The sequence below is a fragment of the Phascolarctos cinereus genome, unplaced genomic scaffold, assembly GCF_003287225.1.
Source record: "Phascolarctos cinereus isolate Bilbo 61053 unplaced genomic scaffold, phaCin_HiC Scaffold_3;HRSCAF=262, whole genome shotgun sequence".
Lineage (NCBI taxonomy): Eukaryota > Metazoa > Chordata > Mammalia > Diprotodontia > Phascolarctidae > Phascolarctos > Phascolarctos cinereus.
This window is the reverse complement of record NW_027555736.1, coordinates 163,061,998-163,200,120: the sequence shown is the minus strand read 5'-3', so window position 1 is coordinate 163,200,120 and position 138,123 is coordinate 163,061,998. Positions and strand designations below refer to the sequence as shown.

At 37.1% G+C, this 138,123-nt stretch overlaps 1 protein-coding gene, 1 long non-coding RNA gene and 3 pseudogenes across 4 annotated transcripts; 1 reads left to right on the top strand and 4 right to left on the bottom strand.

Annotated features, from left to right (window-relative positions):
• The first annotated feature begins 16,499 nt into the window (after positions 1 to 16,499).
• On the top strand, positions 16,500 to 60,568 carry LOC110204061 (uncharacterized). 2 transcript variants are annotated; one of them, XR_013485361.1, is made up of 5 exons: positions 16,500 to 16,974; positions 18,055 to 18,236; positions 20,999 to 21,069; positions 36,304 to 36,489; positions 60,446 to 60,568. It is a non-coding gene; the product is annotated as an uncharacterized LOC110204061 (long non-coding RNA). The 2 variants fall into 2 exon arrangements; XR_013485360.1 differs by lacking the exon at positions 60,446 to 60,568 and having other exon boundaries at positions 36,304 to 43,847.
• SPPL2A (signal peptide peptidase like 2A) lies at positions 27,990 to 98,839 on the bottom strand. 2 transcript variants are annotated; one of them, XM_020980145.2, is made up of 16 exons: positions 98,526 to 98,839; positions 78,932 to 79,051; positions 78,413 to 78,592; positions 75,761 to 75,850; positions 62,216 to 62,349; positions 52,127 to 52,275; positions 49,261 to 49,357; positions 48,857 to 48,958; positions 46,998 to 47,079; positions 45,495 to 45,569; positions 40,757 to 40,813; positions 40,484 to 40,537; positions 39,976 to 40,078; positions 38,335 to 38,409; positions 36,528 to 36,688; positions 27,990 to 28,311 (listed from the first exon to the last, which is right to left on the bottom strand). In XM_020980145.2, the coding sequence occupies exons 1-16, from the start codon at positions 98,589 to 98,591 to the stop codon at positions 28,240 to 28,242; spliced, it is 1,617 nt and encodes a 538-aa protein (XP_020835804.1). In that variant the 5' UTR covers positions 98,592 to 98,839; the 3' UTR covers positions 27,990 to 28,239. The 2 variants fall into 2 exon arrangements, with proteins under 2 accessions (XP_020835804.1, XP_020835841.1); XM_020980182.2 differs by lacking the exon at positions 40,484 to 40,537.
• LOC110207584 (signal peptidase complex catalytic subunit SEC11A pseudogene) lies at positions 69,883 to 74,965 on the bottom strand (annotated as a pseudogene).
• Positions 98,840 to 101,598: 2,759 nt separating the features above from the next.
• On the bottom strand, positions 101,599 to 102,156 carry LOC110203979 (gametocyte-specific factor 1 pseudogene; annotated as a pseudogene).
• Positions 102,157 to 104,527: 2,371 nt separating this feature from the next.
• LOC110206958 (HAUS augmin-like complex subunit 2 pseudogene) lies at positions 104,528 to 107,336 on the bottom strand (annotated as a pseudogene).
• Positions 107,337 to 138,123: the final 30,787 nt, after the last annotated feature.

Sequence of the window (138,123 nt, the reverse complement as noted above, 5' to 3'; positions counted from 1 at the left end):
CATTTCTGCCCCATCTCCAGGTGAAAGCAATTTTTCTCTCCTCTAATTTCTCATAGCATTCTATTTTGCACCTATCTCACTCTCCCATGTATCATAAGTATCTGTATATGTATCTTGCCTGTTACTCAACTTTAAATTTCTTGAGAGCAGAGTATATGTTGTTGGTATCTTTGATTTCCAATGCCTACCACAGTGCCTTGCACACAGTCAGGAGTTCTTTAATCTAGGTCAAAAACAGTTAGTGGGGTGGGCAGTTAATGGGGCCAAAAGGAAGAGGCAGTGGCTCAGAGGAAAGTTATCTGACCTTGGGTGAAGTTGTAACGGGAGAAGAGCTTCTGGTCCTTATCCCTATAAGTGTTGGAGGAAAAGGTAAGCCCAGAAGAAACATGGTACAGAGAAGGAGGTTGGCAGTCACATAACTGCTTGGGCTAATAGAGGAGACACAAGGTGAAGCGTGGCGACAGCAGTTGCCTTCCAGAAGAACTGCTTCTAGTCTCCCTTCGTCCACTTATATATAGTTGGCACATAGTAAAAGATAAAATCAATTGAAATGGAATTCTGCTTTGCTGTATAGAAATCTATTCCCTTTTCCTTAGCAGTTTCATTTTGGTATCACATAATGATAAAGAAAGATGAATTAATCAAAAAGCATTTATTGAGTGCCCACTATATGTCAGATGTAGGAACACAAACACAAAGAATAAAACAATCCCTACTCACAAAGAGCTTATGTTCTAATAGGGGAGACATGTATATATACATATGTGTGTGTGTGTGTGTGTGTGTGTATATATATATATACACACACATATATATATACATACATATATATAATATATATGTGTGTATATATATATATACACACATATATATACATACATATATATAATATAAAGTGAATATGTACAAATACATACTAAGTATGTATCTATGATATATATATATGTGTGTACATCTATGTACATATGTATATTAACCCTTATATTTAGAATATTGATGATCTCCCTCTTTTTTCCAATTCTACATCTAATATCTCCTCACCATAATCCTTAATTTTTTCCTTTTTTGCTCCAACTTCTGAGGAAGTGGCAACCTTTCTCTTGGCTAAGGATAGCCCTTCTGTTTGAGTCCTTGATTTCATCATCTCCTTTAGGAATATGCTTGTTCTATCACCCTGTCCCTTCCTCTAATTTTCAACCTCCACTCATTGCTGCCTACAAATAGATCCCCCTCACCTTAAAATATCAATGACAAACAAACAAAATCTCTTCATTTAACATCAGGGATCAGTAAAAACTGTAAGATCATTGCTTATGTCTGGTATACCCAAGGACTGTCTCCTAGGCCCAGCCTTTTCTTCTCTTTATTCACTCTTTCTCAGTGAACTCATCCACTCTGATGAGTCCAAATATCATCCCTCTGCAGATCAATCTACATATCCAATCTTCTACCCACTTCTAGTCTTGTGTTGCCTATTGCCTTTGGATATCTCTGCCTAGAAATTCCATAAAAATCTCAAATTTAACAGCTCAATGCATCCAAAATGAAACTCATCATGAATACATCTATAGCTAGTTTAGGGCACTTTGTAGTATCATCCACAAGAATTACCATAACTATTAGAAAGGAAATGAAAATCTACTGCCTTATGGCTTTAATCGCAAACCCTGTGACTCCTCAGACTAAAACTCCTTTTCTTTGGCCACTATTCTCTTTTAGGGTGTATGCCTTCTATTAGAATATAAACTCTTAGAGGGAGTAGACTACATAACTTTTTATTTAGCCCCAGCATTTGGAACATAGCACATGTTTAATAAATGCTCTTTCATTCATTTATTCATTTACCCACCTTTATCCTTTTATTTAGAGTTAAACATCCACATGTATTCTAATTTTCCCAATTGACTTCATAATACAACTCTTTAAGGCTGATCCTTAGGTGTGCCACCTCAGAATGATATTTCTTAAAATTGTAGTATTGAGACACAGGTCAGTTGAATCCACAGGAGCTGAGAGCATTCACCTATCTGTGTCCTGTACCTAGTCACATGGTAGGGGCCAGGCTCTGTCCTAGGAAAGTGTGACCTTTAATTATGGGGATTAGGCTCCATATTTTCACATTCTTCAATTTGTTAAATCCTCTACTCTAGTATGCCAGAGTAAAATTGCTTTAGACTTAGTTATGAATTGCTTTAGAAAGTTCATGGCTAGATCTCTCCAAAAGGTAGAGGAAGAAAAGTGTCCAGTGTACCATATGAATCAATATGGGACAAGTAATTTGTCCCTGCACAGAAAGAAATGCTAAATGCTGGGGGCAGAGCCAAGATGGCAGAATAAAAGCAGTGACTTGCTTGAGCTCTCCCCCCAAACCCCTCCAAATACCTGTAAAAAATGGCTCTAAGCAAATTCTGCAGCAGTAGAACCCACAAAAAGTCAGAGTGAAACGAATTTCCAGCTCAAGACAACCTGGATGGTTGATTGGAAAGGTCTATTGTGCCAGGTTGGGAGAGGAACACAGTTCAGCATGGGTGCCTCAGAAAACCTGGAGCAGGCCTCAAGGGACTGAATCATGGGTAGCTATGGTGGTTTCCAGACTTCTCAACCCACAAACACTAAAGACAAATTAGAAGGTCACTAGGAAAAGTCTTCTGACCATGGTAAGAGAACAACTCAGTCTGGCCCAGTCCTGGCACAGCCCTAATAGTCTAGAACCAGAGGGCAAAATAGAAATTGAAAGAATCCACTGATCACCTCCCAAAGGAAAACTGCTAGGAATGTTATAGCCAAATTCCAGAGTTCCCAGGTCAAGGAGAAAATATTGCAAGCAGCCAAAAAGAAACAATTCAAGTATTGTGGAAACATAATCAGGATAACACAAGATTTAGCAGCTTCTACATTAAGGGACTAGAGGGCTTGGAATATGATATTCTGGAGGTCAAAGAAGCTAGGATTACAACCAAGAATCACCTACCCCGAAAAACTGAGCATAATCCTTCAGGGGAAAAAATGGATATTCAGAGGACTTTCAAGCATTCTTGATGAAGAGATCAAAGCTGAATAGAAAATCTGACTTTCAAATACAAGACTCAAGAGAACCATGAAAAGGTAAACAGGAAAGAGAAATCATAAGGCACTTATTAAAGTTGTACTGTTTACATTCCTACATGGAAAGATGATATTTGTAATTCATGAGACCTTTGTCAGTATTAGGGTGGTTGGAAGGAAAAAAGTATATGGATAGATAGATAGAGGGCACAAGATGAGTTGAAGATGCAGGGATGATATCTGGAGAACAAAATTAAGGGGTAAGAGAGGATTACACTGGGAGAAGGAGAAAGGGAGAGGTAGAATGGGGTAAATTATCTTACATAAAACAGACAAGGAAAAGTTTTTACAGTGGAGGGGAAGTGGGGGAAGGTGAGAGGGAATGATTGACTCTAACTCTCATTAGATTTGGCTTAAGTAGGGAATAATATACACGCTCAATTGGATATGGAAATCTATCTTACCCAATAGGAAAATGGGCAGGGAAGGGGATAAGAAAGGGAGGGGGTCATAGAAGGGAGGGTAGATTGGGGGAGGGGGTAATCAGAAGCAAACACTTCTGAGGAGGGACAGGGTCAAAAGAGAGAATAAATAGGGGGTGGGATAAGAATATGGGAAATATAGTTAGTTTTTCACAACATGACTATTATGGAAATGTTTTACATGACTACACACGTATAACCTGTATTGAGTTGCTTGCCTTCTCAATGAGAGTAGGTGGGGAGGGAGGAAGGGAGAAAATTTGGAACCTAAAGTTTTAAAAACAAGTGTTAAAAATTGTTTTCACATGCAACTGGGAAATAAGCTATACAGGCAATGGGATATAGAAACCTATCCTGCACCATAGGAAAATAGAAGGGGAAGGGAATAAGAGAAGGGAGGGCAGATTAGGGGAAGGAGCATTCAGAATGCATGCCATCTTGGGGTGGGGGGAGGGGAGAAATGAGAAAATTTGGAAATCAAAATCTTGTAGAAGTGAATGCTGAAAACTAAATATAAATAATAAATGGTAAAAATGCTAAATGCTAAGTGGAAATTGCATTGACAGAATTAGCAAGATTCAGTCTATAAGGAGGTTAAAATTTAAGCCTCATCAGAATATAAATACTGTTAATAAATTTTTACATTTCACCATGTTTCTATACTATCCAGAAGGCAGCACAATCAAACAGGGCAACTTATTATTAATTTATTGAATTTAACATATACTCTCTAAAAAGACAAACTGTATATAATAGAAGTTCATGGTTTCATATGGAATCCTTTTTTGTTGTTGTTGTTGTCGTTGCTGTTGTTCTTTATATGTGCTCACATTTGTTGAAGGCACAAATGATAGTGAACATGACCTGGCCTGAGAGCCAGGAAGTCCTGCGTTCAAGTCTTGCCTCTAGCACATGCTATCTTTGTGACCTTGGGCATGTCTCTCAACCTTTTTGGGTCTCTAGGCTAGGAGTTCCTTATCTTTTTCTTTTCTTTCTTTCTTTTTGGTCATAGACTTCTTTAGCAGTCTGGGGAAGCCTATGGGCCTCTTCTCAGAACTGTATTTTTTTAAAAATTCATAATTGAAGGAAATGACAAATTTCAGTTTGGGGTTAGTGAAAATAAAGATTATCTAAGTTCACAGACCTCCTGAAATCTATTCACTCAACCCTAGGTGATTTGTAGACCCCTTATATATGTATACATATATATGTACATAGATGTACACACATATATATCATAGATATATACTTAGTATGTATTTCTACATATTCACTTTATTTTATGTATGTATATACACGTCTCCCCCATTAGAATGTAAGCTCCTTGTGAGTAGGGATTGTTTTATTCTTTGTGTTTGTGTGCCTTCACCTGACATATAGCGGGTACTCAATAAATGCTTAAGAAGTTCTTAACCTTCATTTTAGACAATCCACTAAGAGTATAAATTGTAGGAAGGTGCCAAACTGCACTGGTAGAAAGAATTTTCTGATATGGGAATTCTTTATATCAATTAAATCAACAGTCTAGTCCCTATACCATATTCATTATGTTCAATATTTTACTCAGTCATTTTTCTGTTGCACCCAACTCTTTGTGACTCCATCTGGAGTCTTCTTGGCAATTTGGTGAGTAAAATTGCAATGAAGGTAAATTGAGGCAAGATTTCTGGGCAAGATAACAGTTTATTAGTGACATGCATAACTATTAGTGACACCATAACTATGGTGATACTGTCTCCCTTCAGTGACCCCAAATGGATTGAAAAAAAATTTATTGAGACCCCAAAAGGGAGGGGAGTCAGGATAGCAGAAAAGCCTTATGATATTTGCAGCTGGGGAACGTGGGCTGGTTTTCAGGCTGATTACCTCTCTCTGACAATTAAAGAATGGTAATTTCTTCATGAGATTCAGCTGCTTCTAGTAATCTTGGCTACAAAAACAGAACCACGGCAATCAGGATTCTCCCTCACCCCCATTAGTTTTCCACTTGGAGACCGAGTTACCCCTAACTTTGATGAGAAAAAGCAAGGACAGTGGAGTTGTCTCCTAGCCCAAGCTGGTTCTTTCTTTCCAGGTAAACAAAAGTGAGAGTCACTTTAAACTGGTTAGTTAGCAAATGCCCTGGTGGGCTAAGAGTAATTACATTATCCAACCATACCTTTACAGGATGGGAGAGACTTTTGAGCTAGACTGAGAAATAGGGTTTGACAAAATGGGGAATAGGATGATGAAGTAAAATTGATTATTAAATGACACTGCAAAATACTGATTTTCCTCATTCTCCCCTTTGATTCACTGAGAAATACAGTTTCCTCAATGAGTCATAACTGATATGGCAATTATAAAATGGCATTCAGGATTAACTTACCAGGATACAAAAAGATCTGAAGGTACTAATGATGAAGGTATTTCATCATTAAATATGAGGCTTATGTATTATAACATGATGGGAGTAGTGTAAGGGGAAGCAGGAGAAAGATTGACCCCATGGATGCATTGACAAGAACCATTGCAGACAGTCCCTTTGGTCAGCAGACCTTACAAAAACATTGCCTCCTGGGAAGGAGGGAAAGGGAAGAATGAACATTCAGTCTCTTTCTTAGTAACCCATTCCCACTGTCCATTTCATCAGTTCATTATATCTCTGGGCTCAGACATCTCACACAGCTGTCTGGTTTCTGAAAATATCTCCTAATGCATCCATCTGGTCTTCTGGAAACCTCTCCTCTTAGGCGTTCTGGAATGGGCCTATTCTCAGAGCAGCTTTTCCTAGCAGATCTGCTTACCTGGTTCAGGTAACTTGTAGAGATTCCTGGGTGTTTCTGTTAAAATCTTTTGCAAAATAGATTTCAAAATAATTTAATACAATCACTTTAATTTTGCTTTGCTGATAGATAAGTCACATGGTGAAAAGTAGCTCAAACTTTATGGCTCTGGTCTTATTAACCCATCTTTCTCTTGAAACTTTGGAGAATTTAAGTTTTCATTACCTATAACTGCCCTGTGATGTAAATTAGCAAATTATTATGTTGATATATTTAGGAAATTCAAATAAGAACCTAACTAATCCTCTTAAACTGCCTGATTTATGTAGAGGGTACGACATGTATTTGCATATACAACTATTCTTTCAGTATTGTGACTTGCCCCATCATGGTTTTGATGTATCTGGGGTCAGCATAAAAAATTAAATGGGAATGACATGTGAAGGTCAGGAGATGATAAAGAACCTATGACCAAATTCTTAACTCAAAATTTACAATAAGATATTGTAAACATCCCACCATAAAAGAAAGAAAAAATTCAGACTTCTTTTCTAGTAGGAAGGGCGGGCCTAAAAATTTTATGTGGATTTTCCAGATCACAGGGGTGCTGTGCCCCTAAACCCTGCCATGTGGAAGAGATAACTGTATAAATTCTAAACCTAATTTTAAGAACTTGTTTATTAGAACATATTCAAGGGCTTTGTATACCATTAGAATCATTTACATGTGACATATATAATCATGTAATCTTGTTGTTTTCTCAAAAATAAATCTCACTCCAGCTATTCATTCTTCTTTAGGAGACTGAGATGCTGCTAAGGATCTAATCCTGTTCATGAACAGATAGGTAACAACAATCTTTGTAAGTAGATTATTTCTATGCCCAAGTTTAATGGCCACACAAATGAATATATCTGAGAGATGCCTATTTCACTTTAATTGTAACCAAAGATCTGGAATGGGATGTGTAAATAGACTAAACAATTCCAAATTGTATCAAATGAGTTGTCTATAGTAAAACATGTTCAATTATTAACCATATTCAAATGAATAGAAATTACACCCACAGAGACCACTGCTCTAAATCACTCTAAATATAGGGACACATTTAAGGTAATTCTTGTGTAATTTGTTTGCATTTCAGAGAATGCTCTATATAGAAGTTTATTTCAATGACCTAACCTTACACTTTAATATATAACTGTCAGTAGGCAGATGACAAACCCAAGTAATTTTAAACTTAATTGTTTAGGACATAGAGAAGACTGTGACTTCAGGCTGAATAAATTAAATCTTACATACTTGCATCTTACTATATTAATTTAGATGTGTCCCTATTAGATAAAGATTTAATATTGTGTTCATATCTTCTATTGACTACCTACCATGATTATAGAAATTTGTCATAAAAGGAAAAAATATGGAAATAGCTATACTAATGGGAAGAGCTGCCCTAGGTCTTTTTTAATTCCAGGCAAGAGTCATATAGGCAGCGAATTGTGTTGACAGAATGTCACAGCCAGGCTCAGAATTAGCCAGGTGGGAAATTTTCTGTTCAAGAGGAAATGTCACCGTGGGGAAATCGATTAGGATAGGCCTGAGCCCATGCCATAAGTTGCTTTCCTGACTCTTCCCTGAGACAAATCCACCTATGGCAGTTCACAGATGTCACTCCCACAGGGCTGCTGGCTTTATGCATCATTGACTCAGTGACATTTCTGGGCAATCATACTTGGAATCAAACTCAGAATGATATCAATTATAGTCCCCTAATATTTAATCTTTAATAGGAAGTTTCAATAATCATACCTTAGGGCTGGATTGAGTTAATACTCTCATGTTGTTGACCTTTCAATTAAATGCCTAAAACTGGAGTCTGTTAAAGTTAGGTTGGTAACTTCAATATATACCATTCCAGTTATAATTTCATAATTTTCATAATTACAATTGTCCTATAAATTATTACTTTCCCATAAACTTTGTCAAGGAGTGTTAGTAACATAACAGGAGATTTAATTTCCTCAGTAGTCAAATTTTGGAGTTTCACAAGATATAAGACAGCCCCTGCAGCTAGAATAGTCAGTTGAGGGGATGGGTGGAAGGATTAAAGAGCTGGGTCAAAATACCTGGAGCTACGCTTCTTTGTTATTAAAATGAGAGGCTTACTAAAAGCCAGAAAGGCTGACTGTTGGTGCCACAGAGCACTTTTTAAGTTTATATAATGGTTGTACTCCAAACCTCTAGAAGAGCATTTGGTTTCTGTAGGTTTAGAGTTTTTGCTACTAAGTTAAGATGTGAATTTAATAAAGTAAAATAAATTTAGGTGGAACTTCTTAATGTAATCTAACTTGTAAGCTTTCCCATTCTAGCACGTCTCAAACATCCTATCAGATAAAACTATAAAGACATTTTTGAAGTCATTATTATAATCCTAATGAAATAAAATACACTTAATGAAATAGCAGCTTTTAGACACTTCTTTAACAGCTGAGTTTATAGCCTAACAGTATGCAGATTACAAGTGAAGCTAATTTTTTTTCTTGTAGTGTTAGTGCTCTCAAGTTTCACACTATAAGCATGCAATCAATTTTACTAGTACTAGGAAATACATAAAAGTCTCTCCCCATTTAAATTTCACAACTGTTAGGATTAGGTTAGCTCAGAATATGCTGAGATATATGTTATAAGCCATTGCTGTTAAAATTTCTCACTCTAATATTCCAGATGGATGACTGATAGCATAGTAGGATTTTTGGCCCAGGCAAAAGGCTCTAAGGAGTTTGGTCTGGTGGTGGCAAGGCATGGCCCTCCTTTGTGAGGCCAAAGTCCTTGAGAATTTTCACAGAACACAAAGAGAGTTAATACAGTGGTTCCCAATTTGCACCATATAAGGAAACAGTTAAGGTATTATAGAATAGTCACATCTAAAACAGAATGGAGCTAATAGTGGGATATAAATCAATTGCATTGTATTTTAGTTATTCCCCAACCTGGCTAGGGGAAGACAAGGTCCCCTCAGTTTCCCAGGCTTTGAAGAAGAGTGATAGAAGCACATGGTGCCTCTCTCCAGCTGAAAATATAGAGCTTTCTTAATTCTTCGGAGTTGGCAGAGCACCAAAAATGGTGTGAGCCCTATTTTGGGGGTCTTCCTTGAGGAAAAAAAAACAAATTACAAAATTCTTTCAAGGGGATTATAGATTATTTTCCTAATCCTATTTGGGAAGATATTCCTTGAAGTAAACAGAATTCCCTTCAAAGGATGGTCCATAAGGTCTAAAGGATGGTCCATCTGGGTTATATGGCCAATTCTGTTTTGTTTTGTTTTTTAGGCAACTGGGGTTAAGTGACTTGCACAGGGTCACACAGCTAGTAAGTGTCAAGTGTCTGGTCTGAGGCTGGATTTGAACTCAGGTTCTCCTGATTTCAGGGCCAGTGCTCTATCCACTGTGCCATCTAGCTGCCCCTATATGGCCAATTCTGAATGAGCCCCTCCCCGCCCCAAAAACACTATGGCAAGTAAAATCACAACAAATGTCAACTGAGGCAAGATTTCCAGGCAAGATAACTGTTTATTAACATAAAATGGGTTGGACTGTCCTTCCTCAGTTCAGTGACCTCAAAGGGATTGAAAAGACCATATTTATTGAGACCCCAAAAGAAGGAGGGGGATGGGGTAATATAAAAGCTGTGATAGCTGTAGCTGGAGAAAATGGGCTGGTTTTCAGGTGTGGCTGATCACGTCCCTCTCTAACAATTGTTGTTCAGCTGTGTTTCAGTCATGTCCAACTCTCCATGATTCCATTTGGGGTTTTCTTGTCAAAGATACTAGAGTGGTTAGATGTTTCCTTCTCCAGCTCATTTTACAGATGAGGAAACTAAGGCAAATGGGGTTAAGTGACTTGCCCAAGGTCACATATCTAGTAAGTGTCTGAGAACAAATTTGAACTCAGGTCTTCTTGACTCCAGGCCCAGCGTTCTATGTACTGTACTACCTAGCTGCTCATGTTCAAGATTAAGGGGGAAAAAATGAAAAGAACATAAAGAAAAACTGTTAAAGGTTTTAGATAGATTGGAGATTACTGGTCTGAAGACAGTTATTAAAAAGTATCAGTTTTGCTAAGCATTTGTTAAATATGTCTGTCCCATAGTATTTTTGTTGCTCTTAGGGAGATGTCACAAAGTATTTCAAAAGGGAGTGAGGACTGACTCCAGGAGACAAGCACTCACTATCTGGCTATATCCAAAGAATTACTGTGAATTGAAGACATTTCTGGAGGGTTTTTTTTTTGTTATTGTTTGTTTTTTACTAGAGATTTGTTCAAAATGAGGTATGTGTCATTGTAAAGTCCCACAACAATTTCATCCATGGATATGTAGAAGGGAAGTATGGGAATGATATCCCAATCAAAGGTGTATCCCTTGGTATGCTTTGGAGATTATAGGAATGAAAATTGTGACCAAGCCTTCAACTACACAATTAAATGCCTCCAACTGTTGGTATGTGTCTATCTGAAAAAACCCTCTGCATTACATTCAAATGCCTGGCAGGATGGACTGGAAGCAGTTTTTGTCCCAGATTGAGCTTTTTACTTTTAAGCGGGCTGACACTGAAATGTCTTGAAACTGAATAAAGTGCAGTTGCAGGTATAGATCAATACTTCATTGATCTATACCCTAACGGGTGGCAAATTGCATGCTGTCAGCCAAAGATGGACCATTGCCTTGGCCAACCATGAGTTCAATGTACAGACTAGGTCAGGAAGAAGCAATATGGCCCTGTACTTCATGCATTAGAGACAATGGTGATCCTTATAGATGGCGAGGAGGAAACATGTGACTCAAAGGGGTAGGGCCTCTGACACAGGAAAGTGTGGGAGAGAATCTGGGATTTCCTCCAGAAACCATGCCACAGTGGAAAACTACATAGCCCTGAGCCAGTCCTTCAAACCCAGGTTGAATACAGATGGCTGGCAGTGTCATCAGTAGCAGGATGATGATATATGGGTTACATTGCTGTCCAAAAGAAAGGGATATGATCTCTAGAGAATTAGGCCTACTTTGCTTATGAGAAGCCAAACTAAATAGTAGAAGATTGAACTTATTAACACAGTGTTAGATTGAATAGGATGTAAACTGTTTGAAGCAGGACTTTTTAAAAAATTCAATTCAACAAGGATTTATTAATCATCTGTTGTGTGCTATGCTATGTGCTGGGGGAGAACATGGAGATGAAATAGGCCTTACCCCCAAGAAATTCTCATCATACTAGGGTTCTCCTACATGCACATAGAGAATACCACTAGGAAAGAGTTTTGCATCTGGCATTCTAGGACCTGAGTTCAAATTTCAGCTCTGCTACTTATGTAATCTTAGACAAGTCACTCTCTAGCCTAGATTTCCTCATCTATAAAGGGAGGTTGAACTTGACAACCTCCGAAGTGTCTTCTAGCTCTAAATTTGTAAAAGTATGAGATAAATGACTATAACATGCATATAAAATAAATACAAGGTAAAATCTTGAGGGTAGAATGGGAAGAGAGAGACACTAAGAAATAGAGCAATCAGTAAAGGCCTTTTATAGGTGGCATTTGAATTGAATGTTGAAAGGAGTTGGGGATTCCAAGAGGTGTGAGTGAGTAGGAAGAACATTTCAAAATTCAGCCTGTACTTTTGTCTTGAACACAGTAGGCACTTAAATATTTATTGAATTGAAGAGTAACAGGTCCTATTCAAAGCATATGAAGGAAATTAGTGCCACCCAAAGCCTTCCAACTATGAAAGTCTTCTTTGTCTAGGGTGATTTTGGACAACTACAAGATGAGAAAGTTAGATATGGTGCAGAACAGATATTTTTTTTGGCCCCTAAATGGCAGCAAGATTTGTATCTGATTCATACAAAAGAAAGTATGCCATCTCATTAGCAGACTTTTTGAGCTGTTGTGTATAGATAACTTGTACATTGACATGGGTGTGCAAAGACCATCTTTGGTAAAGGCTAAAAAGCCATAAGCAACATTCTAAAAGTGACTGACCACTTTGCCTAATATGCATAGCTCTACCCTACCCCAAACCATCTGGCCTCCAAGATGGTAAAAATACTGTGGGTGAAGTATTTCTCTGAGTATAGTTTCTCTACCAAAATACACACTAATTAGGATTGGCATTTTCAGTCAACAAGTCAATGAGCATTTATAATGTACCCAGCATTGTTAAGTGCTGAGTATAGGAAGAAAAGCAAAAACATGATCGCTGCTGTGAAAAGAGCTCACATTCTAATGGAGAAGACAACATGCAAACAATTATGTACATACAAGATATATAAAAGGTAGGTTGGAGGTAATTTCAAAGGGAAAGCACTAGAATTAAGAGGGAATAAGAAAAAATCTTTTCAAAAGGTAGGATGAAGTAGCTGAGACCAGGGAAACCAGGAGATGGAAATGAGCAAGGAGAGTATTCTAGGAATGAGAGACAGTCAATGTAAAGGCAAGGGAGTTGGGAAATGGAATGTCATGTGCTAGGACATGTTGAGTAAAATGTCTACAGGATATCCAGTTTGAGATATCCAAAAGGTATGGAGAAATGAGACTAGAAGTTAGGATTAGATGAAGAGATTTGAGAATCATCTAGGTAGAGGTGATAATTGAATCCAAGGAAGATAATGAGATCACTAAGTGAAATAGTATCAGAGGAAAAGAGAAGAGAGCCTAAGGCAGAGCTCACCCATGATTAGTGGGAGTGACCACCTAGACAGAATAGATTATCAAAGCAAAGGAGATGATTGACAATGTCAAAGACTGTGGGAGAGGTCAAGAAGGATGAAGCTGAAAAAAAGGCCATTAGATTTGTCAGTCTTGGGGGGTTATTAGTAACAGTAAAAAGAGCAGTTTCAGTTGAATGATGAGGTTGGAAGCCAGACTGTAGAGAGTTTAAACAAGATTAAGAGGAGAGGAAGCAGAAGCACCAATTGTAGACAGTTTCTTCAAGGAGTTTAGCCACAAAAGGGGGGTGAGATACAGAACAATAGAAGGAATGGATGCATCAAGTGAGAGTTGTGTGTGTGTGTGTGTGTGTGTGTGTGTGTGTGTGTGTGTGTGTGTGTGTGTTTTTGAGTGTGAGGCAATTGGGGTTAAGTGACTTGCCCAGGGTCACACAGCTAGTGTTATGTGTCTGAGTTCGGATTTGAACTCAGGTCCTCAGGTTGGTGCTCTATCTACTGTGCTGCCTAGCTGCCCCCAAGTGAGAGTTTTTTAAGAATGAGAGAGACATGGGTGTGTTTGTAGCCAGAAAGGAAGCAGCTAGTATATAGAAAGATTGAAGACTGGTGAGAAAGTTGGAGTCATGGAGAAGGGATGGAATAGGATCACTTGTACATGTAGAGGCATTTGCCTTGGCAAGGAGAGAGGCCATGTCTTTGTACATGTCAGAGCTGAAAGAGTATGTGGTGGGGAAATCATCTGAATGATGTAAGATGAGAGAGGGAGCTCTTGGGGAATGGCTCAATTTTGTTTTTAGTGGAGTATGAGATAAGGTCTTTAGCTAAGACTGTTGAGAAAGGGGAGCTGTGGGAAGCTGGCAGAGGGATGAAAAGGTATGGAAAGGCTGGTGGTGAATAAACTACTATATTAATTAGAGAAGTGTAAAGGGATTGCATTGCTGAATTTTCAGGACAAGTTATTTGACATAGCAGAAATGAAGAAATGCATAATTGTGCCTTGCTACTCTTCCAAAAAGATTCTCAGTCAGAACACTAAAATGACATTTTAACTGACATTATAACTATTGTAGAACACAGAGCAATTTTGGTGTAGCCTGCTGTGGACATTTCTGGCCCATGCTCATGATAGAAGATAGGAACTGGGTTGACAATTTCAATGTATAGCAAACTCCCACCAATGCAGCTCAGTGGTTTGTCTGAAATTTATAGTTGTAGAGAAGTACCTGGAACGGTGAGGGGATTAAGTGAATCGCCCAGGGTCACACATCTGGCACTCTATTCACTATGCCCTGTTCCCTCTCCTATGCTTATGGTTCCAAAGGGAATGATACCAGAAGATTACCTTATGTTTGATGATATTTGGGAATCTCAACTGCACATTGACCTATAGTTTGGAATGTTGGAAGATGGGAACTCTAGAGACCTATGATTAAGATGTCACAATACTGAAGGAATGAGGACCTTTCATCTGGTTAGGGCTTTAGCAAAGAAGAACACTAAAGGAGAATAAACAATTCTGCATTGCTTAAGTCCACTATCAGGAATTCCAGTTGAGAGTCAGGCCCCTGCTATGCAAACTCGGTATTCCTGGGAAGTGCAAGATACTGACCAATGAATGGAAAGTCATACCGTATTACTTCATCGAAATACTAGAATGTCTACCAATCTATTAAACAGCTTCGGGAAGCAGAAAGGGCCCTAGGAGGAAAGTACATCACAATCACTTGCCAACCACATAAAGTGTGTTGGCAACAGGAATGTAAAGAGACAGAAAAGTTAAAAGAACTAAGCCCCTAAGAGGGCCCCAACAACAGATTGCAGTTGGGCTACTATCTTCTGAGAAGAATCAACATGGAGATGGCTTAAGCCAAGATGCTGATGAAGGTGAGATTGAATGTGGGTTTACCACTAGAGATTATGGAATGCCATTAGAGTCACCTTAAGACCTGTAGGAAACCCCTGCTCTGGTAAAGAAAAGAAGTTAAATCCAGAGGTAGCCATCTTTTTGGAAATCTCTGGGAGACAACAGCTGCAGGTGGAACTTACCTGTCTAGGGACAGCAGATAGCTCTTATATCCCTCAGATGTCTCTGGAGCCAGAATTTAGGCCACTGGCCAATGTAACCAAAAGCAGCTTCAACCCAATAGCAGCCAGGTGGCCCAGTTTTCAAGTGCTAGCTGGGGTCAGGAAGAGGTGACTTTCAATACCACCTTGAACATTAGCTGTGTGACCCTTGGAAAGTCACTTAACCTCTGCTTGCTTCAGTTTCTTTAACTGCAAAATGAGGTAAACAATAGTGCCTACCTCCCAGAGTTGTGAGGATAAAATGAAATAATATCCATAAAAGCACTTTGTAAACCTCAAAGTATTTTATTAATGTTAGCTTTAATTGTTGCTAACATACCATGGAGGTGCTACTCAGAAGTGGCCACAAGTTACAGCAAAAGTTCTATACTGTTCCTATGCTGCTAGTGACTAAGCAGGTGTCCTGAGGGATAATGAAAAGGGACATCACTTAAATAGCATCAACTGGTATAGGGTAGAATACTGCATGCTAGGGAGGAAGGCAGTTGAATGTTGTAGCACATATAACATGTCCTGTGTGTAGTATATTCAAATGTATTATGAGTATATTAATGTATATCATGTATCAGATGGGAATGTATTTTGCAAAAACCTTACATATAATATTTGGTATAATTTGGTATAAATTTCTAAAAATCTGTGCTTTAAGAAAAACAAGTTGATAGAAGTATTGCGCCATTTGCCTCTTCCCCCTCCAAGTGACTGGGGGAAGCAACCTCTTTGGGGTGTTGCATGGATCTGGCAAATGGGGAAGGCTGAAACGGACAAAGGGGAGAGAAGTTAGAGGTGGAAGGCTCAGAAGGATGTTTTTGGTGAAAGGGTGCTTAGGGCTTTTTGGCCTTCACACAGAGGAGATGGCAGCTTTCAGAGAGTGGAGGAGTTGAGAAATTTGTCAACCTTGTTTTAGAAACTGAGGGAATGTATCCTAGGAGGCTATGAAGAACTGAAAATTGGAATGGGAGAGGAGAGATGCCATCTCATCCCTTCCTCTATTTCTGCTTTTAAGTAGGCTAAGAAAATACATTTGGGAAAGAACTTTTCTCTCCACTGGGGATAGGGGATAGACGTGAGATTTAAATGGTGTAGGAATTCCCAAGTGAGAAAACTCCCTCTATCCAGGTATGTTGGCACCATCTTTGTAATTTACAGTCTTAGAGAGTTACCTAGAGCACTGAAGGTTAAGTGACTTCACTTCCCTAGCCATATGGCCAGTATATACCAGAAATGGGATTTGTCTTTCTGGGTTTGAGCCCAGCTCTCTATCTGTGATGCCACAGTGCTCTTTTCCAACTATACGCAGGTCTCTGAGTGAGTCTGACCAATCATATGCCTCTTTGGACTAACAGTTACTTGTTATAGGAGTTCTCATTGGTTTTCCTCATTTTAATAAAATCACCTAGGGTAACATAAACTGTTTGCTTGTAAGTGGGGAGATAGTTTCAGGATATTATGGGGTATTAGACATATGTTTTTCCAGTTTTCCTTGGAGGGAGTTATGAACTGTGAAGTGAGAGGATCTCTCAAAGCATGTCAAAGATCCTTTGGGCTATAATTGAGTCTCTGAGACAAGTAATACACATGTAATATATGATATCAACCTTAACACTTAACTTTAAGTCATCTGTGTCCTAATAATTAGTAAAAGCTGGTGTTCATTAATAGGTAAATATGTGGCCATTAGTTACTATGCTATAAATCCCCAAGGGTAAGATAAACTTGGACGTAAGGCTTAAGACAATGTGACAGCACTGGAGGCCTGGGAAAGGGAGCACTTCAAAAGAGGGGGCGGGCAGGGAGAGGTTGTAGAAGGATAAGAAAACGTCAGAGCTGAACTTCATTCGTTTCAAAATGTTGCTCTGGGATGGCACTAGACACAGAAAAGGTGAGAAAAATCTTTTCTTCCTGTTGTACCTCTATTAAGTCCTGCTTCTTCTGGGAACTTAGTATTAATAATAATATCAGTCAACTACATCGTAGATTAGAAAATAATTTTGGCTAGGCTAGATACTATTTAAAGCATTGTGTTGAAGGGAAAATGCATTGAGTTTTAACAACTGATAGATACACACTTTGGAACTTTGGTCAAGGAATTTTACTGACAATCCTATTTTAAGCCTTATGTTACAAACATCTCCATCTTGCTAGTGTAAAAGGGATTCTCCTAGCACCCTTGAAATTGCACTACATCTGTAAAAAGTCTGTCCTTCAGAACTGGGCTTACGAATAGGTGTAGTATGATTTCAGGAGTGCCAGAAGAATGCCTGCTACTCTTGCAATTACTTTTAATTTGATTATGTAGCTTCGAACTCAACAACCACATGAAACCTTGCTTTTGAAAAGCAACTTCTTTTAGCCTTTAGTTTATTTCAGCTTTATAGGTATTATGGCCCACATGTGAAAAGCTACTTATTTGATATTATGTATACCTATCTTTTAGTAATTAGGAAATCAGTCATTAAGTATTTTTTGAGCACTTTGTGCCAGACACCGTGCTAAACTCTGGGGATTCAAATGAATTCTGACCAACCATAAACCAGTCCCACAATGCTTATGGTTTAATGATATAAAATTTTAACTTGGTCATTTTTGTCCTGTTTTGTTTTGTTTTTAAATTGTAAACAGATCTTCAAACAAAGAAGCAGGTCTTACAAAGAAAAAAAAGAGCTAATTGGCAGGAGTCAGGAAGACCTAAGTTGAAATCCCAGTTTACACTTACTAGCTGTGTGATCCAGGGCAAGTCCCTTACCCTCTGTGAGCCTCAGTTCCTTAACTGTAAAATACAGATAATAACAGCACCTACCTTACAGGGTTGTAAGGATCGAATTAGAAAATATTTATAAAATGCATTGTAAACCTTAAAGTGTTATGTAAATGCTAACTATTATTACTATTGTAGTTAGAAGAAGAGAGTAAACATTATTGCTTCTACTTCTTGTTCCCTGTTCCTTCTCTGATCCCCCAGTCCCTTACTCCTGTTTAATCTAGACCATATAGCCAAGAACTCAACCAATCACTGCTCACCCTTGGCCACTCCTACTTTCTCTATTCTGGTTTCTGCTGGAGGAAGCTCCTGCTCTCTCATTGCTGCTGGAGGAAGTCATGGAACTATGCTGACTGGAAATTCATGCTATCAAATACCAAGAGGTTTGTAATTTCAGCTCTAGTTGACTCATCACATTCTCAATGGTAGCTTTTCCAACCCTCTTCTTCCCTTCAGTTCTCAACTCTACCTCTCCTCTTTCCATTGCTTCCACAGATAACCTCACTTGCCTCCTACTTGACTGAGATTATAGCCATCATCTATTCTTCTCCACACCCATGTAGCCCCTTTCTGATTTTGTTTTTCTTTTTTCCTTTAGAGGATGAGTCTTCCTCCTTGCCAAGTCTAACTATTCCCCTTCTTTGTTCCTCAGAGCTTTGCCTCCTCAGTCATTCCCTCTTTCTCATAGGATTAGAGGATCAAATAGGCCTAAGCCATCATCTAGTGGGGCACTCCCCTCATTTTAGATTTGAAGATACTAAGACCTGGAAAGCTGAAAAGTGAATCTGAAGCCCTGTTATGCCATTCTGATTTCTTTTTCATCTCCAATTTCTCCCTCTCCCCTGGATCCTTTTCCTCCACCTAAAGATGTGCTCAGGTCTTCTGATCCTATGAATCTTTCTTTTGATCTTGCTAGTCCCACAAAGTATCAACCTTTACCACTTTTCCTCTTTCAATTAAACTTCTAGAAATAGGCACCTATCCTATTTGCTTATATTTTAATATGTCCTCATTTCTTCATTAAAAGGCACTACAAAGTATCCTCTACTGAAATTACTCACTAATAACCTCTTAATTGTCAAATCACCAACCCTTCTTGCTCCTTATTCCTTGACCTTTAGCATTTAACATTTGATGTTGCTAACATTTGATTAAAGCTTTCCATGATTTTCCTAGCTGAAAGGGACCTTCTCTCATTTCTTGAAATTTCTTACAGAAACTTGTCTAGATCTTTCCTTTGCTTTTATTACATTTTGCCTTGTACCATACTTCTTTATATACTATATTTATCTTCCATATTAAATTATAATTTCCATGAGAGCAGGAACCATGTCATTTTCCTTTTTAATTTTTAAACTTGAACACGGAAGCTTAAAAATTGAATAACAGAACTAGAGTTAGAAGGAACCTCAGAAACCATCTAGTACAATCCATACCTGAGAAGAAAAATCTCCTTTACAACAAATCTGGACAAATGGTAAACTACCTGACAAAGCAGTCCATTCTCCTTTTTTGGTTAAGCTCAATTAAGATCATTAATGGACTCCTTTTCTCTCACTTTCTCCTGGATTGCCAGGATAGTTTCCAAAAAGTTATTATGAATTATTTTAAAAACACATTCAAGTGCTTCATGAGCTGTGAGGTTTCCTTTGAGAAAACTGCTATAGTATTTGGATTGTGTCTCAGGGAGAGGTGAATGATGGGAAGGTGAATTTGTTAAATAGGATTTACTGAAGATTCAAGATTTGAGGCATAAACATTTAGTTCTCCTTTTAACAAATTTGTCTAAACATATATTATATCCAACTAAAAATCCAAATTATTAAAGTAATTCATCCCTGAAAAATGTTACCTAAAATAGGTGAATTCACTCAAACTGGAGGGAAGTAGAAGTATTTTAGAAATAAAAGAATAATGAACCAAATAAGCATTAAAAACTTTGGCATAACTTGGGTACTTTTCTTGGTGGATTCATGGAAAAAATTCTTGGAAATATAACCTTGACTAACAGTTAATGTAGAGGAGCTCTAATAATTCTAATAGGTAGCATTTATGTAGTGCTTTAAGGTTTGCAAAAGGAAAGTACTTTAATTACTAGTGAGAGAAGGATTAATAAACCACTATTAATAAACCACTTTCTGATTAGTGGTCCTTGCTCACAAGAAATATTTTTCCGTAAAGTAAGACATGAGAGACCACATGTGAAGAAATACATGCAAGAGGAAAATGTAGCTTTCTTCTACATACCTAGTATGCATATTTTATAATTCATCTTCCCCATTAGTGAATTTTTGAAGAATATTTCTCTTTATAAATAGCTTTAGATCTCAAAACATCATAAATATTAAGTAGCTCCAGGGTGCTGGATTATGACATAAACTACAGTGATTTACCAGTATCCATAGAGAGCAATTCCCCTTTGAATGGAGCTAAGCCTTTGTGTTGATGAAGGGTTTTATCACTGGGACTACTGGATTAAAAATTAAATCACCTCCCTTGAAGAAAATTTAAGGATATAATGAATGAAATTAACCTAGTTGGACAAAAGGAGTAGAAGTATCACAAAGCCAAACATAGCAGCCCTTCCTCCACCCAGGTTGTACTTTTTTTCCCCCACTAGAACTTGTTTTGGTTCTGTAGCCTGCACTCAATTATCCACAGCAATATTTTTCTAAAAGAGCATGTGGAAAGATGAGATATTTGTTCTCAAAACATGAGCGTCATAGACCCAGCAAAGTCTGATAGTATTTATATAAGCACTAACTCTCAAATTCTCAACCCGAGATGGAAGTACTACTTTGCTTATGATCATGTTTTGAGAACTTGAGAGAACCCAGATTAGAATATTTACTCAGATTTTATATTCACCTAAACATTTCTGGATGATAAGAGATAATAATAGTATGGTATGAAGAATTACAGTGAGGCACATTTTCCACCACTACATGTTTAAAAGGACCAATTGATGCCATTTAATAATGGATTACTATTATTCACCTGAATATTCACCTCAGTATTTTCTGAAAAACTTGAGAAGATAAGTTATAAATAGGTAAGTACATTTTCTCTTATTTTTTTTTACTTTTTTTTGTATTTGTATCATTTTTATTTCTGAATCCATCTCTCCCTCTTTTTTCCTACTCAGTGAACCATCTCTTACAATAAAAAAAGGAAAAAAAAAAAGGAAGCAGTTCAGCAAACTTAACCAACATATCAGTTGAGTATTACAGCATATATAATGTTCCATTCCTGTAACGCCCTGATTCTCTAATGAAAGGAGGGAGGTACATTTTCTAATCTCTTTTTTCAGGACAAGTTTGAAACCTTACTTAAGCACATTTAGTTTCTGGTTTTTGGTTCTTTCCATTACATCAATGTAGTAATTGTGTATACTGTTTTTCTGGCTCTGCATCAGTTCATATAAACAGGTGCGCATATTTTCAACATGATTCTCTAGCTTCACACTTTCTGCCTCCATTATTACTTTGTTTTAAAACGTGTTTTTGAAGTTCCTAATCATATAGAATGTTAGTTAGAAATAAGGTTGCTAGAGCACCACAAAGAAAACTTTTATTTTACAATGCAAATGCTATTACCTATATCTCTAAACTACACTCAAGACACTGCAACATATGCACCATCTAATCACCAAAACACATATTAAAATTACATGTGGAGAAAAGGAAAAACCTCAAATTTAAAACAAATATAACTGTAGATGGAAAGGTATAAAAATAAATGAAGCTTGGCTATTCCCAAGAGATTCTCATCTTGTTTTCATGAGGATCCTAAGGGGACAACATTCAACCAGCCTTAGTCTAATATAACTCAGGGCAATTAAAAACTAATTACAGCATGCACAAAGATCCAGTGAAACTCATAAACATATAAAATAACTACAATGAAGTGGCTGACCTCCAATGATTACGATAATTTTAATATATTGTAGGGTTCCAAAATTAAGGGTAACTTTTTCTCATGGTAGTCATTCTTTATTGAATTTCAGATTTTACAGATCTACCCTATATGCACATATGAATTTAAGATATTTTTAAAAAATATTGAGGCAAAATTTGTTGGTTCAAGAAACTGTACATCAAATTTAACCAACTCTCTCCCAGATTTTAAAAGGCAATAAATCAATGAAACATCTTAATGAGCTATCACAGACCTGTTTTATATCTTAATTACCTGTTATCTATGTTAAGAAATCTTAAAAAAAAAAAAGTTTTCCCTTCCTAGATGAAACCCTAATAGAAGGAATTTTTTGGTCCTATTTTAAACATACAAACACAACATAGTTCAAAAGACCTTTGATTTAATCAGTGGGCTTACTCCCTCATACCTTAATAGACAATCTTCATAATGTGGTGTGAGCCCCTCAAATTATACTTGGTAGTTAACCTCATGGTGATAAGCCTCTCTGAATTTAGACACTAGTTTGCATAATGTTTTAGGCATCCCACATTATTCCTACTCCAATGCTCTGGTACATTCTATCAAGTTGGAAAGGTTTCAAGTAAGGGCCAGTCAAGGGACCTGAGTACCTTTTGTCCAATGACCAACCTAGCTAAATTTGGAAAGGATCATCAGCAGGTTGGCTATAATGTTGAATTTTCATGATATAAAGTACTTCCCTCCTGGGACATGATAGTTGATAGGGCATAAACCAAGTATAATCCAAGTGGTTAAGATAAAATATAAACTGCATTTTTTTATTTGAATCAGAATTCTAACACAAGTAATTTTTCTATATTGCACATGCAAATCACTTGGAAGTCTTCCACATTTGAATAAGTGGTTGATTTTATTAAATGAAATCCCCCTTAATAGCATCCCCCTGGAAAGGAATTCAAAGACACCATCTAGTCTTTATCCACATGTTCCAGTTAAGGGGAAAAGCTAAGTTATCTCAAAGAAATATCTCTGCCATTTAGAGAATAACCATTTTTTTTCTCAAAAAAAAGGCAATTTGATATGTTACAAAATTTTCAAATAGTCATTGTTGGCTGATTTCTTTAGGTCACTGTTTAGCCTGTTAAGAGTGCTTAAGAGGAAAAAGTTAAAATTCTGAAGATATTTACTGAGTGTCCATTATATGTGTGGGAGCTATAGGAAGACATTAAATGTATATGGCATAGTTCTCATCCTGAAGGAACTTATATTCTCAGCTGAGAACAAACATATACCATACACCCAAAACAATTAGAACAGGGTGAAAAAAAAAAGAATAAATACTAAAATAAGTAGTACAGACTAAGTGAGAGTAAAATACAAAGTACTAATGTGAACAGGAATGATCAGGTTTCATGGACTTGAAATGAGATTTTAAGGAGAGCCATGATTTGGATAGACAGAAAGGGAGGCAGCATTCCAGGTTATGGGAACAGTGCAACACAGGTGGGAACAACTATGACAAGTTGGCAACAATCAGGAATGCTTCTTAGTCTTAATTGTGAACATGGAGATACCAATGCAGTCCAACCCAATCACAATTTTCATTAAAGCTGTTGTCAAAGTAATCCATTAGAAATTATTTGAATCTATTTAATTTACAAATGGAGTATAATGTTAAGTTTTGGGCACCACAGTTTAAAGAGGACATTGATAACCTGGAGAGTGTCTAGAGGAGGGTAACTGGAAGGGTGAAGGGCCTTGAGTCCACGTTGAATGAAAATCAGTTGAACAAATAGATGTTGTTAGGCCTGGAGAAGACAAGACTCAAGTAGGACCTGATGGTTATCTTTAGGCATTTGAAATGCTGTCAAAAGGAGGAGGGATTAGATTTATTTTATTTAGCCCAAAGGAACAAAACCATGAATAATGGGTACCAGTTGCAGAGGAAAATTTAGGTTCCATGTCAGGAAAAACTTTCAAACCTGCTGACAACTGGAGTTGTCCAAAACCAGAATGAGACGCCTGGAGCTTCCTCCTTCTTGGAGGTCTTCAAGGACAGGTGTCGTAGTACGGATTGATACCTTTTATGTATGCGTTGGACTAAATGGCTACTGAGATTTCTCCTGTAACAGATGATTATGTGAAGGCAGACCACTCTAACAGGTCTTAAAGTTGCATAATTTTCTTCATAATTCAAAATATAAAATTGCCACAGTAGTTTTTAAAAAAGAAAATGCATTTATTATCAAGATTCATTAAATACAGTTAAAATATTGTTTTATCCTGTCAGTATCTGCACATCGTAATAGTAGTTCAAAGCACAATGCATAATTGTCCTAGTTGAAAAAGCTTCAAATTTACTTTAAAATGTTTCTGCCAAAAGAAAGCTAGTAGTGTTAAGTTTTAAGTTAATATAAGCACTGAAATTCAAATTATAAATATCCTATTAAATTATTAAAAATAAATGTCACATTTAATGAATCATTTAGACAATGAAAATTCAACCATCTGATATTTTAAAAAAACACTGGTATTTTACAAATAAGTCTTTTTTTGCATATTTGAGCTGAATGATATTTTGGGCCACTTTACAAAATATACTGATAGTAAGAGTAAGCAAAACATAAAGCTAATATACTGATTTGTCTTCAGGTTAGTAAATAATCTTAATGTTGAACAAATGTTTACCCTTGTAGAAATGAAGCTACTTTTAAGTGGTTTAGTGGATTTTCAAATACAATCAAGATTCACGGTTACATTTCCTATCATTTTTCATTACTTATCTCAGATGTTCCTTCTTCACAGTTAACAAGGATTGGGTTCTGGGAGTTAGATGAAAACTCTTTTTCTGAATGTCTTTTTTCAACCTCAGTTTTTCCCACAGAAACAAAAACTTTTGTCCCAAATCATGGAAATATTATAAAGATCTCCCTTGAGTATTTTTCATGGCTTGAAAGCTCAGCAATAGAGAAAAATGTTTACTGAGGTAATAGCTTATAACTTCTAAATGTATAAAGTACAAAAAGTTTAGCAATTCAATTCAGGTATCTTCAATTTGTTTATTTTATATGACATACACCCATCTTATATGGCTGTTCTGAGGAAAGCATTTTGAAAACTATAAAGAACCACATTAGTGGGAGATACTATTGTGCATTTTTCCCTTATAATTTTTCTATTTGGTAAAAAAGACAGTAATTTTACATAAATTGTCAGAGGACCAAGCATCTACAAAATGAAAAAGAAGTTGAACATTAAATCTGCAAGCCTGATTTGACATTATGTAGACAAAAACAACAAAGCTGATTGAATTTGACCTAAAATTGGTCAAAAGCCGTGTTTGTGCAATATAGACTTGCCCAACATCATATAATCAGTCAGTATCCATGAGAAATAGAAAATACTCCTAATCCAACGTCTTCCACTAGAATGAAAAGCAGCCTTTTAAAAAAATCTCATTGGCCAAGATCACGATAGAAGTTTCAGTAACTAAGCACATATACACTGATTCAAATGTTTAATATTCAGAAAGACTAAAATAATTTTTTTCAATGCAGAAATCAGAATTCAATTCAATGAACATCTACCAAGCACCTGTTATGTGCCCTGTACTGTGAGTAGAAAGGGTTTGCAAAATTCTCTTTAAATATGCCCACTTCCCATTGGCCTCTGTGTGCATAGGCCAATAGCTAGGCCAAAATTCTCACTGGAAAAAAAAAAGGCAGCCACAGAACTCACCCTCTAAGAAATAATTTAAAAGTTAAGTTTTTATGCAAGTTGAAATAAAAGGATCGGGAAGTTAAAAGGATTCTCAAGTGCACATTTCATAATTCGATTTTAGGAAAACCTAAAAGGAAGGGAATGTTGAGATCCTTTCCCCCACCTCAATGGCTTCACACTTCAGTAGTATCTGAATCTAAATAAATAAAAGTTATATGTACAAAACATTTACATACATATCTCATATAGAGGAATAGTCAATAATCTATAAATAGTTTTATATATCTTATACTAGTTACAATTTTTTGCTATTGGTGTTAAGGACAAGTAAATACAAGTTTATTGTTTTATAAGATAAGCTCAAAAAGGAAACTTTGTTTCTCTTGAAACTAATAGGGGAAAAAAGAAAATGTGAACTTCTAATACTAAATCTTGTCCTCTAATTTTTATTCACTGAGATTGTTTTAAACTTTACTTTAAGTGATTAGGTAATTTTGTACAGTGCTCCTTAAAATTATAAAGTTAAAACAAGACTTGAATTTACCTTCTTTAACAACTGCACATTATTTTTAGTTAACTTGTTAAGTTACATTTGAGTTATTGCATTGACCAATCTAACTTTTTAAAAACATGTTGCCTGTCATGAGAGTTAAAAAATAATTTCCTCTTTCTGAGTTTATTTGATAGTTTTAACAAAAAGTTTTACCACTGAAAGCAGTGATAAAGCAATGCTTAGCAATAAAGGAAATGTTATCAGCTCACATTTTCAAACTGGAAGAAATCTCAAGAAATATAAAGATTATTAAATTAAAATTATTATAAATAATTATTTCAATTACATGAAACAGAATTTTTATTTTAAGGCATATGCAGCAGAAAAAAAAATCACAAGCAATTTTGGCTTAATGTGATAAAGCAGAAAATGATAAGTGCCTATCAAGTTTTAAGGCTTTAACTGTCAGAGTTTAGCTGAAATAGAATTTTTGCAAAAGAACTGTTAGATGAAAAATTTTATTGACATTATACATCAAAATATAAAAAATATAAAAAGCTTTTCAAGCAATTTAATCTTATTCTCTCTTTCACTATCAGAGTCTACCAAATAAACTGGATTCTCAATAAGAAACTGTTTTAGGAAGCCAAGCTTAATTTTTTTGTCCTAGATAAGGCATTCATTTGATAAGAACCTACAAAAACCTAGGTTTTGGTCCCAGTTAGGCCACTAACAAGCATTAACTTGGCTCACAAACTCTTTGGACTTTAGTTTCTTCATTTTCAAACTGAAGGATAAGGCTAGAATATTCTCAAGGGTCCCACCAGTTCTTAAATTCTATGGCTCTCTGATTGTTAAATACACTAGGCAAAAATAAGGGTGGTCCTGGTGTTCAGATGGCCTAAAGGGAATTGTTTTAAGAAACTATGCTTAAATCACTTTAGCTCCTTCCATTGGTAATTAACTAATGCAAAGTTAAACATTAAACCAAAGAACCAAATTCCCTTATGGTCCAAATTTTGTCTGTATCATACTCTGATTTTTGAAAGAGAAAAGTTAGCTATGACTCAGTAAGTTATACTTTGTCCTTAAAAATAGATCACAGCTACATATCATACATATTTTGTAAATTATTTACTGAACTGTACTATCTTGGCAGTTGCACAATCAGCCTTTGTTAAGGGATTCATAGGAAGAGCAAAAGTAAAAAAAAAAAAAAGGTATAAAGGTGATTTTTGACTCACTGACCTCTAGAAGACCTGGATTTATGTCTTTGGATTAATTGCCAGATTCCCAATGCAATGAGCCTTAAATCATAGAACATTAGAGCAGGAATGGGACTTCAGAGTTCACCTAATCTAATCCTTTCACAGGTGAAGAAACAAAGACAGAGAAACTAATGTGGCTAGAGGGACTAAAATTGAGTTTCTTGACAATTTAGTGTTCCTTCCATCACATCACACTTTGTATGTTATCAGGCTACCACACGATTACAGCCACCCAAACAAAATCTAATGTTAATGAAAAAATGAAAGTTACCATGTCAAGGCATGATAAGCTATTAGAAAACAGATTTAATTTTTGGTGTTGGTGACTAAAATTTTAGTCACTTCTTTCTTCATCAGCTCTTGGAAAAAAGGTTATAACAAGATATGCTATATTAAATCCTTAATTGGCTCCCAATTTTAAAGTTGTTTTACTTGTACTACATTACATAAAAAAAGTATTTTGTGCATATTTCCCAACTCCAACATTCTATGCCCTGCTTACCTGAGAGGGTCAGTTATTAATTATTTAAAAATAGGGAACTGCTTTTTCTATATTTTAGTTATTTCTACATATATTTAAGAACTAGTAAGCTATTTGTGTGATTCTTTAATAGTACAATCTGTTCAAAGGCTCACTGTGACAAAAATAGCAATTTGTCACTAGTCGTGGAACCAAATTGAAGCCAGAAGAAAAGTATTTAACCAGAGGCCCAGGGGCAAGATATGCTTTTAGAAAAAAATATTCTGCATACAATGCATTTGAAAATTGCACAGACCATATGTTTTTATTTAATGTGAAGGCACAACTAACATTTTGGCTCTTAAAATACATTTTAATTATTTATGCTGTACTTTGTACAAGCTCATAAAAAAATACATATGCAAGCATTACAAATTATTAAAGATTCTTTCAAATTTCCCATTCAAAATTCATATTTAAAAAAATCAAACTTCATTGTCTATCTGTAGAAAAATGTATACAATAGATTATTGCAGGTTCACCTAATATCACTGTCTGACAGTTTGTTGATCGGTTGTCACATTTTCTTCACTAGCTCCAGAGTCCAAGTTTTCCATCATCTAAACACAAAAGAAAACATGAAAAAATCTCAATATTCCCCAATTTTTCAATGAGTTGACAGAGAAAGCCCGTAGTTCCCAGGAGGACATCACATGAACCCTCGAGGTTGGAAAGTGTCCCCTTTGCTAAGAGGTAAGAAGAGAATACATTCTAAATATGAAGGACACCTTCATGTGAATTGGAGTGTAGGTCCTGGAGAATGTGTGAGTAGCCACCCTTTCTCTTCTTCTCCTTTTGATTGATCAGGTGCTCCTTTCAAAATGTGACCCCAACCCCCACCATCTTACTGTCTAAGAGAAAATGAATTTTCAAATGCGTTTGTAGAAACGAATGTTCTCTTAACATACTTCCTATCCCTTAAAATCTTTCCAATAAAAAGAAAAAAATTCAGATTCAAATACAAATGCAAAGCTCTTTGTTAAATGCTAAACTTTTGATATGCCCTGAATGTCTTCTAAAATTTACAAAAGGAAACAAAATATTTTTCCTAAGTCATCACATCTTCAAAAAGACGTAAAACTAATGACAATATAGACAGAAGGAAAGCAAAAAAAATAGTGAACAGACTAGCACAAAATGGAGATTTTTCTCTGAACTTGAAAAGTGTTGATTTGGTCATTTACAGATAGCTATCCTATTTATAAATGGGGCCTTCTCAAAAATCAGGCCATTAAATATTCAATAAAATGATAAAACTGGAAAGGTGCTGATATCAAGATTTAAATGGCTGTTCTGAGTGCTTTTACATTATCACTTGTTAGTTTCAGCTTGTGACTTCTAAAAATAATAGAAGTACTTGTGACATTTAGCAGAGCCAAAATGGATGGATTGTAGGATGCTAGCCAGCTGTAAAGTTATTTCCCATTCAGATAAAAATAATGACAAAAATTGAGGCTTTTTAACCCAGTGTTTTAGGATTGGAAATTTTTACTACAAAAATAAAATGATTCTCTAAAATCCTTTACAGCTCTAAGTACATCAAGCAAACCACAGATTTTTCAAAGAAAAACATACCATTATATATTATGTTAGTCAAATCAAATCAATGAAGCAGAAAAAAATTTTTTATACTTAGAAACATATTATTCCATGGCAGCTCATGTACATATAGAACAAATATGTAATTTGTTTTCTCCAAGTTAAGAATGCTTCGATGAGTCTGAATTCTTGATGTAGGCATTTACTACTTCTGTGCAGAAAAGACCACATAGGATGGAGAATAAAGACTAAAGAATAAATCCCTTGCTTTTTTAAAGCAGACCTTTCATGCTATAAGCACAGATGTAAGCAGTCTGCTCTTTGAATCACATAATTTTTTCTCCACTAGAACTTGAGTTCCTTAAGAGACTTAGTGATTGCTTCATTCTTTGTATTTGTACCCCTATAGCCTAGCTTGGTGTCTGGCATGTAGCAAATGCTTAATAAATGCTTCTGATTAGTTGTTTGATGAATAGGAAGACTACATAATGGAAAAAAGTGATAATGGCAATATATCAAATAAGTATCTATCACTGAATCAGAAAATCCTACAATTGGGAGGGATCTAAATGTCATCTAATAATATAGCTGCTTCCCAAGCAGTATCTGTCATTCACATTCAGCTCTGCATGTCTAATGTTTTTATGAATGCTTAAGAAGTGGTAAAATATTTTTGCTGACACTCAACAATTTTTAAATACAGCAATATATTATATCACTGTATTCTTTTGTGTCCTGAAGGGTTTTTGGTCTTAAAGAGTTCTTTATTAAAACACAGATACCCCACACAGATACTGCTTTGAGGGTGACTTTCTTCTGTTATTACTGGGTCACAAAAGGCCACTAATTTTTTAAGATTTTCTCTTAACTATGAAACTTCTGTGGGGCTGTGAATTAAGGATAAGAATTTTGGAGTTGATCTGAAAGACAATGAGAGACTATTTTGCCCTTTTGTGCAGCAGAATGATATGATGAAAATGATCTTAGATGAAGATGACTGTGATGGCAGAAACATATTGCTGGTTTGTATAAGTCATTAATATGACAGTACTAGAAAAATGACCACTGCCACCTTAAAGTGGGAGTAGTTAAAAAACAGGATCGCAAAGGAACATTTTTCCATTCTCTCTGATGAAGTATGGACTTGACTTAACTGTGTGTGACCTACTGGCAAATGTTAATCTATGATGCAAGAACATTTTCACCCGACTGAGAGTATACATTCCTTTCAGGGCAGCTTCTCTCTTCATTCAAATATTCCAGAAATGTCATTCAGCTTCTTTAAAAATTATGAATAGCTTCTTTAGCACTTTGATAATTGTTATGCATAGAAAATAAAATATATTTATTCCCCTAACTTCCTTTCCAAATATTTTTATTCTAAGATAGGGGAACAGGATGAGGTCAAAAGATTCTGGGTCTCATCCATGTTTCCAGGAGAGAAAGGAGAGAATGTTAGGTGACTGAAAGGCATTTACATTTATTATTTCCTATTTCTTTTTGAGTTACATTTTTAATTAACCCTTTTTAAGGATTTTAGGAATCATTTTTTATAACTGTAAATGAATCATTAATTCATCAAAGCAGATCCAATAGGATCTCTGCTTTGAGGCAGATTAAGGTGTATATGGTATGTACAATTCTTGAAAGGTGTACATTTTGTATTTTTTTTAAAAAGTTTTATGTATTAACTTCCTATAACTTTTTATAAATTAATTTAATTAAATTTCACTAACTCAGACTTGGGACTCCTAACCTCTTAGAAAGGGCTTACTATAGTACAGAGTAGTAGGTGGATGGAAGGTATTAATTTCAACTTGTAAAAAAGATAATATATGGGGGACACATTAATTTCTCTATAAATAAAACTTCTGTATTGGATACTTAGGCTACCTATCCCACTTCAAACAAAACTTGCCTAGTTTGTGTCTATGGCATAAACACAATAGTCACAGTGAGTTACTAATAAACTATTCCTTTCTCTCCCCTCCTGCACATCTCCTTTGGGTGGATTTAGTGAAATGCTACTCTTATTTACTTTTTTTTTTCTTATTTACTTTCTCTATTGATACTAAAAGTATATTGAATCTGTACATTTTTATACTTGTATAGTATTACCAATTGAATTAGATATGTTCATAATTAGAGCAGGTCTTAGTTCTCAAATTCATGAATAATTTTCATTAAACTTCTAAAACACTGGGATTCTGATTCATGGTTTCCACATATATAAATAGATGTGGTATCAGCAGAAATGGGGTCCAAATGTGGCTGCTTCTACCCACCTCCCTTCCAAGAAGAGTTATGTCTTATAACTCAGCAGATAAATAATACACTTAATTATGGGATAGTCCATAAGAAACTATCTAAAAAGTAAAAGCAAGCCTTGCTATAAACTGTTGCCTTTCAACATGACTTAGCATAATAATGACACTTTGATGCATCAGTAATCTCACTTTCTCCCTTGGCTCAGATGACAATCTTCCACGTCTTCTCATCTTGTTCAAGTCCTTCCATTGATCTTTCAAATGAATGAATAAATGAAAAAGCATTTATTAAGTGCTTACTGTATGCCTAGCACTGTGATAAACCTTGGGAGATACAAATTCAAAAGAGAGGTAGTCCCTTTCTTCACAGAGCTTACATGTTAATAATACAAGTAGGGAAGAGCATTATCTGCCATGTAGTTTAGATTAGATTTTTCTTACAAGGTATTGAAACCATTCTCGAGACAGGCGTGGGCCAGTGGTGTCTCCTGGTGAGCGCAGTACACAAGACAGCCAACAAGGAGGCAGGAAAGCTGCACCCAAGTGAATCAATGTTGGTTCCTTACTGAGCGTCCTTTCAATGTGGTGGCTAATTCAACTTCCAGTTATTAATTGTTAGATGAGCTATTAGTTTCTTTTTTTCTTCTGAACCTGAAGCACCAGAAGAAGTTCTGGCCTACAACTGGTAGAAGTGACAGTGTTGGATTGGAATGGCTTTGCTGAAGTGGGAAAAAGGGAATGCAGAGAAAAGCAAGCCCTGGGTGGTCTCCTTGCTTACTGAGGGTGGTAACGGGTGCATATTGTGAGAAAATCTCATTGCCCCAAGGGGATTAGGGAGGGAGAGGGAAGGGGGAGGAAGAGAGAGTTAGAACTGACTGTGGGTGTTTAGCAATTAGAGACATATGTGAATGTGCTTAGTCTTTAAGAATCATGCGCTGATAATAATAAATGCTATAAACTACTATTTGATGGATTTGTATAATTTTTCTATTTGGGCATAGTGATCTCCAGGCTCACCAGCTGTGGCAGGCTTGAGCCTTTCCTTAAGAATGGAATGCAAAAATTGTCTAAGAACTGTTCTGAAGAACACATCAGGATTTTTCTATTGTACTTGGAGACCTTTACTGGTATTCTCTGGTTAAAGGCACTGGGGGAGCCCCATGAAAGGACAATGCTTGTTCTTCTCCAGGAGCCTAGCAATCTTTCCAGAACTGGGGATGTGGACAGATGTGCCACATGGACAACAGCTGATCTGCTGAGGACAGGAGGCACTAGATCAATTTAAAAAGAGCAGAAGAAGACTGCTTCCATTCTTGCTACTGTGAACCATAGTTTTCTTTCTCTCTGGGACTTCCAGTTAGGGATAGGTGGATTAACTCCCTGCGGGATGGATCCTACTACATGTCCCAGCATGGGAGGGGAAAGCACAATCACCCTCAACAATGTTTGACCTAGCCCAGCACAGTAAAGCTCAGGCTCTGGTAGTGGCAGCTCCCACTGGAGCACTTGGCTCTGCCATAGAGAGACAGCCCTTAGACCTCAGCCTTGGCAGCATTTGCAACAGCACTTAGCCTGCAACAGACATGGCACTAAATCTTGGCATGGGGGTGGGCAGAGCTAGTCCTTCCCAGAGTAGTGGAGTGGACAGTATCACAAGCAGAGCAGGCAATGGTATGGGTGCCAAGGAATGGGCACTGGTTTGTGCCAAAGCAAAGGCAGGACCCATGAAGCCCTTTTCTTACTGTAATCTGGAACTGTGACTGGGTTCTCCCCAGACTGTTGGCAATACAGTAATCATTAGTTCCTGGTTAATTCCTTCTTACAACTGACTTAGAGAACCAAAGTGTAACACTGATGGGAGATATAGTATTAAAACTGTCTCCAAGTCCTTTGGAAGAGGGGAGCAGAGGCCTCTATAGGGACACATATTTAGTATTCCCCATATGCCCCTCCTCCCTAATGGAACTCCCAATTCCTGGTTGGTGGATCAAGGAATATGGAGTAGGTAGTGGTACAGGATGAATCTCAATATTGACCCTCGCACTGGGACAGGCTGCATGCATGACCTCTTAGCTACCTTTGGAGAGATGACCCTGACCCAAGATGAGGATCAATGACTGTGCCAGAAGTATCATCCTCTGTGCTGTGGCCTTCATGTTCCTGGTGTTGCTCCTGTTCATCATCACCGCTTTCCACTGGGACTCCCACTGTAAACTGCAAAGATTTGGTATCACCCACTACAGGCCCTAGATTGTTAAGATCTGGCCCTTGGTCCTTCTCAGGAATGGGGGAAGATGAAACGAGGAATTTCTGGTCTTCATTCACTTCCGTAGTCAGTCACTCCTTCATGGGTCATTATTACATTATTTGTCTCTTTTTTTTTCCTCCTGTTTTTCTTTTATCTTCACTAAGCTCTTCTTCCAGTGTTGCCTATAGTAGACTTCTAGTATCCCTGAAATGAGGGCTGTCTAGTAATGGCTCTAAAGCCATTTAAGTGGTGGAAGATTATCTGAAAACCTTTGGAACTTTGCCACTAGGTGGTAAGGTGTGGCAGGAATATTATATGCTACTCAGACTAGACTAGCTTTTCCTTTCCATACAGAAACACTCCTTGAGACTTAACTGACTGAGGAAACTAAGGCTCTTGCCAGTGATATAACTCCTGGTGGCTGGGCGGGGGGGGGGGGGGGGGCGGAAGGGGCGGGCAGTACAGAGAGGCACAGAAATTGCATTTATGTGAATCAACACTGTGTCCTTGTTGAGTCCTTTCTATGCTATGGTTAAGGTGACTTTGTCTTATAAATTGTTAGGCAGTTAAGTGTCTATGAGTGTCTTATGTCATTCCAACTCTGAACGTGAAGCACCAGATTAGCCTGAATCAGGCTGGGCCTACCATAGGAAGATAATGCAAAAAAAAGAATGGTGCCCAAGGCTGTTTTCTCCTTTTAGTGAATCTGGTGAATGGAGCTATATAGCAATCAACTGACAAACCTTTTCCAACAATAATGATATTGATGATTTGATTGCAATTCACAAAGAACATCAACCCAACACAGAGGCCTTTGTAGGTAGAATTTAATGGAGACCAGTGCAATATTTGGCCTATCCATCTGGTATTCATCATTTTCACTTTATAATAGTATGACTTATTTTATTTTTTTAAGACATCCAGGAAACCCTAAGACAAGATGAGATTTAATTCTTTCAATGTTTATTTTTAAGTCAACAAAATGTTAACTGCCCTTGTTAAATTGGTATTCTTCAAAGTGATTACACTTTGAAAAGAATCTGAGCTAATAAAAACCTGACAGTAATCTTTTATAACATTACTGGACCAAGTTGTTTCTCCATGTGCACTAAATTTTTAAATATGAAGATTCTGATAAATGGGCAAAATTTATGCAAGGTGATTCCAGGACATTAAAGTAAATCAATGCCAAGAGAAAATATGTTTTAACATTTAAAGGTTATAAAACATTTTAATCAATAATTTAGACTTTCCATTATGGGGTCTTAACCCCACTGAGGCATTTAGGAACAATGCCTTATCTGAAGTCCCATGGAGATTTCATAAAGGGATCAAATATGAAGACATGAGCTCGAAGTAATGGGAGGAGTTTTCCTAATTTTATTCATAATGGATATTGTAAATATTGATATCACAGATATGACATGGCCTAAGGATTTTGTGTAATTAATTTTCCATTTAAGAAGAGCTTTCAGCTCAGAACATCTCATTTCTTACCTACTACTCTGAGACTTCTCTGACTTTTTCAACATGCCCTCATGCCTCTCCTCTCCCCCATCTTTTGCTTTTCAGTTTTCTTTTGTGTTTTGTCTTCTCCTGTTAGACTGTAACCTCTTTGAGGGCAGGAGCTGTGGTTTTTTTCCCTTCACATTTGTATCTGTAGCACTTAGCACTGTATATGGCACATAGTAGGTGCTTAATAGATATTTGCTGACTGGCTGACAGCTTAGTTAACTGGACTTGGAATATACTCATCATAACACGGACCAAAGCCATGACTCTGACCTTGGTAGCAAAGTGCTTCTATCTAGAGTTTCCCAACTATTTTCAGTCATAACAAGCTTGTAAACATTGTGTGGGTGAGGCAGGGGAGGGAGAAAAAGGAGGACTTAGCTTTAGTGAACTTGGGAGGAATTTAGTTTCACTGAAGAGACAGCCCAACACCCAACATAAACAAGTTCTGATAATGAAAATTTTCTCTTCCCTAGAAATTTACAGGCTAGCTAATATATCATGTTTAAATTCATCATCACTGCTTTGTCTCTGTCTCTCTTTTTAACCAAACTTTTGATTTCATTATGGTAAGAAATTCCTAGAAAGAAAACTTGTTCTTATCAAAGCTGGCCTATATCTGTTTTAGAGTTGCTTCGGGCAGAGAAATTAAATGATTTGCCCAAGGTCATTATCTATGTATCAAAGACAGGACTTAAACCCAGGTCTTCCATTCTCCAAAGCTGGCTTCTTATTCACTATGCCACCTTGTCTCTCATCCTGAAACATTTTTATAAGCATCTTTAGGAGCTTAAGAGCAGTTGGTTATTTAGTTATATAAAATTATTGCTTTGGCTACTTATGGAGATTAAAAGTTAATTTTTAAGTAAAATTATATTTTCCATGAATCATGCTTTTGTATGTCTGAAGATATGTTTAGGAACTTGAAGTGACTTTTGTTTTCTGAAGTGGTTTCCCTCCTAATTTTTATCTTCTTCTTTCCATAGGTATGGTTTTTCAAAGTATCTTCTAAGATTTGTGCTTTTGGCTTCAGATACAGAGAGGAAGCTGTCAGAAACTGATGATGTGGCAGGTAGGCAGCCACCAGAAGATTCATCCTGTTTATGTTTTCATGACTCACCAAAATAATCGAGGAGACAGTGACAAGTCAATTAAGCTAACTAGTCATAAAGGTAAGTCAAAGTATCAACACAGAAGCCTAAGTACATACCTGGTAGCTAGTGCCTTTCCAGATCTTTTTTATTTCCTTACGCCTCCAAGCAACAATCACAACAGTAATAAGTGTGCAAGGTACTAAGTAAAGAAGAGCCGGCTGCCCCTGCTTCATCAGTATCAGAACTATAAATGTGAGCAACATGCCCACAGCATAGGCTGCAAGAGGAAGAATGCTACATTTTAGTCATTTACATTCACAGGCACTTGTGCTGGTATTTTAAAAATTACTAAAGACTTTATGTTTAAACATCTTGAAGACCCCGGCAAACTAGCTTCTATTTACAGTTTTAAGATTGTTCTGCTCCAAGCTTTTTAAAAGCTAATCCCACAATCTCTTAAAAGTTAAGAAAATGATTAGATTGTGTGCATAGTATTAGTTTAATTATTATTCATCAGTGATAAAAATAGTAACAGTAATGCTGCCATTATCTGGTATCACCAGAGAAGGAATTGTTCCATAGTCCAAACAATTAAAACGAAATTATTCCACTGAGTGACGATACTTTGTTTCAACCACTTTGGATAGTTAAAAAAGTACTACAGATTTTTGCAGACTCCTTAAACAGGAGAAAAGTATATTTAGAAACAGTTAAGCTTTTTTGGATGATCCAAAGTAACCATTTTGAACACACAATCACAGAATGTTAGAGCTGGAACAAACCTTGGAGATCGATATAGGCCAATTCCATAATTTTACACAGGAAGAAGCTGAGGCTCAGAGGAGTCAAAGGTCAAACAGCTCCCCAGTCCAGTGCTTCTTCCATTGTATCAGAATGCCTTTTAAAATGCTACATTATGTGATAACTTTAGGGCTTACTGAGAGATACAGAGCTGCTTGACTCTAGCCTATATTTTTAAAATCCTTTGGTTTGATGTTTTCCATTTTAATTTCCTTTTTTAAAAAAAAAGCTTTTCCCATCTTTCTTACTGTTAGACTATCAACTATCTTTTCTGTAAGTGTGATTGACTGTAATAAAGCTCCTTCTTTGGCTTGTTTTGATTTGCTATGGGCTAAGAAACTAGATCAGGGAGTCTGTTATAACTGTATCTAAACCAAAAGGCTGTGAGCAAAGGCTAGAAGCGCCATCCTGTGAATGAAGAGTATGTACTTTATTCCTGGATGGTTGCTCAGAAGTCTTCATGGGTATTTCCTGGTTGTTGTATGTGTCCTAGATAATTGTAGTTCCAGGATAAGTGAATTCCTAATAAGCAAACTGTTATACTTTATATTTAAATGAATCTTCCTTTGCTTTCAAATCTATTTTTGGGGTGGACGGTAGACTCGGACAACCAGTGATTTCTTCGGCAGAAGGAACTCCCAATTAGGAAATTCCCTTTTACTAAAGAAGAGCTGTACTTGCTTTACCAATTAATAGCCTTAGGAAGTTGCCCGGAAGCACCGAGAAGTGAGTAAAGTGATTTTTCTGGGGTCGTACAGTCAATCTCTTTGTAAGAGGAATGGCTTAAAAACAGATCTTCCTGCCTCCAAGGCTGGCTCTCTGGTCACTATACCAGGCTAGCTTTCTGAAATCTAATTTTTTGCCTTACACTAATTAATATTTTTCAGTCTAATTTTCTCCTTTCAAAAATCTTGTGAATTAGGTAAAGTAAAGCAGATATTGCAGTCTCCCTTTGGCAGATGAGTTGATTGAAGAACAAATAGTTAAGTGACTTGCATATATTCACCCAGCTAGTTACGAGCACAGTGAGAACTATAATCCGTGTGCCTTAGCACCTAGATTCCCAGACTTTTTTCTATTTGTACACAATTATGAATCAAAAAAGGAAATAAAATAACTTACCAATTACACAGGAAACATAGTAGATAGAAGAACCAACATGGATATCAAATCTTCGACAATAAGCAACCAGGAGACCTAAAAAGCCCAACAAGATTAATTTCTTAAGGGGAAAAAAAAGACCTTTAAAGATGAGTTCAATCATGTATGTGTTGCAACATGATAGTGGCAGTAAGAAAACTTGAACGCTCTAGAATAAAAGAGGCTATATAAATCTAACAAAACTTGAAACCACTAACCCTAAGATAATCTTAAGTGAGTTCTCTCTCTACTGATCTTCTAGAACTTTGTCCTCTTCTCTTGAATTCAGAATATTTTAATTTCTATTATATTAACTGTGACTTTGGCTAATCCTTCATTAGATAAGGATCACATCTTATCCTCATAGGTTCTAGATTACATGATAAAAAAAAAGGCCCATTTTCATAATAGTACAAGAAAGTTTGAAGTTTTAATTCTAAAACTTAAAAGGTCAGTAAAATATCAACTCTAGTTTTATAGGTGTACAGAAATAACCAGTTTCTTTTTACTTTTTTACTAGAGAGATCATTTGTAAAATTCAGTCTATGAAGAATTCTCAGAACTGACTGTTAATAAATATTTATATACACAAATGCACAGCTAGCTAATGTACACATCACATACATCAGTGGTAGGCTTGAAATATAATTGCTATTTTATTTAATCAAAATAATTTCCTCCTGTTGCCTGAATTCATAGAAGAAAAGGTTCATTTTCATTAATATTTAATTTAATTAGTTTTGGTCTCTGTTTAGTAAAAAAGGAAGGCTTACTATAGTTTGTTGTTTTCTACTCTTTCAATTGTTTGATCTCATTTCTACACATTCAAAGGTAACAATATTTATCATTTTGAAATGGGAAATTAAATTTTAAAATCTAGCCATGAATTTTTGACAAACTAGTAATTTTTGACATTTTAAGTTGTTTTAAAGTCCTACCATAGAAATGGTTCCCTTCTTTTTCTGTTCTGTAAAAAGGGAATTACCAAGTGACCACGCCAGGAGTTATGCTAAACAGGACTACACTGTGTCAGCTTCCACATAGGAGTACCCCTATCTTCTTTCTTCTACTGGCCATGCTGAGAGAAGTACTAACTAAGACTCTTCTTTCTTAGCTGACGGACATTACAATAGAGCTAGTACCTTCTAATGGCCTAGCTTCCCTCACAGGCATCTGATGCATAAACTGCCCGTGATCAAATATGGGCTATACCTCTCAAGAGATGGTGATTTGTTGCTGTAATACTGTGTGTATCCCTTACGTGTCTGACAGCACTGTTCTTCAAAAGTCAGGCAGAGCAGTCAGAAAAAGAGAGGATAATTAGCTAATATCTTAAGTGAAGTCTACTTCAATGGTCCAATCACACAACCCTCTCTTCAAGCATACCTCTTATTATCCTGCCCTGGTTCCTCCAACTCTACTAGATTCTTCTAAGCCATCTTACATTTTACAATAGAAATTTATAAATATAATTTGTTTCATAAGCAACTCTGGGAACAGTATCTTCTCTATAAACCTGTAGTAACAATGTAACTTACTAAAATTCAAGAGATATATGAAAAACAAGTTAAACACCCACGTTAAAAGCAAATTAAAAAAAAATTATTAGAGACAACTGCTCACCTGGAACAATAATGTCTCCAAAACCCAATATTGAAACAGGTGCTAGACACACACTCATTGCAGAGAAATATATCAGTCTTGGTACTTTGATAACGACTGGCAACTGCAGGAGGAAATACTGACATTAAGCCTCATCTGAATCTTTAATTATCACATTTAAAAAGCAATGTACTGACATTAGAACTACTGTTTTACCCATTTTAATTGACATTTAAAAAGAATTTGAAGTCAGAGGACACACATTGAACACACACACACACACATGATTTACAAAGCTTGAAAGAAGCAGATTAAGTAGCTTTAGAAAAATGAAACCCAACACACACATAGGATTAATCCTATTAATCCAATAGCCCCGCTGTCTAACTTCAACGACCAACAATATGACTCAGGTCTTGAAACAAGTTAGACTATATTTTGGCCATTTGTTTTTTCCCCCAAAGAAGAATCTTGTCTCAGAGGGTGTGATTTTAGAGTCCAGTGAACATATCTGAAATACAATCCTTACTTTCTCATGGGGAGCTGAGGGCTGAGCAGTGGCTTCCACCAAGTTTCCACCATTCTAGGATGAAACCCAAGTCAATAGGTATTTAATAATTTTAAATGACTAAAAAGTGGCTATATTTTGTAAGAAAAAAATTATACCTTAATATGCACTACATGCTCATCGAATTAAATGAGAAGACAAAATTATTAATTGCAGACACTATGGAAATGCAGCAAAATTGATTGTGCACACACACTCACTATAAATATGCACGTTTGTGTAACATATTCCTACCTTTTCATTGCTTCCAAAAGGTCCAGCTGCAACTTCGATCATGATACTTTCCCCATTCTATTCAATGGAAAAAAACAAAGTTGTGTCCTCTAAATGATTTATCAATTTGCTACTGTTCAAGAACTCTTTGAACACCTAGCACATTGTTCGGCACAAAGTATCTATCTGGTTAATATTTGCTGAATGAATAATTAGTACAAAATGTTTTAAAATAAGCTGCAAAATGCTTTTTCTCAATTCAGAATATTTATGGAGAACCAAAAAGAATGTAGTCATTTAACACACAAAAAAAAAACCACCTAGCACACTTGTTCTTCCTACAGTGGTGTTGATAAAACATCAGCAACTGACAGATAATAAAATGCACACAATTTAACAAAGTAAACCAAAGTACTACTCTGTACTAACATAATTCTGATATTCACAGTCAACTCTTCATTATTTGCATGAATAATAATGAACAATGATAATTACAAATCTTTTATATTCAGCTAATAGACTTCATATTTATACTTTTATTTGAGTCTGTGCGGATATGGTTCTCTCAAAAGTCACAACACTTACTGTATAATAATGAAATTATATTGCACAACAGTTAAATGACTTTCTAAACATATAATACTGCACATTACACATTAATAATCGCTGAATGAAACAGCACCCCAAAAGGAACTGGAAAGCTCCATAAGCCACCTGACCTTGAAATCTGCTCATCTTCAATTCTGTTCCCTTGCTACATTCCAAGCTGGAATTAGCATTCTCTCCCCCTCTTTTGCTCAAAGCAAAGGGGAGTACAAGATGGCAGGGGGAGAGGAGCAAACTTTTGTGTAAACAGTTCCTAGAGATAGAAATCAGCATGGAGTTGGCAAATACTCCTCAGTTACTGAGCTCAGGATGCTATGGGATACAGGTCTCAAAGTTCTATCATCTCAAAGCAAACTAGGTAACCAAAATTGATGGTACTAAAGGAAATGTTATGACAGACTAAGGGTTCCCCCTTAACTTTGATTCCTGGGTGGGAAAGGTAATGAATTGTTTTTTTTAAAGGCTTTTTGCTCCTGAGCAAGGTGGTAGGAGCAATGAAATCACTAGCTGTAGTGACCATTGCCCTGTCCTTCCACAATAAGAGTATAGTTTAGTTTACTTTTTTAAGAAAGCTAAGCACTTCTTTCCTCTCTTAAAAAAAATACTATTTGTCATATGGGATAGCTCTCTGGGAGGGTAAGGAAGAGTAATACATGGGATACCATGGTGACACAAAATAAAATATCAATAAAACCAAAACCAAAACCAAACTAAGAACATCTAAAACTCCTCCATCCATCACACTGCTCTTCTCCATCCATCAAAAGCCCTTTTGCATTGTCACCCATTCTCTCCTCCTTCCCTCATTCTGAATTCTGGTTATTACTTATATAACAACTTAGACAAGTTACTGGGTAAGTCAATTTACATTTCTGGGCCTGTTTATACATATGTAAAATGTAGGAATTAGACTACACGACTTCGAAGGTCCAAATCCAAAAACTAATGATTTCCAACTCATATAAGACTTCTCATTCTGGAAGTCTCACTAGTACCTCAAAATGAGTCTGTTAAAATTGAGTTTATTTTCCTTTTGAAACCTACTCCTAGTTATTACTTCACTATTTCTGTCAGGTGCACCAAAATTTATTGAGTCTCCTACATCTGCAAGTTGGTATAACTGATTTTTCTACATTCTTTACCTCTCATATCTAACCAGTTAGCACTTCATGTCTATTCTACCTACACATCACTTCTGGAAATCTGTCCCCTTCCTCTCTATTTCTCCTGCTACCATCCTAGTATAAGGATAGTAGTATATACTACTTGCCTAGACCAGAGCCTCCAACCAGGTCTTCTGGCCTTCATTCTTACCTTACTTTGTTGCAGCCCTCTCACCCAATCCTGTTATAATGACTACCAGACTAATCTATCATACACACAGTTCCGCTTAAACAACTCCACTTCTAAGAGTTTTTGAGTAGATTCTACTACTTTGGTTTCTACATTATGTCTCTCCCATATGATTATAATAGCCTCTTATTTGGTCTCCCTATCTCAGCACTCTCCCCACTCCAATTCATCTTTGTTCAGCTGCCAAAGTAATTTTTCTAAAGCATAGGTGACTGTATTACTCACCTGTTCTCTTCAAAAAACTCTAGTGGTTTTTCTATTACCTCCAGGATTAAACATAAAGTTCTACATATGGCATTTAAAGCCCTTTACAACTTGGCTTCTTATCCTTTCAGTCTGACATGTTACTCCTCTCCACACACTCTATAATCTAGCTACAGTGCTCTATTTGCATGTGCACATGACATTCCATTTCCCAACTGTCTGCCCTTGCAATGGCTCTCCCTTATGCTTGGAATGCTCTTCACATCTTTACCTTTTAGTTCTCTTGGCTTCCATTAAGACACAGCTCAAATCTCATCTTCTGCAGAAAACCTTTTCTAGTTTTGCCTTTGAGATTACCTTCCATACAATTCCTTATATATCTTATATACCCCTAGTTATTTATGTGTTTCCTCATCCATTTGAAAGTTAGTTCCTTGATAGTAAAAATTGTTTTTGCCTTTCTTTATATCCCTATAACTTAGTACAGTACCTGGCACATAGTAAGTATTGAATAAGAGCTTATTGATGAACTATTAAGTCATTAAATTAAAGGAGAAGGTGACAAAATAAATAGATGCTAAGATTACTTCTTAAATCATATTGCTGCATCACGATTGAATTTCCATTTAATGGAGAGTTGACTGTGATTCAATTTACTAATGAATTCTTGAAACCCCAAACTTAAGTTCATTAACACTTTCACATGCTCTAAATACATGCAATCTTATGTTCCTACTTCTATACCTACTTGCCTACCTGCTATTAACCTATTAGGCTCATGGACATGATGTAGCACTTCCAAGGTTCAAACCTTCTAAGCATAACAGCAAAAATGGAAAAGTTAAGAATGAAATTATCTGAGATTAAATGAATGGCTATGTAATGAGGTGACTTCAATGGCCTAAGAGTGTAAATTTAATCCCAATAAAGAAAACTTTAATAGCATTTACTTTTTTTGTTGTTGCCTTGCAATTTTATTGTAACCAATATGTCGCTATAAACATTTCTAGTATCCTGGGGCTAAGAATGGAACAAGAAAGCAAACAATTCTCTACACATAGTAGAAGGAAGAGGGAATAGTCATATATATGTCTTTTCCCCTCAGGGCATACGATTATAGGTTTCTAAACCTACAAGTCCCTAAGGAAAGGACCTTAGAGGTTATAGATCTTTAATCATTCTCTGTGTACTTCTGCTCTGATTTGGTATGTGGTGGGAGGCATTTGTCACAGAAATGGTTGATATGACTGAGATAAAGAGAAGTGATGGTACTTGAGGATAATTGTTTATTGGTGTAAAGTAGAACACTCTAACTGTAAAGAGCTCAGCTCTCCTTTGCATATTTTGCTACATCTATATATCCAGCTCTCGTTCTCTCTCTTCTCACATTAACAAGTGACAAAACAAAAGATACTCCCTTATAGAGTAAATATCATCTGGACAGAGACTAGTAAAAGTATTGGTTTACTGTACTGTATTGGGAAGATTCAATAAAGCACTGTTACTCTAGGCCAGATATTGAAATAGCTTTGCTATTTGGAATCTGCCACAATAATGGTATTTGCTGTAATGGATTTGCTGCTTCTTATAAATGTATGCAAAGTGTTATAAGCCCTTAGCCTGAAAAGATTTGGTGGGGCTTATATTATATTATAGAAGATAAGAATTTTAATAAAAATTTATATTACAAGTCAAAGCACCAAGCACTAAGCACATAAACACCGATATGTCTGTGTGGGCCAAGTGATCCTCAGCTACTGAGATTCTAGGCAAATTACTCCATTTTTAGTCAAGTTAGTGCTCACTAATTCATAGGGCTGTTTAAAGATCAAATGAAATAATGAATGTTTTTCATGAACATATAATGCTATATAGGTGTGTTATTTTTTTCCATTCATATATGTAGCCTCATCAATGTGGCATTTATAAAAGTGAAAAATGCTAGTAAAATATTGTGGGCTGGTGATAAGTTCCAAATATAATTTTTCAATTCAAAATTATTTGGAAGAGAGCTATAATTCATTATCACAAGGGCATATCGCTGGGATTATACTCTATGTTATATGTAATAAAGGCTTTCATTATAAATTAAGAGATCACTGGGAAAGAAAGAAGGAAATAAATGGTGGGATGAGGTGGGTTTAGAAAATCAGACTTGGTATGGATAGTCAAAAAAAATGAGTTTAGGAAAGGAAAAACATGATTTAGAAATTCAAGAGAAAGAAACAATCAAGAAAGGATGAGTGAGGAGTAGACAAAGTAGGAGTGATCAAGTAATGATGATAAAGCATCTTTTAAAGTTTCAGGATGAAGGAATAAAGGGGGGGAAAAGTCAGCATCTTGCCTATGAGTACCTCAAACTAGAGACAATTTTTAAGTTAAGAATGCACAAAAAGTACAATTATGGCCTCCATTAAACTGTTTTAACTTCAATAGTAAGAATTCTCAAAATACTTCAAAATGAGGGGAGGGGATTCATAAGGGTATACAGATTTCAATTTCGTGGCAAAATTCCCAAGCATGAACAATCTAATGGACTGAATAAGTGTCTAGTTTCTCAGAATGTTATATATAAATTTCAGAAATATTAACATACCTTTGTGATGAATGGTGTTATGAAAACAAAAAATACATCGTAGATGAGAAGGAGGACTAGAAGTATTACACATGCCTGTCAGAGAAAAAAAAAATTAGAGACTAAACTTCCCACATCCTAAGAAAGAGCTGATAGTATTTTGAGACAATCACACATCTGTATACTCATTAAAAACAAACAGGGGGCCATCTCCAGTCATCTTGATCTATATCTCGCCACTGGACCTAGAGGGCTCTGGAGGAGAAAGTGAGGCTGGTGACCTTGCACAGCCCTCCCTCTTCTCAAGTTATGTCATTAACTCCTTGATGTCATGGTCCTCTTTGAGAATGAAGGACAAACACAACCTGTGAGTAGTCCAAGCTGCCTGAATGGGGACCCAGCTGGCCAGTTCCAGGTGGGCAACTCAGCTCATCCTCTCCTTTCTTCTCCCTTCCCCCGTCCCCTTACCTGAGGGTGTTCTGCCCAAAGGAAGGTAATTTGATGGCCCATAGCTGCCTACTTAACTCGGGGTTTACTGGCTAGATTTTTCTCTCAAAAGCCAAGCCTTAAACATAATTCACTCAGGAGCTCATTGAGTGGACAACAATAGGTCCCTGCCCAAGCACCACTTAATGGCTATTTTTGGGCCCCCCTTGTTTAGAGTGAATGTAAACAGAGACTGCTTCTCTCTTGGTAAGCAACCCTGAGGGTCTTCTCCTCCCACTTTGATTTTTTTTTTGATTGATTTGATTAAAGTGGCCATCTCTAGGCTCACTCCTTAAAAAGGCCTATTCACTGAATGGGTGTTGCCTCACTCAAAGTGAGAACTTGAGGAGACTTTAGCTTAAAAAGATCAAGGTCTCCCACTGAGTCGGGCCATCTCCAGTTGTCCTAATCTATATCCGGCCACTGGACCCAAATGGCTCTGGAGGAGAAAGTGAGGCTGGTGACCTTGCACAGCCCTCCCTCGCTCAAATCAAAGCCAACTGCAAGTCATGTCATCATCTCCCTGATGTCATGGTCCTTTTCAAGAACAAAGGACAAACCACACAGCAACAAAAAACAAACCAACCAACCCTCACACAACTGCTATTTCTAATTTTGTCCTATAAAGCAAAAAGGATTTTTTTCTTTTCACCATTTTCATGTCTTTGAATATCACTGATCCAAAGCAAAGTCCTTTGTTAAATTTCTCCATTCTCTACAAGGCTATTAGGTATGTTATCATTCAAACAGGCAGCATGGTGTGATAGGAAGAGTAGTGGACTGGGGGTCAAAAGACCTAGATTCAAGGCTCAACTCCCTCAACTTACTAAGCTGGGTGGGCCTCAACGTCCACAAATGTGAAGGGGGGAAGATGTAAGTACTTTATATTACCTACTTCACAGGGTTGTTGTAAGGGTCAAGTAAGATCATACACAGAAAGTACTTTGTAACTGTAACACACTTTATAAATATGATTTATTCTTATTTTATTATTGCACATAATTAGGGTACTTTAGACAGGGCAACAATATACTCTACCTTAAAGTTGGGTAATTTCAATGTTTTAATTAGATTCAGACAGAAAGCCATTCCCAAAAGATCTTGTAAAATCCAGGCCCATCTGAAATCAGACATTAATTATCTTATTCAGTTATTTTAAAATGGATCCTCACAAAATAAAGAGGCCACAGTGAATAATATGTCTAACAAAATCAATACAATAAACATTAAGCACCTACTACTATAGATAAAATAGCTGGGAGAAAAAGATGAACTAAAAGCTAGACTGGTGCTCAGGAAATTCATAATTTAAGAGGATAAATAAGGCACATACACAAATCATTATAATACAAGGAGAAACTGGAGAAGAAGGTTCTCTTTCAAGGGGAAGGGAAGACAGACATGGGAAAGGCTTTATGAAGAACAGCATACTTGAGAATTAAATCTTGAGAGAATGGATGGAGCTCAGTATTCAGGAGATGGGTGAGGCAAGTACAGTCAAGGCATATTAATAAAGTCACAGAGATGGGAGAAGGAAAGAAGAGAAGAGGATGGTGTGTATTCTAATTTGACTGGGATGTAGAGATTGTGAAGGGAAGTAATGTGAGATAAGGCTGAAACAGGAGGTTGGAGCCTAATTGTAGAAACAGTTGTATGCTACTATAAAGGACTTTAATGGGAAGTCAGTGAAGGTTTTAGGGTTGAAAAGTAACATGATTTGAAAATTATTCTGGAAACAAGAGAGACTGGTGGCAGGAAGACTGTTCAAGACTATAACACAATTATGCCAAGCAAAGACGGTAATGAATTCCTGAACTAGAGTGATTACAAGTTAGATTTGAAAGGAACAAGTATGAGATTGTGGAAGTTGACTCAAAAGGACTTTACAAATGATTATATATAGATAATAAATGACTGGAACGGGTCAAGTATGACTCAAAGGTTTCTCAAAGTTGACTGGAAGGATGGTGGTACCATCAATAGAAACAGAATTTAAAGGAACGGGTAGGCTTTCTGTGGAAATGAATTCAATTTCACCATGTTAAACTTAAGGTACCAGCAAGACCATAGATAAAAAGGTATCTAGCAGGCAACTGGAAATGAACTCAGAAGAGTTAGAATACTGGAAAGTCATCTTCATGGAGCTGTTAAAGGAAGCCATGGGAATGTGTGAAACTGCCAAGAGAGAAAAGGGAAAATGGCCCAGAACTTAAATCCCTGTGATGTGACTACTGATGTAGCATGGTGTAGTAGTGTTGGACTTAGAATCTGCTTTAGACATTAGCTATATGACCCTGGGCAAATCACTTAAATACTCTGGGATTCAGTTATCTCATATATGAAAGAAGTGTGTTGGGTATGATCTCTAAGGTCCCTTCTAGCTCTAAATTTATGATTTTATGATTGTTTACTATTACTTTTGTTAAAAAAAAATAAGAAAACAATATTTCCTATATGTACTACAACAATGATATGCTAGAATATTGGTCATTATGATGAGAAAAAGATGCAATAATGCTAAATTTGTTTTTAAAATGTTGCAGAATAACTTTCCTAAACAATAAGCTAACATGAGCATTTTATTCTAAAATTATTTTAAAAAATTTCTATCAACCTTTAACAACATGTTAATAATTCATTAAATGATCTTTATCTTCTTTACTTTTAAGCCCGCATTTAACATGAAATCACAGTTTCCAATGTTTTTGTACATTTGAATCCAAATCAAGCAATTTGAGAACTGTTTACCTGACATGGTTTTTCCTGAAAATTAATTCTTTAAAGACCATGATATTCTAGGATAAAAGCCATAAATTCCTCAGTCAAGTAGATGATTAACTGAGTGAAATGTGTAACAATCTGTCTCTAATCTAAAACAGTAAAAATTGATCTCCTACCTGTCATCATTTCGAAATACAGCCCAAACAACAGCCAGGGATATGCAAAATGCTGCAAGAAAGAGAAGTCTCACTTCAAAGCTTTTGCTGCCACATACAATCCTAAAACAAACAAACAAATGAAAACAAATGGAGAGAATTTAGTTTGCCATGTAGCTGAAAACAGATTGGGGAGGAGGGGGAAGGAGGATCAGGTAGAGTTATAATAGAGCCAAAAGAAATATAAAAACAGCCATTCAGTACTAACGTTGCTGCAATAACCACTAGTTTCCCTTTTAAATAAAGTGACTAGTAATAAAATGTTTAACTGTGTGATATTTTGATATTCCTATTTTTTTTTTTTTTGCATATAGCTTAAATAGCTAATAGCAACATTCTATAGCTGCCCAGAAAAAAATTCATACCTGCATCGTCCACATGGTATTTTCCTAATCAGTGGTGCAAGGCAATTGTATAAACTCATTGAAGATGCCAAGCAGAAAATGGATATCATAACATAGACTAGAAAAAAGGAGAAATATTTAATGAAAACAGAGGAAAATGTCAGTAAAATGCTGTTACGTGGCAAAAAATTTCTGTACAAACACCACATTTCAATTGATTTGTTTTTAAGAGCTATTTTAAATAGATGCTCAGAGAACATTCAATTAGACTGACTAGACAGCAATGTGATGGTGTCTTCCACTGTATGCTTATTTAGGGTCTGCAGAAGGAATGGAAGAGTTACCTGCATGTCAGTAGTTGTTTGAAAATAACTCATTCTAAAATTTAAGCTAACAAAATCACGTGAGATCTAACGAAGCAAGTCCAACAATATTTGTTCTAAGAAGGGGAAAAAATGAATTCCTTTATATTGCTTGTTTGAGATACATAATAATGTGTACCTAATAATCTAAAAATATCAATAGATTACTTCTGTAGGTTTATATATATATATAGGTTATAGGATATAGTTTGATCCATTCTATGGTCATATCCATGTAATAAAGAACCTTTTTGACCCCCATGTACAAAAATATTTATAGCAGCTCTTTTTTGTGGCGGCAGAGAACTAGAAATTGAGGGGATGCCCATCAATTGGGGAATGGCTGAACAAGTTGTGGTATATGAATGTAATGTCATACTATTGTGCATAAGAAATTAGATTTCAGAAAAACCTGGACTTATATAAACTGATGCTGAGTGAAATAAGCAGAACCAGAACACTGTACACAGTAACAGAACACTGTGTGATGATCAACTATGATAGACTTAGCTCTTCTCAGCAATACAATGACCCAAGACAATTTCAAAAGACTCATGATGGAAAATGCTAACCACATTCAGAGAAACAACTATGGAGCCTGAATGCTGACTGAAGCATACTATTTTCACCTTTTTTTTCCTTTCTTGTGTTTTTTCCCTTTTGTTCTGATTTTTCTTTCACAACATGTTTAATGTGGAAATATGACTGTACATGTATAACCTACATCAGATTGCTTGCTGTCTTGGCAGGGGTAAGGGGAGGAAGAAAGGAAGAAAAATTTGGAACTCGAAATCTTATAAGCATGAATATTAAAAACTATCTTTACATGTAACTGGAAAAAAAATACTATTAAGTGGGGGGAAAAAAGAACCTCTTCCTAAGAGTTCTAATATAGTTATCAATGTTTAATACTTATGTATTTTTATTTAAAATTATTAATAAAAGTTTTACTATAAAAATTACTAAGCTTAAAAGATTAAATTTTCTTTTTTCATCTCTCAATAATTCAAAATCATAACTAATTTTACAGCATAGACATTTTGAAGTTTCAGTGAAACTGTGAGGCCACTTTGTTGTTCAAGAGAGGAGGACAAGCAAAAAGTCTAGAGCCAGTGAAATGAAAAAAGATTGGTGGCTACCCCTGTAGGGTGATTAACCAGCAAATATTAAGTGCTTATTGTGTGCAATACATTATACTAGGCACTGAGAATAAATCTAAGACGTGGATGAGATGTATACAAATAACTATAATACAGGGCACATGAGAGGTTAGATTTATGAGAAATTTGAGGAAGGAGGAGTAACTTTTAGCTCAAGGTAGGTGGAGGGATCAAAGGCTTGATTGAGGAAATGGTACCTTGCCTGAGACTTTAAAGAGAAGAATTTAAACAGAGAGGTAGAGAGGCTATTTTCCAGGGCAGTGCGTATGTCTGAGGCAGAGGAGTGGACTGGGAAAGGGAGAGGTAATGAACTCAGATGGAAAAAAATGAAATCAAGAAACATCCAGTAGGGGGCAGCTAGGTGGTGCAGTGGATAGAGTTCTGGCCTTGGAGTCGGGAGGACCTGAGTTCAAATGTGACCTCAGACACTTACTTGACAATTACTAGCTGTGTGACCCTGGGCAAGTCACTTAACCCTGACTGCCTCACCAAAAAGCTAAAAAACAAAACAAAAAAACCCCAAACAGCCAGTAGATTAGTATGTCTTGGATACAGAATATCTGAATAGGAGTAATGTTAAATAAGGAGAAAGGTAGATTGAAATCATATTATAGAGAGCTATGAATGCCAGGCCAACGAGTTTGTATTTTATCTTAATAGGCAATGATAAGCCACTGGAAATAGAGAGTAAGGCGATCAGATCTATTTCAGTTACTCTGGCAGCTATGTAAAGAATGGCTTAGGAAGAGAAAAAAGAGGCAGGGAGACAAGTATGGTAATTTATGTGAGAGATGAGGGCTAGAACTGTAGCAGTAGCCCAGGGAAAAAAAAGGAATGGATCAACATAGTGAATACATTAAAAATGCTATTAAAAAAAGCTAAAGTACAGTTGTCATAGGTTGAGAGATTTTTTTTAGAAATGTGTTCCAAAGGACAGATGAAATTAACCAGCTGAATCAAATTGTGAGGCCTGAGATTCCCCACCTCTGCTTTATGCTAATATTTTCTGAACAGTGGCTTGGCAAAAGGTTTTTGGGTGATCTTCATGAATGTTCCTCTTTCCCCATTTCCCTCTTCTTGCTACTGTACACTCTGGCCATTGTTGGAGCACTACAAAAGCAGGACTGGAGAGTTTCCAAGAGGCCATGCTGGAAAAAGAATCACACTAGCCTTCATTTAAGCCCTCAGAGTACAAAAAAGTTCAGGCTACCCCACAGGATTAAAAAGTAAATTAGCTAAATTAGTCATCCAAGTTTTCATAATAAAAATACCTCAATTTAAAGAAAAGAAGGAAGTTCATGGAAGTGTTAGGGAAATACATACCAAAAGTAAAAAAATACATATATAATAAAGCTAATTTCTTACCTAGCCACTTGTAGAAGAAATAAAGTAAGATCATTATAACACAACAGCCAACCACAAATATTATAACTGTAAGTGGAGTAAAAGTTAAAGAGTCTTCCTTCTTTCTTGTTTCTCTTTCTTCTGTGTTTGTCACTGCCTTCATGTCCTCCCTGCACAAATACATACAAGAGCCTCAGTCAACCTCATTCTGTCAAACATTCATACAAATATGTGAAGGTTCTATGACTTCCTCAGCACAGGGAATTCCTAATGTAAGAATACTTTCACCAACAGAGATCACATCCAGCTGAGCAGATAGTAGACTCTGGAACATAAATATCATCTCCTTTATAATTTTGCCCAGAACAATCCCTGGAGACATCAGTTGCAGTGGGGTGGAATATGAAGGGATAAGGGAACAAAGAGGAACAGGACTGTAGAAAGCCCTGGCAACAAACTTGATGGAAAAATAGATTTATCAACACATGAGTTTATATGGAATAAAAATAAAAATTGACTAAAGGTTCAGATAAATTCTTAAATAGCCATTTTATCATTAGTTATAAAGAGGAATTTAGGGATAACATTCCAAGGACATCATAAAAGGAAATTAACCCACTGTCTCCAAACACATCCCTAATGTCACTGTTGGAAATACAATATTGGATGAACTACTGTTCTGACTCATTGTCATTTTTTAAAATATCATTTATGGCAAACTTTTGTATCTGAAAAAGTTGACAATATTTATGACACAAAACTTAAGTCTATGACATTCTCCTTCTTGCTGCATAAGGTTGTTAGGTTTAAAATATGTTTTAACTTGAAATATATTAAAATCTAATTATTATGAATCAATGCAGTAACATAAAAACTATTGCCTTTCCTGTAGAACACTTCATTTCCCCCCCCATTAATGTTCTCCTTTCAGAGTTATTTCAATAACAATATATAAAATTTCCTCTCTTTAGTATCCTCTTAGGATTCTAAATTCCCTAATAAAAGGCAAGAATTGTTTCTATTACATTCTTTGTAGGGCTTCTAAATTTCTATTTCCGTTCCCAAACTAGAGGCTGAATGAATATTGCTAATCTGATTTAGTCCAAAATAAGTTTAATACTTAGTAATGATGATTACTATGCCAAAAGATTAAAAACTTTAAAAAAAAGATGGAGTTACAGTATATTTTATAATGGCTATGTGTTAAAACTTCAATTACAGATGTGTCATGTCAGTGTCTGCAGTCAGCAAAGTCCAACAGATTTAACCATCCTTTCTACCACTCTTGATCCATAATTATAAGTAAGGCTGTGGGAAAACAAAGCCCACCTTCTCATTAAGAATTAGATTTTTCAAAATATGAGCTCTGCTAACCCTATGACTTATTTGTGGGTATGACCCAGCTAATTAGCCAGTTAACTTCATATTTAAGACTCAAAATTAAAGTCTTCATTTTTGTTCCTCTTTCTTTACTGCCTTCATGTCCTTTCCTGCACAAAAAGACACACCTCATTTTCTTGCGCTCACTTTATTGTGTTTTGCAGATAGTGGTTTTTTCAAAATTTGTGACAACCCTGTGTCAAATGGGTCTATTGGTGCCATTTTCCCAATAACATGCTCACATCATGTCTTTGTGCCACGTTTTGGTAATTCTCCCAATATTACAAACTTTTAAATTATTATTATATCTGTTACTGTTGTAATTGTTTTGGGATACCACAAACTATGCCCATATAAGATGGCGAACTTAATAAATGTTGTGTGAGTCTTCTGACTGCTCTCCTCTGGCCTCCCTATTCCCTGAGATACAACAATATTGAAGAATATTACACAGACTTAGTTGATAAAGTAGTGGCAGGGTTCGAGAGGATTGACTCCAATTTTGAAAGAAGTTTACTAAAATGCTATCAAACACCATTACATGCTACAGAGAAATCTTTTGTGAAAGGAAGAATCAATTGACAAGGTAAACTTCATTGATATCTTAAAGAAATTGCCATGGCCACCCTAACCTTTAGCCACCACCAACCACCCTGATCAGTCAGCAGCTATCAACATTGAGGCAAGACCTCCACCAGCAAAAAGATTACTACTTGCGGAGGCTCAGATAATGGTTACCATTTTTTTTAAGCAATAAAGTGTTTTTTAATTAAGGTACATACATTGTCTTTTTTAAAGACATAATACTATTGTGCACTTAATAGTGTACAACTACTACAGTACAGCATAAACATAACTTTTATATGTACTAAGAAACCAAAAAATTTGTGTTTTATTGTGAAATTTGCTTTATTGTAGTGGTCTGGAACCAAACCCATACTATCTCCGCGGTATGCCTGTATACAAGAACCTCAGTCAATTTTTTTTTTGGGGGGCCAAACACTGACAGAAACTTGAAGGGTCTATGATGATTCTTGGTATAGGGACTCCCTTGTTCTTATCTAATAATAAGAAAACACAGAACTGCAGGTACAGAAATTAGATCTAGTTGAAAAAAGTCTAGACCTCAAAAGACAATTCTGAAAGCAATATATACCATTTCTCCTACTTTCTTAATAAATGAAATGCATTTTGAAACTTAGTAAAATAAACTGGAGCTGCAGTGTGACTCTGAACTCGGGAGTCAGAAAGACTGGTTCAAATCCCACCTCTGACATTTACTAGCCTATGACCATGAGCAAATCACTTAACATCTCTGAGCCTATAGTAACTCCTCTAAGAATATAAGTTAGAGATGAGTGGTAATCTGTGTCCCATATAAAACATTCCAACACAGAAAAAAATTAAAATTCTTTAATGTATTGATGTAAATTAATTTATAATCAAATTTTTTTTTGCAAAAAATTAATCTCATATAGGCAGATATTTATAAATCTAAATTTCTGTCACTAACCATATCAACAAAGAGAATTTTTAAAAGCATGTCAGAATAGAATATATTACAACTGATCAATTGGAACATCACCAACCAGAATCTTCAATTAAGTTTTGTGTGTTTATTTTGGGGGATGGCGGAAAGGAATTAGATTTCATAGCAAACCGCTGAAACACAGCAACACACATTCATATTAAGACTTTAAAATAACATCAACAAGCTACATCTACTTTTGGGGACATCCTGGAAATAGTATGCATTCAGTTCAGGCTCCTCCACATTCTGGCCCTAAGCACAGTGTGAGTTGATGTTCAGAATCAAGACCGTCATGCAACACACTATCCTGAATGATTAAAAAAAATTAGTGACATCTAGTGTCTCCCTCACTATCATGGAGAAAGCCTAGACTAACTGTTACCTTTATCTGATACCGATTTTATAATGACTTCTACTATCTGTTCAAATGTGGCTCCTGCTGTATAAGATCTCAGCATTTCACTAGGTGAGAAAGCAAACTTGAGATTTGCTCATGATCTCTTTCAAGCTATTTTGGGAACTGTACAAAAAAGCTGTCACAAGAAGTGAACTTAGGAAAAAAAACACATTTTATTCATCTTTCAGTTCTTCCAAAGTTGAAAATATCAAGTCCTACTTCTAAGGAGAAAAAAACAAAACAAAAAGTCTCTCTCTCTCTCTCTCTCTCTCTGCCTTTCCTAAAGTTACAGGACACACAATGTTTTTTTCTGGGATGGGTAAGTGCAGAGGACTAGGAGGGAAGATGGCCAGCAAAAACCCTTCCCAAATACTTAAAAGCAAAAAACAAAAAAACCTGTTCAACAGTAACAGTGATAAATACAGGACAATGCAAGACAAGTGAAAATGAACAGTGGGGGAAAAAATCACTAAATTATGCTGATGATACTAAGGGAAGACAACATACAAAAATTTTAAAAAATATTTTTTACATAAATCAACTGTTTACATTGCTAGAAGGGATACAAGTTGAACGAATAAAAATGCTTTTAAAGTCTCACCCTAAAAAGCAAGCCGCAGTCTTGGCCCACTAATGGGAAAAAGTGAGAGAAGCTCAGTCTAAGAGGATGAACCTCAAGAAGGGAAGAGAAACACCTGCGGGCAACTATCACTTCTGTAGGAAAGACTGTAGGAAAAACTTCAAGAAAACAGTCTCATTAAGTAATGAGTTTGCAAATGAAAGGGTCTATATACTTTCAGTCACCTTTAGAGAAGGTCCAGTTGGCACTACTTTGCAATGCATTCTTTAAAAAGCAGCTAAAAATAAAGGAAGATTAAGGGTACTTTTGTTTTGTTTTGAAAAGACCTGTAATTTCATCATGTGTAGAGTCCCTGGTGAGGAAACTCCTTCTGCCAGTGGAGATCAGCAACAGTTCTGTGAATTACAGCCTTAGAGCATTGCCTAGAGCACCAAGAAGTTAAGTGACTTGCTCAGGATCATGTAGCTATTATGTGTCAAAGGTGAGACTTGAGCTTGGATTTTTTCTGATTCTCAGCTATTATTACCGTTACTAATGTCACATTTATACTGGACTTTCAATTTACAAAAGGTGACCTTTTAAGACAGGTGAATAATTATGTGAGAAATGTATGTAACTTAGCTCTTTAGGGGGACAATTATTAAATATGAGCTAGGTAGGGTAAGAGGGAACTCCTAGAGTTCATACCATGTATTAAGAAGTACTACAAAGAGTTTATCTTTCTCCCTCCTAATTACAGAGTTGCACCAAATGGCAGAAAATGAAGAGAGTTTTCAGATGTTTGAAAATGGTTAAATGTTAGCTTTACTAACTCCTGGTATTATTATTCACTGCAAAGAAAAAAATTTTAAAAGTCATTTTTAAAAAACAATGAACACTTGCAAAAAATTAAATTTACAGTACTGTCTAGATACAAATGCCTTCAATAAGGTTTTAGGTATTTATTTTTCAGCATTTTAAGTAAAGACCACTAGGCAGTTTTATAGAGAGGAAGAAAATATTTTTCTACAATGTTTGCCTCCATACTACATTTTAAACTGCAATTTACCTTTAAGTTAAAAACAAAACTAAAACCAAAACTTGTCTTAAATCAGCTTTACATACAGTCAACCTGCCCAAAGAGATCAAGCATAATTTCTTCCACATCAACTAGTGATCTGTTTATAGTGGTATTTCAACTCTCCGTCCTGAAGAAGTCTCCATGTGCAAACTGGGACCTTTTGCTTTCATTTCCTAAAGTAACTAAACATCTTCCATTTGACAGAACAATCTGATTTTGAGCTGGCTCTTCACAAATTTTTGCAACTCACTAGACCCCAGTCCTTTTTCTCTTCCTCTCTTCATTTACTTGCTAAGTCACAATCTTTATATGGTTTATATTTCTATTTTCTAGGAAAATCTTATACCTGGTCAACCAATCAATCAATAAGCATTTATTAAGTATCTACAATGTGCCAGGCAGTGGGCATAAAAAGACAAAATGAAAGTTTCTTTTCATAAGGAATTTATATATTTTATTGGGAGAGACCACATATATGCATATAAGTATATACAAAAACATTTTAAAGGTAATTTTGGGGTGGATGTATTAGTTCTTGGGTTGGAGGAATCAGGAAAGGGCTCGTGTACAGAAGGCTCATGTACGTGGCATTTGAACTGAACTTCAAAGGAAATCAGGTATTCAAAGAGCTTGCGAAAATGAATTACACTCCAAAAATGGGGGACAGGCTTTATAAAAGCACACAATTATTTCAAACACTTTCAAAATAGTCTAGAAAAAGGATGGTTGAAATGAAAGGTTTTCTCCATAAACAAAATAAGACAGTTGATTATTGTGGAATCTATAAAATCTGAAACTGGATGAATGATATTTTAAAGTCAAGACAATAAATGAAAATGCCAGAGCAACATTCCCAAATGTTATGTTATATGAATATTATATGTTACATGTTATATTAATAAATATTTTGTCCTTAAATACATAAAATTTCTAATTCTTTCATTTTTTTTGTAAAGATAAGAAGGGAAAACCACTCATATGTACATGAGATGTGATTAAAAACAGCCATCTTATCACTCTTTCCAAATCAATATTTAAGTTCATTTTTCTAGTACCTTTCTTTTGCTCTCAAGATTTTCCTTTTAATCTGAGTCAATTTTTAGTACTCATGGATACAAAAAAGGCATCTTAAATGATGACAGAGACGATGTATATTCACCTAGTTAAATGCAAATGAATCTTAAACACATGACAGAACTACAATCCATCTTTAGATATTGACTAGTTATATGACCATGAGTACATCAGCCTAAGCTTCCTAATTCATAAAATAGAGATAATAACTGTAGTATGTATACCTCACAGGGTCGTTATGATGCTCAAATAAGATGATGTATGTAAAGTTCTCTACAAAACTTAAAAGGGTCATATCACACTCTTCTTGTTTTTTTTGACAGAGATCAGATAGAAAAGGTCTGGGTACAAGTCATCCTGTTATTCTTTTATATTTAATGTTCTATGGATTACTGCACAGGTAGATAAAATAACTTTTTTGGGAGGTGTGTAATTGAATAAAAATAATGGGCTGCAAGGTCACCTTCTGTGGGGTCACTGAAAACATCTTTGAGACAACTTGAGAAGCAGACAGGGTGATATAGATGATATGTACTTCATCCTATTTTGATTTCTTCTGCTGGGTGTCTACATTTTAAAAGCTTTTCATTTCAAGTGTCTTGGATATTATGAGTGCTTGATATGGCAACATCTAATAAAAAACTGTTTTTAAATTTTTATGGGAAAATATTATGTCCAGGAGATGACGGGCAAGAGTTTTGCTGGTGATGGTGCTGTGGTTTCAGTATTATTATCATTAATATTATTTTTTTCTGGTTTGAATAGTTTTCCTATTAGTAGTAATAAATCCAGATTCCTCCTTTAATATTGTGTTTTCTGTCAGGGTATATGTTGACATATAATTTAGAAGCAGTTAATGCAGAAAATTTGTTTTGCTTGATCATGCATATTTGCAAGAAGTGCTTTTTTCCTTCTCAATGGGAGGGGCAGGAGGTAGGAGGAAGAAAAAACAAGTATTTTTTTAACTGAAAAAAAATAAAATGAAAAAAATTCTATTTTTCAATTTCTCTTAAGTCAAAGAGACAAATTTATAACATGGCTGACCTGAATTCGGGTACAACACATGGAACAGAGAAAAATAACTAGCCTTTTCAGAAATCATCCATGACTATGACTTCAGTACCAAACAAGCTTTTAGGCCAATATATCACAAAGGATGGCAGTTTTAAACTAAAGAATCAAGGAGAATAAGTTTGTTGTTTGATTACTTCACTGGTTTTCCCCTTATTTATTTTCTAATGTTTGAAGTTTTAAAATAATAACTTACAAATTAAGGGCTAATTTATTTTGATAAGGGACATATATTCAAATACTAATTCTCCATCATGATGCAGCAGGTAAGCAATGGTGCAAACACTAAGAATTATTTGGTTTTGGAATTACATTTCCTACATTTCAAAATTCATGACCCTAAAAAAAATGGAGACAATTATAAATACCTAAATCAGGAAAAAACAAAAGCTGCTCAGTTTTCCCATTCTCAACTCCTTTCTGCTTTCCATTCATTGCTAAGCATCAAAGTCCCAGTAATAAGCAGAGTAGTTAAATCTATTCACAACTTTCTAGGAGGAAGTAAATTAACTAGTTTAGCTCTTTTTAATCCTTTATTATGACTACATTGAATTAGGAGAGAGAGAAGTACGTTATAACTTTTGAAATCTAACCAGGACTTAAATCAATGGAAGGTAAGATTAAAAAAGAGGAACAGTTATTTTAGAGACAGTTTTCTTGTATTATTTCTTGCATTATATTGAGGTTTTTTTTGCTATGTTATGTTCTTTTGAAAGAACTATGATATTTAAGTTACCTCTGCACATCCTTCCTTGAGATCAAGCTTTTGCTTGTGTAGAAATCATGTGTTCTTTTAACACTGTTAGCAGTTTTTCTTTTCTACCAGACTTTTCTCTATGGCAGTACTTTTGTATGCCAAACCTGTTATTTTCTCTTTCGCTTCTTTGGAAAAGTGTGACACTGTGGTTTTAAGTTTTTCTAATCCGGTAATTATTTGTTGGTCACATGACCCAGAAGTTTTCTACAGTCACTGTTGTCAATTTTCATTAATATTTGAGATTCCTCCTTAATTAAAATCCAAATCTATAAAGAAATATGTAACAAAATTAATTAAAATCTAATTGCATTATGCCCCCTCCATTTTTTTTAGCACCTCATCTGTCAAAGAGACATGCCAATTTTGAGCAAGAATAAAAATAAATGTGTGTAAGGTATTCTAGTATGTTTGAGAGAAACAGAAGGGAGAAAGTGTTTTGCAAAGTGACTAAAAAGTAGTGCTTACATTTAGAATTGCTTTTCTTTTCCAGATTCAGTCCTGGAACTTATGCATCTTTTAGATAAGGGAAGAAGGACCACTTCTGATTCCCTTTAATCTCATTTTTTCTGTGGCTTTCTGCTTGCTGGACAACAGTAGTCCAACGCAGGTATAAAATGGCAGGGAAATAAAGTTGGTTGGTTAGAAAAAATGGAGTGTTGGTTTACTGCTCTTCTTCCATTACTGCCAAAGAGAAACATTTAGGTGCTATCTCTTCATTCAAGCGCTCTCTGCTTTGGTCAAAACAAAACAAACTTGGACAAAAGTGTTCCTTAAAGGAAGAGAGCAGCTAGGTGGCACAGTGGATAGAGTGCTGGGCCTGAAGTCATGAAGACTAATCTTACTGAGTTCAAATCTGACCTCAGACACTTACTACCTGTGTGACCCTGGCAAGTCACTTAACCATGTTTGCCTCAGTTTCCTCATTTGTAAAATGAGCTGGAGAAGGAAATGGCAAAACACTCCAGTTTCTTTCCCAAGAAAACCCCAAATGAGGTAATACAGAATCAGACATGACTGAAACAACTGAACAACAAAAAAAGGCAGAGCTGAATATGATCCAAAGGAACTCATTGTCAAGTGTCACTTGCCTAGTTTTACTTAGTTTCAGAATTGCTAAGTGACTGATTTTTTTAAAACCCTTAGACTTGGTTACTCTTTCAAAGTAATAAATAAAATTTAAAGAGGGGATCAAGAAGAGAAGAAAGAAAAGTTTATGAAAGGAAACATTTTTATGTTCTTCTCAAAATGGGTAGGGAATATGTAAGGACAGAGTCTTGACTACGTGTACTCCACTAGAATTATAACAGAAGAAAAAAGTTAATTGAAGAAATAATGTTGTGTTGGCCTTTTTCTTTTTTTTGTTAAAGATGACAATACTAGCCCAATGGTAGCAGGAAATATATTTTCATTTATTTTTAGTATTAGTTTGTACATCCTGGTTCTCCTTAGGAAAAGCCATACACAACAGTATGGCCATATGCCAGGTATCTATGAATTAACCAGTCTGTAAGGGTCATCAAAGCTACAAGCTGGCTGGATTCTTATAATTTAGCCACTTCTCAGATTCCTAAAATATAGCCACTGCTTACATTCTTAAAATCTAGCCACTGTACAGATTTTCACAATCTAGCCAATAGCCCACAGATGCTCAGATTCCTTAAGAGTCTAGCTAATATGGTGAATCTTCAATAAACCTTGTCTTTGGCTGAAAAAAAAAAAGAAAAGCTACAATCTTCATTCATTCTTCTCCATACTCCTCTCCTGACTCTTTGGACTTCTTTATCTACTATTCCCCAACAGCCTTCTCACCCTGGAAGATCCCTCTGCCCTTGCAGTTACTTCTTTTAAGTTCCTCCCAGAATTTCCATTTTAAAGAAGTGTCCAAATCAGCCAGGTTCACTCCTCTCCAGACTTCTTTCTCTACAATGTCCCAAAATAGGTACCTTCCTCCACACTCCTTTTTTCAGCTTCTTATTATGTACTGTCTTCCCCCATTAGAATGTAAGCTCCTCAATGGCAGGGACTGTATGTTTAACTTTTATTTATATTCCCAGGGCTTAGCACAGTGCTTATTAGCACATAGTAAGAGCTTAGTAAATGCTTGCTGGTTTGACTCACAACTTTGGTCTAAACTACATCATGCTCTAACTAAGCGAATTAGCTCAGCCTATCTTTAAAAATTAGTTTGTCAAAAAAACCCAAAACCCAACATTTCTTTTCTGCCACTTATTAAAATATATTAAAATTGAATACAACTTACAATTCACTGACACCACTCCAGTAACCTCCTAAGGCCACACTTGACACAGCAATTATAAAGATGACCACCATAGTATAGTCAAATTTAGGCCGTGGTGGTGAATACAATTTCACAGAAATGTTATTTCCAAGAGTCTGAAAGAAAAAAGCCAATTTTAAACATGATTATGAACACTTTCTGAGACACAAAGTTAATACAGAAGTATGCAAACAACACCACTTTATACTTCAGTCTGGAATAGACTCTGCGACTAATACCAGACTCAGGCAATTGGAATACCTGACCTAGGCTACTGGTAGGCAAGATAAATTCTTACGAGAGATGCCATGCATGTTTTCCTTAGCTAACACTGATTGAGGGAGGGATCAACATTGGTATCAAGGGGAAGTGTCAACACTGGTTGACATAAACTTGAAAGTGAATATTCTGATGACCACAATAAAATGATTTTTAAAGATACTTAAAGACTAGAGATTGCTGATAAATATAATGACCAATTATGACTTCAGAACCTATTTTTTTGTAAAGTATACTTCCTGTCTTTAGGTAGAGAGGTAGCATACCATGGACGAGAAATAAGGAATGCATTTTCAGACACAGTAAATTTGTTGTTTTTTTTGTTTAATGTACTAATTTGTTACAATGGAGGGAATGGGATAGTGGTGAGGGGAGTTATTGGAAAGTAACAGTGATGTTAAAAAATAATATCAATAAAGTATTTTTTAAAAGTTCACAATATATAATACCACATATCATTCAGTCACTTAAAGTGAGCATAATTTACACAAAACAGGAGGATATCAAGTAGAGTCAAAACCAACAACTATGGTCACGACCAAGTTAGCAATTCCATGCTGATAGGTTCTAACAGAACCCTCATTCACATCATAGAATATGCAGGGTTACTCTGAAAACAATCTGGAAGGTTCTTCATAAATTCAGATTTTTCAGGATGATCTCAAACCAGCATTTCATAGGAACATAGAGGCTTTATCCTGATTCTCACCATTTCACTGAAAACCCCAAAAGTATGGGGATAAAATAGGGAGCTCTTTATTTGAAGTCAAATCAATAAGCATTTATTAAGCACCTTCCATGTGTCTGGGTGCTGTGCTAAGCACTGAGGGATAGAAAGTCAAAAACAGTCCTTCCCCTCAAGGAGCTCACAATCTAACGGGGAGAGACAACATGCAAATAACTATGTGCAAACAAGATATATATAGGATAAACTGGAGATACTCTCAGATGGAAAGCACCAATACTAAGGTGTTTAAGAGAATTCCAGCTAGCGCAGTTCCCCTCAAAGCAGTTTTTTTCTGCTCCCATGTCAATGAGCAGATGAACAAGAGTCAGTAATGTATAATATAAACAAAAGTATAATGGCTTCTCTAAAAGTCCATTCCCTGTACTGTCTCACTCCCGTTACATGTTCTACTTTTATATTCCTACTCCATCGAATGCAGTCTCTCATCATCAGTTTCTTCATCAAGTCTCTGTACCTAGGAGCTGATCTCTAATTTAGATAACATCATGTCATGGGTCCCATCCTCCCAAAGCCCAAACTATCCATATGACAGAGTAAACCCTACAGCCTTCTTGAGTCAGATGCTGACAAACTATTGGGTATTTCTTGACGTTGCCAGCGTTGTCTATCTATTTGCAAAGGGTAGGGTAACATCTATGATAGTGGTAGTATAGGTTTTATTGTCCAAAATAACTAGATCTGGTCTTAAGGCTTTTCCAAATCTTGGAACTGTCAAAGTTACCTGCACCTGGGGTGTTTGCAGCCTATTTAACATAGCATTGTGCTACTGAGTAATAGCTTCACTCAGCTGAGATCTGCAATGGCAGAAGACATGTGGAAGTTTTTCATTTGATGCCCTACACTAACCTCCAGAGCCAAATCTCCTGGCCCCCATTTAATGGGACACAATCCAGTCTGGCTCTGTACATAAAATGCCAATCTGTGAACCAGGTGAAGGATCCCTCCCTCATAAGTTTGAAGCTGAAATCAGAGAGGTAATGAAATATACTTTACCCTGTTCAGGCTTGCAGAGTAGCTGTTGTTTAAAATCATGTTTCAGTGCTTGATTTAAATTCCTTTCCACTCCTTCTGAGGCCAAGGGACTGCCATTTAGCCATAAAGACAAGACACTGTTATTTGTTCTTCATTCAGCTGGAATTTTTACAGGCAATCGCTGGGAGGCTACCCACAGCTGGGGCTAGATGTTGGATGCTGCTGTGTCCTTGTTTCCAAACTTCTCCAGAGCCATTTAAACAAATGGCAATATTTTCTGGCTGAAGGCAGTACTTAATTCTATTCCTTACTGTACCGCTGAGGGAATAGTGGGAGAGCCGACCCATATCAACTGACCTCACCCCATGAGCCATCTGTCCAATATCTGCTGCTACACCTAAAGGTACCCCTTCCCATTTTATAGGGGAATTACAGGGCTTCAATACTGGGTCTTTGGGTGTGGTACGGTTATCTCTTGTTATCTTTTTAAATTGTCCTAGTGAAGAGATTGAAGGCACTCTTGGAGCTCACACTGTTTTAAAGACAGAATGAGACACAGGGTAAGATTAAAGTATTTACTACATCTATTTTCTGCTAGGGAGCCCATTTCAACTTATCCACAAGGTCTAACTCTGGTCGTGTTAGTTATTATGTGCCTGGAAGAGTCTGCAGAATCCACAGTGATTCTGAAGTAAGGGTAGTCATTTTCTTTGAACATCACTGAAATCTCCTGACTGCACTTGGAACTGGGTGGAGAGTACCTCCTTTTCCCAGCCATCAATTAACGAGGACACACATTTGGTTCCATTAAATGTAGTCCTGCCCAAGTGGCCACCTTATTCACGTTGTCCAGCATTTTGCTCAGAGAGCATGGGGTATCAGCTACTATGGTTAAGTCATCAGCATACAGCAGGACATTAAATTTCCTGTACTACAATTAGCTGTCTTCATCAGCAAATGGATTATTAGTTCTAGGGATAGATTCAAAAGTATGAGGCTAAGAGGACAACCCTACCTTACCCCTGCCTGGATGTCAATGCTCAGTGTAAAGTTATCTGTAGTGTGGACATAAGTCCTACTACTTGAGTAGTCTTTGTAAAACACCAATCACCTCATTGTACAAACCGGCCCATCTTAGCTCTAGCTAGATTGCATTATGTGGCACTGAGTCAAAAGTTTTAGTCACATTGATGCAGGTCACCCCACACAATTTCTTTTTGTTTAGCTTCATCCAAGTTGGATAACAATCAGAAATTATGCTCCTTACAGTCATCAACAAGTAGGATACCCTTTTGACCCCTGATACTACATTCATTCCCTGTACTCCAATCACTAAGTCTTTTTGACAGAATGGAGGCACAGATCTTACCCAAGGTATTACCCAGGCATATGGGTCTCCAGTTGGAGGGCAGATTCCTTTTACCTTTCTTAAGGATTAAAACAGTAGTGAATAATTGCCACTCCTTTGAGTCATAATTATATTTGTGTGATATATTAAAAATAGTGGCTAAAATATGTCTCTCTCTCTCTCTTCCGGGAGCCACGATGGTGGAGTAAGAAGTAAATCGTTCTTACCCTCCCTTATTGACCTCTGAAAGCCCAGAAAATATCCAGGAAAAACCCTGGAACAGCTGAGCCAGCAGAAAGATGGGGTGCAGCAGTCTTGTAGCCCAGAAAGCTAGGGGAATTAACAGGAAAGGTCCCTTTTGCTCTGGGGAAGGAGGAGCAGTACAAAAAAGGAAGTGTCCCAGCAAACCAGTAGCAAGCCCCACTTCAGCAAACCAGGGGGAGATCATGAACCCCAGGATGGTAGAGCAGGCAAGCACCAACACCAGGACCCCCCTGAGTACCTTAGCACAGGCAGGGTAACTGGTAAACACCAGCTCAGAAAACCACCACGTGTGCTAGCATTCTCAAGCATCAAAATCTCCTGGTACTTCAGCACAACTCCAGGCTAGCAGATATCCTCCAGCAGCCAAACAGTCAAGTGCTTTAAAGAACCCTGGGTGAGCAGGTGTCCTCCAGGAGCCTGACCACCCCCCCCCAATCCTCACCCTAAGTGCTCCAGTGCTGCTGACCCCAGTTCAGCACCAGGTAAACTGCCAGACCCCTATAGCCTCCAGCAGCCAGCACTTAAGGCCCTAGCACACAAAGCCAATGACCAGGTCCTGGGCTCCCAGCACAGGAAGCTTGGGTCAGTGCCCTCTCTGCTCCAGCAGGATAGCCCAACTTTAAATAGGAAATAAGCAACAACATGAGCAGAAAGCAGAAATGGACAAATGACCATAGATTCTCATTATGGGAACAGGGAAGATCAAGGCACAAATTCAGAAGAAGACAACACTGTCAATATACCCACAGGTGAAACCTCAAAGGGGAATATGAACTGGTCTCAAGCCCAAAAAGCCTTCTTGGAAGAACTCAAGTAGGATTTTAAAAGTCAAATAAGAGAGGCAGAAGAACAATTGGGAAAGGAAATGAGAGGCAGGCAAGAGAGAGTCAATAGCTTGGAAAAGGAAGGAAAAAATTGACTATAGAAAAAAAGTTCTTAAAAAATACAATTGGCCAAATGGAAAAAAACGTATACTAATGAAATCAACTCCTTAAAAAGTAGAACTGGCCAAATGGAAAAGGAGGCACAAAAACTCACTGAACAGAAGTTCTTAAAAAATAAAATGAGGGGCAGCTAAGTGGCACAGTGGATAGAGCACTGGCCCTGAAGTCAGGAGAACTTGAGTTCAAATCTGGCCTCAGACCAGACACTTGACACTTACTAGCTGTGTGATCCTGGGCAAGTCACTTAACCCCAATTGCCTAAAAGCAAAATAAATAAATAAATAAAATGGACCAAATGGAAAAGGAGGTATAAAATCTAATAGAAAGAAACAATTTGTTAAAAATTAGAATTGGGCAAGTGGAATCTAATGACTCTATGAGATCAGTCAAACAGAAATAAAAGAATGAAAAAATGCAAGAAAATGTACAATACCTCATTGGTAAAACAACTGACCTGGAAAATAGATCCAGGAGAAACAACTCAAAAATCATTGGTCTACTTGAAAACCATGATTGAAAAAAAGCTGCACAGTATCTTTTAGGAAATCATCAAGGAAAATTGCCCTGAGGTCCTAGAACCAGAAGGTAAAATAGTCATCAAAAGAATCCACCAATCACCTCCTGAAAGAGATCCCAAATTGAAAACGCCAAGGAATATTGTAGCCAAATTCCAAAATTATCAGGTCAAAGAAAAAATACTGCAAGCAGCCAGAAAGAAACAATTTAAATATCATGGAATGACAGTCAGGATTACACAGGACCTTGCAGCTACTACATTAAAAGACTGGAGGGTGTGGAATAAGATATCCATAAGGCAAAGGAGCTTGGATTACAACCAAGGGTCAACTACCCAATGAAACTGAACATAATCTTTTAGGGGAGGAAATGGACATTCAGTGAAATAGAGGACTTCCAAACCTTCCTGATGAAAAGACCAGAGCTCAACAGAAAATTTGATCTTCAAATACAATACTCGAGAGAGGCATAAAAAGGTAAACAGGAAAGAAAAAAACAACATGTTATTAATAAGGGCAAACTATTTACATCCCTACAAGGGAAGACAACACTTGTAACTCTTGAGAACTGTATTGTTATTATGACATTTAAAAGAGGTATATATAGACAGAGGGCATGGGTATAAGTTGACTTTGATGAGATGATAAAAAAATATATAATTAAGTGGTGAAAAGGGATTGTTCTCATAGAAGAGGAAAGGAGGAGGCAGACAAGGGTAAATTATATCACATGAAAAGACACAAAAACCTATTACAACTGAAGGAAAGAAGGGAGGGAGATAAGCATTGTTTGAACTTACTCTCATCAGATTTGGCTCAAAGAGGGAATAATATAATCATTTAGGTATAGAAATCTAATTTACCCTATAGGAAGTAGGAGGGGGAAGGGAAAAAAAAGGGAAGGGGTTTACAGAAGGGAGAGAAGAAGTAATAAGGGTAAGGGGGAAAAAAAGAGAGGGGGCTGATAGAAGGGAGAGTAGAGTGAGGGAGGCAGTGGTCAAAAGCAAAACTAGCAAAGAGAGAAAGGGAGAAAGGAGAGAGAAAAACATAAACAGGAGGGAAATAGGGTGGCGAGAAAGACACAGAGAGTAATCATAACTATAACTGTGAATAGGATGACTCTCCCATAAAATGGAAGTGGATAGCTGAGTGGATTAAGAGCCACAATACTACAATATGTTGTTTAAAAACCTGGAAAGACTCATAAGAACTGATGCTGAGTGAAATGAGTAGAACCAGGAGAACACTGTACACAGTAACAGCCACATTCTATGATGACTGACTTTGATAGACTTAGCTCTTCTCAGCAATTCGAGGATCTCAGACAACTCCAAAAGATTCACAATAGAAAATGCTACCCACATCCAGAGAAAGAATTTTGGAGTCTGAATGCAGATGGAAGCATACTATTTGCTCTCCTTTTCTTTTGTTGTTTTGTTTTGTTTCTTCTTTCTCACAGTTCCTCACATTAGTTCTAATTTTTCTTTACATCATGACTAATGTGAAAATATGTTTAATATGAATGTATAAATAGAGCCCATACCAGACTGCATGCTATCCTGGGGAAGGGAGAGAACAGGGAGGGGGAGAAAATTTAAAACTAAAAATCTTATGGAAGTGAATGTTGAAAAGTAAAAATAAATAAATTCATTACTTAAAAAAATATGTCTCTCTGGGTCAATCTTTTTCCAGATCCAATATCTGAAGCCACCCAGTTCAGGGTCTGTGTTCTTACACTGTTTTAATTGATCTTATAATTCAATTGGGGAATGGGTCTCAAAATGGATTACTTATTTCAGTTGAGATATCAGTTTGGTATGAAAATACAGGATGTTATACAGGATAAACTGGAGGGACTCTCAGAGGGAAGGCATCAACATTAAGGAATTTAAGGAGAGTTCTCAAAGCATGGGTAGTTCCTTTCAAAGCAGTTAAGGTTCCTAGCCCCCATGTCAATGAGTAGATTAATAAGTTTGGTAATACATAATAAATAACACAATTATGTGGCGATTTTCTCACGATAACCTTGTGAAATAGGTAGTGGAAGTTACTATTTTTTAGCTAAAGGGAGACTGTGAGATGTTACATGATTGGCTTAAGGTTACACAGCTGGTAAGTATGGGAGCCAGGATCCAATCTCTCAGGGCAGATACCAGGTTTCACTACTGCCACTAAAAATTAATGAAGCTACATTGGCTAGTGTAGCTACAATGTCTAATCACATAACATGTTAAGAAAAAGTCACTTTTCATCAAGAATGCTTGAAGGAGGAGGGTGATAGAAGGGAGGGCAAATTAGGGGAAGAGGTATTCAGAATGCACATCATCTTGGGGTGGGGGAAGAGTGAGATGGGGAGAAAATTTGGAACTCAAAATCTTGCGGAAGTGAATGTTGAAAACTAAAAATAAATAAATTAATAAATGTTTAAAAAATTAATAAAAAAAGAAAAAGTCGCTTTCCTCCACATCCTCTCAATGTACCTACCTTACTGATGCTATAACTTGAAATTTTACCATAATGAATATTTTAGTCAGACTGCAGTGATTCACATATTTTGATAAAATAGTGGCCAAGTAGAGATAAATAGCAAATGAATAAACAGCTCATAAAATGCAAGGAAGAGAGAAACACTTAAAACTATTCTTTTTTTTTCCCCCAAGGGGCAAAGTCTTTTATTTAAAGTTTTCAAAAGATAAGACTTATGATGCCCGTAGTATGATGCTCTCAGAGATGGTATCATTCCTATTATCAAAAGGAATGGCAAAGTTTCAAGCTCATTCCGAGCTATAGCATTATTTATAGAGCTCTGTCGTCACTTTAGAAAAGAAGTTTAGCTTCAAAATACAAACACTGAAAGCTTTGCAAATCTCAGCCTTTTAATATAGAAAATTCAGTGACATACAAAAACGCTAAAATGTGGAATGAGAACATATGAAAGAATCTGTGACTGAAATTCCTTCTGTGTGTGTACACAGGTGTACATGGACCCACCCACACAATCACCTTATTCTGCAGTGAAAACTTATAAACTAATTCAAATCAATGCGACCAAGAAGCATTGAAATCTGTGGCCCACTTCCACTTTTCACAGACTAGGATCTACTTCAAACATTTTATAAGAAAAAGAATAGCATCTTCCTTAGGAGCTATAAGGTAGATATCTTACTACTGATGGACCAGCATAAATAAATCCAGTAAAAAAAAGATTGCACGTTTAAATTTAGGATAGTCATTCATAAGGATTATCACAATTTCCAATACAAAGAACAAATCCTCTTGCTCATGCTACCACCACATTCTTCTGTAGTCAGAACTGCTCTTGCCTGGATCATTAACAGTATTATTGTCTTCTTTGGTCAAAAACTTGTCTGTCTTGCCTTTCATGAATTTTCAAGACCTGGTGAATGATTGGAATTTCCCTTCCCTCCCTCTATCTGAAAGATAACAATCTCTCCTACTCTTATGGGATCTTCAATTTGATTAAACAGAGGAGGTGAAGTGCAGATTTTGTGCCACTACTAAGTACCATGCCACCTGGGCTTTCTCTTCCAGTTACTATTTTTAGTCCTTTTCCGTTCATTTGGGCTGAGAAGACAACCGCCCTAAAATCTGGGATTTGATAATATAGCTATCACTTGTTCAAGTGCCTCACATCATCCAAGAAGTCCAGGAAGAGCGTGGGTGAAATGGAAGTGAAGGTCTTAAAACTGTTCTAAGGAAGGTTTTAAGCTATTGGCCAAAAAGTACTAAAGGAGAAAAGTCATGGGATAGCAGATCTAGAACTGGTATCAATCTTAGAGGTCATCTATGTCAAGCCCCTCATTTTATAAGTAAGGAACTGAGCCCCAGAGAAGTTAAGTGACTTGCCCAACGTCATCCAGGGTAAGGGGCAGAGCCAGGATTCAGTCAGTCAAAAAGCATTTAAAGGCTAACCATGTGTCTGTGTCTGGTACTGAGTCAAGTGCTGTGGATACAAAGCAGGGCAAAAAAAAAAAGCCCCTGCTCTTAAGGAGTGTGTATTCTAATGGATGAAAAAAGTGGATGAAGGCAATCTGAAAGGGGACAACATTAGAAACTGGAGGGATGGGAATAGTCCTTCCACATAAAGTAGGATTTGAACTGAATTTTAAAGGAAATAAGAAAAAGGAAGGAGCAGAGGTGAAAGGCTAGAGCATTACAAGCATAGCAGACAGCACGGAGCCAGGAGAGAAGCTGTCATGTATGAGGAACGGCAAGTAGGGCAATGTTGGAGTACTGGGAAAGGAGTAAGATGTAAGAAGTCTGGAGAGATGGAAGGGGCCCAGGTCATGAAGACATTTAAATACCATATAGAAGACTTTATGTTTGATACTGGAGGTAAGAAGGAGCCTTTGGAACTTACTGAGTAGGAAGGTAACATAGCATTTTAATTGCTGAGAAGAAGATGAATTTGAGCAAGAAGAGACTTGAAATAAGGACACTTGAGTGGTTAGAGGCAACTGTTGAAGTTTAGGTGGAAGGTGATAAGGGCCTGAACTAGGGCTGTGGCTGTATTAATGTAGAGAAGAGGATATAGATGGGAGATGTTCTGAAGGCACAGATGACACGATTTGGCAGTGGTTTTGGGTATGTGGGATGTGTGTGAGGAACCAAAGACAACACTAAGGTTGTAAGCCTAGTGACTGTAAAAATGGTAGTACCCCTGAGAGTTACGAGGGAATTCGTGGGGAAAATGAGGACTTCTGTTTTGGTCACATTGAGTTTGAGACGTCTTTGGAACATCGAGTTGGAGATGTTCAAGAGGTCAATGGAGATGCATGACTATAGCTCTGCAGACAGACTGGGGATAGATGTAGAGATCTGGGAATCATCTGCACAGAGATGATAACTGAACCCATGGGAGATGATGAGATTACTGAGTGAGATAATAATAGAGTGAAAAGAAGATGACCCAGGGCAGAACCCTGGAGGATACCAGTGGGCATGACATAGATGAAGAATCAGCAACAGATACTGAGAAGGAGCAGCTGGATAAATAAGAGGAGAACCAGGAGAGAAGTGTCACAAAAGCCTATGGAGGAAAGAGTGTCCAAGAAGAAAAGGCAATCAACACTGTCAAGTAGCATGGAGAGGTCAAGGAGAATAAGAACTAAGAAAAGGCATTAGATATGACAATTAAGAGATCAACGGTAACTTTGGAGGTGACAGTTTTGGTTGAAGAATAAGATAAGAAGTCACATTGCAAAGGGTTTAGAAGCAAGTGAGAAGAAGGGAAGTAGGGGTATCAAGGGCAGATGGCTTTCTCAAAGAGTTTAGCCATGAAAGGGAAAAGATACAGGATGATAGCTAGCAAGAATGATCAAATGAAGTGAGAGTTTTTCTTTTTTTTTTCTTTTTAACATGTGCTTTTAAAACTTTGGGCTACAAATTTTCTCCCTTCCTCCCTCCCCACCTACCCTCATTGACAAGGCAAGCATCTCGATACAGGTTATAGATGTGTAGCCATGCAAAACACTTCCATGGTAGTCACATTGTGAAAAACTAAGTATATTTCCCTTCATCCTATCCTACCCCCCATCTATTCTATTCTCTCATTTGACTCTGTCCCTCCTTAGAAGTGTTTGCTTCTGATTACCCCCCCAATCTGCCCTCCCCTCTCTCAACCCCCTGCTCTCTTGTCCCCTTCCCCCCTTATTTTCCTGTAGAGTAAGATAGATTTCCATACCCCATTTTGTAGGTTATTCCCTCCTTAAGCCAAATTTAATGAGAATAAGATTCACTCATTTCATCCCACCTTCCCCCATTTCCCCTACACTGTAAAAGCCTTTTCTTGTCTGTTTCATGTGAGATAATTTACCCCATTCTACTTCTCCCTTTCTCCTTCTCTCAGTATAATCCTCTCTCACCTCTTAATTTTATTTTCCAGATATCACCCCTTCATCTTCAACTCACCCTGTGCCATCTATCTATCTATCTATCTATCTATCTATCTATCTATCTATCTATCTATCTATACAATTTTTTCCCCTCCCACTACCTTAATACTGGCAAAGGACTCATGAGTTACAAATATCATCTTTCTATGCAGGAATGTAAACAGTTCAACCTTAATAAGTCTCTTATGATTTCTCTTTCCTGTTAACCTCTTCCATGTTTCACTTGAGTCTTGTATTTGAAAGTCAAATTTTATATTCAGCTCTGGTCTTTTCCTCAGGAATGCTTGAAAGTCCCCTATTTCATTGAATGACCATTTTTTTACTGAAGGATTATACTCAGTTTTGCTGGATGGGTGATTCTTGGTTGTAATCCTATCTCCTTTGCTGTGAGAGATATCCAGAATATCATACTCCATGCCCTCCGGTCCCTTAACGTAGAAGCTGCTAAATCTTGTGCTATCCTGATCGTATTTCCAAAATACTTGAACTGTTTCTTTCTGGTTGCCTGTAATATTTTTTCCTTGACCTGGGAATTCTGGAATTTGGCTACAATATTCCTAGGAGCTTTCCTTTGAGGATCTCTTTCAGGAGGTGATCGGTGGATTCTTTCAATTTCTATTTTGTCCTCTGGTTCCAAAATATCAGGGCAGTTTTCCTTGATAATTTCTTGAAAGATGATGTCTAGGCTCTTTTTTGATCATGGCTTTCAGATAGTCCAATAATTTTTAAGTTCTCTCTCCTAGATCTATTTTCCAGGTCTGTTGTTTTTCCAATGAGATATTTCACATTCTCTTCTATTTTTTCATTCTTTTGGATTAGTTTTACAGTGCCTTGATTTCTCAAATAGTCACTAGCTTCCAATTGCTCCATTCTAATTTTTAAGGAAGTATTTTTCTTCAGTAAGCTTTTGGACTTCCTTTTCCATTTGGCCAATTTTGCCTTTTAGGGCATTCTCCTCATTGGCTTTTTGAACCTCTTTTGCCATTTGGGTTTGGCTATTTTTTAAGGTGTTATTTTCTTCAGTATTTTTGGGGTCTTCTTTAGCATCACTCTCAGTTTTTCCTTTACCTCTCTTACCTGCTTCTCAAAATCCTTTTTGAGCTCTTCCATGGCCTGGGACCAATTCATATTTTTCTTAGAGGCTTTGGATGTAGGGAGTTTTGGCTTTGTTGTCTTCTTCTGGTTGTATGTTTTGATCTTCTTTGTCACCAAAGTAAGATAATATAGTCTGACTCTTTTTGCTGCTTGCTCATGATCACAGCCAATTACTTGAGTTATAAACTCCATGTTAAGGTAGGGGTCTGTTTCCAGTGTGGAGAATGTACTGTCCCAAGCTTCAGGGATTTTGTGCAGCTGTTTTCAGAGATACTTCCAAGGACCTGTAAATTTTCAGTTCTTCCAAGGTGCTATGATCAACGGCGAGGGTGTTTACTCCTATTCTAGCCTGTGCTCTGGTCTATGAGTGACCCCAAGCATTCTTTTCTGTCTTGGAACTATGAACAGGATTTGCTTTCCACAGCCACTACAAATTCCACCATGCCAATGCTCCTCTTCACCCCAGGACTGCCACCCAGAACTGTGACCCAGATCCAAGCACGGGCAAAGCGAGAGAATCCTTCACCAGTAGAGAGATTCCTGCAATTCCACTCTGAGCAGCCACTTGATTTCCCCTCAGTCTGCGGGCCTGAAGCTCAGGAGGCCGCGGCCACCCTGGGGCCGAGCTCAGGGAATGGGGCTGAGACCCCATGCTTCTCTCTCACAGCAAAAACAGACTTTTCCCACTGACCTTCTAAATTGTCTTTGGCGTTCATGAGTTGAGAAGTCTGGAAACCACCGCAGCTGCCTGTGAGTCAGTCCTCTGAGGCCTGCCCCAGGTTCACTACGGCCTGTGTGCCCATGCCGAACTTCGTTCCTCTCCCAGCCTGGTGTGATATACCTTTCTGATCAACCATCCTGGTTGTCTAGGGCTGGAAATTTGCTTCACTCTGTCTTTTTGTGGTTTTTGCTGCTTCAGAATTTGTTTAGAGTCATTTTTTATAGGTATCTGGAGGGGTTTGGGGGACAGCTTAAGCAAGTCACTGCTTTTACTCTGCCATCTTGGCTCCCAAGTGAGAGTTTTTTCAAATACAGCTTGGATAACTCCAAGCTTGGTACTCTGGATTCTGTAATATATATTCTGTATGGATTCTGTAATAATAATGTTAACTACACCTAGTATTCATATAGCACTTTAAGGTTTGCCAAGCACCTTGCAAATATTATCTCATTTTATCCTCACAACAAGCCAAGGAGGTAGGTGCTAGTATTATCACTATTTTGCAGATGAGGAAGCTGACGCAGACAGAGGTAAATGACTTGCCTAGGGTCACAGAGCTAGTAAATGTCTGAAACTGGATCTGAACTCAGTTTTCCTGATTCCATATCTAGTGACGCACCTAACATTCTTATTTATGTCATATCACATTACATATCACAGAACTGGAAAAAATATAGCTATTGAAATTAGATTTCAGTGGCATTAAAAATATACACTATAACTTACCTGCTGCATATCTCTCAAGTCTTTGTTACTCATAAATGCAATCAATAGGCTCACATCTTGAAATTCAGATTTGTTTCCTGTTGGAGGAAACTAAAAGAGAAAATGTATTACAAAAATATGTCTGAAGTAAAGGAGTAATAAAAAGCAATTGATTAAAAATCATTGAGCTAAAATGCTTTACAATTTGAATGCTACACCACTGTGTTGCGTGTTATTTGTTAATATTAATGAAATGTTATGTAAATTATAATTTTCTTTGAAAAAACAAAACTTTAAAAAAGTAACTTCAAATTCTCTTATGACAAAAAATTATTTACATCATATATACAGGGTTTAATCCAAATTTTGTTAAACTTCATACTCAATGATCTTAGAGAAATGGGCATTAAAATATAATGGAAATCATAATCTATATTATTCTGGTACATAAGAATTTTGTAATTATCAACATACTCTGGGGCCAAATGCTGTATTTTGTAATCATCGAAATTCTTATGTACTAAAAAATATGATTATAATCTCTATTATTACAATGGAGAATGAAATAGGCTGAGCAAAATCCTTTTACAAAGTAGAGAACTACTGTTTTTCTTAGGAAATGAGGCTGTACTAGAATGTTAGAAACAGAAGTATTGAAACTACAAGTATTTTCCCAATTTGATTACCAATACTGTACATGAGTTTTAATAACATAAATACCAAATCACTAATGTAAAAAGGAAATAAGCTTATTAATCTCAGTTTATATAAAGTTTGCTTGATTCCACAAGCATTAAAATAGGTGGAGAAAGTTAGTCAAGGAATTTGTTAAAAATGGGAAGGATTAGAAATTTCAGCAAAATGGCTGTAAGCAAACTAAATACACACACAATCAACATTGCCATACAATTTTTAACAAAAATAATAAATCCCATTCAAAATAACTACAAAATGCATAAACTATCTGGGAACACATACACAACATTCACATAAATAAAAGATGTTCAAAACACTCAACAGAAGTAAAAGGAGATTTAAATAAATGAAATATTCACTGCTTATGGTTGGGCTGTGCTAATGTATTAAAAATAATACTATTTTAAATTAATTCACAGATTAAGGGATTTGCCAAGAAAATTTCTGAGAAGATAGTTTTTTCCAAACTAGATGAACCAAATTCCTGGAGGAGGAAGAAAGAAATCTAGACTCACAAGGCAAATCCTGTGGGAAAAAATACAGATGAAGGGAGCATAATATTACTAGACATCAAATTATAAAGCAATAGTCATTACAACTACTTCATATTGATTAAAAGACATCAATAGGACAGGCTAGATAAGCAAAAACAAAAAAAAAACCCAAATAAACAAAAAATTGAAAACAGAAGCCCAGTACTTAATACACCCAAGAACATAAATTACTTTTTTGGAGGGGGGTGGGGATGAGCAGAAACTGCTGGGAAAAATGGAAAGGGATTTGGGAGAAAATATGTTTAGTTCATCATAGGTAAAAATGTTATGTGACTTGAATTTAAAAGGTCAAATCATTAAAAAAAATTAGAAGACAATAACAGGAAGTTCCTTTTGCAGTTGAACCTAGGGGAAGAATTATTAACCAAAGGATAAAGATACTATAAAAGACAAAATTGGTGATTCTGATTACATAAGATTTAATAACTTTTGCATAAGTAAAATAAATGAGGATGAAAGAAGAAGAGAAACTAGAGTGAGAAAAAAATCTTTGCATCAAACATTACGATAAAAGTTTAATGCTCAAGATTATGGGATTATGCACAAATATATATTACCATATAGCCACTTCCCAATAGCTAGGTGATCAAAGGACATAAAGATTTGAAAAACTGCAAATGATAAAATACTTTCACTATGTGAAAACATACTCCAAATAACTAATAGTAAGATAAGTTCAAATGAAAATAACTGTGATATTTCATCTCTCACACTGTAGTTTTGCAGAAATAAATGAGAACAGTCAATGGTAGAGGGGGTATGGGAAGACAGGTGATTCTATTGGTAACACTATAAATTTGGTTTAACTGCTCTGGATATCACTTTGGAATTACGTAGAAAAAAATGACTAAACTGTTCATAACTTTTTTCATGCCATGATCCCATTACTAACCACATGCTCCAAATAGGTTAAAGACAGAAACAAAGGAACAATAAACATACAACAAAATATTCATACAGATTCTTTGTAGTAACAAAGAAGAAAAAAAAGCAGTTCAGCAAAATTAACCAATATATCAACTAAGTCTGACAGTATATATGGTATACACACCCAGAGCCCTCCAATTCCAAAAAGAAGGGAGCAAGGTATGTTTTCATATCTCATTTTTGGGCCAAACTTTGGGCCAAAGTAATATAGCATTCACTAAATGCAACTTCTGCAAAAAGCCTTTCTTGGTTTCCCCATCCCCAGCCACTACAGCTTTCCCCTTTAAGATTACCTTCCATCTATTTTGTAAGCTTTCTCAGGGCGGGAAATGTTTTTGCCTTTATCTATATCCCTTACAACACTTAGCACAATGCAAGAACATAGTTAAGTGCTTAATAAATGCTAACTGATGAACTGATTTTTATTCTTTCACCTTAGGTTGTTGTAGTCATTTGTATACATACTGCTTTTTGCTTTTTTTTTTCCCATACTTACTTGTAAAGTGCCATTGGCAACCAACAATGCTTTAGCACCTCCTTTTTGTGCAATCTTAGCTTTTTCCAGAAACTCGCAGGTGCCCCATGATACTGCAACTACTTTGTTTGTTATTCCTGGGGAAGGAATGTCAGAAAGGTTGCAGAGTGGTGTGGTCAGATTCTCCAAACTAAATGAAGTCTGCAAATATAAGAAATATCTTTACTTTACATGGTAATTAATACCTCACTTCCCCCACCCCCAAAAGGCCCTTCTTGATAAGAAACCAGTACTAGTTTGACACATCGGCCTTGCAAATCAGATATATTATTTCATCTAAATTCATTCTTACAGCTAATTATAAGAAACTGCCAAACCAATCTTTCTACAGACTACAGTTTATTACAGCCAAGAGAATGAAATAAGTAAAATCACTCTTCATCATTATTTAACCACCATAAATTGCTATTGGCTCTGCATACTATAAAACTAATCCAAATTCACTCTCAGTATCTTCATTTTCATAGATTATCTACTTACTGCATTTTCTATTGTAGTAGGAAGAGTTGTCCAATAGGGATTATATAGCATGCAGTAGTCCTTAGATGGTAATGGTGTTCCATTTCCATATGCATGTATGATTCCTTCCTGAGCTGCTGTCTAAGAACAAAAGTTTCTACATAAATAATTCTTTTATACAAGATTTATTGGTGTTTATATGCAAGTTTAGGCATCACATTACACAACCACATTTCCTTGAGAAGAGTCTTTGAAGGACTTGCTTCTTATTTGCGGGATATTTTAAGACCACAAACATGATCAATCAAAAAACATTTATTAAGTGCCTACTGTGTGCCAACCACTGCATTAAGGGCTGGGGTACAAAAAGAGGCCAAAGATAGTCATTGATCTCAAAGAGTTTTCTAATGGGGGAGATAGGATAAATAGGAAATAATTGAAAGAGGGAAAGCACTAGAATGAAGAGGTTGCAGTATCTTCCTGAAAAGGTGGGATTTTAGTTGGGACTTAAGGGAAGTCATGTGGGTCAGTAGTCAGGGTAGAGGAGAGAGAGCATTCCAGGCATGGGAGACAGCCAGAGAAAATTCATGGAGTCGAGAGATGGATAATCAGATGGATCCATGCACAGAGTCGAGAGACGGATAATCAGACAGATCCATGCACAAACTGTGGGCAATTTTTTTTATGATGCATACACAATCTTTTGTGCAAATACATTTGTAGGCCTTGGTAAAATTCTGGGGAAGATGACTACAATAATATGATAGATTCACTAGTCCCTACACTTAGACTATGACTGTACTTCCAAACCATTTAATAATGTTGTTTGTTATCTTGTAGGCATTAAATAAAATGCAATGGGAATATCTAGCCTTTCACATTCCAATACCAACTACAGACACTCTATACGCTACTAATTTCAATCTCAGTGCACAGAATATTGTCAATTGGAAACAGGGACAAAGGTCAATACTCTTGACCTTCCTATCACATATTTACAGATATCTATTGCACTGACTTACGTATTCCAAGAAATGTAAAAGAAGTTGAAGAGCTGGTCCCTGCTCTCAAGAAAATGTGCACATCTTATCATCACAGAATGTCAGAGCTGGAGGAGAGCATCAAGTTCAACCTGTACCTGACAAAGAATCCGCTCTACCAGACTGCCAATAAGTGGTCGTTAAACCTTTGCCTCAAGACCCCTAAGTGAGGCAAAGCATGCTACCTATAAGAGCAGCTCACTCCACTTCAGCAGAACTCTAATTATGAGTAAGTGTTTCTTTACATAAAGCCAAAATCAGCCTCTCTGCCACTTTTATCCACTGCTCCCTGTTCTGTCCTCAGGAGTCATGCAGACCAAACCAAATCCCACTACCACACGGCAGCCCTTCAAATACACAAAGATAACTATAGATCCTCCCCGAGTCCTTTGATCTCCAGGCTAAATACCCAATTTCTTCAACTAGCTTTTGCTTTTTTTTTTTTAGCCAATTAGGGTTAAGTGACTTGCCCAGGGTCACAGATAGTAAGTGTCAAGTGTTTGGTCTGAGGCCGCATTTGAACTCAGGTCCTCCTGACTTTAGGGCCGGTGCTCTATCCACTGCACCACCTAGCTGCCCCTCAATTAATTTTTGTATGGTATAATAGAGAGGCCCTTCTCTATCCTAGTAACCTTTCTCTAGATAACTTTCTCTCCAGCTCATCAAATTCTCCCTATTGTATTTGTTGGAATAATTTTGGATACTACACCTCTCCTAACGTAGACTAAAACGGCATTGTTTGACTGTCATTTCACACTGTTGGCACATACTCTGTCTGAAAATCATACCCTCACACCTTGGTTTGTGTTATTTTTTTTTCTCCCCTCCAACACAAATGTATTATATTTATCCTTACTATATTTCATTTGGCCACAAATTATAACCTATCAAAATATTTTTCTTTCTTTTCATCAAATATATTACCTATCCTTCCCAGCTTAGTATTATTTGCAAATTTGAGAAGCATGACATTTATGCCTTTAACATGTTTAGCAAACAAAGACTCGAAGGACAAACAACACTGATACAAGAAGAGAACCCAGGGACATTGCACTAGACACCTCCCTTCCCAGTGACATCAATATATTAATGATTATTCTTAGGGTCTAGTCATTCAATTGATCCTGAATTCACCAAACTATAATGTTGTTCAGCACATTTCTCACCATCTTTTCCACAAGAACGGCTATATGCTTTGTTAATGTCCAAGTAAACTACAGCTACAACATTCTCCTAACCTTTTCCCCTACCCTTTGACCTGACATGACCTGTTCTTGATGAAACCATGCTGGCTCTTTGCGATCATAATTTCTTTTTGTAGATATTCCATCCTTTAAAGATTTGTTCCAGAATTTTTATCAGGAATCAGAGAAAATTAGTTCTTCTGTAGTTGTGCACCATCTCTCCCATTTTCTGCAAATGTTCAAAGGTTACTGATAGCAGATTATTAGTCACATCCATCAGTTCCTTCAACTGATTTATCTGTGCCTGATGACTCAAACTCATAAAGGTTAGCTTTATCTTGGGCATCAACTCACTATTAGCTCTTTTTTATTTGTCCCTTCCAGTCCAAAGAAAACAGAAACTATGGAGGAGTTGAATAGTTCTGTCTTCCTTCCATCATCTGCTCTCACATCATCCACCTTAAGGGGCAATCATTTCCCTTTTTTGATCCTGTTTTGCTCAATATACAAATCTTGTTGTTTCCTTTAGTATCCTTCACCATCCTCATCTCATTCTGAGCATAAGCATTGCTGACATTTCTATTAATTAATTTATTTAGATTTATCAACAATCATTTTCATAAGCTTTTGAATTTTATATTTTTCTCCCCCCCTCCCTTCCCAAGATGGCATGCAATCTGATATAGGCTATACATATACATTCCTATTAAACATATTTTCACATTGGTCATGTTGTAAGGAAGAATTAGAACCAACAGAAGGAACCACAAGAAAGAGGAAACAAAACAAAACAGAAGGAAAAAAAGAGCAAATTGTATGCTTCAATCTGCATTCAACCCATAGTTCTTTCTCTGGATGTGGATAGCATTTTCCATCATGAGACTTCTGGAGATGTCTTAGATCCTTGCATTGCTGAGAAGGGCTAAGTCTATAAAAGTCATTGCACAACGTGGCTGTTATTGTGTACAATGTTCTCCTGGTTCTGCTCACTTCACTCAGCATTAGTCCATACAAGTCTTTCCAGGTTTTTCTGAAGTCTGCCTGCTCATCATTTCTTATAGCACAATAGTATTCCATTACATTAATATACCACAACTTGTTCAACCATTCCCCAATTGATGGGTATCCCCTCAATTTCCAATTCTTTGCTACCATAGAAAGAGCTGCTATAAATATTTTTTGTACATGTGGGTCCTTTTCCCATTTTTATGATCTCTTTGGGATACAGACCTAGAAATGCTACTGCTGGGTCAAAAGGTATGCACATTTTTATAGCCCTTTGGGCATAGTTCCAAATGGTTGGATCAGTTCACAACTCCACCAACAATGCATTAGTGTTCCAATTTTCCCACATCTCCAACGTTTATCATTTTCCTGTTTTGTCATGTTGGCCAATCTGATGGGTGTGATGTGGTACCTCAGAGTTGTTTTGATTTGCATTTCTCTAATCAATAGTGATTTAGAGCGTTTTTTCATATGACTATAGATGGCTTTAATTTCTTCATCTGAGAACTGCCTGTTCCTATCCTTTGACCATTTATCTATTGGGGAATGACTTGTATTTTTATAAATTTGACTTAATTCTCTATATATTTTAGAAATGAGGCCCTTATCAGAGACACTGGTTATAAAAATTCTTTCCTACTTTTCTACTTTCCTCCTAATCTTGGTTGCATTGGCTTTGTTTGTGCAAAAGCATTTCAATTTAATGTAATCAAAAGTATCCATTTTGCATTTCATTATGTTTCCTGCCTCCTGTTTGGTCATGAATTCTTCTGTTCTCCATAAATCTGACAGGTAAACTATTCCTTGCTCTCTCTGTTTGCTTATAGTATCAGCCTTTATATCTAAATCATGAACCCATTTTGACTTTATTTTGGTATATGGTGTGAGATTTTGGCCTATGCCTAGTTTCTGCCATACTCTTTTCCAGTTTTCCCAGCAGTTTTTGTCAAATAGTGAGTCCTTATCCCCAGAATCTGGGGTCCTTGGGGTTATCAAAAAGTAGATTACTATAGGCATTGACTACTGTGTCTTGCATACCTAACCTATTCCACTGATCCACCATTCTATTTCTTAGCCAGTACCAAGTAGTTTTGATGATTGCTTGACATTTCTTACAAGATTGTACCACACTTCTGTATTCTTCTTCTATTACCTTCCCCTTGCATCCCATTTTTGGTACCTATTATTTTAAAATTGAAGTCATTCTATGAGTTGGCTAGGCAGCCACATTTACTCCTCTGTTTTTCTCCTCATCAGAATTACCTTTCTGTCCTCAGAATTTCTTTTACGAGAGCTTGTATTCCTCTTGAGTTTATTTCTCCTACAGAATCCCAGGCCATTTTCCCTTTCTCTTGACCCTCTGAAATAGACTCTACCCAAATGTACAGTACATATCAGACTATGCTTGGCTTTTCTTTCTTTCTCTATCACAGATTCAAAAATGAAGTGTTTACTTTCCCCAAAGCAGAAAGACTACTGGAGTTGAAGCCAAGAGACCCGGGTTCTAATTCTGCCTCAGACACTAGCTGTTCATTACATGTATTACCTATCTTATAGGACTGTTGCAAAAAAAGCATTTTTGCAAGCTTTAAAGCACCATATAAATAGTGGCTATTACTCAGCATTGTGGACAGATAACTAGACTTGGATTCAGAAGATCAGAAGATCTTATCTCATCTCAGACACTTACTAGCTACATGACTCTGGGTAAGTCACTTAGTTTCCCCCAGCTTCAGTTACCTTATCTGAAAAGTGGGAATTATAATAGATTTATCTCACTGTTGTTGTGAGGATCAAATGAGAAAATATAAATAAAGTGCTCTGTGAGCCTTAAAGAGCTATATAAATGTTAGTTATTATTATTAAAATTATAATTAATCTTTGAAATTTCTGATCTGATTAATACAAGATTGCCTTGGAGTAGCAGGGACTAGCAGTGTAGAATGGTAAATCCTATGGCCTATCAGACACAGGCATTGCATCAGCTGATCTTGCTTACTTTTTTTTTATTATTATAAATAAACAAGAGAAGGCTCACTGATGGGTTTAGTTACATAATGTCATGACGCATCAATAAAACAAACCCCCCAAAATTGTAAAGTAGCAAATGACTAAGTTCCCCATGAATGGTAAATGTCATAGGAACTTGGCTCACTTTCTTAGAAGCACTCTGGGAGTTTTAGGTATCTATAAGAAAACTCCTGGACTCTACTTCCTCCCCTCCCCCACCCCCAACAATGACTTCAGAAAAGAAGGGAGAGAAGGGGAAACATAAACCAATACAATGGACATTATTTGATGTTCTTCTTGTCATAGAATGAGTTTGGAAAACTGAATTCCCTCATCACTATTGTATCAGACTTTTGTATTATATTTGCGGTTTATTTCCTGAACTCATCAACTTGTCCTTCCTGGCCAGGTAGCCCTGTTATTCCCTACAACAATATTACTTTCTCTGTTGCTTTTAACCATTAAGCATTCTCTATTTAGTTTCTGATTATCTTAAAATTAATATATGTTCTTAATATACAATGCTACCTTGCTCCACTCCTCTTTTTGCTCTTTCTCTATTCTCTTCTTTCTGAATAATGAATTCCTTTCCAGAACCACAGTCCAGTCATGAGTCCCCATTCTACCAGCTCTCTGTGGACTTTGCTTCCTTACATTAAAATCTTCAGTTTATCTTATTACCCATACTCTGTGCATTTGTGTAGTCATCATGTTAGGCCCGGCTTAAACTTAGGCTTTTAACCTAAGCCAGAAGTTATCTTAGACTAGCTTCTTTCTTGAATTTACCTTCTATGAATTACTGGGAACCTTTACTGGTCTTTTCCTTCCTTCATGGTGGTTATTCTCTATGGTGTCTAGCTTGGTGGATAAACATGCAGTTTTCTTCATCCTTCCTCCTCACCCCCCCCTTTTTTTGTTTAAAGCCTTTGTGATTAAATTTGTAAGATTATATGCAAATACATATTTACCAGCTCTTTTTAGGTAAACTCCATCCTCTGGCAACAAATTCATTATGCCTATATTTTAAGCCAAAGTTAAGAAATTCATATTATGTTCTTGGGTACCATCTTCTCGGCTAACTATTCAATCTTATGAAGCCTCCCTTACTGGGGACCAAGATATCAATGTATGATAACTACTACAGGAAGTCAGAAAAAAGAGATGTAATCTAATCTGAACCAGAAATTTATGGAAATCTTCATGGAAAAGGTATGTCTTAAAACACAGTTGTAAGGAATTACAAATGAATGTTCTGAATCAAAGACTTAATACTTTTTTAATGAAAGTATTAAGGCGGTAAATATACAAATAAGTGACTGTTTCTGGAACTGCACATCCATTAGAGTAAAGAAACTGTCACATTAAGTCAAAACCATGGTCCATCTAACCCAACATTATGACTAAACATCTAAGTGCCCAGTATTATATGACTAAGTGACATGTGGTACAAGGACAAATTGGGTTCATAGCTGTCTTACATGACATTCAATTTGACAGATTTTGTTAAATGTTTTCTATATGTAAGGCTGTGTGTTAGGCACTGGAGATACAAGGGTGGGTGGAGGAGATCCTTCTCTTAAGCTTACAGTTTAATGAGGGGAAGCACATATACACAAATAACTGTGATAGAAGGGAGAGTGTGATAAATACAAAGAAGAGGTCTATGGCAAAGTGTTTAGAAAATTAGGAGGGAGAGATCACTTTCACCCAGTAGGTAAAGGCAGGAAAAGCAGGGTGGGTATGAGGGAAGGATTCACGGAAGAGATGCCACTTGAGTTGTACCATAAAGGGTAAGACTTCAATAGATAAATGATGGTAAGGAGATGAGTGTCCACTTGGGTTTTGGGGAATGAATGTGAGCAAAGGTAAGGTGATGTAAAGGGGTAAGTCAAGAATTAAAGATGAGGAGTAGTCTAGTTATGCTGGAATTAAGTGCATACCAAGGGGAGTAGTAAGATTTAGTTGAGAAAGGTAGGTTAGGGCTAGGATGTAGAGGATCTTAAATGTATGGGGTCAGGAGTTGATATTATTCTGCATAGGCCTTAGGAAGTCACAGAATATTTAAATAGAGGAATGGTACAGTGACATGCTCAGAGTGAAAGATTATGGGATATAGAGTACCATAGAAATCTCCAAATTCTTCATTTTACAAATAAGAAAACTGAGGCACAGAAGGGTTAAGTGACTTGCTGAAGTCACAGAGACAGTTAAGTGGCAGTGGCAGTCAAACCTAGGTTTCCCAGCTTCCTATGCAGCACTCTCTCCACTACACTAAGAACAGACTGAAGAAAGGATAATCCTGGAAGGAAAAAAAAAACCCAAAACAAAAAAACACCTCTGTTAGGATGGTAGTATAGTGTGTGCATGCGTGCTCACACACACACACACACACACACACACACACACACACACACAGGGGCATGAAGCTGAAGTAGGGTGGTTATAGTACAAACAAAAAGGAGAGACTAAGTTGTAGTGAAGGTACAATGAATGAATGAATGCAAAAAAAGTATTCATTAAGTACATACTATGTGTAAAGCACTATGCTTTGGGTGTACAAATAGGAAAGTAAGAACATACATTATCTGGCAAATAATTTGACTCACAAAGTAAGGGAGACGGAAAAATTTAAATGTCTCCAATGTTACAAGCTTAGGTGATGTCACCAACTGAAATAGAGGAACCAAATGAGGTTAGGAGAGTTTTGGAAGAGGGAGCAGAAATGAATAATTTTGATGTGAATGCATGAGTGTGAAATGCCAATGCCAGCAGAATGTCTAGATGGTTATATCTAGGAAACATTTGGAAACAGGAGACTGGAGATTTGAGGGGAAGTTGGGGAGGGGGGCGGAGTTACAGATTTGGAACTTTTCTACATAAAATGATTATAAAGTGATAGCGATCACCAACGAAGAGTGGGTAGAAAGAAGAGAAACAAGGACAGAACTTTAGGGGATATCAAGAGATTAAGAAGATGAGAGGGAAGAAATATGAGGATACAATGTAACAATCCAAAAGAAGACTTAGCAAGGAGATGATCTGTAGTATTAAGTGATGAAGAGACGTTAAGGAAGTCAATACATAAAAAATATGATTGATTCCCAAACATCCAAATTTCCTCTCAAATATCCTAATTTCCATTAGTTAATTCATGGGTAACAAGACCACAATGAGTTATATGAATCTTTTTTTAAAAATGTTGTTAATATTTTCAAGCTGTATAGTCTTTTTGTGGGAAAAAAAGTCTTTTTAGTAGACTCATTAAATATTAGGGCTGAAAAGGACCTGAGACCACCTAGTTTACCCCCTCATTTTTTTCAGATAAAGAAACAGGTAAGGTAAATTAATTAGCTTAATTTTACTTGTCTGGCTAGTGAAAAGACCAAGACAAGAACTCTGTTTCTTCATTGTCTTAAATATATCTCATTCTAGCATCCTGAGTATATCAGAATGTCCCCTTGACATATCCTTCTTCAATTGCATCCTTTCATCTTTTTCGCACTTAATTACTTCTTAGATTTGGTAAATAATGCCCTCTTCACTGTATATAGACCATTCATAATTTTATAGTTCTTGGGCCTATGATCTTCTCAGCATGGTCTTTTCAGACTTAAAGAGTTCTAATGTTTTTAAGACTGTCATCATAGAATAACCTCCCATACCTTTAATCATATTAGTTACTCTCCACAAACTAGTTCTCTTTTAGCTTTGGTGTGGTGAGGCTGCAGAAGAATCATGGTTTTGTATAAAGATAAGCTTTTTTTTGTTTTTAATGCCATTCTTATGAATGGTCAGTCTTTTCTTAGCCCTTTTGACTACAGCAATGCCTTGAGCTGACTTCTTCAAGGATCAGTCTACAATGATGTTTTGAGTCTCTTAGTCTGATGAATTTGTGTTGATTCCTCAAAGATTTTAGATGTCAGATTTTAAAAATCAGAATCGGTAATCACAAAGAGTTCTTACAGAACATTTAAAAAAATAATTCAAGATGCATTTTTGTTATACAAAATTTTCTTGAACTCAACAAATCCAAAACTGACCTCAGAAACCCACACCTTTTTTCCTTTCTGAGAAACAGAACTTCCTTATTTCTGTTGGGATTGCATCATCCTTCCAAACTTAGAGTCATCCCCATCTTTTCCCTTTCTCTCCATATCTAATCAAACTTATAGATACTATCTCCATATCTCTGAAATCTCTCCCCTTATTTCCACTCAGGGCAATTACTTCATTTCACATTGAGACTTCTAGCCTGTACCTCTATAACAGCTTCCTAACTGGTCTCACTTCTTTCAGTCTCTTTCATCTCCAATCCATGCTTCATACAGCTACCAAAATAATCTTCCTAATGCACAGGTCAGACCAGGTCATGTCTCCCTTTCCCAATGTTTCCTACTCTTCTCAAGCTTCATTGGTTCCAACTGCCACTAGAATGAAATACAAACTCCCTAGCTTAGCATTTAAAGGCGTATAAAATCTGGCTCCTGCCTACCTTTGCATACTTATTTTATATTAGTCCCCTTTATGCAACTAAGATTTTAGCCAAATTTGCCTACTTCCTGTTTCCTGATCTCCACATTCTATTTCCATGACTTTGCACAAGCTGATCTTCATGCCACACTCCTCCACAGGCTTTTTTTTTTCCTTAGCTAGTTATCAACATAAGACTTTTGAGGGTAGGGACTGTCTCACTTTTGAAACTATATTCTCAGAACCCAATGATACCTCATAATATAATGGTTTTCTAATGCTTAATTCCCCTCATTTTTTAGTGTCCATCCTGAAACTTGCATTTACTCAATAGTGTCCAAAATGTTGTATTTCACAAATAGCATATCATGTCCCTGAAGGCCAGGACTGTTTGGCTCTTGTCTTTGCATCCCCACTGCCTTGCAATTCCTAATTTGCTGAATTTAACTTATTGTGTTACAACTGATGGATCAGGAGGTCACCATTCTGTAAATTTGGTTTAATTATTTGTTTCTCTGCATGTATTATCTTGCATTTATGGTTCCTTCCTGACCATGTCACCGCCTACACCTCAATACAATCTAGTATCTCCCTATCACCTCCAGAATCACCAGGCAAAAATCCTCTGGTATTCAAAGCCCTTCATAACCTGGTCCCCCCAACCCCACTCCAGTCTTCTTATACCTTACAACCATCCACCAACTGCCAGGTCCCTATGTACATTGCTATCCAGTGATACTAACCTCCTTGCCGTCCCTCATACAAGACATTCCATCTACTGACTCCAGGCACTTTTACTGGCTGTCCCCCATGCCTGGAATGTTCTCCCTTCTCATTCTCAACTTCTTTAAAGTCCCAGCTAAAACTGAACCTTCTACAGGAAGCCTTTCCTGATTCTTCTTTATTCTAGTGCCTTCTATCGATTATTTCCAATTTATCCCAAAACTAGCTTGTTTGCACATAGTTATTTCCATGCTATCTCTCCTAGTAGACTCCTCCTATTGAGCTCCTCAAGAGCAGAGCACAGTGCTTAGCACAATGCCCGACACATAACAGGCACCTGATTGATAAATATTTATTGACTGACTAACTTCATAGGATCATAGGTCTAGAGCTGGAGGGACCTGAAAGGTCATCTCATCCAACTCACTTATTTTTATAGATAAGAAAACTGAGGCCCAAGAAGGTTAAATGACTTGTCCAAAGTCACCCAAATAGTGAGTATCAGAGGTAAGACTGCAGACTTTTCACTGCCTCTCCCTTGCCTACAATGAAACTATTGTTGCATCATTTAGTCTGACTCTAAGTTTTCTTGGCAAAGATACTGAAGTGGTTTGCTATTTCCTTCCCCAGTGCGTCCCCATTTTACAGATGAGGAACTGAGGCAAATGGGGGTTAAGTGTTTGCCTAGGGTCATACAGGTAGTAGGTGTCTGAGGCCTGATTTGAACTGAGATCTTCTTGATTCTAGGCCTGCTGTTCTTCCCCCTGCATCGCCCAGCTGCACCTATAATGAAACTAACATACAATTTTTTCTTCCCACTTGCTCTCAGACCTTATAGCCATAAGGTTTTTTTTCTTCAGAAGAGTAAAACTTCATTTGCAAACATGAACATTTTCCTATCTAATCCTTCCTCCAAACCTTTTATAACAATGTAAAGATTAGTTTTTGCCCTGATTTCTAAGGCCCAATTTACATCAATTTACACTTACCTGTCCACAGTAGGGTCTCCTTATCTAGACTTTTTGTTTCCAGTCTTCAAGCTATTTCCCTATTCCGGAAAACAATCTTCATCTCCAATTTTGAAAGAACTAAAAAGTTTAAAACAGTCTCTGGTATAGAATCTCATCAAGGGATTTTTAAAAACTTAAATAGATTTAATCCATAATAGCCAGCCTGTGTTCTTTCTCCCACATACCTTTAAGCTTCACTGGTTTGCCTATTTAACTCCAACTGCAGAATCATTCCTACTCCATATTAGAAAACCATTACTGACTTTGAAGAGAGTTGACATTGAGCTATTTTTCCTATAGGTCTCACTATGACGTTATTGATTCTATCTCACACAGTGGCAGGGTCCCTGCCCTTGTCACTCAGTCAACAAACATTTTATTAAGCACTTGCCATGAGCCAGGCTCTATGCTAAATGCTGGAGATATAAAGAAAGGCAAAAACATAGTCCTTCTTCTCAAGAAACTCACATCTTATTGGAGAGACAACAAGCAAATGATTATGTATATACAAATATAAATGGAAGAAAATCTCAGTGTTGTACCCCAGTGGTTTACCACTGATTTTCATTCCTTATGCCCAAGTTCTACCAGTTATCCCGTCTCCTGCTCAATAGGATCTCTGCCAGTTGCCAATCCCATTACATAACTGAATGAGCAACTTGGATCCTGGACCCCTTGTTGACAGTACCATAGCATAATACTTTCTGGGTTTTAGATTAATTTGTCAAAAAAAAAAAGAAAGCCTGTCCTATCTATTATTTAGGGTTACTTTACAGACCAAATAAACTTCACTGATCCACACTAGAAAGGAAGAAGTGTGGCTATATTAGTGAAGTGAAGGTCAAGGGTGGGGCCTGTAGAGTCTGTTACATCAACTCACACAAGTAGCTTAGGAGGTAATATGGTGGGGTACAGTAGTAATAATAACAATAACAGCAACTAACATTTACACAGTGCTTTGGTGTTCATGAAATGGGAAAGAGTAAATTGAAACTTCAGGAATAAATGAGGGGAAATAAGGAAAAATTTCAAATGACTTTGAGAAAAGGAGCGAAGGGGGGCAGAGCCAAGATGGCAAAGGAAAAGCAGGGACTTGCTTGAGCTCTCCCCCAAACCCCTCTAAATACCTGCAAAAAATGACCCTAAACAAATTCTGGAGCAGCAGAACCCACAAAAAGACAGAGTGAAACAAATTTCCAGCCCAAGACAATCTGGATGGTGGAAGGGAAAGGTCTGTTGTGCCAGGTTGGGAGAGGAGTGCAGTTCAGTGTGGATGGCACTGGCATAGACTAGGTCCCAGGAAACCCAGAGCAGGCCTCCTACAACTGAATCACGGGCAGCTGTGGTTATTTCTAGACCTCTCAACCCACAAATGCCAAAGACAACGTAGAAGGTCAGTGGGAAAGGTCTGTCACACCTGGGTGAGAGAGGAGTGTAGCGCAGCCCAGGGGTGGTAGCACTGGCAGCGTAAGCAATTGCTTCCATAGCTCTTAGCCCATAGATGGTAAGGGGATCAAACAACTGATCAGAGAAAGATTACAGGGATCTCTTTGCTGGCAATGAGGCAGGATTTTGCTGCTTTGCCCATACTTGGATCTGGGTTGCAGTACTGGGGTGAGGAGGAGCACTGGCATAGCAGAGCTTGTGGCAGTAGTGCAGAGAGAACCCTCTTCACAGTTGCAGGGCAGAAAAGAGAGCTTGTGGTCACTCACAGGTCTGAGTACAGGCCAGGAGAGGAGTAAACACCTCTCCTTAGATCATACCACCTTGGAAGAACTGAAAACTTACAGGTTCCTACAAGTATCTCTGAAAACAGCTGCATAAAACCTTTGAAGCTTGGGACAGTATGCCCTCCACACTAGAAGCAGAGACCTACCTTAACAAAGAGTTAAAAAGTCAAGTAATTGGCTGGAAAATGAGCAAAGAGCAGGAAAAAAACTCAGACTACAGAATCTTACTTTGGTGACAAGAAAGATCAAAAGACACACTCAGAAGACAACAAAGTCAAAGCTCCTACATCCAAAACCTCCAAGAAAAGTAAGAATTAGGGGCAGCTAGGTGGTGCAGTGGACAGAGCTCTGGCCTTGGAGTCAGGAGGACCTGAGCTCAAATTTGGCTTCAGACACTTGACAATAGCTGTATGACCCTGGGCAAGTCATTTAACCCCAACTGCCTCACCAAAAAGCAAAAACAAAACAAACAAAAAAAAATGAAAGAAAAATATGAATTGGTCTCAGGCCATGGAATAGCTCAAAAAGGATTCTGAAAAGCAAGTAAGAGAAGTAGAGGAAAAATTGGGATGAGAATTGAGAGTGATGCAAGAGAATCATGAAAAACAAGTCAACAGCTTGCTAAAGGAGATCCAAAAAAATACTGAAAAAAATAACACTTTAAATACAGACTAGGCCAAATGGTAAAAAAGGTCCAAAACAAGGAGAAGAATGGCTTCAAAAGCAAAATTGGCCAAATGGAAAAGGAGGGCCAAAAGCTCACTGAAGAAAATAATTCCTTAAAAATTAGAATGGAGCAAATGGAAGCTAGTAACTCTATGAGAAATCAAGAAATTATAAAACAAAACCAAAAGAATGAAAAAATAGAAGACAAAATGAAATATCTCATTGGAAAAACAACTGACCTGGAAAATAGATCCAGGAGAGATAATTTAAAAAATTATTGGAGTACCTGAAAGCCAGGATCAAAAAAAAAGAAGCCTAGACATCATCTTTCAAGAAATTATCAAGGAAAACTGCCCTGAGATTCTAGAACCAGAGAGTAAAATAGAAATGGAAAGAATCCACTGATCACCTCATTATAGCCAAATTCCAGAGTTCCCAGGTCAAGGAGAAAATATTGCAAGCAGCCAGAAAGAAACAATTCAAGTATTAAGGAAACACAATCAGGATAACACAAGATTTAGCAGCTTCCACATTAAGGGATAGAACATCTTGGGATATGATATTCTGGAGGTCAAAGGAGTTATGATTATGACTGAGAATCACCTACCCAGCAAAACTGAGTGTAATCAATGGGGGGAAAATTTATATTCAATGATGTAGAAGAATTTAATGCATTCCTGAGAAGCCAGAGCTAAACAGAAAAACTGACTTTCAAATACAAGACTCAAGAGAAGCATAGAAATGTAAACAGGAAAGAGAAATCATAAAGGACTTATTAAAGTTGAACTGTTAACACTCCTACATGGAAAGATGATATTTGTAACTCATGAGACCTCATTATTGATATTTGTAACTCATGAGACCTCTTTCATTATTAGGGTAGTTGAAGGGAAGATATATATATATATATATATATATATATATATATATATATATATATATATATATATATATATATAGACAAAGGGCATAGGGTGAGTTGAATATGAAGAAATGATAGCTTAAAAAAAATTAAGGAGTGAGAGAGGAATGTACTAGGAGAAGGAGAAAAGGAGAAGAATAATGAAGTAAATTATCTCACATAAAAGAGGCAAGAAAAAGCTTTTACAGTGGAGGGAAAGTGGGGGGAAGGTGAGAGGAAATGAGTAAACTTTACTCTCATCAGATGTGGCTTAAGGAGAGAATAACACACACATTCAATTTGGTATGGAAATCTATCTTACCCTATAGGAAAGTAGAGGGGGAAGGGGATAAGACAGGGAGGCGGTGATAGAAGAGAAGGCAGATTGGGAGAGGGAGTAATCAGAAGCAAACACTTTTGAGGAGGGACAGGGTCAAAGAAGAGAACAAAATAAATGGGGGGGGAGGAGAGAACAGAATAAATGGGGGGCGGGATAAGATTGAGGGAAATATAGTTAGTCTTTCACAAAATGACTATTATGGAAGTGTTTTGCATGACTACCCATGTATAACCTATATCAAACTGCTTGCCTTCTCAATGAGGGTGGGTGGGGAGGGAAGAGGGAAGAGAAATTAGAAGTTTTAAAAATGAATGTTAAAAATTGTTTTTGACATGCAATTGGGAAATAAGATACACAGGCAATGGGGTATAGAAATCTATCCTGCCCTATAGGAAAACAGAAGGGGAAGGGGATAAGAGAAGGGGGGGGATGACAGAAATGAGGGCATACTGGAGGAAGGGGTAATCAGAATGCACACTACCATGGGGTGGGAGGAAGGGAGAGATGGGGAGAAAATTTGGAACTCAAAATCTTGTGGAAGTGAATGTTGAAAACTAAAAATAAATAAATAAACTGGAGGGGAAAAAGAAAGAAATGATGAGCAGGTGAGCTTCAGAAAAACCAGAAAGTCTTACATGAACTGATGCTGAGTGAAGTAAGCAGTACCAGGAGAACATTGTGCTAGTAACAGTCATACTGTGCAATGATCAACTATGATTTACTTAGCTCTTCTCAGCAATATAATGATCTAAGACATTTTCAGAAAGACTCATGATGGAAAATGTGGTTCACATCCAGAGAGAACTGATAGAGTCTGAATGCAGATCAAAGCATATTATTTTCACTTTGTTGTTGTTGTCTTTTTTACATTTTCCTTTGTTTCTTCTTTCACAACATGATTAATATAGAAATATGTTTTACATGACTGCACATGTATAACCTATATCAGATTGTTTTCCATCTGGGGGGGGGAGAAGAAAAAGGGAGAAAAATTTGAAACTCAAAATCTTTCAAAAAAGGAATGTTGAAAATTGTCTTTATATATAATTTGAAGAAATAAAATATTATTAAAGCAAAAGAAAAGGTATGAAGAAGGAAAACAAAGTAACTTGGGATCAACAAGAAATATAGTATAAATAAAGAGAAGCATAGAAAGATTTACATGATTTGATGCAGTCAAGAAAACAATATAGAGAATGACAACAATATAAACTGAAAGAACACAAAACAATCAAATGTGAATGTTGGAAAATTATAAAAAAAAACCAAAAAACAAACCATAGCTCTAAAAAGAGGTGGAAGACACCCCTACCCTATTCTCTGTAGAGGTGGGAGATCAATAGGTATGGTATTTAACCCATATTTTAAGATTTTTTTGATATACTGCTCAGTTTTACTGACATTTCTCTCTTCTTTTTTGTTTAAAACATTATATATATATATATATGTATATGTATATATATATATATATATATATATATATATATATATATATATATATATTTAATATGAGATGGTTCTGGAAGGGGGATTTTGGGTGATGTAAAAAACTCCCAAAAGATATTAAAGTGTATTTTTTCAAGTACAGTAAATAACATAAAGCAGGGAGAAAATGGTACCTGCTGAGCAAAGACTACAGGATGCAAATGCTTCAAAGAACCACCTTATTTGAATTTCATATTGGATAGAGTCCCGGGCCTGCAGTCACGAAGATCTGAGTTCAAATTCTGCCTCAGACAGACACACACTTGCTGTGGGAACCTGGGCAAGTCACTTAACCTCTGTTTACTTTAGTTTCCTCAACTGTAAAACAGAGATAATAATAGCACCTATCTCCCAGCATTTTTGTGAGGAACAAATAAGATAATGTCTGTAAAAAGTCCTTAGCACGCTGCCTGGCACACAGTAGGTGCTACACAAATTCGTATCCCCTTCCCTTACTCTTCCCTCTCTTCAAAGAGTCAGAAGAAAGAGAAGGCAGAAAGTAATTAGGGGACATAAAAGGAAAAATGTAAAGTGAAGTACAAGAAACTTATTAAAGAATAATAAGAATAAGGGGCAGCTAGGTAGCGCAGTGGATAGAGCACTAGCCCTGGATTCAGGAGGACCTGAGTTCAAAAGCGGCCTCAGACACATGACACTTACTAGCTGTGTGGCCCTGGGCAAGTCACTTAACCCCATTGCCTAGCCAAAAAAAAAAAAAGAAAAAGAATAATAATAAGATTACTATTAAAGGATTTTTAAAGAATAATAAGGAAAAATCTACAAACCATGGGGATATAGGAAGGAGGCCAAGAGAAGGGCAACAGAGAACCTGACAGGAGAAATAAAGGTGTCAAAGGTGGAAAAGAAAGGAGAAATTTCAAGTAAGTCACAGAGGACTAATTAAAACCAAGCAAATATAGTGAAAATCATAAAATGACTAGAAATGCATAAGAAGTGGAAGGTAGGATATTGCAGCCTACTGGCCTCTGAGGCACAAGCAGGAAAATGGAAGAGAAATGGAATTAAAAATGTTTTATAGGGAATTGTGTTGAGGATTTGGGGGGGGTTGCTGTATTGGGGCAAAAACTGTAAATATATTTTATTTTTTAAAAAATATACTTTAAAAAGTTTTTAAAACCTATCAAAGGTCACATGAAAAGGTATAAAATAATACTATGAAAAATATCAAGAGCCAGAGAACACAGGGGAATTACATACTATTTGTAAGATATTTTGTAACTATACTTAGTATACAGGAATGTATACTCTCCCTCATTAGACTGTCAGTTCCTTGAAGACTATATATATACATATACATTTATAAACAATATACATGTATGTACACAGATGTGTATATATACATACACATACACATTCACTAATGCCACCAAAGGTCTCCCCAAAATAAAAGGCCACATTTTAAATAACAATATTATTCTAGTATTTTCAAATGTTTCAAATAATAGAACATCACAATCTCCAAAAGGGTATTAAGAGTAACATGGTAGATGTGAGTAGGTTGCAATAACATAAGGAACATAGTTCAAAGACTAGGGAGAAAGGAATGTCTTGGAGAAATAATTGTTAGAAAAAGATGGGCTGATGATTTTGTAAGGATGAATATCACTGGACAGCCCTAGTGATTTCTCTCAATATTCTCTCAATATCAGAAGAAAGGGAGGAAGTCGATAGCACCCCCAGTCGTGGAAGTTACAGCAAGTCAAAAGTTGCAGAGGATGGGCCAGTAGGTATGGGTTATGATCTGCACCATTAAAAGATCATTCAAATTAATGAGGTCATAAATCCACTTTAGTATTTCCCCCCAAAGACTTTCAGATATTTCACCTCATTTATATTTCTCATATAGCACAGAATACTTATTAGTACACAAGCATAAACTTGTGGAATTTAATTTATCCATTAATTATGAACCTTTACCACAACAAATGCTAACACATAAGCCTTTCACCAGTGTTAGTTTTAATTGAGCTAGACCTTATCAATATAGATTTGATATTTTAAAAATTAGTAAAACAGTATCCAGAAAAAATGTTTTCTGCAAGGTCTGCAGTATAAACCACTTACTAGTACATTCAAAGGCTAATTTAAAGAGGATTGGATTAGATAACCTTCCTTCTAGCTTTAAATCTATGATCACATATCCTATTTAAAGTTACACTGCTGTAAACTTATGAAGCGTCAAAATGAAACCTGAAACTAAAACAAAACTGAAATCATCGTACTAGCTTTGTGACCATTTCAAGTTTGAACTGCCGCTCCACGCAGTGATTTCGTTTCCTTTAAGTTATACAAAAGAAGTGTAATAAATGACATTGTAACAAAGCTCTGGAACAGTCTAATGCTCTACTTTAATGTCACTAATTTATGGAGAGAAGGGAAAAAAATTACCAAGTGCCTGTTTGCACAACTAAAACCCAATATATGTGGAAGTTAAACACTCTGGGAATGTCTAACTCTAGGGGTAGGGTGGAAGGATATTAAAGTTGTTCCCTAACGGGTACCTAACTCTTCGCAGTCCCGGGGGCAATAAATCACTGCTCGAAATAACATAGAGAATTGTAGAGGGGAGCAAGAATCAAGGGAAATGAGAGGGAGAAGGGAAGCTCCACCTACACCTTACCGGAGGGGTGGGGGTGGGGGTTGGGGTTTTAAGGCATTCCAGGAGACAGCAAGTAAAGAAGTGGCATAATACAGACGGAAAGAGGAAAAGAAACAGAGAAGACGGGAGGGTGGTTAGGGAAAGGAGGGGAATAGGAGGAGGGAGGGGAGGAATGAAAGGCAGAAGAAAGGGAATGGAAGGAAAGGGAAACGGGGATAGAAAGAGGGGAGGAGGGAAAGGGGGAAGAGGGAAAGCAAATACAAGGAGGGGAATGCAGGGCAGCCTGGGCGGAGGGAAAAGGAGGAAAGAAGGGGAGGAGGGAAGGGAGGGAAATCTGGGGGCATCCTCAGCCACGCCCTACGGCTCGGCCCGGGAAGGCCAAATGGGAGGGAGCCAGAGCTCGGTGGCCGCCCCGGCCGCCGCTCCCTTACCATCCTTAGCAGAAAGCCCCAGAGCAGGGCGGCCGCGGCCGGGAGCAGCCACCTCTTCGGCCTCATCCTCCTCGGCCCCTGGAGCGTCGGTTCCAGAGACCGTGGCTGCCACTCGGACCCGGCTCGGAGGAGGCCGGCTCCGGCCCGGTCCACTCCACTTCCTTCCGGCTCGGACTCTAGGGGGGTGGCTGAAATCTGCGGGGCCCCTGCGGTGGAGCGGACCGAGACTTCCGCCCCGACGTGTCCAGCGGGGGCGGGGCGGGGGTGGATGGGAGGGATAGGGAGGACTGGAGGAAAGTCCCCACGCTTGGCTACGCCCTGTGGGCGGGTTCCGGTGGGGAGGGGCGTGGCTGCAGAGGATGGGCGGAGCTGTCACTTCTGACCTCTTACTCCCCAGCCTTTCCTTTTGCGTTCCTCTTTTGGACAGTTTTGTACCCTCATAACCAACTCTCTCCTTTGTGGTCTGCCCCACATTCCCTTCAAGCCCTGTCCTAGTCCCCACACTCCTAATTTCTCTCTGGCCGAAATTAAAATTGTACTTTCTAGAACTTGAGGGCATGACCTCTCCAGAAATTCCCCGCAGCAGTAGAGCCTCGGATGCCTCCATTAGTACTCACTCATTTTTCACCTAGTAATGGAAAAGGTTACTGTGGTAGCTCGGGCGAAAGCTTTGGACTTGGCATGAGAGGACTTGGGTTTGAATGCAGACCGACTGTGTGATTTTGGCCAAGCTGTAGGCTTCACTTCCCTCACCTGTCAAATGAGATTAATAATACCTTTACTATCCAATAGCAATAAGTAGCTCTCACATAGCATTTGAAAGCTTATAAAGAACTTTACACATGTGATTACATGAACTAGTCAGAGTCATTACTGTGAAAGGTACCTCCCAGCCACCTCAGCCAGCAGCCTAGGCAATTTTTTCTCTTCTCTCTCACTCCCCATACTCAAGCAACATCCAAGTCCTCTGACCTATATCTAATTAGTGGTCAAGTCATTTCCAACCCCATAACATCTCTCCTATATGCCCCTTTTTCTTTTCTCATACTGCAACCACCTTGATGGATGCAACCCCCATCCTAAAGTGTAGTTCCCATATCACTCCCTATTCAACAAACTTCAGTGGCTTTCGGTTACCTCCAGGATTAATTTATAAAATCTTCTGATTCTCAAAGCCCTTTATAATCTGGCTCTTTCCTACCTTTCCATTCTTACACCTTACCCTCCTCTACATACTAAGATCCAGGGGGCAGCTAGGTGGCACACTGGATAGCGTACCGGCCCTGAAGTCGGAGGACCTGAGTTCAATCGGCCTCAGGCACATAACACTTACTAGCTGGGTGACCTTGGGGAAGTCACTTAACCCCATTGCCTAACCCCCCCAAAAACAACAAACAAACAAACATACTAAGATCCAGGGAAGATAGCCTCTTCTCTGTTCCTTAAACAAGATACTCCATCTCTCTATTGTGGTCATTTTCACTGGCTGACACCATGCCTGGAATTCTCTTCTTCCTCATCTCCACCTCTTAGCTTTCTTCAAGTCCCAACTAAAATTACACTTTCTACAGGATGCCTTTCTCAATGCTCCTTAATGCCAGTGCCTTACCTCTGAGAATACTTCCATTTAATATATATGCATCATATAATATTTATGTATACATACATACGTATGTATAAATGTGTCATACACATCTTGTTTGTGCATAGTTATTTGCTTGTGATCTCCTCCATTACTGTGATCTTGAAAACAAGGACTTGTTCTTTTCCCTTTTTCTTCAGATCCTCAGTGCTTTGTCACACTATATGCCTGGAATATAGTAGGCACTTAATAAATGCTGTTTGACTGACATAAATAATGACTAAGGTAGGATCTGAATTTAGCAATTCCCATCTCTAAGTCCAGAACTCTATTCACTGAACCACATAGTTCCCTGGTTTATTGTTAAGTGTCAAAGGAGAAGGAATCTAAAGAAGCTTTAAAGTCCTATATACTAATTATTATTGTTGCCAGATGTGTGATATTGAGCAAGTCATGTAATCTTTTTGAGCCACAGTTTCCTTATTTGAAAAAAAATGGGGGGCAGCTAGGTGGCACAATGGATAGAGCACCGGCCCTGAAGACAAGAGGACCTGAGTTCAAATCCAGCCTCAGACCAAACACTTAACACTTAATAGCTGTGTGACCCTGGGCAAGTCACTTAACCCCAATTACCTTAAAAAAAATGGGGACAATATATGAGACTCACCATACCTTCCAAACTGGTTGGAAGAGTAGTAAGGAGGTGTTAATGGGAGATCATCTGGTCGCTCAGGCTGGAACTTAAAAGATAGCAATACTATGTATGTCTGTGTGGGAGGGGCTAACATTCATTTATCAATTCATACAACTGCTAGGATGCACAATGGTTAGAGCTAAGTCTGAAGTCAGGGAAGGCCTGAATTCAAATTTGACCTCAGATACCATCTGACTCTGGGAAAATAATTTAACCTCTATTTGCCTCAGTTTCCTCAACTGAAAAATGAGGATAATTATAGAACCTATATCACCGGGTCTTTGTGAAGATCAAATGAGATAATATCTGCAACATACTTAGCACAATGCCTGGCATATAGTAGGCACTATATAAATGCTGCTGCTGTTGTTATTGTTGCTACTAATGGACAATTGCGCTGGGAGAGATTCAAAGTTTAGATAATGGGCCATTAGCCACCAGAAACTTACATTTTAGTAGTCTGCAAGTATGAGAAATCTACAAAGCAGAAAATATGAGAATAGGTGCCCTCAGCTGGTACTTAAGCCAGATTTGTGAATTTAGTTGATTCTCATTAATCAATTCCTCTCAACAAACATTTGTTACATCTCATCAATGTACAGTTTGAGCCATTGGGGATACAAAAAAAAAAGAAAAAGTTTCTGCTCTCAAGGAGTTTGTATCCTATTCTAATCAAACCCCTGTTATTGTTTTCACTTGTGTCTGACTCTTATTTTTATTTTTTTCAGAGCCGCAGACAGTTAATCTTTCCAAAATGAGATTAGGAAGAGAAATGAAGAAACCACTGGTAGTAAGTAGTAGGAGGCAAAAGTGTCTTCTTGGGTCTGTCATTTGATGAAATGGATTTTCAGTTACTGTGCATTTCCATTGCTTTTCCATGTATTACACATGGCAGAGACTTGGGAACCCACATGCCTGAAGCCAGGTTACTCTTATGTTCCACAACTACATTCTCCACAGGGCTGTTATTGCCACTGAAATTATCAGTGCCCCAGATGAAGATAGTGTTAGACTGCTCCCGCAAATCTTTGTCTCAGTCTTCATCACAAGGAGGGCATTGCTATGTGTTCACAATCAGAATCTCCAATCTGTAGTTCCTGAATTGGCTAACATGCAGCTTTTATCATTGGAGTTTGAGATAAAGCTTGAGATGTCATGGCTGATTTCAGTCCAGAGGGATCTTGGTGGCAAGCTTTAAGAAGACAGGTAGCCAATTTGTTTGCAACAACAGGGTGCTTCTTTCTGCATTTGATCAGATGATAACGGAACCTGCAGGCCCTAATCTGATGATTTTTATTATGTGGTCCTTATATAAGCTTCTCTGGATCTAAAGAAGCAACACAATTGTTACCCATATCTGCAGCGAAAAGGAAGCAGACCCAAGTGCTCTCTCAAAGCTGTGATTCAGGGAACCAGAAGTAGAATCCACCAAAAGACTTCGACTCAACAAAACAGAGTCAAACTCAGAGCCCAGCTGCATGCTTTTGTTGTTTCATTTTAGAATCATGGACGTTGCTATGTAATTCCCTGAAAGTAATCCAGCCTATTTGCCTGTTTTCTTATTCCTATTCAGTTCTGGGCCCAGTTAGTCATCTTTCTGTCAAGATGTGTGAATTAATGAACTATTTCAATGGACTGATTGCCCACCCAACTGCATCATCTACTTGGATGAAGAATATTGTACTGTTAAGCCACGCTAACAGTTTGGAGTGGTTGTGAATTTTGCTATGGTAGCCATGAAATGGGTATTTGTTGTTATTATTGAGTCATTTCAGTCATGCCTGATTCTCCATGACCCTATTTGGGTTTTTTTTTCTTTCTAACAGTCAAGTTGAGAAGCATTTATGAGGCACTTACTATATGCCAGGCACAGTGCTAAGCTCTGAGGATACAAAGAAAGGCAAAAATAAGTCCCTGCCCTAAAGGAGATGACAATCTAATGGAAGAGAGCTCACAATTACTGTACAGAGTAGAGATTTACAATTTTATGTGCTTTCTTCTTTTTCTGTTCCTCTTTGTATGGAGAAATGTTCATGTTTGTTAATTTTATTAAGTTCATAATAATAAAATTTTAAAAAACAAACAGGCGTACAGAAACTGATATGCAACAGATACACATAAAAATCATCTAACTCAATAAATCTTAATCACATGGAGAAAGATCCTGATACTGTGATATTTAGAGACAAAGACTGATGTTAAGGTATCCTGGAAATAATGGGTTTTATTTTGTCAAGATATTAGGAGACACCCTGTTTTCCAGAGCTAAGGCCCAGCAAGCAAGCTGTGTTCTGAGCTTGGCATAACAACAATCCTTTGCCTTCACCCTCTGGATGATCTCACCCTCTGGCAAAATCACATAATTATTGTATTGCTTGGACCAGCACCAGGTTTTCTCTGAGCTTGGACAAGCACCGGACAAGTACCCCTGTTCCGGTCATGAAGCCATACTCTGAATCAAACCTGTCTCATTACTGCTGTTGTCACTCATTGTCAGGGCTACAGCTCATTTTGTAGCCATTAGTATAAGTATTGAGATCTCCCCACGATGCCTCAGGTCCTCCTCAGTAGGGGCAGGGCCCCAGCACATCTCTAGATCCCCTCCTTGCTTGCAAGCCATTTTCCTCACTTCGAAATTAAACTTCTGTTTGATTCCTGACTCTCCTGTCGCTAGCCTGCTTTATTCAGCTCTGGTCACCCATAGGTTAGAGGTTGATTCCATCCAGTTGATAGTTTTAAGATGAATAATAACAGAAATAATTATGGTCAAAACTATTAAATTTCAACATGTGATTGCTCATTAATTTACCAGGAAAAATTTTCAAGAAAGTGATTGGGTTCAATTGCTAAATACTTTATACTCCACATTGTGTAGTAAAGTCGCCTGCTACAAGGAGGTGTTGTGAGCCTACATACAGTTAGCATATTTATAAATGGAATCATCTGCAAAAATGGGTAAGTAGATGCTGAGCTATAAAGGTAAACATCAGAACTGCAGAAACACACCCGTTTCTTTTTATTTAATAAAACAGAGAACCAAAAATATGAGAGGACAGTTATGGCACTAGTAGGACTGCATGTAGTCTGAAATAATTCTTGGCAGCACTTCCCAGCTTGGCACCTCATTCTTGTCCCTTTTCTCTTAGTCTCACTTGTTTCTAGTTCCTTTCTTCTGAGATGACTATCCCTTTAGACCTGCCAGGGCCAACTGCCAACCTATTCAGCCTTTATTCTTCTCGCTCAGGGACTAAGAGGTTGCTGATATCCCATGAGGCAAATCCAAAAGCATTATAGGCAATGTCAGATTCAAGAAGCTTTCCTAATTCTGGAGCTTTTTGTTTGTAAAGATTTTCACTATTTTGGATGGTCTGCTGTGCGTATAGTAACTTGTATGTTATTGTATATGTATGTAATTGCTGTCTTGCCATGTCCAAGTGCCACCAGTGAGAATGAAATGCACTCTTCTGTATGTTAATATCTCTTATTCCATTCAGGTGAAAAAAAAGAGGTAAAATCAGCATTGATCGCGATCAACCCCAAATAAAACTAAGAAAAAGAGGTTTAATGAATACAATTAGCAAGAAAGCCTATAAATTTTCCCATTTTAGTCAATTACCAATGGACATCAGTCATACACATAAGTAAACAAAAATAAAATAGTCAGTGGTCACTTGGTATCAAGAATCAGCTGGCTCTGAGTTCTGGACTAAAAATGTAGAAGGGGGATTACAGTCTCATGTTTTGTTTTTTTTTTAAGAGACCTCCAGAAAATATTTTGGTGATAGAAGAAGAAATTTCCTTTTATTGCTCTTTCCACTTAAGTATATTTTCTATCAGTTCCTCTGTCTTTCCAGCCAAGACACTCATTTTTGTCAAAGCGCTATCCATATTTTTCAAACTAGTGTCTAAACAAGGAATGTTTCATATGGTCTCAATATGGGCTTCTAGTTTCTGAGTGAACATCACTGCCAGTCCAGCAATTGTACCACCTACCAGTGGCAAATGGCTTCTATAGGCAATTTCTCCTGGCACAGGGGCTTCATCAGTCGATGTCTGAGGGCCCTCAGTACAGTCTCCAAGTGCCGATTCATCTTTGCAGAATCTCACTCTTTTGAGCTAGAAAGGAGGAACAACATTTGCTGTATCCTTTTCTAGTGTGAAGAGGTCAGTTTCCAAGGTCTTCTATCTAATTTTGGCTTGCATATCTTTAATCTGTTTGATTCTGGAGAAGTTTACAAAAAATATGAATCTTACATGAATCTAATATGTCCTGAGTGATGAGCCCTGTAGGCCAACAGTAGCCCCAAGGTGGTTGAGGAGGTCTCCAGGACCCAAGGGTTGGCAGCCACCTCCACTAGCCATCTTTCCCTGCCCAGGGGCTAGCCCATTTGGGGTTTTCTTGGCAAAGATACTGGAGTATCTCTGGTGTGTCCCCATTTTACAGATGAAGAACTGAGGCAAACAGGGTTAAGTGACTTGTCCAGGTTCATACAGCTAGCAAGTGTCTGAGGCTGGATTTTAACTCAGGTCTTCCTGACTCCAGAATCAATGCTCTATCCACGGCACCACTTACCTGCCCCTCCCCCCAATCAAACCCCAAAGAGGCTGATAAAACAGAGTAACAATTGTTCTAATTCATAATGAAAAAAGTAGCTTTCCAATAACCTGGATCCTTTTGCCTGCTGATTAGAAAGTTTTCTTTTTCTTCTAAGTAGGATTTTTTTTTCCTGAAAACCAAACCCTAATATTTTATTTGTGGTTTCAGAGCAAAGGGAATTGAGTAATCCTAATGGAACAGATAGTACCATAAAACCTTACAACCAGAAGCACTCATCTAACTTTAGGAACAGACTTACTGAATGAATTGAATAATCAAGTTGGTTCCCTTGGAACAATTCTGAGTGAACACTGACAAAGTCATAATATTCAACTCTCCTTTGTCTAATATTTTTTAATTAGTCATCCTAATTTTCTGGTGCAGGCTGTCTTCATCTCATGCCTAGACTACTATAATGGGCATGTAGTAGTCTCGTTGGTCTCTCTGCCTGGTCTCCCCACTCCAGTCCATCCTCCATTCAGCTTCCAAAGTGATTTTCCTAAAGTGCAAGTCTGATCATGTCACCTTCCAACTCAACACTCCAGTAGTTTCCTACTATCTCCAGGATTAAGCACAAAATCCTGTGTTTGACTTTTAAAGCCCTTCACAACCTGCCCCCTTCTTACTTTACAGACTTCTTATATTTATTTCACTCCAGGTATTCTATAATCCACTAATTATAGACTGGCGTTGACCTCCTTGTTTCTCATACTTCAATTCCATTCATTCCCTGGTGCTTGAAATGTTTTCTCTCCTCATCTGGGCCTTTTGACTTCCTTGTCTTCCCTAAAATCCCAGCTCAAATCCCCCTTCTGAAAGAGAATTTTCAGAGCAGTCTCACTTCAATGCTTTCCCTATGAGATTTCTTCCAATTTATCACACATACAATTTCTATATTTATTTTATGTATGGAATTTGTATGTTGTCTCTTCCATTAGAATGGGAGCTCCTTGAGGGAAGGGAGGGTCTATTTTTGTCTTTCTTTGCATCTCTAGTACTTAGCACTATGCCTGGCACAAAACAAGTATTTAATAAATGCTTGTTGACTTGACTCATAAGAGAGCAAAGCCCAGCTACAACATTATTTTACTTTATTTTAGTTATCTTTCAAATTGATAGCTTCTTTTTTAGCACTCTTGTCAAGACTCAACAACCTTACAAACAACCTTACAAAACACCTCTTAGGGTAGGTGTGTTACTTTTGTAACTTTCATTTCATCCAACCTATGGGGTTGATAAGAGACCCAAGGGTGTGGTGGGTTGGGAGCTGGCCTTGGAGTCAGGAAGACTAGTGTTCAAATCAAGCCTGTAACACACCGTTTGCTCTCTAGCCAAGGGCAAGTCACTTCATCTACTCATGCCTGAGGCAACTTCTCTGAGACTATAAATTGCAGAGCAGCTACAAATTTGCTTTGCCAGAATCTTTTCACTTAGAGTTCCCCATACCAATAAAATCATAGGCCAGGACTTCCCCTCTCCACTTCCTCACACCATCCTCCCCACTCTACCTGCCATGTTGATTTTGATTCTTATTGGATTCAATGTAGTGGGGTCGTCCATAAATACTGAGGATACAATCTATTAGGAGCCTGAAGTTTATCTATTCACTGAATACAGTGATGATCAAATGATAGTGAATATGCCTTGGAAAGTGCTATATAAAAGGAAAGACTCATTATTTTCCCAGACTATCAGTACTGACAAGAGTCTACTTAATATCTCTTCTCTTTTCCCTCTCTGGATGGTATACAATTATAAATAAAAGGTTCTTTTTTATTGGTTTCATAATTATCATTTAAAGGGGTACATTTTTCTGTGAATGCTATTTTTTTCATTATGTTATAAGCGAACTTCAATAATTCTCATTGATGTCAGTACTGGACACTTTCCAATATAACTTACCCATGCCTTTTTATCCCATGCAATTTTTGCATGCATCCTTCTATAAATCCTCAACAGAGACTCTATCCAGTGTACTAGAAGCCTTTTCATATTTTCTGGCAACCAGCATAGTACTCGAAGTGTCCATTTCTTATTCCTCATGTGTAAGTGTTCCCTTTTTTTTTTTTTTAATCTCATCACTTCTCAAATTACTGTTCAGGAATAAATGGTCCACTTTGTGATCTAGACAGCAATAGTTCTCCAAGTGTGGTCCAACCTAGGGAGTCCCTGAGACTCCATGGAGTCAAAACTAGTTTAATAATAATAATAGTAAGATGTTATTTGCCCATTAAAATTCTCTTCCCTTTTCCAACTACATATCTGTGTGAGGCCAGATTTTCTTTAGATAATTCAACTAAAACATATCAAAATAGATTGAATGAAAAAGCAGGTATAAGCATCCAGTTACCTTCTCTTAAGCCAGACATTAAAGATATGTGCAAAAATATGTGAAACAGGAGGTGGAGCCAAGATGGTGGAGTAAAAGCAGTGACTTGCTTGAGTTCTCCCCGAAACCTCTCCAAATACCTGTAAAAAATAGCTCTAAATAAATTCTAGAACAGCAGAACCCACAAAAAGACAGAGTGAAACAAATTTTCAGCCCAAGAAAACCTGAATGATTGATTGGAAAGGTCTAATGCACCTGGCTGGGAGAGGAATGCAGTTCAGTGTGGGAGAGCAGGCAAAAACCAGGCCTCAGGGAACCTGGAACAGGCCTCAGGGGACTGAATCACAGGCAGCTGGTAGTTTCCAAATTTCTCAACCCACTAACACTAAAGACAACTTAGAAGGTCAGTAGGAAAAGTCTGTGACTGCGATGAGAGAGAAGCTCAGTCCCAACCCCAGTCCCCAAGCATGGCCCTGGGGTGGCGGCTGCTTCCAGAGCTCCTGGCTCACAGAATGAGGGGGAATCAAGTGGCTAATCAGAGGGGGGATCTCTTTGCTGATGCTGAAGCAGGATTCTCTTGCTTTGCCTATGCTTAGATCTGGGTCACAGTTCTGGGTGGTGGTCCTGGGGCCATGAGGAGTTCTGGTGTGGTGGAGCTTGTAGTGGTGATACAGAGATAATCCTCCTCACAGTTCCAAGGCAGAAAAGAGTGCTTGTGGTCACTCATAGACCAGAGCACAGGCCAGAAAAGAGTAAACACTTTGCCCTTGATCATAGCACCTTGGAAGAACTGAAAATTTACAGGTCCCTAGACCTGCACAGCTACACAAAACCCCCAAAGCTTGGGACAATACATTCTCCACATTGGAAGCAGACTACTACCTTAACAAAGAGTTTAAAACTCAAGTAATTGGCTGGGATAATGAGCAAACTGTGCAAAAAAAGTCAGACCATAGCATCTTTCTTTGGTGACAAAGTTCAAAGCATATAACCAGAAAAAGACAACAAAATCAAAGCTCCTACATTCAAAGCCTCCAAGAAAAATATGAATCAGTCCCAGGCCATGGAAGAACTCAAAAAGGATTTTGAGAACAAGCAAGAGAAGTAGAGGAAAAACTGGGAAGAGAAATGAGAATGATGCAAGAAAAATCATGAAAAACAAGTCAACAGCTTGCTAAAGGAGACCCCCCCCAAAAAAAACCTGAAGAAAATACACCTTAAAAAATAGACTAATCCAGGGGCAGCTAGGTGGCACAGTGGATACAGCACCAGCTCTGGAGTCAGGAGGACCTGAGTTCAAATCTGGTCTCAGACACAAAACACTCACTAGCTGTGTGACCCTGGGCAAGTTACTTAACCCCATCGCCTAGACCAAAAAAAAAAAAAATAAAATAGAATAACCCAAATGGCAAAAGAGGTCCAAAAAGCCAGTGAGGAGAAGAATGCCTTCAAAAGTAAAATTGACCAAATGGAAAAGGAAGTCCAAAAGCTCACTGAATTAAAAACTTCCTTAAAAATTAGAATGGAGCAATGGAAGCTAGTGATTTTATGAGAAATAAAGACATTGTAAAACAAAACCAAAAGAATGAAAATACAGAAAACAATGTGAGATATCTCACTGGAAAAACAACTGACCTAGAAAATAGATTCAGGAGAGATAATTTCAAAATTATTGGACTATCTGAAAGCCATGATCAATAAAAGAGCCTAGACATTATCTTTCAAGAAATTATGAAGGAAAACTGCCCTAATGGTCTAGAACCAGGTGGCAAAATAGAAATTGAAAGAATCCACCAATCACCTCCTAAAAGAGATCCCCAAAGGAAAACTCCTAGGAATGTTATAGCCAAATCCCAGAGTTCCCAGGTCAACGAGAAAATACTGCAAGTAGTCAGAAAGAAATAATTCAAATATTGTGGAAACACAATCAGGATAACACAAGAATTTAGCAGCTTCTACATTAAGGGACTGGAGGCCTGGAATATGATATTCTGGAGGTCAAAGGAGATAGGATTACAACTAAGAATCAACTACCCAGCAAACCTGAGAATAATCCTTCAGGGGGAAAAATGGACATTCAATGAAATGGAGGACTTTCAAGCATTCTTGATGGAAAGACCAGAGCTGAATAGAAAATTTGACTTTCAAATACAAAACTCAAGAGAATCATGAAGAGATAAACAGGAAAGAGAAATCGTAAGGGACTTCTTAAGGTTGAACTGTTTACAGTCTTGCGTGGAAAGATGATATTTGTAACTCATGAGACCTTTGTCAGTATTAGGGTAGTTGGAGGGAAAAGAATTATATCTAATAGATAGATAGTTAGAGGGCACAGGGTGAGTTGAAGATTAAGGGGTGATATCTGGAGAATAAAATTAAGGGGTAAGAGAGGATTATACTGGGAGAAGGAGAGAGGAAGAGGTAGAATGGGGTAAATTATCTCACATAAAACACAAGGGAAGGCTTTTACAATGGAGAGGAAATGTGGGAAGGTGGGAGGGAATGAGTGAATCTTATTCTCATTAGATTTGGCTTAAGGAGAGAATAACCTACACACTCAATTGGGTATGGACATTTATTTTTTTTAAAATTTTTTTTAGTATAAATTTATTTATTTTTAGTTTTCAACATCCCCTGCCACAAGTTTTTGAGTTCCAAATTTTCACCCCATCTCACCCCTCCCCCTACCCCAAGATGGCATGCATTCTGAATATCCCTTCCCCTAGTCTGTCCTGTCTTCTATCTCTTCCCCCTTCTCTTATCCCCTTCCCCTTCTATTTTCCTATAGGTCAGGATAAACTTCTGTACCCCATTTCCTGTATTTCTTATTTCCCAGTAGCACGTGAAAACATTTTTAAAAACATACGTTTTTGAAACTTTAGGTTTCAAATTTTCTCTCTTCCTCCCTCCCCACCCACCCTCATTGAAAAGGCAAGCAACTCAATATAGGTTGTACATGTGCAGTTACACAAAACACTTCCATAGTAGACATGTTGTGAAAAACTAAGTCTATTTCCCTTCATCCTATCCTGCCCTCCAATTTATTCTATTCTTTCTTTTGACCCTGTCCCTCCTCAGAAGTATTTACTTCTGATTACCCCCTTTCCCAATCTGCCCTCCTTTCTATCATTCCCCTGCTCTCTTGTCCCCTTCTCCATAGCCAGAAATCTGTCTTACCCTACAGGAAAATAGGGGGGAAGGGGATAAGAGAGCAAGGAGATGATAGAGGGGAGGGCAAATTGGGGGAGGAGGTAATGAGAAGCAAACACTTTTAAGAAGGGACAGGGTCAAAAGAGAGAATAGAATAAATGGGGGGCAGGATAGGATGAAGGGAAATAGACTTAGTTTTTCACAACATGACTACTATGGAAGTGTTTTGTATGACTACACATGCATAACCTGTATCGAATTGCTTGCCTTCTCAATGAGGGTGCATAGGGAGGGAGGAAGGGAGAAAATTTGGAACCCAAAATTTTAAAAACAAATGTTAAAAATTGTTTTATATGCAACTGGGAAAAGATATACAGGCAATGGGGTATAGAAATCTATCCTGGCCTACAGGAAAATAGAAGGGGAAGGGGATAAGAGAAGGGGGGGAGATAGAAAGGAGGCAAATTAGGGGAAGGGGTATTCAGAGTGCAAGTTGTCTTGGGGTGGAGGGAGGGATGAGTTGGGGAGAAAATTTGGAACTCAAAATCATGTGGAAGTGACTCTTGAAAACTAAAAGTAAATAAATGAGAAAAAATATGTGAAACAATGCCACTCTTCTACATTTTTTGTTTGGAAAATATAGTTACTTTTCATTAAAATACATTGTTTCCATATAATGGGCTTATTATTGTTATTTTTAAAATGTATTAATAAATTATTTTAGAAAATTTCATTTTAAATTTCTAATGTAGTAATTATTGATGGAAGCCAGAAAAAACAAAAGTTGTTTGGGGTCTTCAATAATTTTTAAAAATTTAAAGGGGCCCTGAGAACAAAAAAATTTGAGAACTCCCTTAGGTCTAGGGATATTTTACTTTCCCCCCTCAATATAAAAGATTAAGTTTGAATGATAATTAAGTTTCTAACTTGTACTTGAAGAGACTTTAGAAATTATCTTGTATACCTGCCCCCCCATTTCCTAGGTGAAGAAACTGAATCTCAGGGTTAAAGTCACTTTAAGTTGGTAGAGCCAGGATTTTAACCCAGGTCTTCTCACTCCATGTATAGTTTCCAAGCCTATATACTTTGCAACAAACCTAAAAGTCAAGAAACCCAAGCTGAGGAAGAATCACTTTTTCCTCTTAAGCAAAAGTGTACTTGAAAGGATATCTGGTCTTATTTTAAACTAGTCATTGTCATGTATTCAGGAGTTTTGGATACTTGCTCTCCCCACCAATGGTCAAAAACTGGTTATGAATGTGAGGAATGGAATTGGGCATACAGGAGGGGAATCTTTCTTAACAATGGTTAAATTGGTCTTGGAGAAAACTACCTTTTGCTTTCTCACTTTAGGCCAGCACAGTAACAGATTTACCATTTCCTAATTCAGCTGAAGAATCAGAGATCTAGAGGTGGGTCTAGGAAGCAGAGTATAAGAGAAAGTTAGTCTTTACAAAGCCCAAGAGGACTACCATGGATAGAAGCAATAGCTTCAAAATGCCGTGGAGCATTAGGAGCTGGAAGGTAATTCTTTCCTAACTAGCTCTGTTCTCTAGAAAAGGGGTCCTAAGCTCCACACTGCATAGAAACTTCAAAACACTGAATATAGTGTTCTGGACTTGAAATCAGTAAGACCTAGTTAGACCTTTGCTAGTTATGGGACTCTGGGTAAGTAACTTGGCCTTTTTTGTGAATCTGTTCCTTATTTGTAAAACAGTGGTGGAGAAGAAAGGAGGGGAAGAAGAGATTGGACTCAAGGGTCTTTAAGTTCTTTTCCAGCTCTGAATCTAGGATCTTATATACTACTATGCCTCTTGTTTGTCTGAATATGGCAATTAAAAGTACTTTACACTGTACCTAAAGCATGCTCAAGACCTTTCCTGAGATACGACCCACCCAGGACCAAGAATAAGAAACAAGCTGTGTTAAGGTATCATAGAAATTAGAATTTGAAAGTTTCTTTTTCTTTTCCCCCTGTCATATACTATGGAAGAGAAGCTGAAAACAAGAGAGGGTAAATGATGTGCTTAAGAGCACACAGCTAGTTAGCAGTTTAGAATACTGGCTTCCTGCCCTTTAATCCAGTGCTCTCTTTCCTACACTGAATTTCCTAAAAATCACTTCAGGGAGATGAGTCTTAAGTCAACAGCTTTGAATCTACTTTAATATTCATTCATACCATATAGGCAGGGCTGTCTGTAGGTAAAACTGTGAAGCTAGTAAGTACTTTAAAAATAATCAATTTATTTTATCTGCAGGTCCACATTCTCTCCCCACTACCCTGAGAAAGCAGGAAAAACAAAAGTCCTGTTGCAAACACATAAAGTCAAACAAAACAATTTTCCACATAGGCTAATTTCTTAAAAGTCTCAGTTTATGCCATCATCTCTTTATCAGGAAGGAGGTAACATTTTTCATTCTGAATCCTCTAGAAGTGTTTGGTTATTGCTTTGATTAGAGTTCCTGAGGATTTCAAAGTTATTTGTTTGTACAATATTGTGATTTTATAAATTGTTCTCTTGGCTCTGCTTACTTCACTTTACATCAGTTCATATAAGCCTTGCCAGCTTTTTCTGAAAACATCCTCTCATCATTTTTTATAGCACAGTAATATTCCATCACAATCATACACCATAGCTTGTTCAGCTATTATCTAATTGATGGGCACCCCCTCAGATTCCCGTTTTTTGACACCACAAATAGAGCTTCCACAATTATTTTTGTATATATGAGCCTTTTTCCTTTTCCTTTGATCTCTTTGGGATATAAATCTATTTGCAATATCACTGGGTGAAAGGGTAGGCATTGTTCAATTAGCTAAGTACTTCTTTAGCATCCTCATCCTTTGCTCTCTCCTTGCTCTCTTTTCCTTTTTCTCTCCCTTCCATCAAAACTGCTTTCCTGAAAGGATCTGAAAAAATTATTTATTTTAACTTGGAAATAACTGTTAGAATTTTATTTTCAACTTTCGCAGCGGTGTTTATATTTTAACAGAGGAAAAGATTTCTGGGTGAAGGAATAGTGTTTTAATTTCAGAATTAGCAAGCCAAGTGGAGAGGTATTTTGGAACATAGAGAAAGCCTTTTTGGTACCCTTGCAATTACAACGTGTAGGTGGCTGCCTAATCTGCCTATGGCCCTGACTGTAGAGATTTAGTTAGATATGCTCTAACTTACTTGTCATGTCCCCCACTTAATGTAATCCTCCCCCCTCTTCACCTTCTTTCCTATGCTTTTATATATAACTTTCAAATTAGGAAGTAAGGCTAGACAAGGAGAAAATAATTTTTTAAATGACTAAAAATGGTATATCTTTCCCATCTACATTGTTATGTTAACTCATAAAATAATGTAACATGGCCGTTGAGTAAATATCCTTAGGAAATTTTGCTGACTCTAGGTAACTAACAGCATTAGAACGTACATTTTGTATCATAATCATAACAGCTGACATTTAAATAGCTCTTCAAAGTTTTCACAATGCTTTATGTTTGAATTTCACATGAACATTAGAATTGGGAGGGACTTTAAAGACCATCCCAGCCCAATTCTACTCTTTTTAACCTATGAGGAAATTAAGTCTCAAGGAGGTGAAGTGGCATGTCCAAGGTCATATAGCTGGTTATGGCAGACTAGAATTAAAATCTCTGCCTCCTGGTGTTTTCTCTCAGCTTGGTAGTCATTGTTAGAAAACATATTTCACTTATGAATAAATATTTTGGTAATCATATTTCTTTAATGCACATTTTATTCAGTCATTTATTCAATCTGGATTTAGAATAGGCTAAAATCTAGAGGACAACTAGATAACAAAGTGGATAGAACACTGGGCTTTCAGTCAGTAAGACTCATCTTCCTGAGTTCAAATCTGGCCTCAGACTCTTACTAGCTGTGTGACCCTGGGCAAGTCACTGAACCCAGTTTCTTCATCTGCAAAATGAGCTGGAGAAGGAAATGGCAAACCACTCCAGTATCTTCGCCAAGAAAACCCCCCAAAAGGGTCATGAGGAGTCAGACATGTCTGAAAAATGACTGAACAACAACAAAAATCTAGTGATTCTTCCTAGAATTTAAAATTTTGGTGCTGCAGTTTTTTCCTGGAAGACAGGTTAATTGCTAGTATTTGCCTCCCGTGGGCCTTTGGGTCCTCTTCTTATCTAAGATGAACACAGAATACTGTGTATCTAGAAAATTCATTCCTAGCTTAAATGCAAACCCCAGAGCAATTTTAAACCAGCCACTGCCAGTTTGTAACACCCACATGCATACAAATGTAGTTTTTAAAGGAGAAAAAAGCAAAAGCAATAAAGGCATTCTATTCCTTTAGGGTAAATACTTAGATAGGATCTAAAAAAATGCCATTGAAATTGGGTACCTATTTTGCACATTCTTCTTAATGCACTGTTGTTAACCTGTGAAAACAGCTATACAGATATTTGGAATTACTTCAGACAGCCTATATTTTACTTAACACTTGTCTTCACTCCTACACCTAGCTTACTTAAATACACAGTCTGACACCACATTTAATTCCCATAAACATTTGTGTGGGGGGAAGGGAGGAAAGGTTGTCTAGACACGTTATCTAAAATGATAAAGTATATAATTGTAAATTCAACCACAGCAGGAGCATTTCAAAATCTAGCTTTGATAAGTTTGCTTTGATGCATCAATTACTATGAACTTTTTCTTTCTCCTGGTTGGTTAAAAATTAAAACAATTTAATGGTCTTCATAGCAAAAGGGGTTAAATCCCAGAATTCTCAAGGTTAATCTTAAAAAAAAAACCCTAAACACCTAAGCTGCCAACAGTTGTGCTCCTGTGTAAACATTCCTTTCCATTATGGACATCCCTTCTTTTTTTCCATTCCCAAAGCTAGTTTGAGAACTTGTAAGTTAGCTTTATTTATAAGCTCAACACCTTAGCCATTAACTCTTAAATACTAGGAGTTTTCTTTTTTAAGAGACATCTTCAGTAGGTTGACTAGCAATTTTAGCTGCTAGTATGCCAAAATAATTACCACCAGTTATTAGCAAGCTATTAAATAACCACTTGGACTCCTCCAGTGAGGGAAGGACCTGTTTGAAATAAAGAACCAGCAACTCAGTAGCAATGAAAAGGAAAGTTTGATACATCTCAGTTTACACAGCACTTCTGCTGTGGCTTTGGGAGATGGTAAAGAGAGGGTGAGGTGATAGTGTGGGGAAATGGAAAGCCTGATGCCTCAGAGGTGAGAGAAGCTGTTTCCAAATCCTGGTTCTGCCAACTGGCTGTGTGACCTTGGATAAGTTACCTTGCCTCTCTGGTCTTCACTTCCCTCATCTATAAAAGAAGAGGGTTAGACCTCTCAATTTTCCACCTATGATGCCATAAAATCTATTATTTTGCTGTATAATGTGTATGTAGGACATACAGTCTCATTTTCTAGACAAATTTTTCATCTCTGACTTTTCTAGAATGACCAAAGTTCTGTCAAAAGTAGTTACTCAACCTGGTGGTGAAAATTTAAATTCTAAACTCAATGGCAAAAATGTACAAAAGTCAGTCAGCCAGTTAACCAACCTTTATTAAACATTTATTATGTACCAGGCACTGGGCTTAGCACTGGGGATAAGGCAAACAAACACACACACAAACAAACAAACTAACTAATCCGTACTCTCAAAGAGCTCACGATCTAATGGTGAACACAATATGCAAACAATTACTTACAAAGAAAATATATGCAAGACAAACTGGGGATAATTTCAAAAGGAGGGCAATAAGATCAAGTACAGGCTGACCTGTATTGGTTTTATCTGGATTATTGGAACGGTCTAATAATCTTTCTGACTCCACTCCAGCCTGTACTATCTACAATCTAGCATCCACACAGTGCCAAAAGTATCAGTCAATCATCCAGGAAAAAAGTGTACCTTGGAGGACTAACACCTGGGAGTGATTAAGTACTCTAAGTACTCCAAGGGCTCTTTGGGCAGGGGAGACACATAATTTAGACATATTTTAATTGATAGAGATCATAGAAGAATCTAGCTAAATATAATAAATATCATTGTTTCATCAAACTATATGTTAATGTAGTTTTGATGAGGTAGAAAAGAGTGCTTGAGGCAGATGGAGCAAGCAGCACATGAGATAGGAGATAGGATGTAGGATGTGACCAGCCAGAAAAGTGATCAAAGAAGAATATATATTGAAGCCCCCCACTGTGGACTTATCTGTGTGCTTTCACAATGCACCCTCAATTCCAAAACAGCTCTTCCCCTTCCCTTTTCTGTGTTCTTTGCTTATCACCTCCCGACTACCTGATATCCCAGGCATTTTGGAGCCATGCTTGCTCCTTCCACTCTCTTGTCCCCTTCCCTCATTCCATAAAATTGTGTTTAAACCATACCCTTGATGTAGCTAAATGCCTTTGCCTCCTACAGGAAGCAGGGGCCATTGTGCTTCCTTAGGGGAACAGGGCCTTTGGCCTATGCTCTGCCTCCCACTTGGAGTAGAGTCTATTGAGGCTCTGCTTCACAGGGAGCAGGCCTGCTTGGGTGCATCACCCCAATAAATGCCTTTTTTAAACTTGGAGACTGAGTGAATTCTTTCAGGACCCTAGGATCTACACATCTATTCCTCATCATTTCAGGTAGCACCCCAACATTCTTGGGGACCACCTTAAACTCATCATCAAAGAAGGTCTAAGTAAATTCTTTCACATCTGAACAAGCTCTCTCAACTCTAACCTCAATAGTTTTATTTAATTAACAAAGTACTGCATTCTTTGATAATTAATACCTAAGGAATTGAGTTCATCTAGGAACTAGTTCACCTAGTTCAAGTTGAACCGGAATAGGACTCCTCTTGAAAAAATCTCTCAGAGTTTTTCTAGTCCAACATCCTTGACTACTCTCATCATCAAATCTCTGCTTAAAGGTCCCTTATGATGAGGAACTCATTACAACCCAAGGTATTTGAAAAACCATAGAGCCTCCAGTAATACCTCTTTGACTTCATAGTTTCTTTCCATACATCTTTAGAACAGTAATTTTATATTGTACTGGAAATGTAACGTTTGGCACTTATACTGGAATTATAACACTGCCTTTGCAAGAACTGATAGCTTGACTTCAGTGGTTTTTTTTTTTTATTTCCTAACTTAGTGATAGAACTAGTTACGTTGAAGTTTGCCTCTTCAGCAAGACCGAAGGGAAAATACAAGAAGATAAAAGCAAGGCAGTGCAATTCAATTTCATTTATTTCAGCAAACATTTATTAAGTCCCTAGTGTACCTAAGAAGCTTTCAAGTCCACTGGAGAAGACAACCTGTATATAGATAAGTACAATGTAATTTGAGGATAGAGAAACACTAATGTTTAGGCAGAATAGAAGTTGCTTCCTATTGGAGGAGTCACCTAATCTGAACAGGGAAGGAAACTAAAGAATTTAAGAGGCAGAAGTAAGGAGAAGATTAAATTCCAAGCATGAGAGACAGCCTGTGCAAAGGTGTAGAGGTGGGAGATGCAAAGCTAAATTTGGAGAAAAGTAATTAAGGTTATTTAGATTAAATACAAAGTACATGAAGGGAGGCAATGTGAAATAAAGCTAGAAATGTAGGCTAGAACCACATTACAAATAGCTTTAAATGCCAAGCTACAAAGTTGGGTTTTTAAAAAATCAGTTTTATTTTTTATCTTAAATTTAATAGAGAGCCATTGAAGTTTCTAAAACAGGGGACTGACATGGTCAGATCTATGCTTTTGGAAAATTATTTTAAATAGTTGTGTGGAGGAAGACTTAGAAAGGGGAAAGCCAGTGGAAATTAAGGTAAGACAAAAATAAAGAGAACAAGAAAGGCTAAGGGGAAAAAGCCCAGAGATTGAAGTTTATTTACACATTTGTTCTCTGTGCCTTAAGTCTTTCCTCACTCTAGTCCATCCTCAGCTCAACAGGTCTGACACATCACCCCTCCCTCCCCCCATTCAATAAACTCCATTGGTTTTCTATTACTTCAGCAAAGAATATAAATGCTCTTTTTGGCTTTTAAAGCCTTCATAACCTGGCCTCTTCCCATGTTTCCAATCTTCTTATGCCTGACTCCTTTCCATGTTCTCTAACCATCCTGTGACAGTGGCCATCTAGTGACATTCTTTCTCACACCAACACTCTATCTTCTGTGTCTGTGCAATTTCACTGCCTGTTCTACCGTGCCTAGAATTCTCTATTTCCTCCTTTCCATCTCTTGATTTCTCTGACATCCTTCAAGTCCCAGTTAAAATCATACCTTTTGCAAGAAGCTTTCTTCAAACCCCCTTAATGCTATTTCCTTACCTCTGTGATTATTTCCAGTTTTTATTGTCTATATCTTATTTGCACAGAATTGTTTCATGTTGTCTCCCGCATTGGACTGAGTTCCTTGAGAAGAGGGACTGTTTTTGCCCTGCTTTATATCTGCAGTGCTTAGTCCAGTGACTAGCACATAGTAAGGGCTTAATAAATGCCTGTTGACCTGTTTTCTTGACATCTTTACTGAGAAACTTTTTTAGTGACTGCTGATTATCAGAGACACAGGCAGTTAGTCATCTAACACATTGGTTAAAGCATAGATATAATTCCTTTAATAAAATTGAATTGATAAAAATAATAAATTTGATACATGCAATGATATTTGCACATATTATACCTTCACTACATGAAGCTAACCTATATTTAATTAAAAGCATGTCATAAAAGTATGAAACAATTTGTGATATTAAAACAATTAAAATATTTTGTCACAACAAATAGCATTCTGTAAAGGACTATGTAGGCAAACAGGTTTTTTTGCTACTCAAAATACAGAATTAAAGCAATAGAGTTGTGCTGCAGATACAGGTAATAAAACCCAAGAATGTGGGCTAGATAGATGGAGAGCAATAACTGTTTTTTTAGTTTGCCTTTTATTCTCGATTAATTCATATCCGTGTTATGCATTGAGAATATCTGACTCTAAGTGAAGTAGATGTCTGGAATGGAGGGATTGTAATCTCTCTTCACAGATTTAGAGGTAGAAAAGAAAAGATTTAAAGACATAATTTTAGCCTGGAGGATTTCTAGTTGACATTCGTCTGCCAGGGTCCAGTGGCTAGAACATCTCTCTGATAAGGGTATGCTTGTAGCTCTTTAGTCGAAGGTCCTAGAATCAGCTAACCAAAGCCAGGCTTAGACTATGTCTTTTATTTTCAACTTCTTCCCATTAAATGACTCTCTCCCTAAAAGCTAGACTTTCCCAAGAGTTTCCTTTTAGACTTTCCTTTCTCTGGTTTAGCATGCAAATGAATTCAAGCCAGAATAATAATTAAATTAGGGAAGTAGGATTGTGTTCTCAACTTACCTGCATCTCTGTCTTTATTATGCTTAGATTTTGCTTTGGTACTATATTTTGGTGGCAGAAAAATCTTCTGTCTCTCTACAGATAAATAGCATCAAGGGAAAGATGATTCCATAACCTCTGAAAATAATAGACCTATAATAAAATATGTATTACTTCTAACCTGTAAAATGATATAAAAATGCAGCATGGTTAGTGAGTCATTCTTTCCTTTATTCTTGATCCCCTAATCTCTCATGGTTGACCTGATTTTAGATCAGTTTTGGGTTATCACTGATTAACAGTGTTCTTGGGGGGGTGGGGAATGAGAAGATATTTCTTTGGAGAAGTAGGATATTCTGGTCTGGGCCTAACTCCCTTCAGTTCCCTCCATTGTAGTACACCATTCTTCAGAGAAATCCAGAACCTCCTCCCAGCTGTTTTGTACTGGGGTGGGGACCAGGAAGTGATGTCAGCAGCTCAAACCTAAAGTTTCCTGAGCCAATCAATTCTTTAGGATGGTTTTTCCTTAAAAGGAAAAACTAGCAAATTCGCATGAAGGACAGAGTTAGGATACTGCTCCCATCACATGTGGGGGACAGTCTGTGGGTGTGGAATATTGCATATAACATCAGAATTTTTTCATTGTATTATTTGATTTTGCTGATTTTTTCCCTTTCCTTCCTCCCTCCCTCCCTCCTTCCCTCTCTCCCTTCCTTCCTTTCTTCATCCCTTCCTTCCTTCCTTCCTTCCTTCCTTCCTTCCTTCCTTCCTTCCTTCCTTCCTTCCTCTCTTGCCTTCCTTCCTTCCTTCCTTCTCTCCTCTCTTGCCTTCTTCCTAATTGTTATAAACAATAATTCTCTGGGAGGGGGGAAAAGAGGAATGAAGGGGGAAATCTACGTGATGTAAAAAACAAAAGATATCAGTGCTCACATTGTCAGCACATATACTAAAAACAAAAGATATTCACAAAAATCTATTTTTCAAAAAGTGCTCTTTGGACACTACGTAAATTCTGATTCAAACTAAAGACCTGAGCCTCTCTGAGCTCCATGTTTATACCTTAAAACTTCATTTTGCCCCAGAAACAACCCAGACTTTCCAGGATGATTACCACAAGTAACATGAGCTTAAGACAAACCTTTTGAAGCTGCTTGGACCAGATAGATGGATTTAAAGTCCACATGTCATAGTCTTTAAATGTTCAGAACACTTTATGTAAGCTTATGGAACTACCAAATGTCAGAGTTGGTAAGACCCTCAAAGGCTATCTTGTCCAGTCAGTATCTGAATTCAATTCAATAAATACTTATTAACATCTATATGTATATTGTTATTAAAAGTGTAACCTCATGAAATAAATGACAGAGGGTCATACTTGAAATAAGAAACTGATTTGTTTTATTGTAATGTGCTTTTAGATCTTGGAATAGTTTAATGGCTTGTCAGTAAATATCTGGAAAAGTACAGGAAATTCCAGTGTTATATGTTAAACATCTGGTAAAGTACTATAGTTTGAGAAACCAGACCAGGCTCCAGAGTGCTCTCTCTCTCTCTCTCTCTCTCTCTCTCTCTCTCTCTCTCTCTCTCTCGATGAAGCAGGGAAGAAGAGAAAAGAGATGGGAGTGATAAACTAAGGACTGCTTTCTGTGGGAATCATATCACTCATCTAGCTAATTCCTTTAAAAAGGTTTTCTTCCTTAGCCTGTATCACTTCTCATTCAATCTTTTCTTTCTCCTATTCTTCTAGTTCCTTTTTCTATTAGATTGTCCAAAGGATCAAGCAATTGCAGGTAACATGTTAAGAGATGTGGGGTGTGTATGTGAAGGAAAGATACCTTTTACGGATTGAATTCCGGGCCACCAATCAAAATTTTGCAAAGGTGCCTCTATCTACTATCCTGCTTCCTGCACTTCCTTTCCCAGGCATCTGCCACCAGAATTATCCACACTATTTATACTGGGAAAGTGGGCTTTCTCCTTTTTTTAAAAAAATTATTTTTTATTAATTTATTTTGATTTGTAAACAATCACTTCCATAAGCTTTTGAGTTTAAAATTTTTCTTCCCCTCCATCCCCACCTCCCTCCCCAAGATGGCATGCAATCTGATATAGGCTATGCATATACATTCCTATTAAATATATTTTTGCATTAGTCATGTTGTAAGGAAGAATTAGAATCAATGGAAGGAACCACAAGAAAGAAGAAACAAAACAAAACAGAAGGAAAAAAAGAGCAAATCGTATGCTTCAATCTGCATTCAAACTCCATAGTTCTTTCTCTGGATGTGAATAGCATTTTCCATCATGAGACTTTTGGAGATGTCTTAGATCCCTGCATTGCTGAGAAGGGCTAAGTCTATAAAAGTTAGTCATCGCACAATGTGGCTGTTACTGCATACAACATTCTCCTGGTTCTGCTCACCTCACTCAGCATCAGTCCATACAAGTATTTCCAGGTTTTTCTGAAGTCCACCTGCTCATCATTTCTTATAGCACAGTAGTATTCCATTACATTCATAGACCACAACTTGTTCAACCATTCCCCAATTGATGGGCATCCCCTCAATTTCTAATTCTTTGCCATCACAGAAAGAGCTGCTATAAATATTTTTGTACATGTGGGTCCTCTTCACATTTGTATGATCTCTTTGGGATACAGCCCTAGAAGTGCTATTGCTGGGTCAAAGGGTATGCACATTTTTATAGCCCTTTGGGCATAGTTCCAAATTGCTCTCCAGAATAGTTGGATCATTTCACAACTCCACCAACAATGCATTAGTATTCCAATTTTCCTACATCGTCTCCAACACTTATTATTTTCCTGTTTTGTCATGTTGGCCAATCTGATGGGTGTGATGTGGTACTTCAGAGTTGTTTTGATTTTGGGCTCTCTCCTTTTCAGGCCCTCCAAGTACTTTAGGCATTTCTTGGTCACAGCTACATCTGAGAACAAAATCATTAATCATTGCATTAAGTCAGTTGTAGCTTATCATTTTCTTGTTTAATGCGTAGTCTCAAAAGTATTTTAACAACAACTATCTGCTGCTAGCCCAGATGGGTTGGGGGCATTCACCCTGTCCTTCTAAAGAGGCTCCTAGCTGTGGACCCAGGCTCCAAACTAGGTTCAGGCCTAGAAGAGCATGACCTCTAAAGAGAAGGGTCAGGTTTTTTTTCCTTTGAAATTTCTGACTCTTTACACTCAAATCCATGAGAATGATTTAAAGCTTAGGTTTGGATCATATCTAGGATGTCTCCAAAGAGGGGGACTAGAAAGTACTCCTTCAAGTATGTAGATGATATATAGGGCAGTTATTTCTCTCTCACAAAACAAATGCTAAAAACACAAGAGATTTGCATGTGTAGGAGGCAGCTAGGTGGTGTTGGGATAGAGTGTTGGGCCTGGCATCAGGAAGACTTGATTTTGAATCCTGCCTTAGGCACATACTAGCTGTGTGACCCTAGTCAAGTCAATCATTATCTTAGTCTCAGTTCCCACATTGGCAAAACAGGATTAATAACAGCATCTGTTTCACAGAGTTGTGGTGAGAATCAAATGTGGTAACATATGTAAAGTACTTTGCAAACAGTAACATACCATATAAATGCTACTTATTATTGAGTTCACATTGACAAAGACTTAAGCATGAAACAATAACTTATGACTACTATTATACTCTCCTGGAAGATTGACACTTTTAACATTAAAATATAAAACATTTAATGGTACTGTTAAAGAGCTATTTCATCCCTCAAAGTCCATGTTTTTGGGCAAGGCAGGCCAAAGGTTGTGCTCAACTTCCACTTGGCAGCCTATTTTTATTATTTTAAAATAATATCAACCTTCTTTTAACTGAGATGCTCTTTGAGTAGTTCAGCTGTTTGAAGATTGAGTCTCTGATGTGCAGTGGTTTTGCGACACTGAAGGAACTGGAGCAGGTGGCTCAAGGAGAGCACCAAGTAGTAGACAAACTTAGACACTGTGCTCCCCTGCTGGATAATTAATATAGTGTCATGCTGTTTTTCTGTAGACTTAAGGTTAAGGCAAGCAGTGTGTGGTAATTTGGACCATTACGTTACTTCAACACTTCAGTGCTTCAAGTGTCAGTTCACTTATGGAGCACTGTGTTCAGTGATAAGAACCACAGTTTAGAAGGGACTTTCTCAAAGTAGAAAGAATTCAGAAGAGGGCAACCTGCTGAAGAGCCTTGAGATCATGCAACATGAGAATGGGTTAAAAAGAACTGGGGTTGGTTGGTTTGGAGAAGAAAAGACTCAAGAGAGATACAGTAGATGTCATGAAGTATTTGAAGGACCATTACCTAAATAAGGATTCAATTTCTGCTTAGATCCAGACAGTAGAGCTAGGAAAAAGAGGAGGAAGGTACAGAGAAGCAAATTTAGGCTTCATATAAGGAAAAAAAGAGCCTTCAATTCTTTCTAAAAGAGCTGTGTCAAGAGGTAGTAGATTCTCTTTCACTTGATGTCTTAGAGCAAAGGTCAGAAGACCACTTGTTGCCAATATTGTAGAAGGGATTCCTGTTTAGATATTACTTGTAGTCAGTGTACTCAGTTGAAGTTTGAGGTACATTCCAACTTCAAGATTCTTTAATTCTGTGAAACCTGTCAGGTCCAATTTAGAGAGCTACCTATTTGAACTATACCAGCTGAGCTTCATCCTGATTTCTCATCTCTCAAGAAGGGAGCTTTGTTCCAGGCACATATAACAGCTTCTGGACCCAAAAGGTAGAGCCTATGAAAAAATACGTAAGTACACATTAGCCTACTTAGCCCACTATATCCAGTTGGTCTCAGATCTCAGATCATGCTTCTCTTTCACATTTCATCCAGACATCCACCAAGGCCATTTGCCATCTGCCTTCTGCTCTTTCTCCACTTCCCGCCCAGAGCAGCACCCTTTGTATCACACCTCTGTATTCACTTTTCAGAATCCATGCCTCCAGCCCCTAGGGCAGTTAATCTACCCATCTTTAGAATGTTTAGAATTCCTGCCCTGGTACCCAGATGTTTTGATTGGTTATTGAAATGTGCAAATTAGTATGTCTAGTTCACCATATCTAGCTTTCAGAGAACCCTAAAGGATATGGATACTGCCCTTGATAATTCCTTTTGATCCATTCTATTCTAGTTGGTCCCACATTTGTAACCATGCTTTATCTACACAGTCCATCTATCCAAGTCATCTTGCCATTTGTCTGCTAGATGTGAACCCAAACAAGCTTCCTTCCCCCTTTCCAACTATTCTCTGGACACAATAAGACAGTATGGCAATTGACTCCTGTATGGATCACCTCAGCAGTCTGTGACTTCCCAGACCAAAATATCCTTCCCTGGACACCATTCCTCTATATATGTTGACTCTCTCTATTACATAGAAGCTCCTTAAGGGCAGAGACTGTCTTTCATTTTGTATTTGAGTCCCCAGCACTTAGTTCAATGCCCAATACATTGTAAATGCTTAATAAATGTTTTTTCATTCATTGATTAATTTCCCCAAAACTGCATTCATTCAAACCCTTAGTGTGTGCCTACAATATGTATATCATAAGAAAGAAGAAAAGTATATACTCAGTACTTTCAAGTAGTTCATAATATAGTTGGGGGAATAAGATGAATGTAATGAGGGGACTGGGCCTTAATTGGCTACTCCTCCCACTCCTTATTTTCACATGTGCAATATTTTGATAACAATGCTATAGAGTATATTATTAAGTGCCAAAATAATCAGCATATGTAAATAGTAATATGACTTTCAGGAGGCTATATCATAGAAATAGACTCTAGAGTGGAAATAGACTCCAGAGTTGGAGGATTTGGATTCAAATCCCTCCTTTGATGCTTACTACCTCAGTGACTTTGGCAAGTTACCCTATCCTGGATTTCAGTTTCCTTATTTATGAAATGAAGGGATTGGATTAGATGGCCTCTGTGGACTTTTCAGGTCCAAATCTAAAATCAATGATCCATGACAATCCATGTCCACAATCTCTAACAAAGGCATAACCAAGAGAATAGAGAATGGATCAGAAGGAATTATCACGAGTGCAGTAACAGCCTGGTCCAAATATGAAACTTAGCCAATGACACACAGCACAAGGGAACACTGAGATAGATAGTGAAAGGCAGCTACCAACAACAGAACCTCCCACCCCTTTAAGTGCACTATTTCACTATGAATAGGTTTCACCTGGCTCACTATCTTCCTTCTCCCACTTCCTCAGCAAAAGAGCTCTGTGACAAATGCAGAAGGACCAGTCAAACCAACATTAAAGTTTTGTGTTTCTCCTTTTTTTCCTTTTCTTTTTTTAATGAACATAGCAGTCAGCAAACATTCTATTTTACAAAGAAGGAAAAAAAAACAGGATTGTACATTAAACTATTAAATTCAGTGGCAAATTATTTTTAAAGGCATATTTAAAATATATCAAGGTGATATGAATATTGTTGTTTGATGTCTCTGAAGTACTTTTAAATTATCTTTTGTTTATTGTTTGTCCTACAGATGTACTTTTCCTTCTTTCTTTTTACATCTTTTGTCACTTCCCACTAACTCTACCCCTCCCCCCAAGCTCTTCTTTGTAATAAAGAAGTATAATTAAGCAAAACATTATTACATTGGCCATGTTGGAAAACATATGACCCATTCTGCACCTTCAATCCATTACTCTTCTGTCAAGAAAAAAGAGATATTCACTATCATCAGTTTTTGGTAGTTACAATTAATTACTTCATTAATCAGAGTTCTGAAGTCTTTCAAAATTGTTTTCTTTTACATTACTGTGGTCCATTATGTAAATTGTTTCCCTAGTTCTACTTATTTTGCTCTGTATTAGTTCATATAAGTCTTCCCAAATTTCTCTGAATTATCCATACTTACCATTTCTAATGGCAGAATAATATTGTATTTAGGAGGGGATTGATTGAGGGTTCTCTGGTCATTTAAATCCTGTCATTCCACTTGATAAAATAACAGGATGCAAGTAGTGGGTAACAGAGACCATGTTATCATGTATTCTTAGCTTGTAAAGGGCCTGAACCTTGAGTGGCTCACACTGTCATTGACAAGCTATAATATTATTTTATATTTATAATTTTATATTTAAATTTATAATTTTATTTGTATTTATAATTGACAAGCTATAATATTATTCACAAGCTATAATTTTATAAAACTGGAAGTGGCCCATTCCTACCTTGTAAAGAGTTTATCCCTGTCATGCTTTGGTGGAAAAATGTAAAGAAGTGTTCACGCTCCACAAGGAGGTATGAGGGTAGCTAGATAGTGCAGCAGATAGAGTCTGGGCCTGGAGTCAGGAAAGCTCATCTTCCTGAGTTCAAATCTGGCCTCAGACATTTACTAGCTGTGTGATCCTGGGCAAATTACTTAACCCTGTTTGCTTCAGTTTCCTCATCTGTAAAATGAGCTGGAGAAGGAAATGGCAAACCACTCTAGTATCTCTGCCAAGAAAACCCCAAATGGGGTCACAAAGAGGTGGACACAACTGAACAACAACAAAGAGGTATCAGCTTGGTGGAATGGCAGGTAGCATGGTAGCTAATTGGATATGCTGCTATTGGTATTTAAAAGAATGAGCAAACTCTGAGAATACAGTGATCTCTGGCAGTTGAGAAGAGAGTCAGATGCAGAAGAGCTACAGCTACTCCTTTTTCCTATTTCCTATTTCCTCTTCTAGGGTAATTTTCCTCTCCTTCCTCTCCTTTCCCCTCACTCCATAAACAGTGGTATCTTATAGCAACTTGCTCAGCAGGAGACATCACACCCAGCAGAGAGAAGACCCAGAACCCAGCTGACCAGATGTCCTCTGAGGTCTCTTTCAGCTCTAGAGCTACGATCCTACCTACCTTCAGAACATCCCTACTATACTTCTCCATTTGTATCCCTCTTGCCCCATGAATAATTAGTTTCTTTCTGCCTTTGAAAAAATATTAAACTTGACAACCTTGGTAAGTAAATTCAAGTCAGTTACCATGTGTCCGTTATACCTAACAGCTAATGTAGCATAGTAAAAATGGTGCTGGATTTGGAATCAAATGACTTGGGTTCATAGTCCAGCTCTGCTATCTATTCCTTTAGTGACTTCTCTGATTTGGGCTTCAGTTTCTTCATGTGTATAAAATGAGAAGGTGATGCTATATAATCCCTAAAATTCCTTCTAGCTCTAAATAGATGACCTTATATAATATGAACAAAGTGTATTTCATCTAAATTTTTTTTTTCACATCTCACTGCTACCACCATTCTTCATATTCTCTTCTCTTGGTGGACTATGATTGGTGGGAAAAAGAAGTCCCACTTCCTGTTTTGGTTACCTTTTTTACTTCAGGTTCTCTCTTCTTGGCATTCCAAAAACTGAAATGGCACTCTTCCACATGCCCTGTAAGTTTCATCAATGTACTTCTCTTTGTCTCTCAACTCCCACTTATTTACAGAAAACAATCTAATTTTATGAAGGTAGGGAATATTGGACCACATTGCACCTGATACAATAAACTGAGTAGCCTCCGCCCTATGGTAGGTCTGGAATCTATGTTCTTAGCACACAGTAAGGCATTATGATTTTGATTTACTTGTTTGTTTTGCCTGTGATCCTTAAGCTAACAAACATTTCACAACTCTAAGGGAATAAGGACAACTGAACTATTTGAACACTAATAAACACCAAGAGTTGGAGACAATGACCCTGAAGACTACCAGCCCCTCTCCTACTCTGAGGCTACTTGAGGGCAACAAAGGAAAGCAAGGATGCTGCTACTAGACATATATTCCAAAGAGGTTAATGAGAAAAGGGAAAAGATCATAAATACAGAAATATTTATAGTAGAACTTTTTTGTGATAGCAAAGAATGGGAACAAAGTAGATGCCTATGAATTGAGGAGAAGCTGAATAAATTTTTGGAAACGAATATAATAGATTTGGTACTCTCTCTGAACTACACTCCCCACCCCCACACTTGCATTTACAGTATTGCTTCTCCAGGTGATGACTAACATAAGTTCAAGGTACTCTGTGTACTCATATAATTACAGCTCATAAGCCCCAATCAAGTTGTTCACCTTTTATAGTTAAACAGGTGATACAATTAGCTCAAGGCAAAGGTATTTACTGAAATGGCATAGAATGAATAACAGTTACAGAATATAGCCTTCATAAACCTAGGGTACATTCTCCCACAAATACACATAGCATAAGTGATAAAATGGACACACATAGAATTCATAGGTAGAAAGGCATATATATCACTTGAGCCCACTAAAATCTCTGTATCTTTTTTTATAGGCACTCTTTTCTAACCATATCTTTTCCATACTGTACCTCTGAAGTTGATGTTTGAAGTCCATGTGTAGGATTGTATATTATCTGTAGTAAATTTCATGTTAATTAACTTAACTCATCATTTTATCTTACTTAGATAGTTTTGGATTTTGCTATCCAGAATGATAGACATCTCTCCCAGTTTCATATAGACAGCTATGTGGTGCATCCAAAAGAGCACTAGCTCTGGAATAAGAGGATTTGTGTTCAATTCCCATGTATGTCTGATGTTTACTACCTGTGTGACTTTGGCAAATCACTTAACTTTCATGGGCTTCAGTTTCCTCATATGTAAAGTAAAGGGACTGATTCATCTTAGTCTCTTCCTGATCTAGTTTAGGAACTATAAACTGTTAAGCAGCCTAGGAGGAAGGACAGATCCTTGGAGGTGCTGCACTGGGGACCATTCTCCATGTTGACTTAACTTAATCACTGCTTTTTGGATCAGATTATTTAAGCAGTTTGGTCAAGGGGGAGTTCAGTGTCAAGTCAGAGGTAAATGAGACGAAAAAAATTATTGGGCCACCTAATTAGACATTTGGAACATGTAAGAAGTGATAGAAAAGTCTAACCAGAATATGGAGAGAACATTAGTTGGTCATTTCATTCCATGCCTGAAAGATAAGTTAACAGTCAGCCACAATTGAGTAAATTTGGTATTTCAGAGACTAGTTGGAAGATTAACTAAAGGAATACAATGTTGCAAGGCTCAAAGTGCTACAGGAAGTCTGGGGAGGGTAGAAACAAAGTTATGTAGCACTATATGTGACGGACAATTAGAGCATGAAACAAACTTATTAACCTGGAAAGCTTACCTGATAAAGAAAATACTATACCAGTAGAAGTTTTCTTGCTGTTACAACAACAAAATAAGATAATAAAGCTATTATAGAAAGCAATAGTGACCAGAACATTGAGCTGGCAATGTCTCATGAAACTGAGGAAGTGACATTATTGGACCATATGGTAACAACCATACTAAGATTGTTAGAATGTTTCATATGGACTCTTAGTTTCCACTCCAATGTAATGGGGAAAACCCACTTAATTTGGGTCTTAGGACCTAGGTTTCACACTTAACTATGCTACAAACTACATGTATGACTAGATGGTACAGTGGATTGAGCACCAGGCCTGGAAGCAGGAAGACTTAGGTCATATTTGACCTTAAACACTTACTAAGTGCATGACCCTGGGCAAGTCATTTAATCTCTTGTTTGCCTCAATTTCCTTGACTATAAAATGAGGATAATAGCATCTACCTCCCAAAGCTGTTGTGAGATTGGGTCACTAATACATTGTTGGTAGAGTTGAGAACTGATCCAACCATTCTGGTGAGCAATTTTTCTGTATCCCAAAGAGATCACAAAAAGGGAAAAGGACCTACATGTGCAAAACTATTTGTAGCAGCCCTTTTTGCAGTGGCAAAATATTGGAAAGTGAGGGGATGCTCTTCAATCGGGGAATGGCTGAACAAGCTGTGGTATATGAATGTAATGGAATACAGTTGTGCAATAAGAAATAATGAACATTAAAAAAGAGAAATAATGAATGGACAGAGTTCAGAAAAACCTGGAAAACTGTACAAACTGGTGCAAAGTGAAATGAGCAGGACCAGGAAAACACTACACAGTATCAGCAACATTGTGTAATGATCAACTACGAATGACTCAGCTCTTCTCAGCAGCGCAATGATCCAAGACAAGTACAAAGGACTCATCAAAGAAAATGCTATCCACATCCAGATAAAGAACGGATGGACTCTGAATTCATATTGAAATATATATATATATAATTTACTTTATTCATTCTCATGTTTTTTTCCCTCCTTTTGATCTGTTTCTCTTTCCACAACTGTGATGAATATGGAAATACTTTTTTACATGACAGCATACGGATAAACTATACCAAACTGCCTACCATTTTAGGAAAGGGGAGTAGAAGGAAGGAAGGGAGAAAAATTTGGAACTCAAAATCTTGTAAAAATGAATGCTAAAAAGAATGAAAGCTGAAAATTTTCTTGATATGTAATTGTGGGAAAAAATAAAATACTATTTAAACCAAGGTAGTTGTCAGCATCAAATGAGATAATAGTTGCAAAAAGTGTTTAGCATAATGCCTAGCACATAGTGAGTGCTTTTTTAAAAAAATAATTTAACACCCTTAGGTCACAGTTTCCTCATCTGTAAAATAAGGGGATTGGAAAGGATGATTTAAAAAATGTAGCTGAATGCTGTATAATTAAAAGGACCAAGTTCAGTCTTGAGAAGAGTTGAGAAAGCATATCTCCTTCCTTGATGAGGCAGAGATTACTAGTGGGGAATTTTACATATATTACCAGAGAGTCAATATATTGCTTAGTTTGGTTGAATTGACTTTTTTTCTCATTGTTTTTAAAGTCTTTGTGTTGAGAAATGTCTCATTGCAGAAGGATATATTTGAAAATGAACATGACGTAGATATAAAAGACATCAACAAAAATGAGATTTGTTTTTAAAAAAGTGGTGGATAACATAATATTTAAGCTTCCTTCTAATCCTTAAATCCTATGATTCTGAGGAATGGATAAGAATTGGGTGAATAAAAATATGACATCTCCAGGTTAATTTCAATATCTCTGAGGTTTTGTCCCAATGCTTAATCTTATGACCCTGGTGAGAGATGAAAAGCCTAAAAAATTAATGATTACTCAATTTCACGACTGAATTCTTGAAAATGGAGCCATTATTTAGGGAGGGAATGAGAGAAATATTTATAAAAGTAAATAACCCACAGGAAACCAAGAGAATATTAAAATATTTTATTGGAAGGACAGGAAATGTGTGCCACAGATGAAAAAAAGGATGCTTTAAAAATCCAGATGGCTCACTGGTAAAGTCAAAGAGACCATTGTGGAAAGAAAAGAGAAGGAATCCTTTTAAACACAGGAAATGAGGATGACAAGGAAGCCCACAATAGGTAGCCTCACTAGTTTAAACTAAAAATTAATCAGGCCGAAAAAGAATTTGAGGAACACCTTAGAAAGATTCCAAGGCCAATAATAAACGGTTCCTTAAATAAATCATAGAGAGAAAGACAGCTAGCGAATCAGTCAGACTGTTTGATTATCATTGTGCAAAAGTGCCCTTAGGAGATGAAAAGGTGACAGCAGAGATTCAATGAAATCTGATTACACACACACACACACACACACACACACACACACACACAGAGAAGAGAGAGAGAGAGAGAGAGAGAGAGAGAGAGAAATCATTGCTATTTGCAACAATTGTAGGAAATACTCTTAGTCTTCTAGGCCTAAATGTCGAACTGGATGGACCTACTGACAATACATCCAAAAATTTTGAAGGAACAAAAGGGAAACAATATGAAACTGTGGACCAAAAATGTGTCATCTGCTATTACTAAATTGGGTGGATTGATTGTTGACTGGATTGCCATTCATAAGATTGCCTCCAGATCTATACTTCTAAGGTAACAAAGCAGAGAAACAAAGACAGTGAAAGGGAGTGAGTGGATAGACATGGGATGAGACAGAGAAAGCAGTATAGTGTGGTGGAGAAGTATTGAATTTGGAGTCAGACCACCTGGATCCAAGCTCTGACTATCACTACCAATGTAGTGCAGTGTAAATAATGCTGGTTTTGAGAGTTAGAGGATCCCAGATTGAAATCCTGGCTCTGCTACTTTCTATCTAAGTGACCTTCCCAATTTATTTTGTCTCTGTGGGCTTCAATTTCCTAATCTGTAAAATTTGAGGGTAGGACTGCATGATCTCTACTGTCCCTTCCAGCTGTAAGGTAGAAATGAAATGCTCTCTGATGTACAGTGTTGAAGGATTAAATGAATTTGACATGTTGTATGTTGTCAATAAGAGAAAAGAAAAAATATATACACAATTTAAATATCAAGTTTTATTAATCCTTTTGTTTTTATATTCTAGTAATTTCCATGCATTCTCCTATTCTTACCCAAATATTCAATGAGTCTTTCCTTGTATAGCAGAAATGATAGGGTTGAGCACACTTACTTGCAGGTCATGTCTCAGTCTGCCACTTGATTCATTCCCATATTAATTCTATCATCTTGACCTCTTGTGTAATCCAGTGGTATGTTTGAATATTTTATTATTAATTAATAAAATTGTAACTTCTTTATCATTCATTGATTGGCCTGAACCCCCTCACCCCAATTCATAAAATATTACTTATTGAATAAGCTAGAGAAGCCTCCTTTCCCAATAGTAGCTTTACATATTTTTCCACTAAATACTTTAATTTCTTATGATTATGTAGATATCAAAGCTGTTGAATGCATAATTTATTAAAATTGTATCAATAATAAAACAGACAGATGATTACTTATAATTTTTTGGCTATGAGAAAGATAATAGCTAAAGTCACCTCAAACCCTTACTGTAACATCAGGTGACTTTGCTTCATTTCTAGAAACACAATTCAACCATTCAGTTTTCTAATGACACTGATTAAAATTTATCAAGAGTCCTCTTTACGCTACTAGTCAATTAAAAACTACTTGAAATAATTAGCAACTTTAGAAAAGTTGCAGTATATAAGATAAATCCAAATAAATCATCAGCTTTTCTTTATTTGACCAACAAAGCCCAGTAGTAAGAGATAGAAAGAGAAATTCCATTTAAAAAAACTGCAAACAATATAAAATACTTGGGAAGTCCACCTGCCAAGACAAACCCAGAAACTGTATGAATACAATTACAAAACACTTTTCACACAAAATCAGAGCTAAACAGTTGGAAAAATATCAATTGCTCATGGGTAGCCCAAGCCAATATAATAAAAAAGACAATTCTGCCTAAACTAATTTACTTATTCAGTGCCATACCAATCAAACTACCAAAAATTATTTGATAGAGCTAGAAAAAACAACAACAAAATTCATTTGGAAGGACAAAAGGTCAAGAATATCAAGGGGAGAATGCAAAGGAAGGTAGCCTAGCAATACCAGATCTCAAACTACATCATAAAGTAGTAATCATCAAAACTATCTGGTACTGGCTAAGAAATAGAGTGCTAGATCAGTGGAATAGACTAGGTGCGCAAGACACAAGACAGTAGTAAATAAGTAGTAAGACCATAGTAACCTAGTGTTTGATAAACTTAAAGACCTCAGCCTTTGGGATAAGAACTCACTATTTGACAAAAACTGCTGGGAAAATAATAAGACACAACCTAGGTATAGGCCAACAGCTCATACCATATACCAACATAAGGTCAAAATGGGTGCATGACTCAGACATAAACAGTAACACCATAAAACAAATTAGAAGAGAAAAGAATAGTCTGCTTGTCAGATCTATGGGGAAGGGAAGAATTCATGACCGACTAAGAAATAGAGAATGTTACAAAATATAAAATAGATAATTTTGATTATCTTAAATTAAAAAGCTTTTGTACAAACAAAACCAATGCAACCAAGATTAGAAGGAAAGCAGAAAGCTGGGAAACAATCTTTATAGCAAGTGTCTCTGATAAAGGCCTCATCTCTCAGATATGTAGAGAACTGAGTCAAATTTATGAGACTACAAGTCATTTTCCAATTGATAAATGGTCAAAGGACATGAACAGTCAGCCTTCAGATGAAATTAAAGCTATCTATAGGCATATGAAGAAGTGCTCTAAATCACTTCTGATTAGAGAAATACAAATTAAAACAATTCTGCAATACCACCTCACACCTATCAGACTGGCTAATATGACTAAAAAGGAAAATGATAAATGTGGGAGAGTATGTGGGAGCATTGAGACATAATGCTCTCTTGGTGGAGTTGTGAACCAATCTAACCATTCTGGAGAGCAACTTGGAACTATGTCCAAAGGGCAACCACACTGTGCATACCCTTTAATCCATCAATACCACTACTAGGTCTGTATCCCAAAGAGATCATAAAAAAGGGAAAAGGACCTACGTGTGCAAAAATATTTATAGCAGCCCTTTTCATGGTGGCAAAATAATGGAAATTGAGGGGATGCCCATCAATTGAGGAATGGCTGAGCAAACTATGGTATATTAATGTGATGGAAGACTATTGCGCAATAAGAAATGGTGAACATGCAGTTTTCAGAAAAACCTGGAAATATTTGTTTAAGCTGATGCAAAGTGAAATGAGCAGAATCAGGAAAACATTGTATATCATATCAGCAACATTGTGTATAGATCAACTATGAATGATTCAGCTCTTCTCAGCAACACAATGATCTAAGACAAATACAAAGGACTCATGAAGGAAAATGCTATCCATATCCAGATAAAGAACCTATGGACTCTGAATGCAAATTGAAGCATATTTTTTCACTTACTTTATTCTTTTTCATGTTTTTTCTTTTTGATTTGTTTCTTCTTTTTAGTTGTGACTAGCATGGAAATATGTTTTGCATGATAGCACATGTATGACCTATATCAAATTGCCTATCATTTTAGGAAGAGGGGAGGCAAGGAAGGGAGGGAGAAAAAATTTCAAACTCAAATCTTGGAAAAACAAATGCTAAAAATTGTATTGGCATGTAATTGGGGGCAAAATACTGTTCTTAAAAAAAGAATCCTCTTCACATTTCTTCACAAGATAAGTTAGGACATAAGTGGGTTTTTTTTAAACTTTTTTTTCTTTTACTCTTTTCAGCCATCCCTGGTAACAGTCTCTAGAATGCACTAAAAACTTCTAGTTCCTTATACACTCTTCACAGAATTCTCTTTGTAATGTTTCTAATTAGGACTAGATAGTTCCAACAAGGAAGAAATTTCATTTTATATTCCTTATCTGTCTTCTCCACAGATTCCTCACTGAGCCTAATCAAAGTTAATTCCCACACACTCTCTTTGATTCTGTAGGAAGGAGCCCTTCATAGAAAATACTTTAGAACTGTAATTCTAAACTTCCAGCCCAAAATGCTGTTTCCTCAAGATATCATTTGTCTCTTAAAGATAAAATAAGGGGGGGGGCAGCTAGGTGGTGCAGTGGACAGAGCATTAGCCCTGGATTAAGGACTCACTATCTGATAAAAACTGCCGGGAAAACTGGAAAGCAGTCAGGTCAAAATTAGATTTCGAATACTACCTCATGCAATAAATTACATTAAGCTCCAAATGGACAAATGACATAGATATGAATGATAACATTATAAACAAATTAGAAGAACATGGAAGAAATTACTTTTCAGATCTATGTATAAGAGAAGAGTTCATGAACAAAGGATAGAGAGGATAACAGATGATAAAATGGACAATTTTGATTCTGTAATGTTAAAAAGTTTTTACACAAACAAATTCAATGAAGTGACATTTCAAAGTGAAAGTTAACTGGGAAAGAAATCTTTTCAACCAGTTTCTCTAATAAAACTCTCATTTCCAAGATATATGAAGAAACAATTCAATTTTATAAGAATAAGAGCCATTTACCAATTGATAAACCTAAAGGATATGAACAGGTAGTTCTCAAGGGAAGAAATCCAAGCTATCTATAGACATATGAAAAAAATTACTAATAATTAGAGAAATTCAAATTAAAGCAACTCTAACATTCTATCACATTCATCAGATCGGCAAAGTTGACAAATAAGGAAAATACAAATTTTGGAGGGATTCTGGGAAAATAGCATATTCCTGGTTGGTGGAACTGCAAATTGACCTTCCCATTTTGTAAAGTAATTTGAAACTTTGCCCCCAAAGTTACTAAACTATGCATACCCTTTGACTCAGTGGTACCACTACTAGACTTATACCCCCAAAGAGATCAAAGAAAGAGAAAAAGCTCCTCTACATACAAAAATATTTATAGCAACTCTTTTTTTTTTTTATCATGACAAAGAACTGGAAACTAAGGAAGTGCCAATTAATTAGGGAATGACTGGCCAAATTATGGTAGATGAATGTAATGAAATACTATTCTGCTGTAAGAAATGATCAAGAGAATGGTTTAAGAGAGCCCTGGGAAGATAAGCACAAATTGTTGTGAGGTGAAGTGAGTAGAACAAAACGAACAATTCACACCATAACACCAAAGCTATAAAAGTGAACAATTTTGAAAAAGTTAACATTGATGAATACATGATTAATAATGCTAGCCACCTCCTGACAAAGGGATGATGGACTAATATGCAGAATGAACACATATTTTGGGGCATGGCAAATATGGAAATTTGTTTTGCTTGACTATGCATATTTGTTACGAGTTCTATTTTTCCTTTGCTTCTTTTCAGAACATGGGGATAGAGGAAAAGAAAAAAAAATTTAATTAAAAAATTGTTAAGCAAAACCAACTGACATAATAACCACATCTAACAGGACAACATTTTGTACTTGTTGATCCTTCTCTACACAAAGAAAGGAAGCCTCACCCCCTCATCCTTTCTCTGGGGCCAAGACCAGTTATTATACTCACTCAGTATTTGGCTTTATTTCACTGAAGAGTTATATATATATATATATATTATATATATATATATATATATATATGCATATATATATATATACACACACACACACATATATATATATATATATATATATATATATATAT

Excerpts from the sequence above, each read along its gene's own strand:
- SPPL2A (XM_020980145.2), bottom strand. The coding sequence starts at position 98,591 with ATGAGGCCGAAGAGGTGGCTGCTCCCGGCCGCGGCCGCCCTGCTCTGG. Across the intron at positions 75,851-78,412 it reads TTGCCAATGGCACTTTACAA|TTTCCTCCAACAGGAAACAA; the intron begins GTAAGTATGGGA and ends TTTCTCTTTTAG. Across the intron at positions 36,689-38,334 it reads CTATGTTTCCTGTGTAATTG|CCTATGCTGTGGGCATGTTG; the intron begins GTAAGTTATTTT and ends TTCCTCTTGCAG.